Consider the following 144,179-nt stretch of genomic DNA (forward strand, 5'->3'; position numbering starts at 1 on the left):
TAACCTACTGTGAGGTATGACATACTGACAGAATTATAACCTACTGTGAGGTATGACTATGGTATACTGACAGGATTATAACCTACTGTGAGGTATGACATACTGACAGAATTATAACCTACTGTGAGGTATGACATACTGACAGAATTATAACCTACTGTGAGGTATGACATACTGACAGAATTATAACCTACTGTGAGGTAAGACTATGATATACTGACAGGATTATAACCTACTGTGAGGTATGACATACTGACAGGATTATAACCTACTGTGAGGTAAGACTATGATATACTGACAGGATTATAACCTACTGTGAGGTATGACATACTGACAGAATTATAACCTACTGTGAGGTAAGACATACTGACAGGATTATAACCTACTGTGAGGTATGACATACTGACATGATTATAACCTACTGTGAGGTAAGACTATGATATACTGACAGGATTATAACCTACTGTGAGGTAAGACTATGACATACTGACAGGATTATAACCTACTGTGAGGTAAGACTATGACATACTGACAGGATTATAACCTACTGTGAGGTATGACATACTGACAGAATTATAACCTACTGTGAGGTATGACATACTGACAGGATTATAACCTACTGTGAGGTATGACATACTGACAGGATTATAACCTACTGTGAGGTATGACATACTGACAGAATTATAACCTACTGTGAGGTAAGACTATGATATACTGACAGGATTATAACCTACTGTGAGGTATGACATACTGACAGAATTATAACCTACTGTGAGGTATGACATACTGACAGGATTATAACCTACTGTGAGGTATGACATACTGACAGGATTATAACCTACTGTGAAGTATGACATACTGACAGAATTATAACCTACTGTGAGGTAAGACTATGATATACTGACAGAATTATAACCTACTGTGAGGTAAGACTATGATATACTGACAGAATTATAACCTACTGTGAGGTAAGACTATGATATACTGACAGGATTATAACCTACTGTGAGGTATGACTGTGGTATACTGACAGGATTATAACCTACTGTGAGGTATGACATACTGACAGAATTATAACCTACTGTGAGGTAAGACTATGGTATACTGACAGAATTATAACCTACTGTGAGGTAAGACTATGGTATACTGACAGAATTATAACCTACTGTGAGGTATGACTGTGGTATACTGACAGAATTATAACCTACTGTGAGGTATGACATACTGACAGAATTATAACCTACTGTGAGGTAAGACTATATGACATACTGACAGAATTATAACCTACTGTGAGGTATGACATACTGACAGGATTATAACCTACTGTGAGGTATGACTGTGGTATACTGACAGAATTATAACCTACTGTGAGGTATGACTGTGGTATACTGACAGGATTATAACCTACTGTGAGGTAAGACTGTGGTATACTGACAGGATTATAACCTACTGTGAGGTAAGACTGTGGTATACTGACAGAATTATAACCTACTGTGAGGTAAGACTGTGGTATACTGACAGGATTATAACCTACTGTGAGGTAAGACTGTGGTATACTGACAGGATTATAACCTACTGTGAGGTAAGACTGTGGTATACTGACAGGATTATAACCTACTGTGAGGTAAGACTGTGGTATACTGACAGGATTATAACCTACTGTGAGGTAAGGCTGTGGTATACTGACAGGATTATAACCTACTGTGAGGTAAGACTATGATATACTGACAGGATTATAACCTACTGTGAGATATGACATACTGACAGGATTATAACCTACTGTGAGATATGACATACTGACAGGATTATAACCTACTGTGAGATATGACATACTGACAGGATTATAACCTACTGTGAGGTAAGACTATGATATACTGAAATATCACTTTTATATCAGGGATGACCAAACTTCATTAAGTTATATAAAACACATACTCAATATTTTTAGTTTGGATTATTCATATGTCGCTCTGTGTAAAAAGGAAACCAGGATCTTATAAGATTTCAGAGTTTTTGACGATGTAGGCGACATGTATGGATGGTTAAGTTGGTCAGTCCCTTGAATCAAGCCAATTATTGGAAATGGTCAGTCATGATCATGCTACTCATCAAAGAAAATGACGTTCTCTAAGACAAGGTCAATGTCCGCTGATGATGCTGAGGTTCTAAACCAATTCATTGGATCAAAGCTAACTTGTTATAGTGCTAGCCCATATAGATAGGAGTATTACTATGTCCATTTGTCCACGTGCCTGTCAGTCCGTCCGTGTGTCTTTCAGTCTGTCCATATGTCTGTCAGTCTGTCCAGGTGCCTGTCAGTCTGTCCATGTGTCTGTTCATAGTAGTAAAGTAAAATGCATCATTTATCTCGCCATTGTGTAACTCTATAGTATCATAATACAGAAGTAGATCTCTTGATTAGACTTTGGTGGTTATTGTTCAGGTTTACCATCAGATTCAGTTTACATCAGTTTGTTATCAGTCATCTGCCAAGGTTGAAAGGTCATAGGTCAAACTTCATGTTTTTCCTTGTAATAAATTGCAACTGGTTACGCATGAACAACAGAGCAAATTTTGACCAAATTAGGTAAGAAGCATCCCAATGTCTTCCCACAATAAGGCCCCTACCACACTTTCATCAATGATAGTGATTAATATAAGTTGAAATAACTTGTTTTGCAATGAATAAATAAAGTTTAATTTATTAATGTAACACTAGCGAGTTTGGCCTTTGCTTTTACAGAAATTGGTTGAATTTTCCAAATTTGAGAGAGAAGAAAAAAAATCTTAGCTGGATTATAAATGAAATGATATTTTGGCATGTTATTACATCAGCTATTTGGATGCTTTCATTCAAAAATTCTGTGAGCAATTATTGATTGAACATTTTTATGCAAAAGACAACCAGTGTTTTGATAGCATTTAGGAGGATATTAATGCAAGACAGCATGCTGAAGAAAAAATTCATATAATCTCCACAGTTCTCAGAGCATTGTGATATTTTCATCAAAAGGATGATATTATCTAGTGAGAGTCTGAATCTCTATTGGTTGTCTCTCAGGGTTTCTGATTTCTGATATCATCCATCTCTATTGGTTGTCTCTCAGGGTTTCTGATTTCTAATATCATCTGTCTCTATTGGTTGTCTGTCAGGGTTTCTGATTTCTAATATCATCCATCTCTATTGGTTGTCTCTCAGGGTTTCTGATTTCTAATATCATCCATCTCTATTGGTTGTCTCTCAGGGTTTCTGATTTCTAATATCATCTGTCTCTATTGGTTGTCTCTCAGGGTTTCTGATTTCTAATATCATCTGTCTCTATTGGTTGTCTGTCAGGGTTTCTGATTTCTAATATCATCCATCTCTATTGGTTGTCTCTCAGGGTTTCTGATTTCTAATATCATCCATCTCTTGGTTGTCTCTCAGGGTTTCTGATTTCTAATATCATCTGTCTCTATTGGTTGTCTCTCAGGGTTTCTGATTTCTAATATCATCCATCTCTATTGGTTGTCTGTCAGGGTTTCTGATTTCTAATATCATCCATCTCTATTGGTTGTCTCTCAGGGTTTCTGATTTCTAATATCATCTGTCTCTATTGGTTGTCTCTCAGGGTTTCTGATTTCTAATATCATCCATCTCTATTGGTTGTCTGTCAGGGTTTCTGATTTCTAATATCATCCATCTCTATTGGTTGTCTGTCAGGGTTTCTGATTTCTAATATCATCCATCTCTATTGGTTGTCTCTCAGGGTTTCTGATTTCTAATATCATCCATCTCTATTGGTTGTCTCTCAGGGTTTCTGATTTCTAATATCATCCATCTCTATTGGTTGTCTCTCAGGGTTTCTGATTTCTAATATCATCCATCTCTAGAGGTTGTCTCTCAGGGTTTCTGATTTCTAATATCATCTGTCTCTATTGGTTGTCTCTCAGGGTTACTGATTTCTGAGATCATGTATATCTATGGGTTGTCTATCACAGTTACTGATTTCTGAGATCATGTATATCTATGGGTTGTCTATCACGGTTACTGATTTTTGAGATCATGTTTATCTACGGATTGTCTCTCAGGGTTACTGATTTCTGAGATCCTCTATATCTACGGATTGTCTCTCAGGGTTACTGATTTCTGAGATCATGTATACATACGGATTGTCTCTCAGGGTTACTGATTTCTGAGATCATGTATACATACGGATTGTCTCTCAGGGTTACTGATTTCTGAGATCATATATATCTATGGGTTGTCTATCACGGTTACTGATTTCTGAGATCATATATATCTATGGGTTGTCTATCACGGTTACTGATTTCTGAGATCATATATATCTATGGGTTGTCTATCACGGTTACTGATTTCTGAGATCATGTATACATACGGATTGTCTCTCAGGGTTACTGATTTCTGAGATCATGTATATCTATGGGTTGTCTCTCAGGGTTACTGATTTCTGAGATCATATATATCTATGGGTTGTCTATCACGGTTACTGATTTCTGAGATCATGTATACATACGGATTGTCTCTCAGGGTTACTGATTTCTGAGATCATGAATATCTACAGATTGTTTCTCAGGGTTACTGATTTCTGAGATCATATATATCTACGGGTTGTCTGTCAGGGTTACTGATTTCTGAGATCATATATATCTATGGGTTGTCTGTCAGGGTTACTGATTTCTGAGATCATGTATACATACGGATTGTCTCTCAGGGTTACTGATTTCTGAGATCATGAATATCTACAGATTGTTTCTCAGGGTTACTGATTTCTGAGATCATATATATCTACGGGTTGTCTGTCAGGGTTACTGATTTCTGAGATCATATATATCTACGGGTTGTCTGTCAGGGTTACTGATTTCTGAGATCATATATATCTACGGGCTGTCTGTCAGGGTTACTGATTTCTTAGATCATATATATCTACGGGTTGTCTGTCAGGGTTACTGATTTCTGAGATCATATATATCTACGGGTTGTCTGTCAGGGTTACTGATTTCTGAGATCATATATATCTATGGGTTGTCTCTCAGGGTTACTAATTTCTGAGATCATGTATATCTATGGGTTGTCAATCAGGGTTACTGATTTGAAATACTATGCATCGCTATGGGTTGTCTCTCAGGGTTACTGATTTCAAATATCATCCATCTATATGGGTTGTCTATCAGGGTTACTGATTTCTATGATCATCAACAGAGATCTTCTAGTGGTTATGCATAACTTGTCAATAAAGAATGCTTAAAAACAATGGTATAATCTCCCATATATATCTTAGCAATCTTGATACCACTGGAATTTATTAGTTAATGAAATCTTTATCATAAGCCTAGTTTTTCTTTAATTATCCTGCTATTAACCAAGAGGCCAACATCTGATATTTGTGTAGGGAGGAGAGTGGCATCCTACAGGGCCATGATATAGCATTTATCAGCATTTCATACAATATACTTCCAGTAGATAGGAGCAGGCTTATTATCAGACATATTGTGAGATAGGTACATTGTTTGTTCTAGTTACAGTTAATGGCTTCTTCAGATTCCAGATAATATCTACCATTTATCATCAAGGTATATGGAAGGAATAATATCTGTTATTACTTGGCATCATATTTTGTTATATAATTCAGTTGTTTGAAAATCTTGTTGTATGTGTAAATATTGACTTAATTCAAAATTAAAATATTTCTTGTGATAATCTCATATCCACATTACAAATCTTCTAACCTTGCAACATAATGCAGGAGGCCATTTTACCACACAGGATAACAGATTAAGCATTCCATCTAGTCAACCATGCTAGTAATATAATACAGGAAGTCAGTCATTGTAGTACCTCTATACAGGAAGTCAGTCCTTGTAGTACCTCTATACAGGAAGTCAGTCCTTGTAGTACCTCTATACAGGAAGTCAGTCCTTGTAGTACCTCTATATAGGAAGTCAGTCATTGTAGTACCTCTATACAGGAAGTCAGTCCTTGTAGTACCTCTATACAGGACGTCTGTCCTTGTAGTACCTCAATACAAGAAGTCAGTCCATCTAGTACCTCAATACAGGAAGTCAGTCATCGTAGTACCTCAATACAGGAAGTCCGTCCATCTAGTACCTCTATACAGGAAGTCAATCCATCTAGTACCTCAATACAGGAAGTCAGTCAGTCTAGTACCTCTATACAGGAAGTCAGTCATTCTAGTACCTTAATACAGCACGTTTGTCCAACCTGTACCTCAATACAGGAAGTCAGTCCATCTAGTACCTCAATACAGGATGTCAGTCCATCTAGTACCTCAATACAGGATGTCAGTCCATCTATTACCTCAATACAGGCAGTCAGTCAGTCTAGTACCTCAATACAGGAAGTCAGTCCATCTAGTACCTTAATACAGGACGTTAGTCCATCCTGTACCACAATACAGGCAGTCAGACCATCTAGTACCACAATACAGGATGTCAGTCCATCTAGTACCTCAATACAGGAAGTGACCTTGTCAAGTGCAGTTGTAGAAGAAGTCACAGGGTCAAATTTGTTCAAACATTAAAGCGACTTTTTCTCATGAAATAAAACGTTGCGAAAAAAAATGACTTTGACCCTTACTTGATTTAAGACAGGTCATATTTGATAAAACCATATAACGACTTCTGTTGATGAACCAAAAGGTGAAGAACCATAATATTTGGCTGATAGGATCCTTGGATGAGGACTGACATTTGTAAAAAGAAATTACCTTGACCTATATTGAAGGTCACATATATAAAATTTTTTGAAATCTGTAAAAGATTTCTGCTGGTAAATCAAAAGTCCAAGAAGCATGATATTTGGTGGAAAGGTATTTCTAGGTCCAACAAATTTTATGAACAAAAGGATTTGGCGTTTACTTAAAATCCAGGTCATAACTGTCACTGTTTGGAGGTGAGTATTAGAAGCTCTCTGCTGTTGAAATTGGTTAAAATCGATTGAATGTGCCTACTCTGAATGCCAAAGGTGTATATGTCAATAAATTTGTGATATGAATACCGACTCTATATTCAATGAACATTGAATACTAGATGAGCAATGCAGGCCCAATGGGTCTTTTGTTCAGATGAAGAATATGTTGCACAATATTGTAACAGAAATATTTCGGATAGTATAAGCTTTTCTTTAAGTTCTTATGGAATGAGAATAGACTGCAACATATTTGGTATTATGTAGTGCCTCTGGACTTATCACAAAATCTCTCTGTTTTCATTAAAGTCTTCTTTTTGCATTTATTGATAAGAATTCTAAAAGCATTTTGCTCTAGGTGACTCTGACCTGTTTAAATGTCCGGAAGAGCAAACCGGCCAACATCCCGGAGATTTGAAACTGCGAGGATTTTCTTGTGGTATATAGTGCTTTTGATCCAGCGTGAACCAGGAAATGAAATATACAAAGAGGCTGAAGACGGAAATGTGAAGATGAACAGGGTCTTTAAATTTCTACAAAATCAAGACAAATGATGCAAATTTCTCATTCCGGAAAACAAAATTTCCAAGAAACTTGGTCTTGAGATGTGACTTAAAGCCATCGATTTAGAATTGTTCATGGAGAAAATGTGATAAAAATGGCCCGGTGTGGGTGATTAACTACACCCCGACTGGCTGTTTTATGGTTTTTTACATGTTGAATATGGATTTCTTTTACCTGAAAACTCATTGTAGATTTTTTTTGACTCCCATCCAGACTTTTTCATTTGGTCGCTAATGTAGGAGTCAGCCATCACTGTCTGTGTAATGACACAATACAATTTGATGGTTAACCGACATCTTGACCAGCCCTTTAATGTCAACTTGTCGAATTGGTTCTAAACACTGTTAGGTTTAAACTCATATCGCACAAAAATAACCTTTGTATGTTATTGATGTGAAGTTTAAATTTTGAAAAAGAAGACAAAACGAAAAGGGATTTGTACTTGACAGTGACAGCAGATTGATACAAAGTGAGGGATATATACATGTTACGTGATTAATGGGTAGGCGTGACAGAGGTCATTGTTTCCATCGTAATAGTGTTACCAGTAACCAGAACTAATGGATTTCATGTAATTGGAAATGACATTATCAGAGTGAAAGTTTTTATATTCAATTTTGAATTATGAGACCTGAAAATATTTCAATTTAGAATTTATCTCACCTTTCAATTAAGTTGATCTTGTTAAAGATCAGTGCAAAGTTGAAAGAATAGGATGTTAACCTAATGACAACTGATACCAACTGTCCTTGATCTTGAAAATTGAAAACCTTTTATGATGCCATTCAGGTAAACTATCAATGTACCAGTGTGTCTGTACCTTCTCTCTCTTCATCCTGTCTTCTAATTTCTATTTTCCCTTCTTTCTTTATTCTTCCAAACCCTCTGTCTGTCTTTACTCTTTACTTTTCTTTCCAAATTCTCTCATTTCATCTCTGTTCTTTCTTCCATTACTCTTCCTGTTTCAACTTCTCAAACCTCACCTACTTTTATCTTTTGTAAACCTTTCTCTCAATTTTTTTTTTTTTTTTTCTTCAATTTCTCTATCAGTTTGTCTTCCTGTCTCTTCTCATTCCCGTGGCTTCCATGCCCTCTTCCTTCTTTCTGAAAGATAAGAAAGCTGATCATTGTTAGGAGAGCAGTGCCCCCTACTTTTACTGCCAACCAAGGAAATACCGGGGAGTATTGTAGAGATGATAAAGTTTTGTAGGGTGTTGAGTAAATATATTATTGCCCTAGGTGACATATGTAGTATCCATCAGTGGTGCTGGGTAACATTTGACTGGCAGGCCACTATTACCCCAGAGCGCATCAATCGTCACGGTAACCTCCCAGCGCAGCTGCACCTCTCATCATCTCAGCATCATTTCAGGTACAGCTTTCCCATTGTAATAAAAAGCTTCTTTCTGCTGCAGACTGACATATATTCTGCTTGTTGTTTGGTGCTGTGTTACACCTATGACTGAATAAGAAAACTGTGTGTCAGAACATATGTTTTTGTACTTAAAGGTTACAATATTTGTAAAGTGTTGTTGTTTCTGTGTTAAAGTGATGATGAAAATGTAAATGAGAGATAATTAAACGTTAAAGTCATTCACCCTATATACACTCTGCCTTACTGTCACAGGACTCTGCCGATAGGCCTGTAGACTTAACAATATTGCTGTATTACACGGATTACCATGACACAAGGATGACTTTTCCCAGCCACTATAACAAATTTTTATCCTTAATTCTGCCCAGAAATTTCTGTCGATCTTTGTTTTAAGGAAATCTCAATCATAGAAGAAACACAAGAATTTCTTCTTTTTCAATTTTTGATTTCATGGTCAGATCTGACAATTTTTGTATTGTAGCTTTATAAAGGATTATGAAATCACTTTGAATTTGGTTTAGTATATCTGCTGGAAATTGCAAATATTGCAAATTGGTGAATTGTGAAAAACAAACGAAGGCAGATTGATTAAATATGATGATATTATCTTGTTTGATAAATGTATTTTACCTTTAGTAAGATTGATGAAATTTAGAAGTTTAGTCATTAAATAAAGAGGGTTTGTCACATGAAAGATTGATAAAGGCGTTCACAGGATGATAAATGACAAGACTATGCGCTAGTGGTTTATCAGTATATCTTAGTTCGTAATCATGTTTCCTTAATAAGACATTAGGCTATTCGTTGTCTCAGGTGTGAACTTACCTGTGATTCTTGGACTGAAACAGTTGGCCAGTCACCCTCTGATGGAGAGCAGATAGTTAGGCTGGGTCCGTTGTGGCGTTTCGGAGGATAGATTATATGAGATGGTCCAGTGGATTGTTTGTATACAAAGCGATTAGTATTGATGCCCATTAACAATCATTCATTGATCATATCAGCAGCCTGTTATTAAAGGTGGTCATTTCTTAAAACTCATTTGTCACAACTAATCACATTGTAAAAAAGGTCAGCACTTCATGTTCACTGCGAAAATTTAGGGTCATCAATTTTTTTTTAACTTCATCCCTGTGCTACCTAAAAAATTTGACCTAGACTTTGTAAGCCTTATATACTATCAATTGTATAATATTGACCCTAGATATTGTCGTCTGTAAGCCTTATATAATGTCATAATTGTATAAATTTAACGTAGACTTTGTCTGTAAGCCCTATATACTATCATAATTGTATAAATTTAACGTAGACTTTGTCTGTAAGCCCTATATACTATCATAATTGTATAAATTTAACCTAGATTTTGTGTCAAAGCCTTCAATAGTTTCATAATTGTATAAAAGTGACCTTGCTTTTGTATATTATTGCAATAGAATGACATGGAATCTTATGTAAATATTGAGTGTTAAGTATACAAAGAACAATTACACATGTTTGAATTGAAATTGGCTGTGTATTCTGTAAAACAATAGCTAAAATATGTACTAAATTATGAACATATTTCAGAACCATCAAGCATGTAAAACTGTCTACTAAACAAACTAAGAAAAGAAATATTTACAAGTGTATTGAAGTACAAGCTACGATATTTGATAATTGGTAAAATGTTTCTGTCTTTTCAGGTAAGTGGAATGTGACAATATCCATAATATTGGTTGATTGATTCTACAGGTAAGTAAGACTTGTTTCTAATTCATCTGTTACCATCATCATAGAAAGTTGACAAGGAGAAAAAAATTCTAATGAATACTTTCTATTTACATGACTGTACAGTTAGCATTCTAATTAAAATTATGCACTTGCTTTTAGTCCTCATTTCTATATCCATAGAGTCAAATTTCCCTTGTATCCACCACACCCACACAACCATGCCCCCTCCCAACTCCCCTCAGTGTCTCCTGCCCTACATTATTTCTCTATATCTCCCCCTATTTCCACCACACCCACACAACCATGCCCCCTCCCAACTCCCCTCAGTGTCTCCTGCCCTACATTATTTCTCTATATCTCCCCCTATATCAACCACACCCACACAACCATGCCCCCTCCCAACTCCCCTCAGTGTCTCCTTCCCTACATTATTTCTCTACATCTCCCCCTATATCCACCACACCCACACAACTGGACACCTTCCTACCTCCCCTCAGTGTCTCCTGCCCTACATTATTTCTCTATATCTCTCCCTATTTCCACCACACCCACACAATCATGCCCCATCCCAACTCCCCTCAGTGTCTCCTGCCCTACATTATTTCTCTATGTCTCCCCCTATATCCACCACACCCACACAACTGGACACCTTCCTACCTCCCCTCAGTGTCTCCTGCCCTACAATATTTCTCTATATCTCCCCCTATTTCCACCACACCCACACAACTGGACCCCCTCCTTCCTCCCCTCAGTGTCTCCTGCCCTATGTTATTTCTCTATATCTTCCCCTTTATACACCACACCCACACAACCAAACCCCTCCTACCTCCCCTCAGTGTCTCCTGCCCTACAATATTTCTCTATATCTCCCCCTATTTCCACCACACCCACACAACTGGACCCCTCCTTCCTCCCCTCAGTGTCTCCTGCCCTATGTTATTTCTCTATATCTCCCCCTATATCCACCACACCCACACAACTGGACACCCTCCTACCTCCCCTCAGTGTCTCCTGCCCTACATTTTTTCTCTATATCTCCCCCTATTTCCACCACACCCACACAACTGGACCCCTCCTTCCTCCCCCCAGTGTCTTTTGCCCTACATTGTCTCTATATCTCCCCCTATATCCACCACACCCACCCAACTGGACCCCTCCTACCTCCCCTCAGTGTCTCCTGCCCTATGTTATTTCTCTATATCTTCCCCTTTATACACCATACCCACACAACCAAACCCCTCCTACCTCCCCTCCGTGTCTCTTGCCCTACATTGTCTCTATATCTCACACTTTATCCCCATCACCACCACACACCAAGATTCCTTCCCACCACCCCTTTGGTGTCCCCTGCCCAATATTTTTTCTCTGTATATACTGCTTTATTCTCTCTCCCACCCACACCACACCCTGCCTTCCCACCTCCCCTTTGGTGTCCCCTGCCCAATATTATGTCTCTTTATCTCCCCATTTATCCCATCTCCCATACACACCACACCCTGCCTTCTCACCTCCCCTTTGGTGTCCCCTGCCCAATATTTTGTCTCTTTATCTCCCCATTTACCCCATCTCCCATACACACCACACCCTGCCTTCTCATCTCCCCTTTGGTGTCCCCTGCCCAATATTTTGTCTCCTTATCTCCCCATTTATCCCATCTCCCATACACACCACACCCTGCCTTCTCATCTCCCCTTTGGTGTCCCCTGCCCAATATTATGTCTCTTTATCTCCCCCTTTATCCCATCTCCCATACACACCACACCCTGCCTTCTCACCTCCCCTTTGGTGTCCCCTGCCAAATATTATGTCTCTTTATCTCCCCATTTATCCCATCTCCCATACACACCACACCCTGCCTTCTCATCTCCCCTTTGGTGTCCCCTGCCCAATATTATGTCTCTTTATCTCCCCCTTTATCCCATCTCCCATACACACCACACCCTGCCTTCTCACCTCCCCTTTGGTGTCCCCTGCCCAATATTTTGTCTCTTTATCTCCCCATTTATCCCATCTCCCATACACACCACACCCTGCCTTCTCACCTCCCCTTTGGTGTCCCCTGCCCAATATTTTGTCTCTTTATCTCCCCCTTTATCCCCTTCACCCACACAACAAGAACTGGCCTTGTGCCCATGTTGCCTTATTTAAGCTGTGTTAATGTGTGAGTACTGATGAGTGTTTAAAGATTTGTTACCATAGTTACATGGTCTCTTTGGAAGCTCTCAAATACAACTTAAAATCAATTGTTTCTGGTATTATCACTTAAGTTCATTTTATCTGAACAAGTCCAGAAAAAATTGGAAAAGTTCTTTTTTATTTATACATTAATGTCATCTTTAGATTGGTGTAGAATGAACTCCATGTCTTGATATATTGTTTTTGATGAAATCATTTCATTGCTTAGAGCTTGAGAAGTATTTATTATGTAATACAAGAGTAATGCTCTTTTATGGTAACATATTGAAAATGAATCGCTTGCCAGTAAAACCTGACCATAAATCTACGTATTGACTATCAAAATAGTAGAGCGCGGTGTGGGAATTAGCCTAGTGCTAGTTTAGACACCTTAATTGACCAATGACAGTCTTGATACTTTAAGTGACAATTTTGCTGATTGAAATGGACTTGTTACAACTGGTAACAGCCGTGGGGCCTTTTTATTGATGAAAATGACTGTGATTCCAACATCGGTGGTCCTTATTGTTACAGATATATCTATTGTAATACAATGATGATGTTAGATGTCTGAATTATCCATCAGTGTATGTTCTGCCAATTGACATTCTCTTTTCACATATCATTTACAACCAACAAAATGGTATTAAACATGTTGTAAATTTGACCGTACTAACCACAATATCCCCTGACATATATGTTAGCATATGTTGGTCATTAACCAAATCGGTGGTTGCGGTTGTCGTGGCAACAACTCTGTGGCCTTAAGCATAGCCGGTGGCCTTTACAGTGGCTATGACCAGCCCTTCCACCTTGTTAAGATCTGATGTGATTTGGCCCAATGCTACACTGTCTGTACAAGATGGAATGACAACAAGGGGTTCTGCCTTTGAAGAAGACAACTTAGTTAGTGCGGTCATAATAACCTTAAGATTAAGGCTGATTTAACATCACTACAGGGAATATATACTAAGGAATCCAATTTTTTCCGAGCCACACAATAGATTGTAATGGTAACATTGGAGAAAATTTGGCCATGAAACAGGAAGATTTGTCTTGACAAATTTGGACAAAGCTGCATATTTTTCCTACATCTACATTGATCACTTTATGTACAAAACTTTTTCCTTCTTTGCTGGCTGATGAGTGTTACAATGGGTTGATTCTCGTTTGATGTAGTGTTTATCTATGATATAGAAAATTTAGCATTAGAGGAGAACTCATTGGGTTTAACCAAGAGTGGGGGTCTCATATATACACCATATTGATTTTCCCCATTCCGATCAGGCCCAGAAAACGACTTCCTTTAAATGAATGTTTACTCAGCATTGTGAGCGATATGGCTTGTAGACCCAATTCAAATTTGAACATCCAATAAGCGGGTATTGAATTATCATTGTATCAATTTCTGTCTTTACATAGACGTTCTGTGGACAAGGCTTACTAGTGTGCGAGGGTTCGCAATAGGAGATAGCGATTCAAATGTTTGTATTGACTTCCCTGTTTTCAAGAGGTTTGCATTTTTTTCATAAGAGGTCTACAATAAACTTGACACAAGAATAAAACTGTTTAAGTGTATTGTATTGTTGGAGCATCCTATTATGTTAAACATATTGCATAATTTTTATACAGAGAGCCCTGCACAATTAAAATCTCATTGGAAGTAAAAGTTGAGGAGAGTGGGACATTCATAGGTGTGAAAAACGGTCTCAAAAATAAAAATAAAAAGATTAACTGGGTATACAATGTTTTTCAGTGTTACGCAATAAGAGGAGTGTTAGCAAACAGAGAAGTAAACCAAAATTGTCAGTAATGGTCTAATATATGTGAGACATTGAGTTGACAAGGGTCATTCTCACAGCAGGTAATCTCATAGAAACAGGGAACAGACGTCAGGAATTGTCTTATTCTGGTAGGTATGGTGACCTTGACAGAAGGTCACGCCTTGTCAGACATGTATCAGGGTGCCGTGACAACCAACCCCACTTATAATCACTGTATACTGTAATTGTAAACGGCTGAGGCCGACTGTTGTGTAAATATACTTTCAAAAAACTTTTAACTTGGCTATATGTCAGGACATTTGATTGCCTGTGTCATGTCAGGCAGGTGCTCGGCCCATTACCGACTTTTAGTGTTGACTTTCACAGCTCCAGTGTCCAAGTGTCATTCACACAGTTTCTCTGCTTATTGTCTGCACTGTATCAGCTTTTGGGCTTGGCATGTTCTTAACACTATGTAAAGCTTACATAGCATACTGGTTCAAGTATTGATACAGGTCAGTATGTTAAAATTGGCGGATATTAGTCTGAGTGTTACAAACAATACAGTGTTTTAATTCAGATGACTTTTTGTTCTCCACCAGTTGTAGCCGCAGCCCTCCCAATTGCTCTAGCCATCAAACTTCGCTCTTACCAGAGCAACTCTCCAATAAAGCAGTTTTCTGCTGGAATTTCCCTGTTGATATGGCCATCTGTCTGGAAAGTTATACACACATGTAATTTGTCAGTGATTCCTGAACATGAGATGTCTAATGTGTTGATAAATATGGTGATTTCTTCAGCTTTATTCTTCACATAGTCTATCCAACAGGTCACAGTCTTCTCAGACCTTGACCCACTCTCAGAGTCACAGAACTCAAAATGTTTTACAATCTTCAAACAATTTCTTCTCAATAACCAAAAGGCCTATGGTTATGATATTGAGTCAGTAACAATTCTTTGAAACTATCTCATGTTTATTCAAATGAATCTTCTAACTACTTTTGAGGTCACAGGGGTCAAGCATGCAAAAACCTTCAAATAACTTCTTCTAAATAAGCCAGATGTCCAGAGGCAGGTGATAATGGGACTAATCTGAGCTCCTGCTGGAATAAGGGTTATCAAGTTTGTCCAAATGAATGGCCTCATGAACCACTTTCATTTGTATAATACTGTTGTCCTGGATAGTTAATTAGTTTAACTTGCTCTGTATTGTCTATTCAATCCATCTAAATGAAAAATCAGTCTGCCTTATATAATTTTTTTCTAAGCATATGATTAATTAAACTTCCTGGTTATACTTTATCTATTTAGAGTAATGAGTCGGTATTTGACAAATTATCGGTTAAAAAGAATATTGTGTAATGTTAAAATCGATACAAGTATCACAAGCTCGTTTGCTATTTTTTTTTTTTTTTTTTTATCATTTAAATTTGAATTTAATTAAATGATGAAAATGACTTTGATAAAAGGAACCAAAAACAGAAAAACATTAACAACGTCCTAACTTAATATTATACCAAATACAAGCCTCAATATTGGGCGCCTGGTCTGTGATTTACATGTGTGATTGGCTTCTTGTCTCCAGAATGTTGACCTTTGGAAGAAACTGTTCCAAGGACAGTAAAAATTTGGAAATAGAAAAACAAGAAAACAAAAAAGAAAAAAACTCTTGATGAATGGAGAACATTTTATTTGAATGAAGTCAAAATTGTGATCTCCAGTAATCTGCATGATTCCATTTGCGATCAGGTTCTAATTTCATCATCAGAGAAAAAGGCCCGAGATAGCTGAAATGTAGACAATAAAGTATTGAACATGTTTGTTATCTTAATAGTCTTCAAAACAGCAGTCTAATTAATTGAGTGTTCGCATGATTCACAATAATAGTGGTACATTCCATTCAGCACAGACTATGAATACTTAACATTCAATTAATTCATTCTACTTTAGTACTGCAAACTGATCAGCAAAGTAAACATAGCCTTACTATTAAAAAGCATTGGTTTTTCAGGCCAAAATCCATGCGTTTGTAACATGTTCTGTCATAAGTAGATATGTGTATATATAGTGCCAGGGATGTGTTACAAAAGGTAGATTAGGTAACACAAGGTCATATATATGTTGTGTAAGGCAGATATGGTCAACCATACTGGTTGTGGTAGATTAAAGCTTAAGGTCAATGTGATCTAGAAAGGTACACTCTCAATTTGATTCAATGTTTGATTGAATGAAATTCCTTGGTAGACACAAACGTAACTGTCTCTAATTACAAAGCATGAATCTGTAATCATTTGTTGGATAAAAGGTCACAAGTGTATAGGCAATATATTGAAATTGATCAAGTCACAACTTCTGTCTGTTGGATTGTACAAGCACAAGACCTTTTATATGGCATAATTACACATCATAAAGAAAGAATTGAGGCTGAGAACTGGAAGTCTGGAGACTGAACAAGGCATGTTGGGTTTCCTTGTCATTCAGTTGACGTGCTTGCATGTCAGGGTAGGCGATATTGTCCACGTTTAGAAAACATTAGGTCAGGTCGCATGTGAGATGTCCAACACTGGAAAAGTGTGTGATTGTAATTACATTGATATGTGAATAGTCCAGAATTATATATATATAAAAAATATTGGAATAAATTTCTTGTGTGATTGTACTAGTCCAGAACTTGTAGAATAAAAAAATCTGATAAGTGCATCCATACAAGTAATGGCCGGGTATGTACATCAGTGTCACAGACTGTGTTTGTGTAGTTGCTTACAAATATTTTTATTTTTAAGATATACATGTATCACTGCAGTGCAAAAAAATTTTTTTTTTTTTTTTTTCCCCATTTATATGACTTTTAGTGTTATAGAACTATGATTTCATCAAGACTGGGTTTACATTGATGTGGAAGTTGCAAGTATTTTTCATCGTTTGACGAAATAAAATGTTAATTTTCTAAGTGAAAATATTGGAATATATGTCTGGTAGAATCAAATAGCTATACCTGCTCCTTAAATTGAAATCCTAATGGATGACTCATGTTTATCTCTTATCACTATGGCCCCACCAACTCTTTGCTTTAGATACTATTTAGTATGTCAACCAATATTCCTTTGTACTTTATAAAGATCATTTCAAATATCAAGTTGTGGTCAGTTATCATATAGAACTTATTCAACACAGAAAAGCAGGTTCAAAGAGCTTATTTGACAGATGACATTAAATGTTTTGATGACTTTTCATCGTATGCAAATTGAATGAGTTTTGGGTAGCTACTACTTTATTGTCATGCTAAACAAATTTTGATAGGTGTCAGAAGGGTTATATTGTGGAGATTTTCTTAGTGATGACTTTTTATCAATTTCTTTGATTGTTATGACCTGCTAGCCAGTTTCTTTGTCAGTGTTGTTCACTATTCTTAGATTAGGTCAGTATTTTAAATAAACTTTTTGTAGGATTTTATCAGCAATTCTGATCTTTCTGTAAAATTTTGTCATTGTTTCTAACCTTAAGTAAGATTTTGTCATTGTCTCTGACCTTAAGTAAGATTTTGTCATTATTTTTTACCTTAAGTAAGATTTTGTCATTGTCTCTGACCTTAAGTAAGATTTTGTCAATATTTTTGACCTTAAGTAAGATTTTGTCATTGTCTCTGACCTTAAGTAAGATTTTGTCATTGTCTCTGACCTTAAGTAAGATTTTGTCATTATTTCTGACCTTAAATAAGATTTTGTCATTGTCTCTGACCTTAAGTAAGATTTTGTCATTGTTTCTGACCTTAAGTAAGATTTTGTCATTGTCTTTGACCTTAAGTAAGATTTTGTCATTGTCTCTGACTTTAAGTAAGATTTTGTCATTATTTCTGACTTTAAGTAAGATTTTGTCATTGTCTCTGACCTTAAGTAAGATTTTGTCATTGTCTCTGACCTTAAGTAAGATTTTGTCATTATTTCTGACCCTAATTAAGATTTGTTTACTGTGTTTCAATAGATTTGTATGATTTTTACCAGTGTTGATCATTGTAAGGTACACATGATCATGCCTGCCCCTACACCAGAAGTAGATCGGAACTTTTATTATGGTGATAAGTTTATCTATATCAGACAGGATCTTGTAGGTGTTGTCAAATTTGACCAGACTCAAACCATAAAGTTATGAAATATTCCATCAATTCATTGCATGTACCGTTACAGGAAACATTTTTGAAAAAAAAAAAAAAAATCAGTGTATTCTCCTAGGCAGTACTCGATCAAGGATAAACTTATAATCTATCAAAATTGAATGTTGTGTGTTCTAGCAGGTGTTGGCATGAGTAGGAAGTGACAAATGACTTGGTACTATACTGTCTGTCAGATTTAACAAAATCACTCTCACGGATCCAGTGTCAGCTATAATGGCCATCTTTATCAAGTTTTGTCTGTATTAGTACAGATTTATGTGTTCATTACAACCTACAGACAATAAACTTGACAGTTAAGCTTACCCTTTCTTTCTGTCACTCTAGCCATACTATACTGTTATTGTATCGATTTAATGGCTGATCATAGACAAAGTTAGTTAAATTCTTCAAAATACTTTTTGTTCAGTCTCATCATAATTTCCTAGATTTTCAGGGTATGATCTATATACATTTTTCTCAACCAATGGAGTAATATTTAATGTCAGCACATATGTATTGGAGAAACTGAGGTGAAATTCTTACTCCTCAACAGTGTAACAAAGGTTTGAAACATTTCTGGAATTTTACATGTATTTTTTTTATTAAGATTTAAAAAATCGTACTTTGATTTGAATAATTTTCTCAAGATTCTATACTTTCTCTTTTGCCATATTAACTATAAACAACATTTTTAGAAAAACCTCCATTTTAGGGACAAGTTTACATTAAACTTTTACAAACACAATCTTTTGGAAAAGTTTGAAATTTGTGACAGCACAGTTTAGCCCCTGACTTGACAGCAGAATTTAGCACTCAATAGGGCTCTACCAGTGTTGACTTGACAGAAGAATTTAGTGCCCATTAGGGCTCTGACAGCATTGACTTGACAGCAGAATTTAGCCCCAGATAGGGTTGTCACAGCATTGACTTGACAGCAGAATTTAGCCCCAGATAGGGTTGTCACAGCATTGACTTGACAGCAGAATTTAGCCCCAGATAGGGCTCTACCAGTGTTGACTTGACAGAAGAATTTAGCCCCTGATAGGGCTGTCACAACATTGACTTGACCGCAGAATTTAGTGCCCATTAGGGCTCTGACAGCATTGACTTGACAGCAGAATTTAGCCCCTGATAGGGTTGTCACAGCATTGACTTGACAGCAGAATTTAGCCCCAGATAGGGCTCTACCAGTGTTGACTTGACAGAAGAATTTAGCCCCTGATAGGGCTGTCACAACATTGACTTGACCGCAGAATTTAGCCCCTGATAGGGCTCTACTAATGTTGACTTGACAGCAGAATTTCGCCCCAGATAGGGCTGTCACAGCATTGACTTGACTGCAGAATTTCGCCCCTGATAGGGCTGTCACAGCATTCACTTGACTGCAGAATTTAGCCCCTGATAGGGCTCTACCAATGTTGACTTGACAGCAGAATTTCGCCCCAGATAGGGCTGTCACAGCATTGACTTGACAGCAGAATTTAGCCCCAGATAGGGCTCTACCAGTGTTGACTTGACAGAAGAATTTAGCCCAGATAGGGCTCTCACAACATTGACTTGACAGCAGAATTTAGCACTCGATACGGTTGTCGCAGCATTGACTTGACAGCAGAATTTAGCCCCTGATAGGGCTCTACCAGTGTTGACTTGACAGAAGAATTTAGCACCCATAAGGGCTCTCACAGCATTGACTTGACAGCAGAATTTAGCCCCTGATAGGGCTCTACCAGTGTTGACTTGACAGCAAAAGTTAGCCCCAGATAGGGCTCTGCCAGTGTTGACTTGACAGAAGAATTTAGCCCCTGATAGGGCTGTCACAACATTGACTTGACCGCAGAATTTAGCACTTGTTAGGGTTGTCACAGCATTGACTTGACAGCAGAATTTAGCCCCTGATAGGGCTCTACCAGTGTTGACTTGACAGAAGAATTTAGCAGCCATTAGGGCTCTCACAGCATTGACTTGACCCCAGAATTTCGCCCCAGATAGGGCTGTCACAGCATTGACTTGACAGCAGAATTTAGCACTCGATACGGTTGTCACAGCATTGACTTGACAGCAGAATTTAGCCCCTGATAGGGCTCTACCAGTGTTGACTTGACAGAAGAATTTAGCACCCATTAGGGATCTCACAGCATTGACTTGACCCCAGAATTTTGCCCCAGATAGGGCTCTCACAACATTGACTTGACAGCAGAATTTAGCCCCTGATAGGGCTCTCACAGCATTGACTTGACAGCAGAATTATGTCCCTGATAGGGCTGTCACAGCATTGACTTGACCACAGAATTTAACATTTAATAGGGCTTTCACAGTGGTAACTTGACACTAAAACTTATCCTCAAATAGGGCTCTAACAGCTCTGATTAATGAGTTAAGCACCCAATAGAGCTCTTACTTTGTTAACACCTGACAGCACAAGTAAGCACAGATAGAGTTCCCACAGTGTAGACTTGACATCAGAATTTAGCCCCCAATAGAGCTCACTCAGTTTTTTAACTTGACAGCTGAATTTAGCCCCCAACATGGTTCCTGCAGCATTGATTTGACAGCAGCAGAATTTATTCCCCAGTAGTGCTCTCTCATTTTTGGATTTGACAGCAGAATTGAGCTTCCAATAAAGCTCTCACTGTGTTGAATTCACAGCTGAACTGAGCCCACAGTAGGGCTCTTAGTCTTTCTTCAGACATCTCATACATCTTTTTTTACACTAGCTAACACTATCAATTATGAACAGTTATTTATTTTTCCATATATAAACATATCCATGGATCGAAATTTCTGCAAGACAGAAGGTATTGTAGGGAAATATTAAAGTTGTTAACAATAGATGACTTTAATTGGACACATAACCAGCTTATGTTTTTTCTTTATCCTTCCCTGGTTGTTTATTCACTGTTCAGGGGAGACAACCACTGTTAAAATATGCAGCAAGACATATAGATGTTCACCAGATCAATATTATATATAAAAATGACATCCTCTTTGCAATGCAGATGATAATGATCTCATCTCTGTATCTGTGATTTCCACCTTTACCTCTGCTGATAGAAGTTGACTAGCCTATATCTGACCTCTACCAATATATAGCCTCTTCTGATATAAACTGACCACTACCTGTACATAACTTCTTCTGATATAAGCTGACCACTACCTGTATTACCTGTCCATAACACCTCTTCTGATATAAGCTGACCACTACCTGTATTACCTGTCCATAACCTCTTCTGATATAAGCTGACCACTACCTGTATTACCTGTCCATAACACCTCTTCTGATATAAGCTGACCACTACCTGTATTACCTGTCCATAACCTCTTCTGATATAAGCTGACCACTACCTGTACATAACTTCTTCTGATATAAGCTGACCACTACCTGTATTACCTGTCCATAACACCTCTTCTGATATAAGCTGACCACTACCTGTATTACCTGTCCATAACCTCTTCTGATATAAGCTGACCACTACCTGTATTACCTGTCCATAACCTCTTCTGATATAAGCTGACCACTACCTGTATTACCTGTCCATAACACCTCTTCTGATATAAGCTGACCACTACCTGTATTACCTGTCCATAACCTCTTCTGATATAAACTGACCACTACCTGTACATAACTTCTTCTGATATAAGCTGACCACTACCTGTAAAAATGGCCTATTTCTGACCTCTACCTGTACATAACTTCTTCTGATATAAACTGACCACTACCTGTACATAACTTCTTCTGATATAAGCTGACCACTACCTGTACATAACTTCTTCTGATATAAGCTGACCACTACCTGTACATAACTTCTTCTGATATAAACTGACCACTACCTGTACATAACTTCTTCTGATATAAGCTGACCACTACCTGTACATAACTTCTTCTGATATAAGCTGACCACTACCTGTAAAAATGGCCTATTTCTGACCTCTACCTGTACATAACCTCTTCTGATATGAGTTGACCACTATCTGTATAAATGTCCTATTTCTGACCTCTTCTTGTATATGTTGACCATTTGGTGTATAATGTCCTCAAACAGTAATAATACAGTGGCTACTTACCTGCATATAAAGACTCCTACCTCTATAAAGTGACTCTCACTTGTATATAATGACATCTCCCTAAATATGATGATCCCTATGCATATGTTATTGAAATCACCAACTAACAAAAACATGAGTGTCTACTTGAAGAAAGTGACAATTTATTGCATATTACCTTTATTGATATACTGGGGTAATTGTAAAGTTTTAAGATACTCTACCCAGCAATATGTTATAAATATATATTTTATATATTTCTAGTTGTGTGTTTTCCACTCTTTTTTCAAACTGCTCATTAGAGGGTTCAAAAGTTTATTGTTGTAATGTGACTTGTCTATGAGCGTTCTATGTAAATTCTGATGTAAATCTACAGAGAACAAATGAGATCACGAATTGTTCCAATCAAACAAAGACCATCAGCAGTAAAATACCTCCATTGTGTAATCTCTTGAAGTAGCTACTTAATGGCTTAAGTCCCTTTCAGGCCAGATTCTTGTACCATCTCACCATAATTTCCACTTTCATCTAAACTCTCCCTACTTTTGTTTCAGCTTTCATTCTGGCTCTCAACCACTTTCTGGTCCTGCTTTCTGTCATTAGCAATCCTGCTGACCTGACCTACTTTTCAATCCCACATCATGTCATTGGCAGTTCTGCAGACCTATTTCACTTTCTGGTCCTACTTCCTGTCATTGGCAGTTCTGCTGACCTGGTCCTTTTTCTGGTCCTTCTTCCTGTCATTGGCAGTCCTGCTGACCTTGTCCACTTTTTGGTCCTGCTTCCTGTCATTGGCAGTCCTGCTGACCTGGTCCACTTTCTGGTCCTGCTTCCTGTCATTGGCAGTCCTGCTGACCTGGTCCACTTTCTGGTCCTACTTCCTGTCATTTGCAGTCCTGCTGACCTGGTCCACTTTCTGGTCCTACTTCCTGTCATTTGCAGTCCTGCTGACCTGGTCCACTTTCTGGTCCTACTTCCTGTCATAGGCAGTCCTGCTGACCTGGTCCACTTTCTGGTCCTACTTCTTGTCATTGGCAGTCCTGCTGACCTGGTCCACTTTCTGGTCCTACTTCCTGTCATTTGCAGTCCTGCTGACCTGGTCCACTTTCTGTTCCTACTTCCTGTCATTTACAGTCCTGCTGACCTGGTCCACTTTCTGGTCCTACTTCCTGTCATAGGCAGTCCTGCTGACCTGGTCCACTTTCTGGTCCTACTTCTTGTCATTGGCAGTCCTGCTGACCTGGTCCACTTTCTGGTCCTACTTCTTGTCATTGGCAGTCCTGCTGACCTGGTCCACTTTCTGGTCCTACTTCCTGTCATAGGCAGTCCTGCTGACCTGGTCCACTTTCTGGTCCTACTTCTTGTCATTTACAGTCCTGCTGACCTGGTCCACTTTCTGGTCCTACTTCCTGTCATAGGCAGTCCTGCTGACCTGGTCCACTTTCTGGTCCTACTTCTTGTCATTGGCAGTCCTGCTGACCTGGTCCACTTTCTGGTCCTACTTCCTGTCATAGGCAGTCCTGCTGACCTGGTCCACTTTCTGGTCCTACTTCTTGTCATTGGCAGTCCAGGATGAACTGGTCCACTTTTTGTTCCTCAGACATGTGATGGTCTCTGAACACTCAGCCTTACATACCAGCTGTATTGTTCTCTGCTAAAGTCCTTTGTGTCATTAGAGTTATACAATAAGTGTTCAAAAGGTATTTGTCAGAGAAATGATGGAAATTTAGATGCTGTAAAGGCACATGTGACAGTTTGGATGATAATCACCCTCACCAACAAAGAAAACACTGTAATTGGTATTGATTTTATACCTGAAAAACAACTTAGTACATTGTCAAGTTGCACAACTGCAGGTTTGCCCTCCTAATCAATCAATTTTAGGAATAATGCCTTATTTGTCTCTGTGTTTGGCGTTGTGTCAATATCCAAGTGTGAAACTCTTGACCTTCACTGAAGTCCTGCAGCCAGACAGGAAAGAATCTCACCTGTCACTAACGACCACATGTAGTTCTTACCTGATGGAAGATTGTACCAATGTATTGCCAGGTCACTTGAGTTAGGGTGTAATTTCTGTCAATGACACAAGTCTTAAGAGGAATCTGTTCAACAGCCTATTTGTGCTAAATTAACACTTTATTAGGGATCATATTCCATGTCACAATATTACACTTGCTGCTATAAATACAATCAAGGTGAAAACTATCTACAGGACAATTTAATGGTGAAAAAGTATAGATCATGTCAGGTTTATGTCAGACCACTGAACAGGGATATTTATAATTGTAGAGATGTTATTTATGTCCAGGTTGTGTCACACCACTGAACAGGGATATTTATAATTGTAGAGATGTTATTTATGTCCACGTTATGTCACACCACTGAACAGGGATATTTATAATTGTAGAGATGTTATTTATGTCCACGTTATGTCACACCACTGAACAGGGATATTTATAATTGTAGAGATGTTATTTATGTCCACGTTATGTCACACCAATGAACAGGGATATTTATAAATGTAGAGATGTTATTTATGTCCAGGTTATGTCAGACCACTGAACAGGGATATTTATAATTGTAGAGATGTTATTTATGTCGAGGTTATGTCACACCACTGAACAGGGATATCTAAAATTGTAGGGATGTTATTTATGTCCAGGTTATGTTAGAGCACTAAACAGGGAAATTTATAATTGTAGAGATGTTATTTTATACCAAGGTTATTTAGATCACTGAACATGGAGAGGAAATCATATTTTAGGTATTACTTTCATTGCATTATTATGCATCTTTTATTCCTTTGATATTCGGTTGTGATATTAACCATGTGAATCTCTGGTATCTTTGTATAGGAAGTGAGGCAGTACAAAAATGCTGGAATGCTACCATTGTTCTTTAAAGCCCCATTATGTGCATTATTTTGGAAATTTATGTGATTCTGAAAGATTCTGAGAAAACTCCCACTTGGTAATTAAGCAAAGATAATATTATAACGTACTTGAACTGAGTAGTACCTATTAAGAAACACTTTGAGGGGAAATCGCAACAAATAAAAATTGATAAAAACGGATCCCACTGAAAATACAAACTGCTGTTATGCAAAGTTCCAAAGACCATTTCAAAAACTTCATGTGACTAATCTTCAAACTCAGCATAAACAGAAAAAATGTACATGTACAGTAGGCAAGTTTACAGGTAAAGTATGATGAGTGTACTTTTTATGACATCATATGACAGGAAGAATGAGGATGTATACTCATTCATCATTTATGTGTTTATACTATAAGTACCTACCTCTCACAGCAGGAACCAAGGTTTTGATTTTCAGAATGGAGGTTTTAATGCAAAGAATGAATTCAAGCCACAATTCTATCATTATTTATTAGAAAAGTTAATTTTTATTATACCTCAATAGATCATTTTTTCTCCTCAATTTTTTAAGTTGCATGTATTGAAGCTTTAACAAGGAAATAATATGAAATGTAACAGAGAGCCACTGGTCAAATCCTCTGATTCCGGGCAGCATGCCATGTCTCTGAATGATTGGACCATAATGTATTTATATCAATATTAATTACCTAAATAGGCTTTGTACACAGACTCCCCTTGACCGCCTGTTAGAAGGATTTGTAACAAAAGAGGGGTATTTACTGTGACCTTCACATAAAGTTTATGACTGGTAGCTATACTTTTCACAGAATCATATCTTTCAACGCCTGATTAGTAAAAGCAGTTCAGTCAATGGAAATATTTAGCTCTACAGAAAACTTCATAAAACACCAGTTATGTAATAGACTTTGTATTAAAGTGACCTGTCTTAAGTGGGCGAGTGTGTTTAGGTCATTCTGATAAGTAACTGTATAAAGGTCACCTGTCTAATGAGGTCAGTTTTCAATCAGGGTTCATCATTTCCTTGACAGAATATGAAAAAGTATGAAATATATTATAAAGTAATACCCTTGGTGTATGTACTGGTTATTAATAAGCTACCTGCCTATAGGAGTCATCTGTTAGAGTCATTGGGTAATTGATATTTTATGTAGATCAGATATCTATCTAAACAGATTGCCTTTATATAAACCCATTTCTATTTAGCAACTTCATACATTCTACCAGTTATGCAATGGTCAGTTTATTATAAACAGTGTTGGTCATTAGGCATTGATTTAATCTCAGTAGGTTATCATGTGCTCTCTGGTCATCCAGCCATTTATCTAAGGTCAGCAACACCGGTCATTACCTGTAAGTCACTGAAGTGGTCAGACAGTAGAAGTTATAGAAACTGGTCACTTGAAATGGTGACCGGTGGATGGTATTACTTGTAATTATAGGGTATCTAGAATGTACAAATAAAGTCATCAGGATGTGAAGGTAAAAATGGCAGTTATGTAAAATAAGTTTGAAATGTACAAGTAAAGTTGTCAGAATGTACAGGTAAATATGATTAAATTGTACAAGTAAAGTTGTCAGAATGTACAGGTAAATATGATTAGATTGTACAAGTAAAGTTGTCAGAATGTACAGGTAAATATGATTAAATTGTACAAGTAAAGTTGTCAGAATGTACAGGTAAATACGATTAAATTGTACAAGTAAAGTTGTCAGAATGTACAGGTAAAATATGATTAAAGATGTTGGAATGTAAAGGTAAAAATATTGTTAGAATGTACCACATAATATATCCCACACAGTCTTACTCCATAGAACACATCCCACTCAGCCATCTTACTATTTTATAAATGTGCATCAAGCACAACTGACATAAAAGTATTATTGACCTATAACTGTATACATGCTAGATCTTGTCAGTAAATGATTAAGCCAGTGTATTACTACTGATGTAAAAGATTCCTCGGAGAAACCATGAGGCCAGAAGGTACAAACCTATCATAGTTATCAGCCTGACTTTCTATTTGGGGAACTGTGTTTTGTTCTGCCTTCTATATCAACCAGAGCTGGCAGAGATTCCATGGGTGTCGATTTTTTTTTCTACATTACACAAAGTAAGTAGAGCAGCAAAAGGGGAGAGAAGGAGACCCGTACTGGAGCTTGGTAAGGTCCCTGTCTATAGCTTGGTCCTGACTACTGTAGTGTGGGGAGCTATGTTTTGGTACTAGGGTTGTAACAGAGGCCTGTAGTGTACTGGTGTAGCATATGTATGTACCTATATACCTGTGTGTTGGTATTTATATCCTTGATACACATATGTGTGTGTGTAGATTCCTCACTCCAACAACTTTATATTGTGCTGACATTATAGGTAACTATTGTCTCTGTAATATAGTGTAACTTTGTATACCTGAGCATCTCACCTGTCTTAAATTGTCACCAGACAGTGTGATCACTTGAGAGACATCTAAACACACAGTAACAACGACAGTTTGACAACAAAAACGGCGACGATATAGTAGTTAGGTTGGCGTGCCTCTGTGTGGATCAGTCGACTGAGACCCAATGGTAGAAGGAGGTAAAGGGTCAAGTGAGGACTCCAAGGATCATAGCAGACCTACTGAAGTTATAGGTATTACTAGTAAACACCAAAGCCTGCGTGGGACACCCTGTGTTACTTGTGTGGAAGCCTGTACTACCTGTAGGGTGTACTCCTACTGATACTTCAAAATATATAATACAAGTGTAGTCTACTATTACTGACTTTTCCTGTGGAACAACGCCGGTGTAATCTGAGGAAGGAAAAAAAGGCATTAGAAAGTACATGTGGACTAATTTTAGCTTCTAGTCAGTCAGCTTACCAAAGACACCAGCACCTTGGAAAAGAGGGGACACTACTGGTATAGGTAGTGACACTGTCGTGTGTGTAAATGGGCTTTCCTGCATTACTACCACAGAACAGTTTTATTGTCACGACGACCAGCTTGAGTTGCCGAGTTATAATTAGGAGTTAGGTTGTAAAATTTCATTAAGTCGTGTAGTAAGAGGATTCTCAGGCTCCAGTCTCCTTCGAAGCCAGTACACCAGACTTGAGACAGGGTTTGTAAAAAATATCACAAATATTGCAAAATATTGTCATAAAATGTCTAATGTTGTAAATTAGTGCGTGTTTAGTAGTATTAATTCAATTTTTTTTTTGGATGGTCTACATTTTGAAGATTCTTGTTGATAAACAATTAACAGATATTATCATAGTCCAACGTATCCATGGTGAAATCCATACAAAGCACTGTAGTAGGTATCTGTGACAGTTTGGATGGAGAAGATGCCTGTGTTGTGTAGTGATTCATTGAATCCCATGGCAGCACACTGTGAGTTGTAGTATTGGAGTGTACCCTACCACACAACAAACGTCTTCACGACCACGTGAGTGCCGGGGCTAGTAGCCAGGATAAATACATCTGTCCTCTCCTCCTTCCATCCCCAGTCTCCCAGCATCTCGGAAAGGAAAACTCAACCAATACGGAGAGTTGGACCATTGGAATAGTTCAATAACATCACTGGACCGGGAAATTGTACACGGCGCGTCCCGCCCATGCTACAACAACACTCTGACAAATACTCATTCATGTGATCTCCGAAGTTTTCGTCAGGAGCAACATTGTTATAATGTGGTAACAACATTTTCTAATAAGGAGTTCCTAAACATTACATATCTAGGAGTTCATCATATTATGTGTGCTAAGATGCAGGAGCCAAATTATTACTTCTGTCAGGGTTCAGCACTGCAGGCCAGTACTCAGGGGAAAGAACGCCACCCCTTCATGGCCACTGCTATCCCCGGACCTGGGCCGGCAGGGCAGGGTCTGGGTGGGGTTCCATCATACATGGACTATGAGTGCTATGACTATAAACCCTCTTCCGACTCTGAGGTAAGTAATATATATATATATGATTTAGATATATGCTGATTTTCCCCTAAGTCTGTTTATATTCTTCATGACATTTTTACAAAAAGACAAACTTCAGTAATTTCATCATAGTCATAATAAGGACAAATAGTTAATACAATCTTAACAGAAGATAACCTGCTGACACCAACCACTTTTGATATCATGTATAGTTCTTCCTCAAAAAAAACTTGTGATGATTACACACTTGATTATGGGAAGGAAATGAGTTTAGGTAAAATACATCCTTTTTTTAAATAAAGATGCTACGCAATTCTAAACAACAAAAAATTGATTTCGTTTAGATATTATGTCTTGGATCTATTACAATTTATAGTAAGTTACCGTTTAATTAAAAGGGTATTTTCTAAAACATATAATAGAAATTTAATTAAAAAGTAGGAGAAAAATTTCCTTAAATGATAGCCAAATGAAACATTCTTACACAAGTAATTCAGATTGACAACCAAGTCTATGAATGAGATTTTGAGTGACTCAGTAACAGTCTATTCGAAAAGTGGGTATAAATGGTAGAGATTGGCGGAGCTCTGGGTTTAGTACTCACATTTTACGTAGCTTTGTTTATCAGGTGACAATTAGTTTTGCGACACCCTGTGTAAAGTACACCAGGGGAGAATTAACAGAGAATTAAGCTAATGTGTGAATTTTGTAGATAGACATGGCTGCTTTGTCAATACAAAACCTGTTGTGTTACATGAATTCTACTTTTTGAAACACTTGTCTTTAACCAGTACAAAACATTAAAAAAATTGCTGATATTTAGGAAAAGCTTTAGTGAATCCAGCATTCAGGTATTTGATTAAGAAAGAAATTATTTTGTTAATTCCAATGATAACTTTTTCTCAAAATGTGAAAATATTGGAATAAATAATACTTGTAACAGTTCAACTAGTGTTAATGTAGAAAACCAGAAATCAAAATTCACACATCAGGATCAAGTTGAGACGATATACAGTTGATATAAATAAACATGATAAAACATGTATGTGGATACTACTACAAACTTATTTTATTTGTTTCCTGAAACATCAAATCTGTCGTTAACTGGTTCGAGGATATTACTTTCATTTTTCTGCTATCTGTATTAACATTCAACTCTAAAACAATTCATAGTTTTATATATATATATATATACATCAAAGATTTCAAATTCAGTCAAATAAACATCATCTTTCATGTGTATATTTCAAAGTAATATAGAAATATCTCTCATCACAAGGCCTAGCGATGGTGGGAGACGTTGGTATACATCAATAATTACATTATACACTAACGTGTGTACGTAAACTGTGAGCTGTACATCCTACTCAGCAAAGTGTCAATATTTGTGTTGTTAGACAATTTTACCATGAAAAGCTATTCAACAGGCAAACAGCTTCTATAGATATGCTTAGCAAAATATTAGACTGTATTTCAATATTTTAAAAACTAAAACATCTAAAGCCTAGATGCTGGATCCTTGCATAATGTTAAGTGAACTTGGCTTACTCAGCAAAATATTCATTTTTAAAATAATAATTTACCATGAATTTCACTCATTTAAAAAATCTATTTTAGAAAATAAAAGATATTTCTGTATAAATATATTACTTATGTAGTTGATTCAGATTTTTTTTCTGTGTTTTATAAGTGTAGATATGTAAATTTTTGTAATTTTATGTGGTATTGTTTAAAGTAACTTATATTAATAGATGATGTGAGGAAATCTGCATCAGTTATAGGCTTGAAATGGATTTTAGTAAAAATGCAGACAATCCTGAGGAAATGATAGGTATAACCAGTAGTTACCTGACTGATTGTAGGTGTATTTACATGTTTTCTGTATTTCTATTAAGTAAACAACATATTTAACAGGATATGTCATGTAGATTTGATAAAACTAGGTCAGGTGATCTACAGCTATCACATAGATGTTTTTTTACTGTGCGAAGGTTCAACAACAACTTTTACAGATAAGCTTGGTGCAGAGTTTTTTTAATACTGAAGGACGAATTCTATGTTGCATGTTTATTTGATAAATTTGGGTCGATAGTTTTAAAATTTAAAAACATAAAAATCATTCTGAGTCTTATCTTTGTAAAAATTCACTCCTAAAAAATATGAAATGATTGTATAATGTGGCAATGTTTACTTTCTCTAAACATTTTCCCTATCTTGTCAGTCAGTGGTATAGATAGCTAGGCATTCAGGGCACCAACTGCCTGTATAGTACATGTCAACACTTAAATTTAGCTGGCTATTTAACTCCCCTCCTCTCACCTGACTTATATAGGTTTTCCATTTACCTTCTGCTGGTACATTTATCAGAAACAGAAAAAATATTCCAGATATGTGATCATTATTTTTTATTTTTTTATGGGAAAGTAAACTTAAATTCTACTTGCACTGATAGGTATGTCTATCTAAAAGTGTGGTGTTTCACCAGCATGTGTGTGATATTAGTTTCTTACTTTACTGCATACTAGATCTGTTGAATATCTCTCCTCATATATTAGATTGTATTAGGTGCAGAAAATATATAATTGACTGGCTGTTCTATTTCTCATTAAATATTCCCTTAAAAAAAAAATGAGAATCTTTTATTTAGTAAGGAATTTTATATTATAATTTTGATAATGTTGCTTTCATTTTCTTGTGCCTATAAAATGAAAAATTTCTTATCTCTGCCAAAAATCAAAATGTGGGCAGTGTTTAAAAAATGTTATTTTGATATTTAATGAACAACGAATGCTCATATAATATTGTGTGCCACTATTTTAAAGTTTAAGAAGCAAGAAGATTTAGGTGCACAGGAGTTTTATTTCTTGTTCATTTGAGAATCTAATATCCTATAACATAGTAAAAATTGAAACAGATTAATTTTATCCGTCGGAAACAGCCTTGATTCAGAAAGATTTGTAGCATAGAAATTAAAATTAAAGAGGCAGCCAAGGTTTTTGATAAAGCTATAAATCTTGGAATTTTTGGAAAAGCACCCCTGCTTAGATAACTCATTCTACATAGAAGGAAAATCAGTGATAATTTCTTTGTTTTCGATCCAATCTAGTGTCATCATTAATCTTGATCTGCTCGCACTGATATTCGGTCAGTAAACTGTTCATCCTGAACCTTTCATACAGCATCACGTTGCCACTGTTGAAATTTAACCCTTTCAAGGTGTAATGTAATGGCATTCATCAATTCGATATGATTAAGAATTAGTAATTTTACCTGATAAACTATCGAAGTTTTGCAATACAAAACTTAGATTACACAATTTCTGTGGCAAAATAAGTTTTGTCAGTTTTAACAAAAATTTATTACTAAATAAGTTTCCTACACAAACAAATAAAATGTTAAAATGATTTTTAAAAAAAAATAATAATTAGTCATGTTTGTTGGATTCATATGTATAAAGTTCAAATAAAGTTCAGAAATACTTTTTTTTGTAAATTGATTTTTTTTAATGGCTTCAGTTTCAAAAAAAATTTTTGAAAAGAAATTATGTTTATATAATCTTTGATACTTGATCAATCTGTTAAATTTTCAAGGCGTTGAAATCTATTAAGACTATATATGTATATAAGCCTATTTTCTTTTAGTACAGAACAGTGAATGTAAATTATGCTGAATGAATTGGATTGATAGGGTTACTTAAAGGTGTTGATATCAAACAACAAAGCTCATTCTCCTCTGCCATTCATCAAATATTACATTGTAATATGTCATCTTCTTGCTGTGTTTCCCTATTTGATCAAATTTAATGGGTTGGTATAAAAAGGTGTAGTCGGAAATATTTTAATCAAAAACTTTAACACATCAGATTAGATAAAGATTTATTCTTAGCTCTGTCAAAAGCAGGCTTGGAATACAATGTGTTAAACGCACTATAACGTCTTCATAAAGATGCAAGACTTCGGTACCCGCTTCTGATAAAATTTGGGCTGAGATGATGACAAATAGTGTCGATGGGAAGGAAACTGGAATATCACATTATCAGTATGAATGGCAAGTGTCATGTCGCGTTGATAAATATACTAAACCAGAGTCGGAGATTTGTCAATCCCTACACCTCCCCACCCATTACTCTCAGTATTATGTAACAACTGTGAGGCATACACAATGTATCATTCTATTTCACTATAATTCTAACTTTTAAAATCAATTTTCTAACAAAGGAATAAAATTTGTAGTTGTTAAGCTGAGATGAAAATTGAGATTTGGCATGTCGAGTAGAACAGCCTCTGTTTGACCATTTCTTTTTACAATGATGGAGTATAACTTGATAATATTTGAACAATTTATCTAATGTTAAGATAAATATGTTTATTTTCACTTTTGTTTCCAATTTGATGGCTTAAGAGGATTCTGTACAGTTGAGAATTCATTATTGTTTTACAACCTCTTTATTTCTGTAGATTTTTCTGACAGATATTGATCTGTATATATTTCTGACATCATATCATTGATCTGTATACATTTCTGACTGACGTATATTGATTTCTGACATCATATTATTGATCTGTATATTGATTTCTGACATCATATTATTGATCTGTATATATTTCTGACATCATATTATTGATCTGTATATATTTCTGACTGACGTATATTGATTTCTGACATCATATTATTGATCTGTATATATTTCTGACATCATAGTATTGATCTGTATATATTTCTGACAGACAGATATTGAACTCTATAGATTTCTGACATTTTACTAATGATCTGTATAAACATTTTACCATCCACAATGAATTTAAGTACAAGTTTCATCTATTTTTAGACTAGAAATATTATGCATTTTGAGTGGTGCATCACTTGCACTATATATAAAAGCATGTACCACAGAGTGTGTTAACAACATAGTTCTCTCTCGTCTCAGATGTTAGGGATGTTGTTATGTCACTCACATCATTAATGTACTATATTAGTGGAATAAGATGCAAGTATGTTCAGTATCATTTGAGAAATTTGAAATTTAGACTTTCATAAGATGTCATAATGTTCTATTTTATTTCAACTAATAATTCCGATATAAGAACCTTAGAAACATAATGTTTATATTCATCAAGATACAGCTGGCCTCTTAGTGCAATTACTTCACAACTGACTTTAGTTTAGTTGTTTTGAGAGCATAATTGTGGTGATTGTATCTATCCTTAGTTTATAAATCATTGTCTACAATTTGCCTTTGACCGTGTCTAGCATTCAGTGGCTTTATTCATATACTTAAGAATTAAAACACATCTTCAGGAAACACGGACCATTTAATGTTTTCTGTTCAAGGATATAAGTATGTTGTGATGAAGTTGGCAGAGATTTTACCTTTGTAGTTTGTTATATAGTTATAAAAATATTCTTCAACAAGAAGAAGTTTTAAAGGATTTGCACTTCAAAAGTAAGAAGTATATTACTTTGCATAAGGAAACAGGGCAGTTTTTTAGTTGATTTCTATTACTTTGATAAGCAAACTATCTTAATCATGGTGGATTTATACATGTATATTTATGTGTCTGAGATATGCTGGCTTATATAAGTATATAAGTTGTACTCTTTCATAAAGGAGATATTCTTCTTGCCTGGCTTGAGATTGTAGAGGTACTGACTCTCTGTGACGACAGGACCACCTCAACTCCTATTGCAAAAACATGCTATGTTGGTATTTTTAGGTATGACAGATTGCTTTCTCAAGGTGAAGACTATGTTCATTACATCTTTTTGCTACTACCCATTAATTGTCTATAAATACACAGTATCAATCAAAATAAAACCATCCTAAATGTCATCAATGAAAGTAAATCAATTTCAGTATTGCACCACAGAAAACAAGTTCTGATTGGTAGGTTAAGAGAGAATCTGTGAGGTATGAATATCCATATAAAACTTTGTACTTCACCACTAACTCCAAAATAAAACATTTTTATATAGCCCTAAGATCTCTGTTCTGAATATAAAACTATTGAAGCATTTTATACTTTTATCATTTAATATGTCTACTTCAGAAGATTTGAGATATTTGTTTGGTGGTAAAGAAAATTTCAATAAAGACAAGCTGGTTGGTGTTGCCACTATATAACATTGTCACGTAGTTATCTGTATATGTACCTCATAAAAATGATAGAGAATTTAAAGAAATTGTTTATCATGACCATGTTGTAAATAAAAAATCTTGTGTTGATGATAAAATAGACACTTTTGTATGATTTCCCTCCAAAATTAAATTTTAAATAAACGAAGAAATTTGAAAATAACTGGGCTTAATGCAATTATTCTCTTTACTGGAATCAGCAATGTTGTAACAAATCTGAAAGTAAAATTGGATTTGCAAAAACGAACATATATTGTTGAAATAATGTTTATAAAAACTGCTCTTCATGAATGGCCAACACAAATTAAATTTACTGTTAGTTGTTTTATCAAAACCAATTTAAAACTAGGTAAATTATTAGAATAGACCTACCTGAAGTCATAGAAGCATTCATAGTATTTAAGTATGTGACTTTTAATGATAAGGTTTTATATATGAAAATAATTCTGTTGACATATATAATACAGTTCTAGTGATTTACAATTAGTTTACTTCAAGGCTGTAACACATAATCAGAGACTACCCATGGTTCTGCTGTACAGTTAAGTACACCTCCCCAGTTCTCTGAAATAAGATAAAGCTTGATATGTCGTATAGAGAATAATCTGATTACAACAGTTTATACAGAGATTATAGTTTATCATGAAAATTTAAATTGGAAAATAATGCTTTTTGTAAATTAAATGAAATAAAACTTCTCATGAAGAGAATCTTAAGTGAACTATTTAGATTTAATTTGAATCCAGAAAATAAGACCATGAAAATTTAACTTTGAAGTAGACTCAATTTGCATGAATATAGATTAACTTACTCTTTAAAAGCCAAATACCAATCCAAAATACTTAAAATGGATGTTTTCTTGTTTTAATTGTTTTTTCAACACGTGAAATGTAGGAATATTTCAAATTCCAGAGGTAAATAAAAAGAGTAATGTTACAATATTGTGCTTTAAAAAAATCGGATGAATTACAGTTAGCTGTCTTTTAGAATTGGATTTCACATTCAAGAAAAAAAATCTGTATTTCTAGGTGTATCGGTCAATACTTGGTGTATCAAGAGATACAGGAAGTATCAGTCGATACTGGGTGTATCAGGAGATACAGGGTGTATTGGTTGATACTGGGTGTATCAGGAGATACAGGGTGAATTGGTTGATACTGGGTGAATCAGGAGATACAGGGTGAATTGGTTGATACTGGGTGTATCAGGAGATATACTGGGTGTATCAGGAGATACAGGGTGTATTGGTTGATACTGGGTGAATCAGGAGATACAGGGTGAATTGGTTGATACTGGGTGAATCAGGAGATACAGGGTGAATTGGTTGATACTGGGTGAATCAGGAGATACAGGGTGAATTGGTTGATACTGGGTGAATCAGGAGATACAGGGTGTATTGGTTGATACTGGGTGTATCAGGAGATACAGGGTGAATTGGTTGATACTGGGTGAATCAGGAGATACAGGGTGTATTGGTTGATACTGGGTGAATCAGGAGATACAGGGTGTATTGGTTGATACTGGGTGAATCAGGAGATACAGGGTGAATTGGTTGATACTGGGTGAATCAGGAGATACAGGGTGTATTGGTTGATACTGGGTGTATCAGGAGATACAGGGTGAATTGGTTGATACTGGGTGAATCAGGAGATACAGGGTGTATTGGTTGATACTGGGTGTATCAGGAGATACAGGGTGAATTGGTTGATACTGGGTGAATCAGGAGATACAGGGTGTATTGGTTGATACTGGGTGAATCAGGAGATACAGGGTGTATTGGTTGATACTGGGTGTATCAGGAGATACAGGGTGAATTGGTTGATACTGGGTGAATCAGGAGATACAGGGTGAATTGGTTGATACTGGGTGAATCAGGAGATACAGGGTGTATTGGTTGATACTGGGTGTATCAGGAGATACAGGGTGTATTGGTTGATACTGGGTGAATCAGGAGATACAGGGTGTATTGGTTGATACTGGGTGAATCAGGAGATACAGGGTGTATTGGTTGATACTGGGTGAATCAGGAGATACAGGGTGTATTGGTTGATACTGGGTGAATCAGGAGATACAGGGTGAATTGGTTGATACTGGGTGAATCAGGAGATACAGGGTGTATTGGTTGATACTGGGTGAATCAGGAGATACAGGGTGTATTGGTTGATACTGGGTGAATCAGGAGATACAGGGTGAATTGGTTGATACTGGGTGAATCAGGAGATACAGGGTGAATTGGTTGATACTGGGTGTATCAGGAGATACAGGGTGAATTGGTTGATACTGGTTGTATCAGGAGATATACTTGGTGTATCAGGAGATACAGGGTGTATTGGTTGATACTGGGTGTATCAGGAGATACAGGGTGAATTGGTTGATACTGGGTGTATCAGGAGATACAGGGTGTATTGGTTGATACTGGGTGTATCAGGAGATACAGGGTGTATTGGTTGATACTGGGTGTATCAGGAGATACAGGGTGTATTGGTTGATACTGGGTGTATCAGGAGATACAGGGTGTATTGGTTGATACTGGGAGTATCAGGAGATACAGGGTGAATTGGTTGATACTGGGTGTATTATGAGATACAGGAAGTATTGGTTGATACTGGGAGTATCAGGAGATACTGGGAGTATCAGGAGATACAGGGTGTATCAGATATTACTGGATATATCAGGTGATGCAGGGTGTATCACGTGATACTGTGATATTAACAAGCCTGACACAATTACTTGGCAGCTTAATTAGTACACATAAACCAATACAGCAGATGCTTGGTGATTAGTTGTTCGTAGGAATTGATGGTCCCATCTGAAGATTACATCACATGAAATTATGCAATAAAGTAATTTGAAAGACATATATTGAGACATGCATATGTTTGTGGTGTTACGATCAGTGACACATTCCACACGAGGAGTGTTTAGGAATAATGATGTCCATGACAACACCAAGCCTTGCATGTCCTTGTCTCATTTCCTCTGCAAAAACCAATCATAGAGATACAGTCACTTGAAATTACAAGAAAAATCCATCTTTAAAATGTGACATTGCTGTCTGCTACATTGCCTCTACTTGTAGCAAAGTAAGACATAATTCCTGTGGCAAGAGAAGGTTACTCTGTCACTTTGCCTCTGGTAAGGGAAGATCACTGTGACTGCCCTTGATAAGGAAAGATAGTTCTGACTGCCACTTTGCCTCTGGTAAGGGAAGATCACTGTGACTGCCCTTGATAAGGAAAGATAGTTCTGACTGCCACTTTGCCTCTGGTAAGGGAAGATCACTGTGACTGCCCTTGATAAGGAAAGATAGTTCTGACTGCCACTTTGCTCCGAATAAAACATAGTTCTGGCTGCCACTTTGCCTCTGGTAAGGGAAGATATGTCACATTGCCACTTTGGTAAAGGAAGGTAACTGTAACTGCTCCAGATAAGGAAAAAGTTTTATCTGATTGCAATTTTGCTTCTGGTAAGGGAAGATAACTTTGTCTGCTACTCTGTCTAGTGGCTGCCACTTTGCCTTTGGTAAGGGAAGATAACTCACGCTGCCACTGTGCCGTTGGTAAGGGAAGATAACTGAGTGCCCCTGATGAAGAATAAGTTCAATCTGACTGCCACTTTGTCTCTTGTAAGGAAAAATAACTCTGACTTTCACTGGTTTTCACTTATTAGGAAATGCACTGCCAGAGGTTGTTATCCTTGTGAGCATGTAATTTTGAGTGCCTGTGTGATGAATCTTACTGAATTGCTGAGAGGCACAAGTTCTGTAATGAATTGGTGCCTTAAAGTTCTTTACAGAATGAATCAGGGTCTTTCTAGTTATACACAGAATGAATCGGGGCCTCTCTAGTTCTATACTGAATTGCTGTGAGGTTCTAGTTCTGTAACGACCTGGAGTCTATATAGTTCTATACTGAATGGCTGTGAGGTTCTAGTTCTGTAACGACCTGGAGTCCATATAGTTCTATACTGAATGGCTGTGAGGTTCTAGTTCTGTAACGACCTGGAGTCCATATAGTTCTATACTGAATGGCTGTGAGGTTCTAGTTCTGTAATGACCTGGAGTCCATATAGTTCTATACTGAATGGCTGTGAGGTTCTAGTTCTGTAACGACCTGGAGTCCATATAGTTCTATACTGAATGGCTGTGAGGTTCTAGTTCTGTAACGACCTGGAGTCCATATAGTTCTATACTGAATGGCTGTGAGGTTCTAGTTCTGTAACGACCTGGAGTCCATATAGTTCTATACTGAATGGCTGTGAGGTTCTAGTTCTGTAACGACCTGGAGTCTATATAGTTCTATACTAAATGGCTGTGAGGTTCTAGTTCTGTTATGACCTGGAGTCCATATAGTTCTATACTGAATGGCTGTGAGGTTCTAGTTCTGTAATGGCTTGGAGCTTACATAGTTCTATACTGAATGGCTGCGAGTTTCTAATTCTGTAATGACCTGGGATCTATATATTTCTATACTGAATTGCTGTAGGGTGTTAGTTTTGTAATGACCTGGGACCTCTATAGTTCTCTACAGAATTCCTGTCTGTACTCTGCATCTTTACTTTACTATCCACATTTATCTATTACTATAAACTAGAGTTAGGACATCACAATTCAATTTACAAAAATGAATGAAACAAAACAATAAGCAGTAAATCATATCCAGAAATACAAAATCCTATTTAAGAATCTTTGCCATACGAATGCCCGCAATTAGGTTTTATCAGTGCCAATGTCACGCAGCATTGCAAGTTGCTTTATTTGGCATAATCATGTTGTAGCTCCTTTCTAAAGGAGATAATTAGAAAATGTGTTCACTTAAATTAATCAAAATATTTAGTTCCTTTCAAAATCTAGGTATAATTATCTTTCAAGAATTCAGAAAACGTTTTGTCTGCGGGCCAGATTTGAGTTTCTGTTGTGACTTGGTTAGCAATATGGATTAATAACGTTACATGTTACACAGTTATGTTAACTAGCTATATAGAATGTATACTGACAAAATCAGTAGCAACATGACATGCATTTGACATCAACTATAATTCAGGGTGGGCTGGCAAATTGTATAAACAAAACATGTTGTATTGGCCATGATTGTGTATGACAGTTGGGATGATGAGACGTAATGATTTGTAATGAGCATGAGGATGTAATGATGGTCCTCTCACACACAGAAATCACACAATATTGATCCCATGTCATTGCTAATTGCGTTGAAACGAAACAATTGTTGAATCCCTACAGTATGGTTCAAAGTTGTTTTTTAGCCCCTGTTAATATTTCTGTTCTTGTTACGCTTCTGTTATGTAAACTAACCAAACAAAATTGAAAATCTAGTGGTTAGAGTTTCTATGGTGGTGTTATTGGGTGGTGTATACCCACTGAGCTCCTGTAGTAACTTTGATGCATCACCCAAGTGTAGCATAACCCAAGAAAACCATCACATTTTATTACATTTTTTTATCATTTCATTGACAGGCAAGGAACATGTGTGTTGTAGTAATCACTTATTCAGTGCTAATGGTAGATGTCATTTAAAAATTCATAAGTTTATTTTGCTGAAGAGAAATTTAGAAATTATTGTAGATAAAAAATATTTTCCAAACATGATTTGTATCAGCTGTTTGAATGTTTATAGACTTTATAGATATAGAAAAAGTGAAAGTCCTGATGGGCACTGCAGATTGTTTCTTGTCATATTCCACCTTTTGTGTATATATGGCCTCCGACTACAATTATACATGTCCCTTCAGGTTGTTGTATACAAATATAGTCTACAAGTAGATCTTACGTAAATTGTTTTTTCCTTTAATATCTGTCCTTGCAATATATTGTTTTTTTTTCTCTCGATAGGGCTTATTTTTTATATTTATAATTTCTAATACTTTTTTTAAATGTAGGGTTCTATTCGAATAAAAAATTTCTTAAATGCAGGTCTTACTTTTGCAGCTGATTGTAGGTTCAGCGTGATTGATCCTAATTTGAAAAATGTTATGTTTTGATTATATAATGGTCTGAGGTTGATACTTTTTCAGTTATATCCTAGATTTAACAACTACAAAATTAACCAGGAATAATCTCCACTGAGGAACTTTTTCTCCGGCAGATGACGAGAAATTTCTTCATAAGCACTTTATCCTTAGTGTTACTGTAAATGGAGGGATCAAAGTGACTTCAAATGAACTGAATGATGGGAAATATCTTTCCCAAGTTTTTTTTATCTTATTTAAGGATTGTAAATAGGTCATCATTTCAAACTGTGTGAGCAAAGCACAGTTTCCCCAAATGGGTTTAGTGCTAAATCACCCTATATTTATAGAGACCTGAGGCCGTGGTTATGGTTCAGTGATTTTTAGAAGGAGGGAGCTGGCAAGGAATCAGTAAACAAAAAATCCCTACTCACTTCAATGTATATACGGTGAAACACTTTTCTTCTCAATGAACCCACAGATCAACCTTTCCGGAGATGGTGACAGACGACACAGCCAACTCATGGTGATTAAAGATTTGTAGTCATTGTGGATATAAGAACACTTAATTATGGTCATTGAGTTTTCATGGATGTCACATTGCTCATGACTGCATGTCCAGGAGTGGTTGATGGTTCTGTGTGGAACCAGGTAGCAATGGCTTTTCAGAGGTTCAAATGTAGTCATGGAGTTAATTGATGGACTTGTTGATGGTTCAGATTGTAGTCATGGAGTACGGATCAGTTTGTAGTCATGGAGTATGGATCAGTTTGTAGTTCTAGAGTTGTTGATGGTTCAGGGTGTAGTCATAGAGTTGTTGATGGTTCAGGGTTGGATGGAGTGTAATAAAGACAACTTTTTTCATGTAATAATATGAAATCATCACAGATATTTTGTACTGACATATATTCTGTATTAATTTGACTGTAGTTTCTCCAGTCATTTCCTAGAAAATGGTGCAGATCTTAAGGTACTTACCTGGAGAATTGTGTATATCGGGTTATATTTACCTGGAGAACTGTGTAGGCTTGGGTAGATGTGTATATAATATTTATGTCTGCTTATGATATACCAGACTTGTGTACAGGAAAATGGCCTAATAAAGGTGGCTTTATGAACAAACATTATTATTGTTCAACATGCGATACTTTCCTCTACTTCACTAACTACATATAAAAACCCACATTTGATTTGCAGTTCTAATCCATTTCAGCTGTCTCATACTTAGATGTTGAATCCAATACATTATACCTTTGACCTGTTTGTGGTCTGCCATTTGGCAGTCTCGATGAATAAGCAGGTTGTTTGATTAATCAGGTCAATATAAAGCCACAATGGGAGTTGTTTGTTAGTAGAGAGAACTGATACACCCTGCTGAAATCAGAGATCTGCTTGGGTCATGGTCCAGTGATGGTGTTAGATCTATATGATTGTACAGTTGTATTACGTGTACACACTTCAGGTCGGTCCAACTTTTTTTTGTCGTGTTTCTGTTATCAAAGGTCTGCATTGTCCTGTTGTGGTCTGAGTCAAGGGTACCCAAGGGTGTCAGTTTCAGGGTACTGAATGACGCTAAATTTTAACCCAAGAACAAAAAACGCAAGAATTTAGAACTGTAAAACAATTGGTTGCCACAAAAATTCTGGGTGTTTTCAGTAAAACTGTGTATATAAACTTCTGGGCTAACAAATTTATGTTACTGCTTAGAGTCTTCTTAACTCTACCACTTACAAAATTTTAGGGGAAAGAAGAATTCATAATTCAACATGATGGAGAATTCACCATTTGAAATAAAATAGTAAGTTACACAATACCTGAATCGTGACTTTTACATCTCATAAAATGGTGAGACATACTTACAAACATCATAAAAGAAACCACAAGAATGCATTGTGTTATACAATAATCTTCATGGTTATAATCAACTCAATATTAAATCATTGCTAAATTCTCAACTGCAATATTTTCTTTTTCAATTTAATATTTCAAATAAATTTTACATTAGTATATGTAGGTCTGATAAAGAGCCTTTTTTACATGGGGAAGGCAACTGCCTTTACAAAGTCATTATAATATCTATGACTACACATATCAGCCATCACAAATCTTCTCTTTGTTACCTAATCACTTTTTCAAATCGAGTCAATTTTACAAATCTCAATGTCGAAACACATTCTTTTAAAATCTTTTGAAAACAGCTTTACATTTGTTTGCCAAATATTGTGTCCATGTGTATGTAATTTGAGAAGGTACAGATTGTCGGTGCCTGGTGTCGTAATGTAAGTTACTCTATCCTGGCGCTTCGTCACCCATAAAGGATTCTCACAATCTTCATGGCTAGTCGCCCTTGTGAAGACTGTTTTGAAGGTTTTTGCACCATGTTGTTTTTTCATGTGTAATATCTGACAGAGGAATGTCATGGTTCAGTGGTGGTGATCGCATGTTGAAGTTTCCACTCCCTTACCAATGTACACCCTTCTGTGTTTACTCCCCCCAAATTAGTGCTTCCTGTTCTAGATCTGTTTAAATGTCAAGTTACACAAGGTACAAACTCACTGGTCTGTTTTTTTTCTTCACATGGTAAGAGATTCATGGTCATGCACTTAAACGACCTTCGTAGGAGAGATAATAAAAAAAATGTATAGGATAAAAACACAAGAAAAACAAAGCCATTTTCTGAGGTGGGTTATTGGCATAAATACTGATATTTGTCCTGGATTTACTGCACAGTAGCTATAAATCACATGACACGGCATGCACTCGAATCCTGGTACACACGCTGCTAATTGTAATTAATCCATGCTTCAATTAGCTGCTCATGTCATTGATTGTGCCGTCAGCGTCGGCCCGCCATGCTTGGCCCAATATAGGGCTAAGAAATTTCCACATTGGCTTGACTCACTGACATAATAAATGATTCTCTGGGGCAGAAATTGGTGCAACTTCTGAATACCTTGCTGGTAATTCCCGCAGTAATTCTAGCCTGTCTGAGATTATTGTAGGGGCACTTTCAGGTCAATAGTCCTTCTTCATTTGTCTGGCAGTTGTTTAAAGCCATTTTCAAATTATGTTTTTGGTAACATTTAAAAGAATGTGTTTACCATTGTATTTGTACATTAAATCAGTTTGTATGACAGTAATTTTGGAATTTGTTAAGCTGATCAGTAATACATGACGTGTACCTACTGTTACATAATATACATATCAAACAGCCATTGCTAAGCTATTTATAGGTTTTAATTAATTCTAAGTGATGAAGGGTCTTGATAGCTGGAGTGTGGAGATATACAAGTCAAGTGAAAATTTACTGCAAATTATTTTCACTTGAGAGTATGCTGCATTGTAAAGGAAAATTAGAAAAAATATATATATTTAAAATTGATGCAGAAATTGTGATAATTATAGATTAGATTGATAAATTCTTAGATATGATTAATTTTGAATTCAATTTATAAATAGGTTTATGTTGCCACATGTAAGAACTTGGTATACCAGAAACCTTCGGTTTTATTTTTATAAGATAGATATTACAACAGTTGTTTGTGTTTATATAAAATCTAATATGATTATTAACTCTTTCCTTAGACAGTATGTATAGTACACCTATATTGATACCTATATCAAGGTCATGACCTTGGTAATGTCAATTAGTTGTATTAGGGTCATAACCTTGGTAATGTCAATCAGTTGTATTAGGGTGATAACCTTGGTAATGTCAATCAGTTGTCTCAAGGTCATAACCTTGATAATGTCAATCAGTTGTATAAGGGTCATAACCTTGGTAATGTCAATCAGTTGTCTCAAGGTCATAACCTTGGTAATGTCAATCAGTTGTATTAGGGTCATAACCTTGGTAATGTCAATCAGTTGTATTAGGGTCATAACCTTGGTAATGTCAATCAGTTGTATTAGGGTCATAACCTTGGTAATGTCAATCAGTTGTATTAGGGTCATAACCTTGGTAATGTCAATCAGTTGTCTCAAGGTCATAACCTTGATGCAAAAATTATAGGCTAATGCCTGATGATTGTGTTCTTGAAACTTGGATAGATCTATACCTGTATAGGTCATAATATAATCTTGGTGAAATAACATGATCTTATTGTTCCCAGGCCATAACTTAACATGAAAAGATTTGAACCATTGCAGGGTCATAACCCTGGAAGTAAGGACTACCTTTCAAGGTCATAGCCTTGCTCATCAAGATGTAAAGTATCACATTTGATCATGACATCAATTGCCTGCTAGGTCAGAAATTGATACAGGTTTATGAATAGGAAGTATTCTACGACACAAATATAAATAGGAAGTATTCTACCACACAGATATAAATAGGAAGTATTCTACCACACAGATATAAATAGGAAGTATTCTACCACACAGATATAAATAGGAGGTATTCTACCACACAGCTATTAATAGGAAGTATTCTACCATGCAGATATAAATAGGAAGTATTCTACCACGCAGGTATAAATAGGAAGTATTCTACCACACAGATATGAACAGGAAATATTCTACCACACAGATATAAATAGGAAGTATTCTACCACACAGATATAAATAGGAAGTATTCTACCACACAGATATAAATAGGAAGTATTCTACCACACAGATATAAATAGGAAGTATTCTACCACACAGATATAAATAGGAAGTATTCTACCACACAGATATAAATAGGAAGTATTCTATCACACAGATATGAACAGGAAATATTCTACCACACAGCTATAAATAGGAAGTATTCTACCACACAGTTATGAACAGGAAATATTCTACCACACAGCTATAAATAGAAAATAATGTTATAGTTGTGTAAGCTTTTCTCTGCCAGTTTCTTTCTTCTGACTCATTCATCAAAGGGATATGTGGAAGGATATATTTGTGCACATTAAAATTGATTTGTTACAGGTCTGTTCTCATAACAGCTTTGCATTTGATGGAGAGTTTTCCAATTCTAGTCCATCAGATAGACTGAGTCCACAGTGTTAAAAACGATAAACACAGCCTGGTATTAAAACATATATACAGCCAGATATCAATTATGTACTTGAATTTTACCATGTACTCACATTGTTTGAGTACTTGGACAAAAAACCTTACATGGGTAACAGTATTTTACCATCTACTCACATTGTTTGAGTACATGGACAAAAAACCTTACATGGGTAACAGTATTTTACCATGTACTCACACTGTTTGAGTACTTAAGACTAGAACCCTTACGTGGACAGCAGTATTTTACCGTGTACTCACACTGTTTGAGTACTTAGACTAGAAGCCTTACATGGACGGCAGTATTTTACCATCTACTCGCATTGTTTGAGTATGTGGACAAAAAGCCTTACATGGACGGCAGTATTTTACCATCTTACCACATTGTTTGAGTATGTTGACAAAAAGCCTTACGTAGATGGCAGTATTTTACCATGTACTCACATTGTTTGAGTACTTGGATAAGTAGCCTTACATGGACGGCAGTATTTTACAATCTTACCACATTGTTTGAGTATGTTGACAAAAAGCCTTACGTAGATGGCAGTATTTTACCATGTACTCACATTGTTTGAGTACTTGGATAAGTAGCCTTACATGGACGGCAGTATTTTACCATGTACTCACACTGTTTGAGTACTTGGATAAGTAGCCTTACAGGGACGGCAGTATTTTACCGTTTGATAAATAGCCTTACATGGATTGTAATAGTTTGTCATAACACAGAAATAAACTGAGGTCTAGTTATAGTGTTATTAATGTTATTGAGCATCTCCCTCGATACCACTTTAGATTGAAGGCTGCTGGGAGGGAATCAATACAAAGACAGGATGTAACCTGCAGTTGGTATAGAGTTATCATAGACTCACATGGCTGATTTTCTATGTGGTCAATAAAGTTCCAAGTCATGTTAAATTAACACAATGAAACCTTCAACATATACCAAAGCAAAATCAAAAGTCTATGATAATAAGCCCCATCAAAAGTGTATATTGATTACATTTGTCTTTGGATGCATGTCTTTACACGTATGTCTACACTCAAAACCCTCTGCCCCTATCACTATATCACCTGGATCATTTTCCATTTCCATCCAGGTAGGGGGGGGGAATCCCATTCATACAGTCATTATATCAGCATTAGAAATTTTTTTCTACGTCATAGTCTCCCTTCCCTTCGTCCCCTCATGATTACACTACCCTTATGCATCAGTCTCCCTTCCCTTCGTCCCCTCATGATTACACTGCCCTTATACATCATAGTCTCCCTTCCCTTCATCCCCTCATGATTACACTGCCCTTATACATCATAGTCTCCCTTCCCTTCGTCCCCTCATGATTACAATACCCTTATTCATCATAGTCTCCCTTCCCTTTGTTCCCTCATGATTACAATACCCTTATTCATCATAGTCTCCCTTCCCTTCGTCCCCTCATGATTACACTACCCTTATTCATCATAGTCTCCCTTCCCTTCGTCCCCTCATGATTACACTGCCCTTTTACATCATAGTCTCCCTTCCCTTCGTCCCCCTCATGATTACACTACCCTTATACATCATAGTCTCCCTTCCCTTCGTCCCCTCATGATTACAATACCCTTATTCATCATAGTCTCCCTTCCCTTCGTCCCCTCATGATTACAATACCCTTATTCATCATAGTCTCCCTTCCCTTCGTCCCCTCATGATTACAATACCCTTATTCATCATAGTCTCCCTTCCCTTCGTCCCCTCATGATTACACTACCCTTATTCATCATAGTCTCCCTTCCCTTCGTCCCCTCATGATTACACTGCCCTTTTACATCATAGTCTCCCTTCCCTTCGTCCCCCTCATGATTACACTACCCTTATACATCATAGTCTCCCTTCCCTTCGTCCCCTCATGATTACACTACCCTTATACATCATAGTCTCCCTTCCCTTCGTCCCCTCATGATTACACTGCCCTTTTACATCATAGTCTCCCTTCCCTTCGTCCCCCTCATGATTACACTACCCTTATACATCATAGTCTCCCTTCCCCAAAAAATACCTCCCTATTCCACTCTCAATAAAGCAGGGATGTTTTCCATAAAGGGTCTTAGTATGGCTTTGCTGGATGATAAGTATGGTTTTACTAGGGTGTATATCTTTGCTGGATTATAAGTATGACCTTGCTGGGCTGTAAGTATGGTTTTACTAGGGTGTATGTCTTTGCTGGGCTGTAAGTATGGTTTTACTAGGGTGTATATCTTTGCTGGATTATAAGTATGACCTTGCTGGGCTGTAAGTATGGTTTTACTAGGGTATATGTCTTTGCTGGATTATAAGTATGACCTTGCTGGGTGTAAGTATGGTTTTACTAGGGTGTATGTCTTTGCTGGGCTGTAAGTATGGTTTTACTTGGGTGTGTGTCTTTGCTGGATTATAAGTATGACCTTGCTGGGCTGTAAGTATGGTTTTACTTGGGTGTATGTCTTTGCTGGATTATAAGTATGACCTTGCTGGGCTGTAAGTATGGTTTTACTTGGGTGTATGTCTTTGCTGGGCTGTAAGTATGGTTTTACTTGGGTGTATGTCTTTGCTTGGGTGTAAGTATGACCTTGCTGGGTGTAAGTATGACCTTGCTGGGCTGTAAGTATGGTTTTACTAGGGTGTATGTCTTTGCTTGGGTGTAAGTATGACCTTGCTGGGCTGTAAGTATGGTTTTACTAGGGTGTATATCTTTGCTGGATTATAAGTATGACCTTGCTGGGCTGTAAGTATGGTTTTACTTGGGTGTATGTCTTTGCTGGATTATAAGTATGACCTTGCTGGGCTGTAAGTATGGTTTTACTTGGGTGTATGTCTTTGCTGGGCTGTAAGTATGGTTTTACTAGGGTGTATGTCTTTGCTGGATTATAAGTATGACCTTGCTGGGTGTAATTATGGTTTTACTAGGGTGTATGTCTTTGCTGGATTATAAGTATGACCTTGCTGGGCTGTAAGTATGACCTTGCTGGGTGTAAGTATGGTTTTACTAGGGTGTATGTCTTTGCTTGGGTGTAAGTATGACCTTGCTGGGCTGTAAGTAGGATTTTACAAGGGTGTATGTCTTTGCTTGGGTGTAAGTATGACCTTGCTGGGCTGTAAGTATGGTTTTACTAGGGTGTATGTCTTTGCTTGGGTGTAAGTATGACCTTGCTGGGCTGTAAGTATGACCTTGCTGGGTGTAAGTATGACCTTGCTGGGCTGTAAGTATGGTTTTACTAGGGTGTATGTCTTTGCTTGGGTGTAAGTATGACCTTGCTGGGCTGTAAGTATGGTTTTACTAGGGTGTATGTCTTTGCTTGGGTGTAAGTATGACCTTGCTGGGCTGTAAGTATGGTTTTACTAGGGTGTATGTCTTTGCTTGGGTGTAAGTATGACCTTGCTGGGCTGTAAGTAGGGTTTTACTAGGGTGTATGTCTTTGCTCGGGTGTAAGTATGACCTTGCTGGGCTGTAAGTATGACCTTGCTGGGTGTAAGTATGACCTTGCTGGGCTGTAAGTATGGTTTTACTAGGGTGTATGTCTTTGCTTGGGTGTAAGTATGACCTTGCTGGGCTGTAAGTATGGTTTTACTTGGGTGTATATCTTTGCTGGATTATAAGTATGACCTTGCTGGGCTGTAAGTATGGTTTTACTTGGGTGTATGTCTTTGCTGGATTATAAGTATGACCTTGCTGGGCTGTAAGTATGACCATGCTGGGCTGTAAGTATGACCTTGCTTGGGTGTAAGTATGACCTTGCTGGGCTGTAAGTATGACCTTGCTGGGTGTAAGTATGACCTTGCTGGGTGTAAGTATGACCTTGCTGGGCTGTAAGTATGGTTTTTCTAGGGTGTATGTCTTTGCTTGGGTGTAAGTATGACCTTGCTGGGCTGTAAGTATGACCTTGCTTGGATGTAAGTATGACCTTGCTGGGCTGTAAGTATGACCTTGCTAGGCTGTAAGTATGACCATGCTGGGCTGTAAGTATGACCTTGCTGGGCTGTAAGTATGACAATGCTGGGCTGTAAGTATGACCTTGCTGGGCTGTAAGTATGACCTTGCTTGGATGTAAGTATGACCTTGCTGGGCTGTAAGTATGACCATGCTGGGCTGTAAGTATGACCTTGCTGGGCTGTAAGTATTGCTTTGCTGAGGTTAGAAATTGCTGACACAATTCTATAAATATATCTCTTTCAAAAATTGTTCGTTGATGCTCTACAGACCTGCTTCTCTGGTACACACTTGTGTAATAAGGAGTGAGAGTTGGTCTAAAAATTGATAATTTGTCTTTGAAAGGAACGAAGTGCCATTTTATCACTTCTACAGCAGGCCTTTTTAATTAACTTCACATGATGCCTTCTATGCAAAGTCATACTCCAGTATAAATCACTACTGTATACACATGTGTGTCACCTCCCCTTTCCTCCAATGCCCCCATATCCCCTCCTGCCCCCCTGCCCCTTGCCCCCCTGCCTTCCACCTCCTTTGACCCCATCCCCATCCATCCTAGCAACTGTCAACATTCCCATACTACCTTGTAAAATGAAACATCAGCAATATGTCTGGAATTAACCTCAGTCTGTTACACCTTTTAATTACCATGTTTCACTAAAGACATGTTTTTGGTTTTACCCTACCAAGGCTATCTGTCTGAATTGAAGCATATCTCACCATCAGAATGAAAGGGCATAACAACCTTGTTTCCATTGTTTTACAAGATTAAAAGTTACAAACTACACATGATTACATGTGTTTGCTGTGGCCTGATTCTGTCCCTGCACCCTCCCACCTTCACCTGCGTGTGCACGACAGCCCATAATTCCCCGACATTTTGAATCATTAATAGGCGGCCATTTTGTCTTGTAGTATTACACCTAAACATCCATCTTAAGTGAGGAAAAATGGCTCCTGTCACAGGGGCTGATTGATAAAACCGCTCCACAGTTGTAACGCTAGATTGCTTCAAAGGAAATCTGCTGCTATTATCTTAGGTCTTGGATAACTTAAGATGGCTCTATTGGACCATGGACGACTACCTTTCAGTGTGGTCTTAGAACCTCAATGGAATTTGATGGAACTTTCTCTGTCAATATCTGCATGACTTATTGGCTGCACTCTGTGGAATTCACTTAATAGTTCTTTAAGAAGATTATGTTTTGAAATGTAATGATTTTCATGGAATAACGACATAATAGCAGATCAGCTACGTGAAGATATTTTAGAAATTCTAAAGGGAGGAAATTTGATATATTTTTTAGATTTTTTCAGCAGATGTTTAAGTTTTCTGCAAATAATATCATGTTCTTTTGACAAAAATGTACATTGATTATGAGAAGGGCACTAAACCAGGGCCTGTTGTATCATATTGACCAAACCTGGCATTTGTGGTGAATAAAACCACCAGGAAACCATTTAGGGTGTACTGGGTTACTTTTCAGTGCACTTGAGGATGCTGATGACACCGGCACAAATTGATGGGGTCCTAATTTTGACCTTAGTAATTTATTGGTATATCCTTCTGTTTGGATGTATGTAATGATGATGACACAGGGTATAATTGTCTATGTTTAACAGTGTTTACATCTATACACGTTGATTCAGTCTCATTATTGTCCAGGTCTGTACAGAGCAGTGTATACGTTAGAAAAGAAATGAACTATTTAGAGGATAATTGAATTTCTGTGCCAGATCTTCCATAGCTAGGGGGTGTCAAATGTGTTCTGGTTCGCCAATATCTGACTTACCAATTGGATTTGGGTTTTCCTAACATTTTATTGTGAAAACTACACAGACCTATTTATCAGTGTATCCATCTAGGTAGTACTTGTCTGCTGGAGAGTCTGTTTACAATAAAAACATGATGATAGTAGTTGGTGGCTGTTCAGAGAGGGGAGACAAGAGGGGAAAGGAGGGGACAGTCACACTGAAGAAATGGTGGGTTGATCTGGACGGGGGGGGGGGGGGGGTAAGGAACTGTTCCAGAACTTTGTGATATGTGTTGAGTAAAATTGGACAAAGGGTGTGTTCAGAATTCTGAAATTGATACCACTTGCTCCATTTTTAGTAATCAGTACATCTGTATTTGTGATAGAGGACCAGAGATGTATTCAGTACATCATGTGTTTATAATAGAGGACCAGAGATGTATTCAGTACATCTGTATTTGTGATAGAGGACCAGAGATGTATTCAGTACATCTTTATTTGTGATAGAGGACCAGAGATGTATTCAGTACATCATGTGTTTATAATAGAGGACCAGAGATGTATTCAGTACATCATGTGTTTATAATAGAGGACCAGAGATGTATTCAGTACATCTTTATTTGTGATAGAGGACCAGAGATGTATTCAGTACATCTTTATTTGTGATAGAGGACCAGAGATGTATTCAGTACATAATGTGTTTATAATAGAGGACCAGAGATGTATTCAGTACATAATGTGTTTATAATAGAGGACCAGAGATGTATTCAGTACATAATGTGTTTATAATAGAGGACCAGAGATGTATTCAGTACATAATGTGTTTATAATCAGAGATGTATTCAGTACATAATGTGTTTAAAATAAAGGACCAAAGAAGTATAAAGAAAATAATGTTTTTATAATAGAGGACCAGAGATGTATTCAGTACATAATGTGTTTATAATAGAGGACCAGAGATGTATTCAGTACATAATGTGTTTATAATAGAGGACCAGAGATGTATTCAGTACATCATGTGTTTATAATAGAGGACCAGAGATGTATTCAGTACATCTTTATTTGTGATAGAGGACCAGAGATGTATTCAGTACATCTTTATTTGTGATAGAGGACCAGAGATGTATTCAGTACATCTTTATTTGTGATAGAGGACCAGAGATGTATTCAGTACATAATGTGTTTATAATAGAGGACAGAGATGTATTCAGTACATAATGTGTTTATAATAGAGGACCAGAGATGTATTCAGTACATCATGTGTTTATAATAGAGGACCAGAGATGTATTCAGTACATCTGTATTTGTGATAGAGGACCAGAGATGTATTCAGTACATAATGTGTTTATAATAGAGGACCAGAGATGTATTCAGTACATAATGTGTTTATAATAGAGGACCAGAGATGTATTCAGTACATAATGTGTTTATAATAGAGGACCAGAGATGTATTCAGTACATCTATATTTGTGATAGAGGACCAGAGATGTATTCAGTACATAATGTGTTTATAATAGAGGACCAGAGATGTATTCAGTACATCATGTGTTTATAATAGAGGACCAGAGATGTATTCTGTACATCTGTATTTGTGATAGAGGACCAGAGATGTATTCAGTACATCTATATTTGTGATAGAGGACCAGAGATGTATTCAGTACATCTATATTTGTGATAGAGGACCAGAGATGTATTCTGTACATCTGTATTTGTGATAGAGGACCAGAGATGTATTCTGTACATCTGTATTTGTGATAGAGGACCAGAGATGTATTCTGTACATCATGTATTTATAATAGAGGACCAGAGATGTATTCTGTACATCATGTATTTATAATAGAGGACCAGAGATGTATTCTGTACATCTGTATTTGTGATAGAGGACCAGAGATGTATTCAGTACATCATGTGTTTATAATAGAGGACCAGAGATGTATTCTGTACATCTATATTTGTGATAGAGGACCAGATTCTGTACATCTGTATTTGTGATAGAGGACCAGAGATGTATTCAGTACATCATGTGTTTATAATAGAGGACCAGAGATGTATTCTGTACATCTATATTTGTGATAGAGGACCAGAGATGTATTCTGTACATCTGTATTTGTGATAGAGGACCAGAGATGTATTCAGTACATCATGTGTTTATAATAGAGGACCAGAGATGTATTCAGTACACATCTGTATTTGTGATAGAGGACCAGAGATGTATTCAGTACATCTGTATTTGTGATAGAGGACCAGAGATGTATTCAGTACATCTTTATTTGTGATAGAGGACCAGAGATGTATTCAGTACATCATGTGTTTATAATAGAGGACCAGAGATGTATTCAGTACATATGTATTTGTGATAGAGGACCAGAGATGTATTCAGTACATCTATATTTGTGATAGAGGACCAGAGATGTATTCAGTACATCTGTATTTGTGATAGAGGACCAGAGATGTATTCAGTACATAATGTGTTTATAATAGAGGACCAGAGATGTATTCTGTACATATGTATTTGTGATAGAGGACCAGAGATGTATTCAGTACATCTGTATTTGTGATAGAGGACCAGAGATGTATTCAGTACATCATGTGTTTATAATAGAGGACCAGAGATGTATTCAGTACATCTGTATTTGTGATAGAGAACCAGAGATGTATTCTGTACATCATGTATTTATAATAGAGGACCAGAGATGTATTCAGTACACCGTTTCAGAACATATTGAAATTCTCGGTAAACATTGAACACCTTTACTGACATTACATATGACCAAATGTGTACTGAGAACAACTCATTGAGTAACCGTTTTGCCCACTCTCTAGGATCTGGCCCAACATATACCTGGTAATTATAGATGTAATTAGAGCTAGTAATCAGAGCCACAGAAACACTGACATATGTAACTGTGGCCCAGAGATACAAAGGTTTCCTCCACAGCTATGGTAAATATCAGCAGGTCTTTCTTTGTCTTTATAAACACATACCAAAGAATAACAAAGGCATAAGATGAATATTATTATCTAGTATATATAAAGCACTGATCTAGTGATGTTAAGTGAATTCAGCACTATATTCCAGGGTAGTTTACCACTCCAGTAGACAGGATGTTATGTTGTGAAGGGCTATTGATGTTTTTATACAGTGGGTTAGATATTGGAGATACTAAGGTCATGCTTCCTGTAAGCAAAGCGAGACTGATAGAGACTTGGATTAAGGTAGAAACAATTGATTACCTATCCAACTGTTGATACCTGTGTGATGTATCTGGCTAACTTTAATGACTATACAAGGTAGTAACATAAACAAGGATACTAGGTCTGCAGTGTTCCATAACCTTAACTGTGTAGTTAGTAATTCTCTATAACCTTAACTATGTAGTTAGTAATGTTCTAACCTTAACTCTGTAGTTAGTAATGTTCTATAACCTTAACTATGTAGTGAGTAATGTTCTAACCTTAACTCTGTAGTTAGTAATGTTCTATAACCTTAACTATGTAGTGAGTAATGTTCTAACCTTAACTCTGTAGTTAGTAATGTTCTATAACCTTAACTCTGTAGTTAGTAACGTTCTAACCTTAACTATGTAGTTAGTGATGTTCTAACCTTAACTGTGTAGTTAGTAATGTTCTATAACCTTAACTATGTAGTGAGTAATGGTATAACCTTAACTATGTAGTGAGTAATGTTCTAACCTTAACTATGTAGTTGGTAATGTCCTATAACCTTAACTCTGTAGTTAGCAATGTTCTAACCTTAACTATGTAGTTTGTAATGCTCCATAACCTTAACTTTGTAGTTAATAAAATTCTATTATCTCATTCTTTTTTCCCTCTCCAATACATCCCTTTCCTTTTCCCCTGCCCTTTATGTTGCCCTTACCTATATCCAATCACGACTCCCTGAACTGTGTCATACCTATGCCCCATACCTGCGACTTCTCCCTCTTCTAACCATCAATATCTGTCCCATTCCCCCTCAATAAACCTACACTGTACTCTCCTTACCTTACCTATATCAGAAGAAGCCTTTTGTGAGGGAGACCTTCAGGCTAACCTTGCATGCCCTCACCATGTAGTATAGTTACCATCAACTCAATTGAAGGTTCCTCTTACCCAATTCCTGTGTCTCAGTGATGTCATAATTGTACAGTGTTATAAAACTACTATAATTGAAATTTAAGAACTGTTTAAACGAATTTGATATTTCACATTGCATTGAAATCAAAATGTCTAAAATATCATATTTAGATTTTAAAATTATCGCCCTTTGCTTGTCTTGTTCGCTGTATAAAGCTGTCATTATTTGGCCCTCAGGGCTAAAAGACTGTGAGGACACAATGTATTACATTTATAGATTTTTGGGTATAACATTCCAGTTTAATGAGCCTTAAGTACAACTCTTTCAATGCATTGTTAGCCTCACCAGTTCTGATTACATTGTATTATGAGGATGTGGGTGAAAGCTGAGAGACTGTATGGTAGGTCTTTAGCACATTGATTAGATTTGTAAGTGTAGGCTAGCCATTAACAAAATATCAGTCAGCTTATTTATGTGTCCCCTTGGAAAAAAATTATTTATTCTCAACATTAATTTTTGCAATAAAACCACAAAACTGCTAACAATAATTTACACGGTGATTTTATGACCTTTAGAGCTTAGGGCAAAGTTGTCGCATTTAGTATATATATTAGTATATTGATATAAGAATATCTATATCAGTATATTTTTCGGGCTATGTACCAGTCCTAGTTCACTTTTGACACCTATACCTATAACAATATCAACATACCTGTCCAAGTAAAGACACCTATACCTATAACAACATACCTGTCCAAGTAAAGACACCTATACCTAGACATTCATTGTTATGGATTTATTCTTACATGAAAAGATACCTGAATTTAGCACTTCCTTCTAAAGGTTACAAATATTTATGACTGACTGTCATACCTACCTGTTTTTTTGAAAATGAGGTCTTACCATTTCACATGTTTTCCTTTTTATTTACAGTTTCTGTGACATGTTATATAATTATAATGATTAATGTGCATATTTGTTCAAAATAGAAATAGGGCTGGATGCATATTGCAAATAATTAGCTTACTGGGATTGTATAAATAGTATTATGTTATTATGTAAGTGATACTATCTAAAAATGTGGTTTGTGTGTGCAGTACAAAAAGTATATATGTTTTTGTTTGTAATTTTCATGTAAAAGTTGTGGAAACTTGATATTTAGCTTATAAAAAAATTGCCAAATGGTAGATCAATCCATTGTAAGTGAAACATCCACAAGTAGGTCAGTCAAATACAGGTAAAACATCCACAGGTAAATTAGTCAAATACAGGTAAAATGTCCACAGGTGAATTAGTCAAATTCAGGTACAATAATCACAAGTAAATCAGTCAAATGCAGGTAAAATGTCCACAGGTAGACCAATTCATTGTAAGTAAAACATCCACAAGTAGGTCAGTCAAATACAGGTAAAACATCCAAAAATTAAAGCAGTCAAATACAGGTAAAACATCCACAGGTAGATCAGTTAAATACAGGTAAAACATCCACAGATAAATCAGTCAAATACAGGTAAAACATCCACAGGTGGATCAGTCAAATACAGGTAAAATATTCAAATGTTAAATCAGGCAAATACAGGTAATTTATTCCAAGGTTTAAGCAGTCAAATACAGGTAAATCAAATACAGGTAAAACATTGACAGGTAGATCAGTTAAATATAAGCAGTTGAAATATAAACATAACACCATGTGATAGAGAATTTACTTTACATTATGTAATCTGTATAGGAAATAAATAGAACAATTAGTATGTTTTTTGGTCAATACATCTGTAGAACATTTACCCATATTTAGCAGACTGTGATCTACACTCTGATAGTAAAGTTGGACCACCTGGTAGGAGATAAATGTCTGGTACATACAAACTCATTTTCATCTCACAGCTGGTTATCTGTCTGCCATTTGGTCATTTCATTGATAAACTGACCCATAGTTTGACCACTGAGTAGCTCACCTTTGATAAACTAGCCATTCAATGTAATCAGAGCTTGACCTCAAAATACTTCACAAGGTCATTGATCAGGTCAGACAAAGAAGGAAGCTAGCTTTATACCTGGCTGTGACTGACCTGTAATAATAGCACAGCACATTAAGAGATACCCGGTAAAACAGGTTGGTTCTGACTTTATCTGACCTTGGCAATTAACTAATAGTAGATGTGATAATGGGGACACTTGTACATGATGTTCATTCCTATAGGTTTACAAATTGCAATATGGTGTAGGCCAAATTATACCAATACTCTGACATTATAAAATATGGGCAGGCAATATATTTACGTATTATGAGGTTCCTCCTTATGTGACCAGATCTGACCTTGAATGATCTGTAATAACATTGTGGGATCTGGCCTTGTGAGACCTCTGCATTCTATCCCATGTGACCTTGTGTGACCTGAATGAAACAACCATGTGTTGTCTGTTAAGACTTATAGTGTGACTATAATTTGACCTTGTATGACTATTTTGACCTAGATTTTGTATCACCTAAGAAGACCTATTGAGTGACCTAATTTGATCTGGTATAATCTGATTTGACTGAGACATTGTGTGACCCTGATAAGACATAGTATAGCATGTTTTGACCTTTTTTTGGTTTGTGTGGTCTCTGGATTTAGCTCTTCACCATCACTCAGTAAAGATGAAATTATTCAGTACTGATTTTCTTGTAGTCAACCTTTTTAAGCTCTGTCAGTCAAGCCTCCGAAATTGACCAATTGATGGAGACAGAGTGTTGTTAGAAAGTGGGTAGAGACAATATGTAATCACCTGATTACAGAATAGACTACAGATGTCTGTCCTTCATTGAATACCTCCGGAAATGTCTGGTCAGCAAAGGGCAGTGTGGTCAGCTCTGACCATGGGAAATTGTCGATTGAGGGCAGTGTGGTCAGCTCTGACCAAGGGAAATTGTCGATTGAGGACAGTGTGGTCAGCTCTGACTAAGGGAAATTGTCGATTGAGGGCAGTGAGGTCAGCTCTGACCAAGGGAAATTGTCGATTGAGGGCAGTGTGGTCAGCTCTGACCAAGGGAAATTGTCGATTGAGGGCAGTGTGGTCAGCTCTGACCAAGGGAAATTGTCGATTTAGGGCAGTGTGGTCAGCTCTGGGCAGTATTTTCCCAGATTTTACCAGCGTCCTTTAAACTAAGTGAAAAAAGTAACAGGGCCAACATTTCTGTGTATTCTCACACCCTTAACAAGTTTCTGACAACTGCATTATTACATTTTTGTTGCTGAATAACAAGTAGACATTATATTTTAGTGTTAGCCAGAGAAATGTGATGGCAGGATGTGATCGTTTCACTTTCAACCAATTCTCTGTTGATTGTTTGTGAAGGATGTATAAACTGGTATTCTCATCAGCTTTCTCACATACTCTGCTAGATCAGATGCTTCTGCAAAAACTTTTAACTGCTTGAAAAGTTTGTCTGATGTCATAAAAAGGACTTTTGTTTATGGCCCCTTTGTAAATAGCACTGAACCATTAACATACTTATTTTGGATTTAATGTTGATTTGCTTAAGATAACTTTCTTGTAATATTTAAAAACTTCCTTTGACAACAATTAAGTCTTCAGATATATATACTTCAGATTTGCTAAAGTCAGCATTTGATAATTGTTATATAAAACTTAAGTCTTATACATATATAACCATTACATTGTATAGTGATTCTGCTCTCAATTTATTTCATGAAAATTTTCCTTTCTGACTGTAAAATACTATTGAAATATGAATAATTTTATATCTTTTGCAATTTCTGTGGACACTAAGTCCTGATTATTGAGTGTTCCTATAATAGGTACAATGATCAGAGTTGTTCTATCTCAAGGTAATTTTGAATATAAAAAGCCTAGCTTGAAAATTGCAGACAGAGTAATATTTTTGAGAAATGATGAGTAAATATTCATGAAGTGTAGAGATTTGTTTGTAATTATTGTGAGCATTTTGCAGGAGTGTGTTGTAATGGTAAGATTATCCTTTGAAGTGAGTTAAAGAATATGTGGCCCACATGTTCTATTTTAAACATGAAATTAAGAAGAAAATTAAACTGTTTAATAAAGTGGCCCATATGACTGCCAATTTCTTTATGATCTCCCTGGTGTTTTACAGTGGGGCAATGAAGGGAGCACTTGTGCTGAGATGAAAGAATTTCTGTTGGGAAACTTAAACTGCAATGATATAAACTATGATATAAGCAGAATGAAGTTTGGTTCTAATGTCTCCTGTAATGGTGTCTCTATAACTGTAATTATAAGGTGGTATGGTGGACGTTACTCAGCAGATTTGTACAGTGTTCTAGTCCCTATCATCTTCCTTGTTTACTGTCAGCTTTCCATCTTACGGAGCACAATCCCACCCAAGCAGTTATCACTCTAAAAACCTTATTAACAAGTCAGAAAAAAAACATCTGAATCCCAGTCCTAAAAATAGTCTTAAACAGTCAAAGGCTTGCACACTTGCCTGCCATAGAAATAGGTGCACCCTCTAAAAGCACTCAAGTATCAGGTAATTTCCCCTCTATTTCAACCATGCGTGAGGTTTATATTAGAACCATTCACCCATCATGGACTACTGACATTGCTTTTGGTGCAGACTTTAACTTGTGTAATCCTGTAAGTCCCACCACACCTTTTGGTGCAGACCTTAAACTTGTGTAATCCTGTAAGTCCCACCACACCTTATGGTGCAGACCTTAAACTTGTATAATCCTGTAAGTCCCACTACACCTTTTGATGCAGACCTTAAACTTGTATAATCCTGTAAGTCTGTGCACACCTTAAACTTGTATAATCCTGTAAGTCTGTGCACACCTTAAACTTGTATAATCCTGTAAGTCTGTGCACACCTTAAACTTGTGTAATCTTGTAAGTCCAAGCACACCTTTTGGTGCAGACCTTAAATTTGTATAATCCTGTAAGGCTGTGCACATCTTAACCTTGTATAATCCTGTAGTCCCTGCAGACAGTGCATCTTCTCAGGAGTTTTGCTAAATCTTATATATTATTCACCTGACTCTGATCTGTCAATCTTCCAAAACATTAAATTGCAAGCTCTTGATTTGTCATTATATTCGATACATACAATAAGATAACTTGACCTGACAGATACAAGACGTTTTAGGTTGTACTGTTGACTTATTGCTTGACAGAGGCTTCCAGTCTGATTCTGCATCTACCTGATCTACCTAGAGACACAGTAGTTGACACAGCTGAATAAAGTTTTGTAGTGACGCTAGGGGTCCTTGCTGGTTACCTTGTCCATGTCAGGATTCCAGTAACCTTAGTAACCAACAATTTATACACACTCTCTGTCTCCATATCAAGCTCCAGAAAATAAGCTTTGGAATTTCCTCCCTCTTCAATGATATCCATATCTGCTTGCTCAAGTAAATATACAAGGTAACCTTATATCAGTTAAAAACACTTCACAACAGCTTCCTCCACTTAATTCTCCCTCTCCCCCTCCTTTCATGCTCTCTTCTCCCCCCTCCCTTAACCCCTTTTTATTTCCTGTCATCCCCACCCTGTCTTTCTTCATCCTCTTTCCATCTTTTCTTTCCTTACTTTTCCCCTTCTACTCATCTTCATCATCACCCTTTCTTGTTATTTTTTCTCATTCTTCTTATTTATCCCTTTTTCATTCTTTCATTTGCCTTCTTTTCCCTTCTTCTTAGCATCATTTTCCTACTTTGTCATATTAGGTATTACTTTTCCATACTGTCCTGTCGTTGCTGTACTTGAATCTACTTTATCCCTATCCTCTTGTTCCTTTCTCCTGCCATTGTCATCTGTTATCTCTTCTCTCCTGTCCTTTTCATCTGTTGTCTCTTCTCTCCTGCCCTAGTCATCTGTTATCTCTTCTCTCCTGCCCTTTTCATCTGTTGTCTCTTCTCTCCTGCCCTAGTCATCTGTTATCTCTTCTCTCCTGCCCTTTTCATCTGTTGTCTCTTCTCTCCTGTCCTAGTCTTCTGTTATCTCTTCTCTCCTGCCCTTTTCATCTGTTATCTCTTCTCTCCCCTTTGTCATCTGTTGTCTCTTCTCTCCTGCCCTAGTCATCTGTCATCTCTTCTCTCCAGCCCTTTTCATCTGTTATCTCTTCTCTCCCCTTTGTCATCTGTTGTCTCTTCTCTCCTGCCCTAGTCATCTGTTATCTCTTCTCTCCTGCCCTTTTCATCTGTTGTCTCTTCTCTCCTGGCCTAGTCTTCTGTTATCTCTTCTCTCCTGCCCTTTTCATCTGTTGTCTCTTCTCTCCTGCCCTAGTCATCTGTTATCTCTTCTCTCCTGCCCTTTTTATCTGTTGTCTCTTCTCTCCTGCCCTAGTCATCTGTTATCTCTTCTCTCCCCTTTGTCATCTGTTGTCTCTTCTCTCCTGCCCTAGTCATCTGTTATCTCTTCTCTCCTGCCCTTTTCATCTGTTGTCTCTTCTCTCCTGCCCTAGTCATCTGTTGTCTCTTCTCTCCTGCCCTAGTCATCTGTTATCTCTTCTCTCCTGTCCTTGTTATCTTTTGTTCTTCTCTCCCCTTTGTCATCTGTTGTCTCTTCTCTCCTGCCCTTATCATCTGTTGTCTCTTCTCTCCTGCCCTTATCATCTGTTGTCTCTCCTCCCTTGCCCTTGTCATCTGTTGTGTGTTATCTACTCCCCTTGTCATCTGTTGTCTGTTCTATCCTCCTTGTTATCTTTTATCTCTTCTCTCCCCCCTTCCCCTCCCCTATTTCATCTGTTGTCGCTTCTCTCCTTTCCTTGTCATTTGTTGTCTCTTCTCTCCCCCCTTATTATCTTTTGTCCCTTATCCCCCTACCCACTCCCCTGTCTTCTTTGTCATCTGTTATCTCTTCTCTCCTGTCCTTGTTATCTTTTGTCTCTTCTCTCCCCTTTGTCATCTGTTGTTTCTTCTCTCCTGCCCTTATCATCTGTTGTCTCTTCTCTCCTGCCCTTATCATCTGTTGTCTCTTCTCCCTTGCCCTTGTCATCTGTTGTGTGTTATCTACTCCCCTTGTCATCTGTTGTCTGTTCTATCCTCCTTGTTATCTTTTATCTCTTCTCTCCCCCCTTCCCCTCCCCTATTTCATCTGTTGTCGCTTCTCTCCTTTCCTTGTCATCTGTTGTCTCTTCTCTCCTGCCGTTATTTTCTTTTATCCCTTATCCCCCTACCCACTCCCCCGTACTTTTTGTCATCAGTTGTCTCTTCTCTCCTGCCCTTATTATCCTTTGTCCCTTATCCCCCTACCCACTCCCCCGTACTTTTTGTCATCAGTTGTCTCTTCTCTCCTGCCCTTATTTTCTTTTATCCCTTATCCCCCTACCCACTCCCCCGTACTTTTTGTCATCAGTTGTCTCTTCTCTCCTGCCCTTATTATCCTTTGTCCCTTATCCCCCTACCCACTCCCCCATCCTCTTTGTCATCTGTTGTCTCTTCTCTCCTGCCCTTGTCATCTGTTGTATCTTCTTTCCTGCCCTTATTATCTTTTATCCCTTATCCCCCACCCCACTCCCCCGTCCTCTTTGTCATCTGTTGTCTCTTCTCTCCTGCCCTTGTCATCTGTTGTATCTTCTCTCCTGCCCTTATTATCTTTTATCCCTTATCCCCCACCCCACTCCCCCGTGCTCTTTGTCATCTGTTGTCTCTTCTCTCTTTCTGTCTTAATTTATGATTACAAAACCTGGTGTTCCTTAACTATAAATGGAGACATTAATGTAAAGTTGAGAGATTCTGCAGTTCATTATTTACAAATAAAATAAAATTTTGGAGTAAAAAATACATGTTCAAAGGATTAATCTACTGACATCAATTTTCAGAAAGACTTTTTAAAGGTTTAACACTGTGAGAATGTTTGGTTTGATAAGACTGATTACTGTCAACAAGATAGAAAGCTGAGAGGAGGGTAAAAAAAAGTTGGGTTGTTTTCATTATCAACTACAGCATACAGATTCATACCAAGTGCAGCTGTATCGGGCATTAAATTCCTATAAATACAAATTATGGAACACCCAGAATTCCTTAGAACTTGTAGAATTAAATTTGGTAATTGCATCAGAATGAAAGGAGAACTAAAGCATACTAATTCCTGTGTAGTTGTATCTCTGTAGGCTTTGTTGTTGATACCACCTCCATAGGTCGGCTGGTAGTGTTGTAACATTTGTTCCTTATTTCTCTGTCTCATTCACATCCCTTTCTTCAAGGTCAGCATTTCATTGTATCTACTGCAATGTCTCTATAGCCTTCCTTTGTTAGATTAATTAACAAAATATATGGGTCATTTCCCTGGTGTACCAAATTATCACTTTTACAGTTTGCCAGTGTCATTTTTTTATCTTCTCAAACATTTTCTTGTAAATTTTTAAAAACTTCACAATTATAGATTAATGAAATGTTATCTTATAAAGTTAATTTGTTTCAATAATAGAAAACCCAAATAGATTTCTGATTAAAGTAATCGTTCTTCATCAAAGCTTTAGATTGGCATTAATTGGTTTGAGTTTTGGTTTCCATGGTAACTGTTGTGTATGTCTAGGAAAACACATGTGTATCTACAGTACAAAGTACAGAGAACTGCTGTTTCCTGCTTAAAATGTAATAGTTTGTTTAGTAAAAAGTACATAAGTTGGCTAGCCCTTGTGGCTGCTTCTCTCCCTGATGTTGTCAACAGTAACAGATCGTCTAGTAGATTTGGTTTTACACAGATAATCAAGCTGATGTAACAGAGCTGGTCGTCCAATCTTGTTCATACTCCTAACACCACACTTTAATGTCCTTTTGTAATGAAGTAAATATCATCCAACGAACTTGTCTGGCCTACTTAGGGTGTAGAGGATGCAAACTCATTTGATGAAATAGAAACTCTGTTTTTAGAACGGAAAATTCTCCGACAGACATTGTGATGTCACCAGTTTAATTTTGTCTGATTTTTTTAACATTGTTTGTAGAATATTGTCTACATATTTATGTAGAACTGTGCTTCGGGTATGCTTAACAAAATGGCTGATCACAAACGTGTTATTACATAACTACAACACTAACCAATCATTATATTCCCTAGGTTGTGAGAGACTCCCACCTTAACCGCACCACTGATTGAAAACTAGGGCAGAAAAGACATCCATTTTCTCCTATATGTCCTTTCCTACAGACCTCACTATGTTTATATTGTTAAGCGAGATCAGAGGCCATTGCACTGCAAATTGCACATGCAAAGTCTGCTGAGCACTGGTGTGTGGGAGAGATATAGCTTTAGCAGAACATGTTCAGGAAACACAGGAGCATGTCGGCCAATCAATGTACTGCTAACCTATATATACATATATATATATGTGATACTTACGTATACTAATATATAGATATAAGTATCAACATATACTTACCAGTACATATTTATTGATATTTATATATAAATAAATGATGCTTAAGCATACATACAGGATACTTAGATACATAAGTCACACTATATATAGATATGTACAGAATTAGAATGTAGATGCTTACCTGGTACAAAAAAAAAATGGTATAGAAGAGACTCGTTTAAGAAACATTATTATCACAGAATGGTTGACATATATACAGGATATTCACAGGATGAAACATTCTTACATACAATATTGTGATGTTCTATGTACATACAATTGTTCTATGTACATACAATATTATGATGTTCTATGTACATACAATATTGTGATGTTCTATGTACATACAATCGTTCTATGTACATACAATATTATGATGTTCTATGTACATACAATATTAAGATGTTCTATGTACATACAATATTATGATGTTCTATGTACATACAATATTGTGATGTTCTATGTACATACAATCGTTCTATGTACATACAATATTGTGATGTTCTATGTACATACAATCGTTCTATGTACATACAATATTGTGATGTTCTATGTACATACAATATTATGATGTTCTATGTACATACAATATTATGATGTTCTATGTACATACAATATTATGATGTTCTATGTACATACAATATTATGATGTTCTATGTACATACAATATTGTGATGTTCTATGTACATACAATCGTTCTATGTACATACAATATTATGATGTTCTATGTACATACAATATTATGATGTTCTATGTACATACAACAAACAAGATGATAGATTCTTACATACAATGTTGTGATGTTCTATGTACATACAATCGTTCTATGTACATACAATATTGTGATGTTCTATGTACATACAATCGTTCTATGTACATACAATATTGTGATGTTCTATGTATGTTCTACATACAATATTATGATGTTCTATGTACATACAATATTATGATGTTCTATGTACATACAATATTGTGATGTTCTATGTACATACAATCGTTCTATGTACATACAATATTGTGATGTTCTATGTACATACAATATTGTGATGTTCTATGTACATACAATATTGTGATGTTCTATTTACATACAATATTATGATGTTCTATGTACATACAATATTATGATGTTCTATGTACATACAATATTATGATGTTCTATGTACATACAACAAACAGGATGATAGATTCTTACATACAATGTTGTGATGTTCTATGTACATACAATCGTTCTATGTACATACAATGTTGTGATGTTCTATGTACATACAATATTATGATGTTCTATGTACATACAATATTATGATGTTCTATGTACATACAATATTGTGATGTTCTATGTACATACAATATTATGATGTTCTATGTACATACAATATTATGATGTTCTATGTACATACAATATTATGATGTTCTATGTACATACAATATTATGATGTTCTATGTACATACAACATACAGGATGATAGATTCTTACATACAATGTTGTGATGTTCTATGTACATACAAAATTACATATAGTAGTACAGCATCTTTTGAAACAATAACAAAAAATGTCAATAATACACTCAAGGGATATATTAGATCCACAAGATACATTTGTGTGAAGAGTAGTCTGATACACTCAAGATACATACAAGATACACATGTGTACAGTTCAGCTTGATATACTCCAGGGACATACTAGATACGTATGTGTAAAGGGTAGCTTGATACACTTAGGATACATGCAGGATACATATGAGGGTAGTCTGATACACTCAAGATACATACAAGATACACATGTGTACAGGGTAGGTTAATTGATACACTACAGAAACACACAAGATACCATTCTAAGATACGCAATAATGGGTACATACAGGATACATTACGGAAAGTGGGCCAAACATTTAATAATGTCCTGGTTCAACAGGCATCTCCATGTTCTTAATGTTATAAAAACCTGAAGAATTTTGATGATAGTAATTTGTAAGATATGATATATAACTGACAGGATTCAACCTTCAGAATTTTATGAACATTTCCACAGTGTAAGAAACTGCTTACATTTTAAGGATTTTAGACTTTCTTTTCAAGAGGTCATTCAGCAGTAGCTGTGTGATGTCATAATGGTTTTACTGTTTGCTGATATTTCTTAGTTTTTATTGAATTCTAAATGGATATACCATTCAAATAAAATTTATTTCTCACTTACAGAGATATGAAAGTTAAAATAAATGACCTTTCTTTTATTGGCAGATTCTGAATTCAAATATGTTTTTGCTAGAAGTATATTGTAGACAGAGGGAAGGGGAGAAGTAACCGTGGATAGTGTCAACTTATAGGGAATATTTCACCTGAGTTAGATGTTGTCTCGTGTCACAGCAGCTAGCAGGGATGGAAGTCCCCTCAGCTGTAGAAAATGTTCATTCATAAATCACATTTATCGCAATAATGTTGGGGAGGTGTCAAATGAAATGTGCTGTGAACTGAATACTTATTGTGCTCACAACTTCATTCAAGATTTTTAACACTCGCAGATATTGACTTGTATTCCCAATAAACAGGTTCATTTACATTATTATGTACATGTACATAGATTTTCAAGGAGACCACAAAAAACTCAAATAATTCAGGTGCATAAAGGGTTTCCTGATCTCAAAATGCAGAGCATTGTCCAAGGTAGAGGGTGTCTGACAATCCTCTTCTGAAGAAAATGAAAAAACCTTATCAGGTAGAAAATATAATTACGAGTTTCGTCCTGAATATCTGTAAATCTTTTCCGTAACACAAGGTCTATGTATTTAAGATTAATGATATATATTGATGTTGTCTCACTGTCTCTGCTTCAGATGCTGATCAAAGGCAAAAGTAACTTTGACTTTACAATATTACATTATACTAAAAACAACTAGGTAGTTTCTGAATCATCGGTATCAACATTTCTTGATAAGTTTTGAGATTTTTCAAGTTTCTGATCAATTAAAAGGTCATGCTTGGATGAACCTTATCTCATCTCTCCTTTGAAGAGTTACTTCTTCCAAATTTTAGCCTTTGACCTAAGTTTCCATAGCAATGTAACCATAGAAACAAATTTTTATGTCTCGATTAGATGACTTCCTGATGATAACTGTTTGTAGGGATGAAAGCCATGTCAATGAAGTACAAGTAGAAATGAATTATTCATTTTCTCATCTTTATACCTGTTCCTAATGTTGCAGAACATTTGTAGGTCAATGAACTCAGTGTATTTACATGTTCCGTTTTTAACTGTGTTGGTGATCGCCAGCAGCTGACTTTTGACCAATCTTTTTGGCAAGGATTCTGAAAATGTTTGACAAAATGAATGATTATGTATGATGTGGGTGGTGAAAGTGTTGGTGTTTTCCAGATCTCTGTAAGCTCTCTATCATTGTCAGATATTGTCAAACAATCTACTTAGCTGTATAATCTCAGTACACTGAGGTCAGGGGAAGTTACTTCTGAAATCTTTATAGTACAAAAAAGTGCCTAAATGTTTTATATAAATATCAGAATTTTGTCCTGTCTGTACATCATGTTGTAGTATAACCTTGATACACTTCCTCCAGATCTTGGGCAAAGATTCTCTACAGATTGAAGACATTTCCTTTTTTTATGTTTAAATCTGTTTGTACTTAAAGTGAAAGAAAAGGTTTTTTGGTTTCATTTTATTTTGTTCTGATTAGATGAAGAAAAACAGGGCTGTATGTTGGGACTCGAAATTGACAGTTGTATTCTCAAAATTGTTTTTAGTTTTTTTATCTGTAGGAAATGTACGAGTTAATGGGTTTGTAATAAAAAGCAGAGATGAATTTATATGTGAACAGCATACACAAGGGTCCCTCCCTCTCGAGATATCCTCACACTAGTGTTAATATCCTCAGGGCTTATATAGCTGTGTGCTGTCTAAAGAAACTCAAATTTTTGGAAAATTACACAACTTAAACATGAGAACATTCATAAGCAAGAGAGAAAATGTTTAAAATTAACGTCATTGTGTTGTGATAACTTCGTTAGTTTACCCAACTCAGTAGTAGAATATTGGGCCAGGATCTTCACCTGTATTTACAGGTGTCCAAATAAGACACTCCACATTATGATTGACAACAGGTTCATTCCTCCAGAAACTTGGGCTCCATTTCCAAGTGCTGAACAATCAAGATGATCAACTCCTGTTCGGTGTCCTATGAAATAATCAATAAAAGCTGGTTTCTTTTCAACTAAATTTGATATTGAGAGAAGTTCAATTTCCTTGTGTGGACATGTAGGTCGTATAATTTGTAGAATTCACATGTTGAGTATTAGATCAATGAGAGGTATGCTAGTGACAATATTGGACTAAAGGACAGTTTAACACCTGAAGATTCATACCTGAAAGTTACAGTTGAACCCTGTTATTTCTAACGCGTATAACTAAAAGACCCTGTTTAATTTGAAGCATTTTGTTGATCCCTGCCTAACTATACACAAAACCTTCAAACTCACTTTAATGAATACTTGGTTACTTCAAAGTTTTGTCAAGGTCCCGCCGAGTTCAAGGTATCAAGGTTAGGCTGTATAGTACAATGAATAAAAATAAAGCTATGATTCAGTAATATATGTAACACACTCCCTTAAATAGCAGAAGTTTTTCTGATTATTCCAAAGTGACTTCATTTAACATTTGATATCTCATGTGATAAATTTTACTCTTTCATACTTCAGACAATTCATAGCCACTAAAGCTAAAATTTATTTAAATTAATTTAGCAGACATTCCATTACTTATACCTATCGAGTAATGGATGATATTTAATTACAACTTAGTGGGGAGCAGTTAATTACAGATGTTACACAGGTAACACAATAAGTCCTAGTTTATAAGTATTAGGCAAAGGTGAACTAAAATGTATCAACATTATTAGGTCAGGGTTTAGTATAACATGTTGCCCTGTAGTCACAACTTAAGTAGTATATTATTCTGTGACTAAAGTGTAGTCACACAAACTTTAGCGGTATGTACATTCCTGTTACAGACATACATAGCCCTGTAATCACAACTTTAGCAGTACTTTCCTATGAATAAGTTGTCCTGCAGTCATTCAGATGTTAGAGGTACATGCCTGTATCTATAAGGCACCTTATATAGTCACCCAAAAATTTAATCAACAGACAAGTATTTGACAAACCTACAGAGCCCATGAGATGGAACCTGAATTACTTAAACCACTGTATCATTATATAGAACATAGTAGAGTATTGGTTAAGTAAACTTTATATAGACCATGACTTACAGTCTAAAAGGATCAGGTGAAAACAGAAATATGACATACTACAGTGATGCTTTTTCATTATGGATGAGTTCATATATCTTATGAATGTTTCTCCTGCCAGATCTACGGCCTTTGATGTTACTTGGTGATGAATTAAACAATACTACAACCACATGTTTAATCATTCTTTATTCAACATGACCTGAACCATATTCACACTGTAGTTGTAAAGGAAGTATTTCATTATTTGGATTAAACATATTGATCAGTATTCATGTTAATGTGACTGAGTGTGATGTACAAAAATGATATGTGTCAACATGCATATGTGACAAAGTGTCAAGTGCCATGATGCATATGTGAATGAAAGTTATATGTCAACATGCATTTATGAGTTATTGTGATCAGTCAACTTGCATAAGTGACTATGTATGATGTATCAACATGCATATGTGATTTTGTTTGATGTGTCAACATGCACATGTGACTGAGTGAGATGTGTGGATACACATGCTGCTTCGAGTGATTCCTGATGTAGATAAAACTGACATGTCCATATACAAACAAAATTCTATTTCTGCTGCATTTGATAGATTCAAGGATATCTAAATATTGATTTTACATTAATGACATGTAGGATTTAATCAATGGCTGCATTCAATGATGAACTGTTCCATATGATGAAGGGGTTAAATCTTAATGGGAGGGAAATAGAGGAAGATATGTTTACTTAACCTGGAAATTTCTAGTCTACTATTTCTGACATGGGTATTTAATTACTGTGAAAATATAGATTTAATAAGAGAGTATAAATAAATAAAAATAGATATAATTTTTGCAATTTAAATTTGTTTTCCTTATGGAATGTATTTTAGACTTGTTCACAATGTTTTTGATATCATTTGTCTTTACATGAGTGTCCATATTGGTGTAAGAAATACTAAATCTCATCATTGATAGTTGACAGTATACGTTGTTGAGAACGGCTGCCAAATCTTATAAGGACACCATTCTGACAAAACTATGTGGCGCCAGTTTTCAGTGAGCTCTCATCATCCCAGATCAAAGGCATGGAGGCATTATGGTGACGTAATCAAACGGTTTTATGTGGAGTAATTTTATTGTGAGTCTTTTAAGATAATGTGGAGTATAAATTTTCTGTCAGATGTGTTTCAACCAGCAGCAATATAATAGAGTTTGGAAGAGCAGGGTGTGAAATGGAATAGCAACTAGCTTACATTTAATACCATTGCCAGCTCAAATCACACCAATGAAATATAAGATTTCAGATGTGTTCAAGCCAAGACAAAACTTGTCGGGTTCAAACTCATACCCATATTCATCGGGAAAGGCTTGAACAATCTTCTAGACTAAGAACGATTAACCACAACAGTAATGGTGAAAACAGTGTGACAGACATTCCTATCGCTTTCAACTTTATGTAGTTTTTATTTTCGCCTTCCATTTTTTTTTTAACAAATGAACAATCTTACATCTGTGTTATGACCAAAGAATGCTAACTATTTTTTATGTCATCAGGCAATGTGTTAGTATTTTACTGGAAAAATTATCCTTAAGTGTCCTCCTAACTTGATGGTGTGTGTCAGTAAAAACTGTCCCAACTTTTATTGTCTCCCCTCTTTGATAACGATGGTCCTCACTCAGTGAGTTCCCAGGAAAATCAACATGCTGTTGATGATGTTAATTTTCAGTGTCATTTAAAGGAGCATGCATGATTTAGCTGTCTCAACAGCTGTAATCCAGAGATATACTGGTGAAATTATGGGATTAAATACATGTATGTCCACTGAGGAACCTTTAACAGAAAGCCTCCAGCACTACATAACCTCTGAAATGTCCAACATTTATAGTCAATATTGCAAATATTTGGTATGAAACACAAAAACATGCTTAAAGTTTTGTTACTAAGTATATTTTGTTGATCTCTCTATAGAAATTTTGTCACTAAGTATATTTTTTTGACCTTTCAAAAGAAATTATGTTACTTATATAGTATATATAGTATAGTATATATATAGTATATAATATAGAATAAGATGTAGATATGGAGTTGCAGGTAATTGTTCAGGATAATTTTACCTTTGTTTGACATTTATAGTTAGATGTACTTTGTTAGGGATGCTTTACCTTTATTTGACCTTGATACATGACAGGCAGAAACAGGTGTCATGTATAAACTGTGGAATAATTTGAAAATAAGGATATAGTTGGAGACCTTTTTTCGACCATATGAGAAGTTAGAAATACTTGGTTAGGGTTGTTTGACCTTGAGAGGAATCAAGTATACTTGGTTGGGGTTGTTTGACCTTGAGAGGAATCAGGTATACTTGGTTGGGGTTGTTTGACCTTGAGAGGAATCAGGTATACTTGGTTGGGGTTGTTTTACCTTAGTTTACTTTTTTTTACTTTATTTGACCTTAATAGGAGTTGGGTGTAGTTGGTTGGGGTTGTCTGATCTTTGTTTGACTTTGCTAGAAGTTCAGTGTGCTTGGTTGAGGTTGTTTGACCTTTGCTTTACCTTGGTGTTAGACAGGCAGAGACATGTGTCATGGATACCAGAATTTATGACAAGACATGTATTGTTCTCTAACAAGGACACAAATTGCTCCATTATGGCGTGTGAACTTCACACAAATAAATATATTTGATTTCTTTCTCTTCAAAGTGAAATGTCAAGTGTTCCCAATGTTTTTAGGATAGAATCAAAAGCCCTTATACTTGGACACAGTTTATCAATTAATGTTAAATTTTTGAAAATTGTTTTCTGTGTTGATGAAGAAAGGTTGATTGACTGGGACACTAATGTGTTTTTAATTATGTTTTAGCATGGTATGGAAATCATTGTTGTGATTTACTGGAAGTAAACAAGATCTCCTCTCTTCAGAGATGAACAGATTTTGTGGAATCATTTTTAAAAGTTGTTCAATGCCCTTGATTGCATGCAGAAATCAGCCATACCTATGGGAATATGTTTGTTAGTTGTAATATCATTCTATTTCCTATCTACCACCACTAAATGCGAATTTGATGAGGATGGTTAGACTAGACTTAATTGTGAACAGAGAATCCTATATATGTATAGGAGGCCATGTGTCTTACCTTAAACATAAAAATTCAAGGCTAAACTTACATGTATAGTTTCTAAGGTGTCTAAATTCCAATCTCTTTCAGTCAAACTAAAGACAAACTAAAACTTGGTGCCAGGGAATCATTTCTATATAAATGATGTTAAGCAAGCTTTTTGTATATGGAGTTTGTCCAAAGCATTATAGGAATAATTTGTATAAGATTGGTTTGTGTTTATTAGTCAATGAAAGTGCTGACCAAGCTATTTATACAGAATCTGCCTCATTTGATCAAATTTCATCGATGATTGGCAAACGACTCCTACTCTAACCGTACCCAAGTTACACCCTTGGTAGCCATTCTGAATCCTGCAATTCCTTGGTAGCCGTTCTCAACTCCACTATTCCTCTGCCAAAATGGAGAAAAACAAATCCTTTAACACTTAGCTAATTTGATGACATTATAAAAGTGGTAGAGAAACACTGTCATCGACAGACACATGGCGTCCAGTCCAATTTCACAAGTCCCTCTGTCGACCAAGAAGACTAGACCAGAATCCTGCAATTTCCTTGAGCCATTGTTTGTTGGACACCTACAATGACCTCGGGAAACATTAGTGTGCTATTGGGTATACCTAACTTAATGGGCATTTAATAGGATAGAGTTGTTATGTTAGTTTGGACAGAGGAAAAGAAATATCCATGTAAAAACCATCTCAGACGTTAGCTCACCAGGGACATCATGAAGTTTCAGGACGAGCGCCTAAATCAGAGAGGGATGTGAATGTGCTATTAAAACTCATCACCAATCTGTTTGTGTAACCACAAAAGAGTCAATTAGATTACTGATTGTTTCCTCCACAATAGGGGCCGAGGGAGGCAGATAAAATGCTGGACGGTGACAAGGATATAGACACATGCCTGGCTGGACATTCAGTGTTGTCAGGGCAACAACCTTTACACACACCCCTGGGGTTGAGGCATCCAATTTTTTGGGGGGGTGTGGCTTTAGGTCAGTCAATGGCACCTAGGGTCAGAAAGACCAGACATAAGTGACATGTCCTGGTGGTCAGGGTGATAATAATGTCAGTTCTTTTTTTTCCTTTCCTCTCGTTTCCGTAGTTTCCTTGGCCTAATTGTCAATCCTACAAAGACTGTTCATGCATCCTCGAGTCCAGAACTAATAAAGGAGCAGGCAATCAATTGATACAAAGAAAAGCAATGACCCTATATATAAAAGATATGAATTATATACCGATTTTTTCCACAGGCTAATTGATGAACAACATGTGGTTAGCTATGCCGCTTTTATTTTGCTGAAGAATGGATATAGATTTGTTGCCTGCACACTCAGCAGACTCGATTAATACTTGTCAAATTAAGACCTATGTGTTGCTTTGTCACATTCCAGAGTCTTCCAGACACAAATTGTTTGGTTGATTATCTAGGAGTAATTCACACCTAAAAAGGCCCTCCACACACAGGCCCTGTCCCAACAGAACCTCTACACACATGCTCTGTCCCAACAGAACCTCTACACACATGCTCTGTCCCAACAGAACCTCTACACACAAGCTCTGTCCCAATAGAACCCCCCTCACATAGGTTATGTATCGATAGAACTTTCCAACATAAGCTCTGTCCCAACAGAACCTCCCAACACAAGCTCTGTCTCAATAGAACCTTCCAACACAAGTTCTGTCTCAATAGAACCTCTACACACATGCTCTGTCCCAATGGAACCTCCACACACATGCTCTGTCCCAACAGAACCTCTACACACAAGCTCTGTCCCAATAGAACCTTCCAACACAAGCTCTGTCTCAATAGAACCTCTACACACATGCTCTGTCCCAATAGAACCTCTACACAAAGGCTCTGTCCCAATGGAACCTCTACACACAGACTCTGTCCCAATGGAACCTCTACACATGGACTCTGTCCCAATGGAACCTCTACACACAGACTCTGTCCCAATAGAACCTCTACACACAGACACTGTCCCAATAGAACCTCTACACACAGACTCTGTCCCAATGGAACCTCTACACAAAGGCTCTGTCCCAATAGAATCTCTACACACAGACTCTGTCCCAATGGAACCTCTACACACAGACTCTGTCCCAATGGAACCTCTACACAAAGACTCTGTCCCAATAGAACCTCTACACACAGACTCTGTCCCAATAGAACCACTACACAAAGGCTGTCCCAATATAACCTCTACACACAGACTCTGTCCCAATGGAACCTCTACACAAAGACTCTGTCCCAATAGAACCTCTACACACAGACTCTGTCCCAATAGAACCTCTACACACAGACTCTGTCCCAATAGAACCTCTACACACAAACGCTGTCCCAATGGAACCTCTACACAAAGGCTGTCCCAATAGAACCTCTACACACAGACTCTGTCCCAATGGAACCTCTACACACAGACTCTGTCCCAATAGAACCTCTACACACAAACTCTGTCCCAATGGAACCTCCATACAAAGGTTCTGTCACCTTTGTTTTGAAGAAACTTGCCTTAAAACAGAGCAATCTCTCTATTTTCTCTCTATATACTTTTTTGCACCATGTAGTTGAATTTTTTTTTTATCCCAGTAAATTTAAAACAGTCCTGATCATCATTTGATTGTCAGAGGGTGGCTTAACACCATTGATGGGTGGTCCATGCAAGCATGTGTGTACCTATTACACCAGGGTGATTTCAACACTGTTCTAAGGTTTTTGAAAATAAATGCCTCTATTGAATGTTTGGAACTCTTATATAACATTCTGCTTTTCTGTGATGTGGCTTAGTTCAGTCAGGTTAGCAATGTTTGGTATAGGATACTACAATCTGATTTTAAAGAGAAAAGAGCAGTGTTCACTATATGACTATGATAAAGCTATGAAATGAAATTTTATGTATAAAAATGAAATATTCAGTTAATAAATACATAAAGGTTCTGTTTGTACTTCTTTCCATATAACATTATCCTTTTGAGTACAGTTTTGCCAAACATTCTCCAGTGGCTGACCCTGGGGTATTGAGTGATTAATAATATGATGTTAGATGTGGTAGTTTAATAGTTCTCAGAGTGGATGCTTTTGATATAACTCTGTTGTGATTCCTGGATCTATATTGCCCCGATGTCGGCCCTGCATCTTTATTCTAATACTTGCAAATCTGTGGCGATTTAAAGTTTTAATTTTCTGTGGGTTTTTTTCACCAGATTTTTTTTTGTTTTGTTTTTTTTGTCAGATCCTATTGAGAATTACTTTCATGCTTATTCAATTTTGCTAAGACGTAATATTGATTTCAGTGTTTTGGGTTCATCGAAAGGACAAAGCACCTAGGAAATTCTTTAATTTCTTCCCATTTTCTGTGGGTATGACCTGCCAGGGTGTTGCTGTCCTTACCAGGGTCATGACCTGCGTACTTTTCCAAGAGATCTGTTGACATTTAGGGAAATTGAAACTGAACAAACATCCTTGACTGATGAAAACAAAACCAAAATTGGAGAGTTTCTATTGCATTTTGATTTCATATTGATTTCACAGATGGCTGCACATTTTGATAATGTGCTTTAATGTTGAATTGAACAACCAGAATTTGTGCTATAGAGACCAGGGAGTTATCACAAAGCATTTCCTTCTTTTGTTGTTTACTTCAAATACTGATCAACTTGATTAAATATCAATATTTTCGAATGTTACATAATCAAAATTGTGTTCAATAATACAACACACTTTAAATGTAGTTATTGAATAGATTATATATCAAAATCTGACAGAAACCAATTTGTTCCTTAAAAATGCTAATAAATAATGATCAAAGCATAGTTTGAAAAACTGAAGGATACCTGGTTTACATAAATGTGAATTCAGTCATCAGAGTTGTTCTGAATTAAGGGTTTTTATATAATCTGCAGATAATTTGCCTTACTGTACCGATGAAGCACAAAATTGCATAGTCCATAGCTTCTTAACTTAACAAATCATTAAAAAATTATTTCAGGAAAAGAGCAATTAAAAAGTAATTTCCAAGCTATATGTTTTGAAAGAATGCATGTGATTTTAATTTGAATTTTGAGAACTCTTTCTTTAACAGGACTGTAATGTTATACCGACTCAAGTGTTATGATAGAAGGAAATCCACTTGAGTATTCCAATCTCCCGTGTTAAATGTTACATAAGAGAATACCATAATTGTATTATTATTAGACTAGGCCATCAATTTAATAATTGCGTTTTTGAAGAAATTGATAGATTTAGAATGAAAAGAAGATGTGAGAGAAGATTGAAAAATTAATGAGTAACTGTCCACAATGAAACTGCATGGTTAACTCAGTGAAATCAATATTAATGTACAGTATATAAAGTATTGCTGGCCATCATTTTCTACCTCTAAGTGGAGTTTAATTTAGGTGTGGAGGCTAACAGCCATATTATAAAACAATATGTTGTGGCTGCAAGAATATAGTGCATATAGGCCATCATGAAAAATGTCTGTTATAACATTAGTGTTGTTCTGATCTCAAAACATCAGTGATTTTCTGATCTCAAAACATCAGTTTTGTTCTGATCACACAAAACATCAGTGTTGCTCTGATCACAAAACATCAGTGATATTCTGATCTCAAAACATCAGCGTTGTTCTGATCACAAAACATCAGTGTTGTTCTGATCACAAAACATCAGTGTTGTTCTGATCACAAAACATCAGTGTTCTGATCACAAAACATCAGTATTCTGATCACAAAACATCAGAGTTGTTCTGATCACAAAACATCAGTGTTCTGATCACAAAACATCAGTATTCTGATCACAAAACATCAGTGTTGTTCTGATCACAAAACATCAGTGTTGTTCTGATCACAAAACATCAGTGTTCTGATCACAAAACATCAGTGTTGTTCTGATCACAAAACATCAGTGTTCTGATCACAAAACATCAGAGTTGTTCTGATCACAAAACATCAGTGTTCTGATCACAAAACATCAGTGTTGTTCTGATCACAAAACATCAGAGTTGTTCTGATCACAAAACATCAGTGTTCTGATCACAAAACATCAGAGTTGTTCTGATCACAAAACATCAGAGTTGTTCTGATCACAAAACATCAGTGTTGCTCTGATCACAAAACATCAGTGATATTCTGATCTCAAAACATCAGTGTTGTTCTGATCACAAAACATCAGAGTTGTTCTGATCACAAAACATCAGAGTTGTTCTGATCTCAAAACATCAGTGATTTTCTGATCTCAAAACATCAGTTTTGTTCTGATCACACAAAACATCAGTGTTGTTCTGATCACAAAACATCAGTGTTGTTCTGATCACAAAACATCAGAGTTGTTCTGATCACAAAACATCAGAGTTGTTCTGATCTCAAAACATCAGTGATTTTCTGATCTCAAAACATCAGTGTTGCTCTGATCACAAAACATCAGTGATATTCTGATCTCAAAACATCAGCGTTGTTCTGATCACAAAACATCAGTGTTGTTCTGATCACAAAACATCAGCGTTGTTCTGATCACACAAAACATCAGAGTTGTTCTGATCACAAAACATCAGAGTTGTTCTGATCACAAAACATCAGTGTTGTTCTGATCACAAAACATCAGGGTTGTTCTGATCACACAAAACATCAGTGTTGTTCTGATCACAGTTCCTCAGGTCTAGTTGTATGTAAGGTCTGCTTGTATGTAAGGTCTACTTGTATGTAAGGTCTAGTTGTATGTAAGGTCTGCTTGTATGTAAGGTCTGCTTGTATGTAAGGTCTACTTGTATGTAAGGTGTAGTTGTATGTAAAGCCTAATCATTCAGACCCATTACAAATACATAGTTTTGTAACATTATAACAATCAAGAATGGATTTTTGGCTTCCCAAAGTGCTCAGATTTTCAGGCTTCCCTGAGGCTGATCATGGTCACAAAAACAGCTAGGATGTAAGTGTTTAAGAAAGTCATCAGTAAATAATAAAGTTTTGCTGCTTGCTCTTTTCTAGTGCTGATTGAAGAAAAGCCATAGCGGCCTCCACAACAGACACCAATTACAAATCACCAATATCAATTGCTATAAAGAAAATTTGTGGCATATGTTTTCGTAATTAGAGATTTCTGGTAGTCTGTGGTGCATATATAGTGTACAGTTTAACTGGTGGATGACAGACTATTTCGTGACTACAATAAATGAATGTAACATATTTCTGTGCCTGTAATATACTTGGCAGACAGATATGAATTTTCTTCGTTTTGAAATATGAACTGACGTTTCCATTACTTAAAAAATTAGCTGCAGGACAAAGTCCTATAACGTGTTATAGGAAAGACATGCACTCAAATAAAATGTTTTGAAACATTTTGAAAATGTCAATTTCTTGTTATGCGCTTTAAAATTGCCTTAACAAAGAACATATTTAGATAGTTTGATGAGGCCATTGGGTCATTACCCACACAAAACCAGAACAACCCTCACGTTACATCGCACACAAAATTGATTTGCTAATTCCTTACAGCCATTATTTTCTGGCTGATGTCGAAATTTTGTGGAATTATTCAATGAGTTTTGATAAAAGACACCTAACTGGATTTCAGATTTCAATTTGTTATCATAATTGATATGTCATATAAAAATATTAAGAACATGAAAAAAACTTTCTGAAATAATAGAATAATATTAAATATTTGTGGGCGAAACTGGTCGACATTGAAATAAATAAGAAACCAACTTATCTCAACCTTGTTGCAATGGATTTTCTTACTTACTTATTCCTCAAGCCCCCCTCCCTCCCCGCAAAATAACGAGTGGTATGAAAATCAAGGGGAAAGCTCTAGATAACAACTAAAGTAATGATGATGGCTCTATTACTTGGATTTATGTCTAATATCACCATTCTCAATATATGACAGAACACCTGAAACAGATTTCCAAACAATGTGTAGGCATTATGTATTGAGTATTTTGAATGGTTAGGAAACAGTAAACTTACAGTCCAGTCTCTGACATGGCATGGAGGTTGGGTAAAAAAAAAAACAACTTTAAACTCTAGGGAGAATAAAGAAAACAACCATTTAGCTGTTGTACTGAAACTGGGGAACTCTTCATCATAACAATCATAACACTTCATTCAGTTTTCATGTACTGTGATTGTAAAATTGTTGGGATATTTGGAGTTACATTAGATCAAGGCATGGTGCCCCAACTTGGGAATTCAGGGCTGATCAGATGTGACATTTTTTTGTTGGAAATATGTTTTGTTGATATTAAAAAGTAGACAAAGTAGACACACAGAGGACTTTGTCTCGTGTTCAAATGTGGGGCATTACATTCAAATAAAACCTTAATGATACAACAAACTTGAAATTTTATACACTTTGAAATGATGGAAGAAGGTAATAATGATGGAATGGGGTACCATACTTATCAGTAGGGAGAGATTGTAGTATTAAATGGTGTTTTAATGAACATCAAGAAGAAAAGGGCAAGTTGACCCAGGGGATATTCTGTATACGTTAACTTTTCAGAGTCTATATGATTTGGCATTTCAGCAGTTTCTAGTTTACCTCTTATAAATATGGACTGCTTCTGTTGAGTATAGAGCACATGCCAATAGATGATTATATTTGTTTATTGGGAAAATGTTGAGCATTTTAAATTTATTTCTTACCTGGAGTCAAAAACTTGTAATTTCTTACTTTTTCCAGTACCTTTATTTAGAATTACACTGACTTTAAGATATCTTGTTTTCCTTTTTTTTTCCTTTTCTTTATACTCTTTCCTAAAAAGAACACCATACATCTTCTATGAATATCATTTTTATGGCACATATCCATTGACATGATACGGGCTGTTAAGCTTTATTTCCGATTTCCACAGAGCATGTTGATATCAGTATTCCTCTCCACCCTGACCTTTTTTATGAATGTTGTTGCTTACTTCTGGAGAGCACGGTTTAGAATTTATTAGTTTCTGTGTGGGGTTTTCTATTTATTTAGTTTCTCATGGAATTACATACCTGTACTTAAACCACTAGTAAAAGCCATCATCTTCCTGGTAATAATTTAGACATGTTTTACTCACTGAGGGGATCGCAGCACAGAAATAAAACTTCAGTTTTGGTGTGAAAGTGTTCAAGTGTAATGGAATCACGGAGGCTTTGAAGTAGTGAGCATGGGCCTTCTGTCATTTTATAATTATCCGCTCATTTCACTGACGAAATTTGCCTTGGTTTATGAGGTAAGGAAAGCTAATGTCACAAAGCGTTTTTGAGAACAAAATAGGTCATCGCGCACTGACAGATTATGATGGAAACCTTTCTCACGCATAAAAAGAAAAATGTTATTCATATTATCTCTCTTGAAAGCCATTTGCCTATATTCTTACATACACCTTTACTAGGTGTGATATGTGGTATAATATCCAGTATATGGTGTTAACATAAGCTACAGTTTTAGTACATCATGGAGTATGATTCTACTGAAGATTTTTATACCAATATAAATGTCAAAAAGATGAATTTCAAATCTAACACTTCGAAATAACTTTTTATCTCAGAGATTGCCTTTTCTGTATGATATATTTTAAAAGATTTTCTTTTTCTAATGGCAGAATTTGAGAACAGAAATGTTCTGCAAATGGGGAAGGTCATAATATTTTCTTCGGTAACCTTTCTGATATACACAAGGCACCATACTTTATATACCTTTGTCTTAGGAATATACTTATGGTGGAGGTGATATTTTATACACTTTCATTAGAAGTTGTACTTCGTATATATATTGGGAGTTATACATCATACACATATACAATATGAAACTAAAACAGTTATTGTGTATCTTGCAATGATTTTTGGTTCAGTTAAAGAGAACAGAGTCTCTACAATTTTATATCAATATTTATTAAATTGAAGAGAAATGCTAGTACTGTGTGTACTTGTGTGGACAGGTATAAAAACCTACGAGATGCCATCCGCGGGCACCTGCATCTCAGACAATGCGGCACAGCGTAGCAGCTGACAATGTCTGAAGCAGCAGGTATTTCTTGCCTTGGTCTGAGCTACCATTTTTAATCTTTCAATACTTACTGGGTACCTGCCCATTATGCTTTTTGTTGAAAATCCCCTACCTGGCATCATGCACGTGTTTTATCCCTTCTAGATGCTACAAAAATGCAGGATATGTATGTCAGTAAAAATAAATATATATGATATTGAATAGGAAATAACGCTGCTTAAAGTTTATAATAGAACGCATAAAAAATGATTATGTGTTAAGCTTACAGTGAATTACCTCTATCTGAATACATGGTCACAATCAGTTCACAAAAATAGCACACACGTTCATTTCAATTATATCAATATTAGTAGTTGTACATCATATGTTTGTTGGGTGTGATACTTAACAAACGTATCAATGTTACTGTAATGATTGTTATAATTCGTTACATTAATACTATCAGTTGTATCTAATTCAGATAGTCTTCCTATGTATATGCTGAGAATCATATTTCACTTTATAGTTTGTTGTAGTGTCTATGTGACTAACCACATTCTCACTTTTACCTGGCAATAAATTACTATTGGAAAGTCCTATTGACCTACTGGTGTATGTAACACATGGAACACAGCAATGTTATTAATCTATGAAATGTGTCTTCAACGTGTATGTACAGTTTACTGCATTCATCATATTGTTAATATTTTTATCTAAACATTAATTATACCTTGTACATTTTTGTTCTATATTTTTACACACCTTGTATATTTTGATATTATGGAGTGGAGGGGATTTTATAAATTTGTTCTATATTTTTACACATATTGTATATTGCAGTATTATGGAGCGGTTGGAGGGGATCAAAATAAACGAGAACAAAAACGTCGACCAAAGCCTAAGGATGGCTCACAGCTTGTTTGTGGGGTATGTGGTGACAAAGCTTTGGGATACAACTTTGACGCCATTACTTGTGAATCATGTAAAGCTTTCTTTAGGAGGAATGCTCTCAAATCAAAGGTAAGTATAGCAGACAGACAATCTCCTGTGTAAATCATACACTTCAGTATCATTTTAAAATCTCAATTGATGTAATTATTGTAAACAGGCTAATTGTCCTTCCCAACCAATCAAAAGTTGCCAAGTGAATTGTGATAAAAAACACCAAACAGTGAAGAAATCCTGAGAATATAGTTAAGAGTGTGTGGCCAGCAGAAATCTAATAGTAAGCATCCTGGGCCATTTCCTGGTAACTATACTAGAACTGTGCCCAGAGATTTGATAGCAAGCATCCTGCGCCATTTCCTGGTAACTATACTAGAACTGTGCCCAGAGATTTGATAGCAAGTGTCCTGGGCCATTTCCTGGTAACTATACTAGAACTGTGCCCAGAGATTTGATAGCAAGCATCCTGGGCCATTTCCTGGTAACTATACTAGAACTGTGCACAGAGATCTGACAGCAAGCATCCTGCGCCATTTCCTGGTAACTATACTAGAACTGTGCACAGAGATCTGACAGCAAGCGTCCTAGGCCATTTCCTGGTAACTATACTAGAACTGTGCCCAGAGAATTGATAGCAAGTGTCCTGGGCCATTTCCTGGTAACTATACTAGAACTGTGCACAGAGATCTGACAGCAAGCGTCCTGGGCCATTTCCTGGTAACTATACTAGAACTGTGCCCAGAGATTTGATAGCAAGTGTCCTGGGCCATTTCCTGGTAACTATACTAGAACTCTGCCCAGAGATCTGACAGCAAGCATCCTGGGCCATTTCCTGGTAACTATACTAGAACTGTGCCCAGAGATTTGATAGCAAGTGTCCTGGGCCATTTCCGGGTAACTATAATATAGCTGTGCCCAGAGATCTGACAGCAAGTGTCCTGGGCCATTTCTTGGTAACTATACTAGAACTCTGCCCAGAGATCTGACAGCAAGCATCCTGGGCCATTTCCTGGTAACTATACTAGAACTGTGCCCAGAGATTTGATAGCAAGTGTCCTGGGCCATTTTCTGGTAACTATACTAGAACTGTGCCCAGAGATCAGACAGCAAGCGTCCTGGGCCATTTCCTGGTAACTATACTAGAACTGTGGCCAGAGATTTGATAGCAAGTGTCCTGGGCCTTTCCGAGATCAGCATGGTATTGGAACTAACTGAATAATAAGCTGTCATTTATAGAATTCTTTTGATATCCCTGTCTGGTCCTATTTAACTGATATTCTTTTAAACACATTTTCTTTGTTTAATAGCAGATGTAATCTTTTAAATTAGTTCTAGAAAGAAAATTTGTTTGTCATGAAAATCTAGACAATCATATTTGGAGTAGAGAAAATTTTGCGTGTTATCATGTGCAAAATATCGCTGTCCTATTTTTTTGCTCCTTCAGGCTTACAATTTACAATTATGAATGTGAAATTTTCTGAAGAGTTTCTCCAATATTCTTTGTTCTGTATTCAGCTAAAATGATGAAGTGATGAAAAATTGCATGTACGCATCAAAGCGAACGTCTATGATGTTTTAAATAAATGTCTGGTTTTTGTCATGGAATCTATAACAATGACAAGACAACATAGAAACTCAATTTAGAAATATCCAAACCTGGCATATTCTCTGTGCCTAATGAAGGAAATCATTCAGTATTGCAAACAAGATGATCTTCCTCAAGGTCATCTCACTTCAGTCATTTCAAATTCATCTTCTATAATTGAACTTCAGTCAATAAAGGGCAACAAGAAATTATAATATGCCTTCAGCAGCTTCATCGTGGTCACCTCAAGAACACCATTTCTCATTTGTTTTTGATAACATGTATTTTTTTTTATAATTCCACAAAAATTCCTTGATTGGTGAATTTGATAATAGATTGAAAAGATTTTTCACAAGTGTAAAAATTTATTTCAAAATCTTTAAATACCACAAAATGGAGTTTATTATGTCCCATTAAAAAAAGTTAAAACAAAAATATCAGATACATACCTACGACAGGGGTCTGTATACTTCAGGAAAATTATGATTGATAAGTACAATAATGTGTGTGTGTAAGGTTGTAATACAGGGGTGAGGAGTACAGAAGGGACAACATATTGGCCCTTATCCATCATTTTACCACTCATTAACACTGCTCAGCGTGTTTTATCTTGAAACACACGTCTTAGGCAACATAAACTGATTACTCAGAGAAAAAAGCGGTGATTTTAGAAAGAAAAATTCTCAAATTTGTCATACTTAATTCCTTATAAATCTCATTACTAAGGTGTAAGGCTTCTCATATTTACAGCTTTTTTTTAATTTTTTTTTTAATCTCTTTCAACAAAATTTGTCATTCTTAAAGCTCTAGGATTTGCATTGTGCAGCTATGAAAGTGATAATGTCAGTGTATTTGAAAGAAAAAAAGAAAAAATGTAGTACTCTTTGCACAATCTAACATTATAATATAATACTTTATGTTTCACTGTACTTTTTCACACAATTCCCTATACACCTCTACAGTATTAATGTTGTCATTTTTTTCTATAAATTTGTACACATGTTAATTCATCTCTATTTTTTCTCTTTGAAATATTTTTTCATGTTTTAAATTTGATTTGAAATTAAGTTGATTTTGTTATGTTTTGTTATTTTAACTTGTGAATGAGGACATTTTTTCCTTGTTTTTAAACGTCAGTTTTAGCTCTTAGTAATAATCACTACATGCTGCTGTGCCATAATTCATGAATCTTAACAGATATCCCTTCTTTGTTTTTTTTTCTACAATTTTTTCTTCCTTTGCCTACTGAGTACATGATAGAAATTCTCTGTATGTGTTTATTTACAAAGAATAAATATCACATCAAACGAGTAGAAAAATTGCTACTTTTAATAAATATGGCATAATTATGTCATTTTTGTCATCCTTAAATTCTGGATCTAGATCATGTACATAGACAATGGATTATTCCTGAACATTTCTTGAGAGATTTACCTGGTATAAAATATCTAAATATCCAGTAGTTGATAACCAAACATTATTAATATATACAACCTAATGTATTCAGGATTTTAATGCTTAAACAGTAAGGTTTGATTGTTACTTATTTTAGATTAATATATTCAATCCGATCTGCTGTGGATATAAATTGTATGCATGTACAAAGGAACTTCCCTGGACAAGCCAGGCATGGGACAGGCTAGTTTAGTGCAGAAGTACTGGTCCAGACTTGGATATAATTTGGTTAGATTTTATTCTGTATATTACATTAACTGTCCCATTTACCATATAAATATCCATTTGAATAAAGAATAACAAACACTTCAGAGAGTACCCAAAAAAAGATAGTAAAAACTGAAATGTATTCATTTCTAATTATAGATTTATATAATCAAAATGTTGTATTTAGGATTTTGAATGAAAATTATATGGTCTAGCAGCTATATGTAGGTGAATATTAAAGCTGTAGTAAATAAAATTTTAATGATAAAAAATGATAAATTTTAGTGATAGAAACAATAAAGGCTACAGGCTGATTATAAGTCAATATTTAAACTGGTGTGTTTCAGAATTTAATTTTAAAAACAATAAGTTGAAATTATAAAAACAATAAAGTTTAGCGACTATAGATCAATGTCAAACCTGTTGCATTTAGGATGTTAATGATAAAAACAATTAATAATTACAAGTCAAGGGGCTATAGGTCAACATCTAACCTGATGTATTTCATATCTTAATGATAAAAGTCTTGATGTAAATTAATAATCTATTTAAGGATATTAATCGTGAGAAAACAGCAAAATTATAAAAAAAAAATCATAAATTATTGAAATTGTATATTGTTATTGATGTTTGTATAATTTTGATGGTGATAGAAATATAAAGATAAATTCTAGTGGCTATTAATGTGGATTGGAAACAGCTGATGTTACCTGCTGTTTAAAGGGATATACAAATTACTGAAGATAAAGTGATATAAAACAATAAATTCATTGTACTTTATAATTACAAAACAACTAAAGGCAATAAATTTACTTACTTTGATTTAACAAATGTAGCTTTAAACTAAACTTTTACATTGTATATGAGTTAACAAATGTAGCTTTAAACTAAACTTTTACATTGTATATGTATTGATCATGGAACTGATTTTCCAAATATTGATTTGAAAATCATTGAGCTAAATTTATCCAATATCAACAAATGTAATTTGAACTTCCATCTTTTAACAAGAATAGTTAGTGCCACGTTTCCTGCCTTTGTTTGTACCTAAGAAATCACAAAAGTGTCTTATAGGAAGATTATATCAGGTATGTTTCTCTGTCTTCAAAAACATAGTAAATTTAAGAAATTTTGACTTCTGTATACTTACAAAACTTGTCTGGTAGTCATTTTTTTTTTTCTCGAAATCTTCACATATATAATTCAACCTATAATCAACCATACAACAGCTGGATGTGGTCGCTAGAAATAATTCACCTCAAATAGTAGGTTGGTGAAGTCAGGGATTAGTAAAACAAGGTCAGATCCCAGTACAGTAAGGTCAATAGCATAAGGTGAGAGGACAGTAGAGCGTAAAGTCAGTAACATAAGGTCAGAGGTCAGCACAGTAGGTTCATTTTGTGATAGATTTATTTGTTTTGACCTTGGTCAAGTTTTCCTGTCTGTTGTATAACATAATTATAGATACTCTTTTGTTGTGTACATTTCCTATCAGAGTCCTTGTTTAAATCTCCCAAAATATTAACCTAAACACAAAACATATTTTCAGAAGTGTTATTGAGAGCTATAACAGTATTTGTGCATTCAATATACGGACGGCAATACAACTCTATAGACAACACCTCACAGGTCAATCTATAATGCTACAAAAATTGTTGTTATAAAGGGTTATCTGGACCTGGGGCGTTATGTATTATGCACTGTAGACTTTTTTCTTTTATCAATTTTAAGGAAAATAATTTTGGAATAAGAACAGATATTGGGACCAACAATTGTCACTTATTGGCAAAGAAAGAAATGCCATTGATATCCGGAATATTTTCAGCATGTTTTGGTAATTTAGTCACAAATTCTATGGTAAAATTAGATTTATTCTAAACTAATTTTGGGAGCTAGAAAGTTTCTATAACTGTTCTACTTTAATCCTTCCAGCCTTCAAATTTTTCTCAAGTATGAATAATTGAAATGCCTTGCTCAGACAAATGATTCTAATCTGGCAAACAAAGTTATGATCCAATTGAAGCGCCAGTGCTCACTGTTCGTATGGAACCCATGTAGCATTTCAATGAACTCCTTACAGTGTGTACAATACGGTACATGTACCACCATTCCTAAATACAAATTCCCGCAGCTTGGCCAACCCAGTGCAAGTCTTTCTATTTTGAATATTTGAGTACCTGCGCAACTCACCTTATAGTTTGTTCAATTATTTCTGATAACCTGCATAACATTGACAGTTAGTACCAGGATCTGACCCTGTTTGTGATTGTCACATCTCCAGATAAAACCCATCCTAAATCTTCTCTCAGCTTCAAATACATGTAAACAATTTAGAGTAGGTTGTTTAAACTCTCATTGTTTTCAATAATGGAACATTAATGCATAAATTCCAACATGGAGGATTAAACTTTGACTGATGTTGTGTTAAACTTAAGAAATAGTTCAAACCTCTTAAAGACCATGAAGTTATAGCCAATGTATCTATGCTTTTTTTTTTCTTTTTTCTAGCTTATAAAAAAATTTAAAGCACTTTAACATTGTAAGTGTTGAAGACTATGTATTATCAGTCCAATGTCACAAATTAATGCATAGAAATGTAGGATAAACATTGAATATATCACACCTTACTTGTCAAATTGCAGTGCTTATTGTATGAATGAGTTTAAACGTTAACACACACAAAATAGGTTAAGATAAAATGCATTTCATATGATCGTTCATCGTCTTACACCTTTAATTTTGAAGGAGATGACAGGAAATTATCCTCAACAGAACATTTCTTTAAAACCATAATGTTGTATTTTATCTCTGATTCATGAGATTATCTACCTACATATATTTGAGCTTTTATTATTTTTAAAGATTTCCAGAATATTGAATTTCATTTTAACATATTTGCTTACTTTTTACATTTAAAATACATTAAACTAAATTTATATTTCATTTATCAAAATAAATGTCCTTTCTGTCCTTGTAATGAGATTAAGTTAAAAGACTTTGCAATAATTTACAGTAAACTGCCTGAAGCGACAATTTTAGTTGATATCTGCACAGTGATGTGCTCTGCTGATGTTATGGAACCAACATATCAATTATCTATTACTGTGACTCCATACATGGCGACTCTTTTTACTTCTATACATATCCCACACAAAGAAATATGTATAGTTTTCCTATAAAGTCTATGATAGTACAGTCACAATATTAGTCAACAGAAAATTAATTACAGACAGTCTGAGGTGAAAAGTGCTTTATCATAGCATGAACATGGACTTCAGTATCAAAGCAAGTATTTACGCTCTGATTCTGCAGCTACCAATAACACATGATTCACATATGCTTGTACCTGAAAGAAAATTCTCAGTATCCTTGTTAGTCATTAAAGGGAGCTAACTGGAAATTGATTAAATAGTTTTGAAAATATATTGCATTACATTAAATAACAGATTACAGAGTTTTATTTGTTGAGGTGTCCATTAGTCAATCTCAAAACGCAATTGTATTAAATTCCTGACAACTTTTATTAAGTGTTATATTAGAAACAATTGGTTGAGATTTATTATACATTGAATCAGTTCCTTGAAGAGGTTTGTCTGGTCATTTGGAGTTGACTTGACTTTGGTACAGAAGGTGTCAGTTTGGTTAGTATTTATGTGAAGGAGAAATCCTTTGATGTCTTTCATGTTCATCTCTACAGAGTGGGGAATAAGTCCTGTGCAATCGCCTAGTCATCCATTATTGACGAGGCGGGGCTGATAATAATATCCGTGAGATACTATTGATCGTGGTTGCCTTGTGCACTAAACCAATAACTAGTAAAACAGGCGCACCACTCTTTTGGAATTTACACACCTGCAAGCTCTTTTTTTCTCCCATTTTTGTACCGTATTTCAATTTTTTTCCACATCATATCTATCTTTCATGATCCATTTTACATGTGGTCTATTTTTGGACACTACCGAAATCCAATCTTATCCCTTCCTAGAAAGCTCTTCTTTAATTAGCATTGATTATTTTGGCGTCATCAATGCACCGGTTTGACCTGTGAACATGCATTGTGCTGGAGCGACTGGAACGTGTTCATTATTCATTACACCCAAATACAGAACACACATGCTCGAAAGCTTTAAAATGTGAAGTTGAAACTTACCTTTGTAATGTTAAGTGTTAATGGCCTCCAGCGGAGCTAGGTAAACCAGGATTGATATCATGTGTCTCATCACTCAGTTGTTCTGTTATATCAATATTCTCTTGATTATTTTCCACAAAAGGTCATCAGGTTTATAGTAAATTCATGAAAAGATGCAAAATATTGCATATTTTTTGCGGGGTGGGGGTTTTATCTCAATATTGTGTCAAAATTATCAACAGGAAATGTTCTTTGCTTATAAACCTTATGCCTTCATAATTCTTAAACCATGGTATTGTTGCTGTGATATTTCATTTTCCAAATTAATTGTTTTATGTTCAATCCCCCCTGAACTAGTGACATCCAGGATATTAAAATTTGTCCTGGCTTCACTACTGAGATCAAGGATTTTTCAGAAAGTCTGTCTAGGCCTAACTACTGAGATCTAGAATTTTTCAGAAAGTCTGTCTAGGCCTAACTATTGAGATCTAGGATTTTAAAGATTGTCACATTTATTGAGATACTTGGTATATGTGGCTGCTTCATCTTGCCTGGTTTAAGAGTCAAACTAACTCACAAAATGGTATATTGTTGTTGTCACTGATTGATCAGGACTGGGCTTTAGTGGTCATGATGTTGAAAATAAATTTTTCTCGTCTTTTAATCCCTATTTCATGGATGATTTATTTTTCATGCTTGAATTAGTCTCAGAAGAAAGATCTGAATATTTTCTATTGCCTCCAAGGGTGAACGGTCACATATGCTTCATACATACACGTACATATGTATGTCTTATTTGTATTAATGGCTGATTCTTAAATAGAGCAGTCTTACATATCATAAATGACAAAAGTTCTTCTACAAAAAAAACTGAATTTATTTATTTTTGAAAATGGCTTCCTTCACCATTGTAAAGTTGAGAGATGACATTAAGTCAATCCTGTTTATACGCTACCCTTAACAGTCTATCAAATTGTCCTAGGTCACGGCTCTGTCATATCTGTATGGTAAAAAATTCTTTTGATTGGTTGTTAGTTTCAGATTATATGACGGATTGTAACTGGACTGTGACCACTACTGTCACATGGCGCGACAGCAATGGCTCCTTGCCATTACGGCCAGTTGTGTGTAACATTAGTGTAATAAATATTCTCCGAGACAGAAAAACTCCTGACTGTCTTTTTATGTCCTATAAAATGTTTCAAAAATTGACATGATGAAAGACTAAAAATTGGTGAATTCATTGAACCATGAAATGAAGTTTTACATTTTAGACAGTGTGTATATAAGAACACTACATGAAGGTTATGAAAAAACTTCCCAAATTACTGTTGTGCTGCACTTCATTTATTACAAGCTTTCCACCAACACATTATTTATATGACTGGTATTTTATAATAACATATAAACCATGGCCAAATTATTTCATTGTAAACAAAATTAAATGTTTACATATACAAAAACAAAAAACTGTGGAACATGATAAAATGAGGTTTATATATAAAGCTTGCTTGATTGTAGTAATCTTGATAGTTAAAGAAAATATATCAGAGATTTTTACCTCCAACAGGAACTGTCAGAGAAGTAATGTCGTCCTAGCAAATCTTATCTTCAAACTGAAAATTCCACCTAAAGATTATGTCTATCAATCCTCTGTTAAACCTGATTACAGATAAGTTTTTAGATCTGGAGAAAGTATCCACATAAAACAAGGAGTTGCCTTCAGGATCAGATTACATTTCATCATTTGAGATTCCTGCTGTCTCAATTAGGGAGAGATCTTGTGACCCATATTTCAGGTCATAAGAGCAAGGTTGTGATTGGTCATTGTATTCATACAGTTGATTGGTTGGGTATGTTGTCATTTGATCTTATAACTGGAGATATCGATGCAAAGATTAATAGGTAATAGAGGATGTGACAATCAGTGCAGCCGTGCTGCATTACAACATATCTGTTAAATTCTCCCATGAAAAGGGTCCATCTTTAAAGGCAAGACAGCATTGATTTTCTTTCTTTTGTTCATCATTTTGTTAGGTTATATAGTTTCTTCTCCCACACAAAGGGATTAAAAAAAAACCAAGAAAAAATATAACCCTGATGGTCAATAAAACTAGCAGATAAGTATTAAAGGAAGGGGTATTGTCTTGTACTAACATATAAAAACTACAGCAGAGTTTGGTGAAAATTTAATGTTTCTTTATTCATGTAAATTTTGAGCAACATGGTTTATAATTATGCAATTTCAATAATTGAATGAATTGCGATTTCACCAAACATGAAAATGTTTTTCAGTGGAATTTAAGAAAAACAAAGCTAGCTTATGTTGTAGCATTCCTGGTTGAAAGACAGTCATATACATTTATTTTCTTCAAAGTACAAGATTGATCATGCTGTAGAAAAAAGCTTGGAGCATGCCAACATTATATATATGTAATACAGTGCCCCTCCTTTCACAGATGTTGCCCGGGATGGGAACAGGTAGCGGAGCGGGCCTTGGGACTAATGTAAGCATATCATTTATTATCTAAGACTAATCCGAATTCTCTATCCTCAACAAATGTAACCCATCTTTTTCACGTCACAAAAACTCTTTCTTCTGTCCAATGCTTCACTTCAACATTACATTCCTGTCTTAAATGTTAGAATTTTTATTTAAAGTTTTATTTTCAAAATAAATGGTTTTCACATCAATTTGATCATTCAAATTAAGGAAAATATTTATTAAGAATCTATTTTATATATAATTATATTTCATTTAAATTTTAAAATATATATATATATGAACAATTTTCTAAACATATATTTCAGATTAATGAAAATGTTTCACTTGTTTTCTTTAGGTCTATAATAATTTAACAAGCATTCTGCAAAAACCTTATTTTCCAACCATACACTGATTAAATATACTTAAAGCAGGGTTTGACACTAACTTTAATTCTCTAGGCCAAAACAAGTTTCAGCAGGGACTGGAGAATCAAATCTCCTGATGCCAAAACTGTCCTCTGTCAGAATCAGGCAGGCATTGATAAATCATTGAATAAAAATTCTTTTCACATTTTGCTTAAAATGTCATCCCCATTTAGTTGTCAGAATTGTTTGTGATATTTATAACACCTGTTGATAACCATGGTGGGAATGTTGCTGCCATGAAAAATCTTTCTGGGTTTCTTGGGTTGTCCGGGTATGTAGAGTTAGTGTCTAACCCTGTCAATGTGTGTTTTATTTTCAGTTTTCTGTTTTCTATTGAATATATATTGATATATGTATATATAAACAAAATATATTATTTTATTTTCAGTCTTTGATTTTTTAATGATATTCTAATTCTTGTTAATCCCCAATATTTCAAGTAAAACTTTCTGATACCATTTTCGCAAGGATATTTTTACTATTTCACAGAGATATAATGTAAGTGAGAAAATTTAATCCACAAAAAAATATGCGGTGTAAATTTCATCCATGATATGGAGTACAATAAAACTCTTTTCGTATCAGTCTTATCACAAGTTCTGAACTGCTATTATCCAAGGGTACACAGGACTATGAAATTTGTTCGGAGCAGATTAAATGTTACATAATACAGATAATTTGTTACATAGGCATATACAGGAGCTCGATTGATAAATCAAAAATCACTAATTCATGAAAATTATATATCCTTTTATGACCTGATTGGAAAATATTAAAATGTTACAAATTAGTTCACCTGTTTTAAATGAAAATAAGAAAATTTTTACCTGCAAAAATAACAGGCTGCAAGCATATGATACATGGATGATAATACAGATATAGTTGCTTAATGGTACAAAGTCACCACTTAATACTCTCTCATGGCTTCCTCCTGATATAGCCTAGTTTTGAAGGAGATTAGAAAATTATCTATTTTTGAAAAGAAAAAAAGTGCTTTATGACAAAAAAAATTTCAGAACAAATTTCAGAATGTAAAAAGTAGAACTAAATATAAAGTTCTTTGAAAAATATGGTCACATTATAATAAACAGCATATACACCTGAAAAGGACAACACTAAATACTAAAGCTATTGTTATTCACACTTCAGTGTAAATTGAATTACATGATATGTACTAAGAAATGGTAACACTAAATATTCAAACATGAACATTGTAGTCATCCCTCTACAATGTAAAGTTTAATTCATACAGCTTATGTTCTTCTTGCAATAAAATTAAATGACAAACAGCTTATGCCACTGTGTTATATAATACTTAAAATTGCAGCAAGTAAAATTACCTCATAATTTATAAAGTACCACGTGTGATGCACCTCCTAATGATATATATAACGTTGTATCTGAAATGATATTCTGTAAAGGGTTCTTTTATTCTTTGTACAATTTCTGCAAAAGCTTGATAAAAAAGTTGGTTTTTTTTCTTGTTTTTTAGGATGTCATGAAATAGATATATGGAATATAATATTTTTTTTTCATAGAATTTTCATATTTTTATAGAAAAGATGGTTATTTTTCATAAAATATCTACTCATTATGAAATAGATTATAAATGGGTAAGTTATGATAAAATACTGAGTACTTGAAATATAGAGTGTAAGTGTACAGTGCAGTAAAATATTTTGTCCTTGAAAGATAACAGTGTACACGTATAATTAATAATAAAATATTTTGTCCTTGAAAGATACAGTGTACATGTGTAATTAATAATAAAATATTTTGTCCTTGAAAGATACAGTGTACATGTGTAATTAATAATAAAATATTTTGTCCTTGAAAGATACAGTGTACATGTATAATTAATAATAAGATATTGAGTGTGCGAAAGATACAATGTACATTTGTAATCAATTTTAAAATATTTTGTCCTTGAAAGATACAGTGTACATGTGTAATTAATAATAAAATATTTTGTCCTTGAAAGATACAGTGTACATGTGTAATTAATAATAAGATATTGAGTGTGCGAAAGATACAATGTACATTTGTAATCAATTTTAAAATATTTTGTCCTTGAAAGATACAGTGTACATGTGTAATTAATAATAAAATATTTTGTCCTTGAAAGATACAGTGTACATGTGTAATTATAATAAAATATTGAGTGCTTGAAAGATACAGTGTACATGTGTAATTTAAAGTAATATATCTTATCCATGAAAGATATAGTGTACATGTGTAATTTAAAGTAATATATCTTATCCATGAAAGATACAGTGTACATGTGTAATTTAAAGTAATATATCTTATCCATGAAAGATATAGTGTACATGTGTAATTTAAAGTAAAATATCTAATCCTTGAAAGATACAGTGTACATGTGTAATTTAAAATAATATATCTTATCCTTGAAAGATACAGTGTACATGTGTAATTCATAATAGAATATCTTATCCTTGAAAGATACAGTGTACATGTGTAATTTAAAGTAATATATTTTATCCTTGAAAGATACAGTGTACATGTGTAATTCATAATAGAATATCTTATCCTTGAAAGATACAGTGTACATGTGTAATTTAAAGTAATATATCTTATCCATGAAAGATACAGTGTACATGTGTAATTTAAAGTAATATATCTTATCCATGAAAGATATAGTGTACATGTGTAATTTAAAGTAATATATCTTATCCATGAAAGATACAGTGTACATGTGTAATTTAAAGTAATATATCTAATCCTTGAAAGATACAGTGTACATGTGTAATTTAAAGTAATATATCTAATCCTTGAAAGATATAGTGTACATGTGTAATTTAAAGTAATATATCTTATCCATGAAAGATATAGTGTACATGTGTAATCTAAAGTAATATATCTTATCCATGAAAGATATAGTGTACATGTGTAATTTAAAGTAATATATCTTATCCATGAAAGATATAGTGTACATGTGTAATCTAAAGTAATATATCTTATCCATGAAAGATATAGTGTACGTGTAATCTAAAGTAATATATCTTATCCATGAAAGATACAGTGTACATGTGTAATTTATAATAAAATATCTAATCCTTGAAAGATACAGTGTACATGTGTAATTTAAAATAATATATCTTATCCTTGAAAGATACAGTGTACATGTGTAATTTAAAATAAAATATCTAATCCTTGAAAGATACAGTGTACATGTGTAATTTAAAATAATATATCTTATCATGTGTAATTTAAAATAATATATCTTATCCTTGAAAGATACAGTGTACATGTGTAATTTAAAATAAAATATCTAATCCTTGAAAGATACAGTGTACATGTGTAATTAATGATGGAATGTATGCTATTGTTATGAAATAAGTATAAATGTGTGATACATAAGGAATACCTTATCATCCTTACAAAATACAGTGTACATATGTATAATCATTCAAAATAGTTTATCTAGGCCTAATAAAACACAGTACACTTACCTTCATGCATTGAAATCTAAAAGATAAACAAAAGTGCATACCAATTATTTTAATAACCTCAGAATATTAGAAACAACATTTTTGAAATGAAAGTATTTACTTGTACAGGTATTTACTGTATAGATAGTTTACTGTGGTATGAGTGATTGTGATGTGTACCTGAAGTAAACCTTTTACAATATTCATGGAATTTCGCTCTCAATTAAGACCAGATTAACTAAACACCGTATGTATGAAACAACAATATTATGAGATGTCTAGCCTGGTAGTAATCAGTGGTGTGTCTCATGTCACATGACATTAATGTACCTGTCCTGAGAATACAGGTACAACCAATAGTCGCAGTAGTCAGAATTTATCTTCTCAGTGGGTGTAAAAGTCACTTAGATGACAGATGAATGGTCAGTTGTCTGGTCTTTAGATCAAACCTTGTGACCTTAGAAATTGGTCCATCTTAAATTTAACAGTTTTGTTCAAAAATGAATTTAAGGAAAATTTAAAACAAAATATATCATTGATGATAGTCATGAATGATGATTTAGGTATATATCTTATTGTCTTCCTTTAAAGAGTGAAAGAAAATGTAAAGCTAAGAGAAAAAGTTAATCATTTTTGACTTGTAGAAGATTTATGTGTAAGCAGGATTATATCAATTTGGCTGTTTTATTACTTTTTGGAAGGGGAACAAATATTTTGTTCTGGTGAAGGGAAGAAATGTGGCATTTCCGTGGTGTCTGTCTGACTTTGGCACAACTATGGTATTGTGTGTTTCCTTATAGTCAGGTGCAAGTCACTTATCAGGCTGCAATGGCTTCTCAAACTAGAAATATTTTTTAGTTTGAGTGGCACAGAAAAGTCTCCTAGAAAAATTAGATTTTCCCAAGATAAAATGTCATAAATTATGCTGTGTACTAATAATAATGAAAACACCCTGTATAGTTTTTACCAGGAATTTTTGAGCACTTTGCTTGCTTGTGTTAAGATCACAAGAGTTCAGCACATAAATCAATTTTGTATCATCCTAGGAAATCTTTGTTTAAAAACCCAAAGCTTGTCCTCTCCAGTATTTAGGCTTGTGATCGCACAGCACACATCCTTCTTCTATTCATGCTGGGTGTTTTATTATGTTCATCTCGATTTTAATGTTTCCCAGAATTAAAACCTAATGACTTTGCGTGGATTTCCCACTATTTTGTGATGTTCTTTAGCTATGTGGTAAATTAGACAGGGAAATATGCTGAGAGCTGCACTTTGAACTTAAAACTTATAACGGTCATCATAGGATACTGTACACATGTAAACAATTGGATAAGCTACATAATACCAACTCAGTATGGAGACTGAACCCCATTTAATTGTTTCCATGAACCGTATAACACCACAGGATAAAGAGAGTTGAATTTTACATGAAAGATCTTTTATACTCAATTTGTGTGGATATCTACATTACATAGCAATGCAGGCAAGGAGCATTCAGATCTCCAAAGTTCATAGACCCACAGTAGTTATCTCTTAAGTCTTTAGACACACAGTAGTTATCTCTTAAGTCTTCAGACACACAGTAGTTATCTCTTAAGTCTATAGAACCACAGTAGTTATCTCTAACTCATAGAACCGCAGTGGAATTATCTAGTCCAGAGACCAGCACATTCTCTCTCTCAAGCCCTTAGACCTACAGTAGATGCCTCTCAAGCCCTTTGACCCATAGTAGATGCCTCTCAAGCCCATAGACCCACAGTACATGCCTCTCAAGTCCTTAGACCCACAGTACATGCCTCTCAAGCCTTTTGACCCACAGTAGATGCCTCTCAAGCCCATAGACCCACAGTAGATGCCTCTCAAGCCCTTTGACTCATAGTAAATGCCTCTCAAGCCCATAGACCCACAATAGATGCCTCTCAAGCCCATAGACCCACAGAGGATATCTCAAATTCAGAGATATCTCCAAAACACATAAACTCAGAGCAAATATAAAAAATTCAATAGGTCTGCAGTAAATAAATATCTACAGAGCAGATATTTCCCTGAAATCTATAGCCCCAAAAAATCATGTCTCAAATTTGTCACAGCCTATCAAAATTAAGAATGATGACATCTCTAAAGTCTAGGGACATATGCATCATTGCCCATAGAAATTTTGAGTGAAGACATCTCTAAAGTCTTCTGACTTATACATCATTGCCCATAGAAATTCTAAATGCAGACATCTCTAAAGTCTTCTGACTTATACATCATTGCCCATAGAAATTTTGAGTGAAGACATCTCTAAAGTCTAGGGACTTATAGATCATCGCCCATAGAAATTCTAAATGCAGACATCTCTAAAGTCTAGGGACTTATAGATCATCGCCCATAGAAATTCTAAATGCAGACATCTCTAAAGTCTAGGGACTTATAGATCATCGCCCATAGAAATTCTAAATGCAGACATCTCTAAAGTCTTCTAACTTATACATCATTGCCCATAGAAATTCTAAATGCAGACATCTCTAAAGTCTTCTGACTTATACATCATTGCCCATAGAAATTTTGAGTGAAGACATCTCTAAAGTCTAGGGACTTATAGATCATCGCCCATAGAAATTCTAAATGCAGACATCTCTAAAGTCTAGGAACTTAGTTTCCATAGCCCGCAAAAATAATTCTAGTAACCACGCATGACATTCATTAATTTCATTATTCTATAAGTATTTTTTTTGTATAGAATGAAATCACCATTGTGAAAAGTAATTTCATTTAGATGGTAGAAACTGGGAGGTTTTAATTTAAAGGGGATATAATAAAAATACTAAGGTTAAAAAAAATTGAAAGCCAGAGGTGTGTTAGACATGCTCACATGTGTCATATAGTTAGTGTGATTTAGACTTGTTACATTTTCACTAGTTTGATTTTGACTTAACATATTTCGAATTTTGAATAGTTAGATTTTGACTTTGTTGACTTAGACAAGTTTGATTTTGACTAAACATATTTCGAATAGTTAGATTTTGACTAGTTAAATTTTAATTAGTTAGATTTCTATCAGTAATTTTTTTGACTGCTTTTATATTGTCTATGTTGAATTTGACTAATTTAAGATTTTGACTAGTATAATTTTGACTTATTAGATTTTGACTTGTTTAATTTTGGCTCATTAGATTTTGACTAGTTTAATTTTCTTTTTTATGACTTTAGGTCAAATTTTGACTAGATAAATTTGAACTAATTAGATTTTTTCACAAGTTTGATTTGGACAAGTTTGATTTTTTGTAATGACACCTGTTAAATGGAGGATCACTTGTCTTTGTAGTTCTTTACTTGTAATTTTGATGAGTTTGTTGCTTTCAGTTGTTTTGAAAGTGATTACCTTTTGTTTTAACCATCATTTATTTTCCGTGATGAGTAGGTGGTTGAATGAATTAAAGTTTGAGTTTTTACCTTGTTTGGTAGGGATTACCTGGTTGATTACCTGTGAGATTAATTACCATTTTTTTACCTTGTTTGGTAGGGATTACCTGGTTGATTACCTGTGAGATTAATTACCATTTTTTTACCTTGTTTGGTAGGGATTACCTGGTTGATTACCTGTGAGATTAATTACCTTTTTTTTTACCTTGTTTTGTAGGGATTACCCGGTTGATTACCTGTGAGATTAATTACCATTTTTTTACCTTGTTTGGTAGGGATTACCTGGTTGATTACCTGTGAGATTAATTACCATTTTTTTACCTTGTTTGGTAGGGATTACCTGGTTGATTACCTGTGAGATTAATTACCATTTTTTTTACCTTGTTTTGTAGGGATTACCCGGTTGATTACCTGTGAGATTAATTACCATTTTTTTACCTTGTTTGGTAGGGATTACCTGGTTGATTACCTGTGAGATTAATTACCATTTTTTTACCTTGTTTGGTAGGGATTACCTGGTTGATTACCTGTGAGATTAATTACCATTTTTTTACCTTGTTTGGTAGGGATTACCCTGTTGGTTACCTGTGAGATTAATTACCATTTTTTACCTTGTTTTGTAGGGATTACCCTGTTGGTTACCTGTGAGATTAATTACCATTTTTTTACCTTGTTTGGTAGGGATTACCCTGTTGGTTACCTGTGAGATTTATTACTAGTTTTTTACTACCAGTTTTTTACCTTGTTTTGTAGGTCTTTGAAGGACATTGTCTTTGATTAGTACTTGTTATCATGTAGTTCTAAGCCTCCATGTGTTTGATGTTTTGTAGGTGTTTCTGTTATGATTACCCATTATATGCTTTATTTTGTAGGTGTTTACGTGTAGTTTTGATGGCAACTGTAAGTTAGATACACACACAAGAAAATTCTGCTCAGGATGTCGGCTGAAGAAATGTTTTGATATAGGCATGAAGAAAGACTGGATATTAAGTAAGTAATAATTTGTGAAGAAAGCAATTTTCTGTACCAAATGTGAAAAACAAAAACATTAAGCAATTTAAACAAGTCTCTGATCTGTTTCTAAAAATATTTCCAGACAAAATGAAACAGTTGGTTGTAGTTACATTAAATCAATAAATAATGAAAGTACTTGTATTGGTCCCCAAAATAAATCCTATATTCTTCACATCAAAATTACGCATTATAGCCATTTGCCTTTATTTTTAACAGCACCATCGTAACGCCATATGATACCTTCCTATGGAAACAACCAATTGCATATAACACCCTGGTTATTATGGCCATCTGAATTTGATACATTATATCACAGAACTTATTGAGTATGAGATTTATCTAGCTCTAGAGATCTTGTATGATATTTATCCAGCTCCAGAGATCATGTATGATATTTATCCAGCTCCAGAGATTATGTATGATATTTATCCAGCTCCAGAGATTATGTATGATATTTATCCAGCTCCAGAGATTATGTATGATATTTATCCAGCTCCAGAGATTATGTATGATATTTATCCAGCAATAGAGATCATGTATGATATTTATCCAGCAATAGAATTCATGTATGATATTTATCCAGCACTAGAGATCTTGTATATTTATCCAGCTCCAGAGATCATGTATGATATTTATCCAGCAATAGAGATCATGTATGATATTTATCCAGCAATAGAATTCATGTATGATATTTATCCAGCACTAGAGATCTTGTATGATATTTATCCAGCTCCAGAGATCATGTATGATCTTTATCCAGCTCCAGAGATCATGTATGATATTTATCCAGCAATAGAGATCATGTATGATATTTATCCAGCAATAGAATTCATGTATGATATTTATCCAGCACTAGAGATCTTGTATGATATTTATCCAGCTCCAGAGATCATGTATGATATTTATCCAGCTCCAGAGATATTGTATGATATTTATCCAGCTTTAGAGATTGTGTAGGGGATTTGTCCAGCTTTAGAGATTGTGTAGGAGATTTATCCAGCTTTAGAGATTGTGTAGGAGATTTATCCAGCTTTAGAGATTGTGTATGATATTTATCCAGCTCCAGAGATCTTGTATGATATTTATCCAGCTTTAGAGATTGTGTAGGAGATTTATCCAGCTTTAGAGATTGTGTAGGAGATTTATCCAGCTTTAGAGATTGTGTAGGAGATTTATCCATCTCTGGAGAACATGCATGATATTTATCCAGTGTTTGAGATTGTGAAACTGTATCTTGGCTCAACTGCTCTAACAGAAACCCCTTATATCTTGATAAGAAATTTCATCAGTCAACAAAGTGGTTGAAAATCATATTCCAACCTTGAAGTTGATATGAGTGTTGAAATTACTATCAAGTTAATTTGAAAAGAAATATATATTTTTATAAACATTGGCTTACAAGATCTTAAAATTCTTACAAGTCAAATTGAATTATTCTATCAAAATAAGGTCTTTAGTCTTGACCTGAATCTCAGCCAAATGATAAAACTCGCATCTCAGTCGAGGTTTTTCTGCTGATTACCTTCTGTCAGAACTTGGTACACATGGCAACTGATGCTGAGGAAGGTCAGACATGGGTCAAGGTCATGTGCACTTTCAAACGAGGAGTGCATTTCATTTGTTGAAAAGTAGACATGTTTTCTCTCTTCATAAAGACACAAACATTCTATATGCACATGCTATAAAAGGATTTATTCATGTGGAGGTTTATTTCCATTGATTTTGTTGATTCAGTCCATAAATTCATATTTCAACAAATTGTTAGAATATGTATATCTTTTGGAACTATTTTGATCCACAATATCAAGTGTCCAGGAAAGAGAGATTTTTTTGAAAAACCAAACAATAATTTAACTCCATGAAAATTTCTAATTCACAGTAGATCCTTGATATTTATCCCCATGCATAGTTATTTTCAAGGATTAAAGCTTACCCATTAACGTTGTGCCACATCAAAACATCAATGTTAGGAACTGATAGAAAGGCCAGTAGGAGGAAGAAAACAAAAAGACTGGTTGATCTAGCAATACTGATATTTTCTGGACCAAGAACCTGAACGTTAATTAATATGATACACTTAGATGTTACACTCCAATTTGTTTGTAACATTGACTTAATCTTGAGTAACATATAATACATTCCAAAACTGTTCAGTTGTTGGTAACTTTGACCAAATGTTGCACGCACTATCTATATAGCTGTCCACTGTGTTTTATCTGGTTCTGATTTCATAACTTTGTCATGTCCAGGTGAAGACCAACTTGCTAAACGTCGACAGAAACCAAAAGGACCTGGAGAAGTAAGAACAAAACAACGAAAAACGTCTGTGGACGAATATCAGAATCAAACGTCTAATATGGAAGTGACATCAAACTATATGATGGAGGATCAATCCTCGAATAAGAGCAGTGAAGGTTCATCCTCGCCCTTCAAGTGTGAAATGGAGGAGGATAACATGCCCATTCCCCTGGACGAGGAGATCCAGAAGGAGATTGAGAACTTGGAGTATCAGTACAAATTAGTATTTGACACCCCCTACTCAGACGACCAGATAGATAAACTCACAACCAGTCCTAAATCACCTAATGACCTCTTCAATATGACTGACTTATTTGTGCGCAGGTTAATTCGTTTTGCTAAACATATTCCAGAGTTCAAAACCTTAGCACAAGAAGACCAAATTCATTTACTGAAAGTAAGTATGCAATGACATGTGCGGCTTGATGTAAGAAATATGTGATACTTTCTCAGTGAATGATGCTGATTTCAAATTTTTTCCACATTTAACTGTGCAAGAGGTGACAGATCTTGGTATGTTCATCAGGTCTACTGGTGACAGATCTTTCATACATTCAGCAGATCTGGTGTTAACAGATATTTTGTATATTTACCAGGTCTAATGGAGACAGATATTTTCTATGTTTACCAGGTCTAGTGGAGACAGATATTTTATATGTTTACCAGGTCTAATGGAGACAGATATTTTGTACATTTACCAGGTCTAGTGGTGGCAGATATTTTGTAGGTTTACCAGGTCTAGTAGTGGCAGATATTTTGTATGTTTACCAGGTCTAGTGGTGGCAGATATTTTGTACGTTTACCAGGTCTAGTGGTGGCAGATATTTTCTAAGTTTACCAGGTCTAGTGGTGGCAGATATTTTCTATGTTTACCAGGTCTAGTGGTGGCAGATATTTTGTATGTTTGAAAGGTCTAGTGGTGGCAGATATATTGTGTGTTTACCAGGTCTAGTGGTGGCAGATATTTTCTATGTTTACCAGGTCTAGTGGAGACAGATATTTTCTATGTTTACCAGGTCTAGTGGAGACAGATATTTTGTATGTTTACCAGGTCTAGTGGAGACAGATATTTTGTAGGTTTACCAGGTCTAGTGGAGAGATATTTTGTATGTTTAAAAGGTCTAGTGGTTGTAGATATTTTGTATGTTTAAAAGGTCTAGTGGTGGCAGATATATTGTGTGTTTACCAGGTCTAGTGGTGGCAAATATTTTCTATGTTTACCAGGTCTAGTGGAGACAGATATTTTGTATGTTTACCAGGTCTAGTGGAGAGATATTTTGTATGTTTACCAGGTCTAGTGGAGAGATATTTTGTATGTTTACCAGGTCTAGTGGAGACAGATATTTTGTATGTTTACCAGGTCTAGTGGAGACAGATATTTTCTAGGTTTACCAGGTCTAGTGGAGAGATATTTTGTATGTTTAAAAGGTCTAGTGGTGGCAGATATTTTGTATGTTTAAAAGGTCTAGTGGTGGCAGATATATTGTGTGTTTACCAGGTCTAGTGGTGGCAGATATTTTCTATGTTTACCAGGTCTAGTGGAGACAGATATTTTCTATGTTTACCAGGTCTAGTGGAGACAGATATTTTGTTGGTTTACCAGGTCTAGTGGAGAGATATTTTGTATGTTTACCAGGTCTAGTGGTGGCAGATATTTTCTATGTTGACCAGGTCTAGTGGAGACAGATATTTTCTATGTTTACCAGGTCTAATGGAGACAGATATTTTGTACGTTTACCAGGTCTAGTGGTGGCAGATATTTTCTATGTTTACCAGGTCTAATGGAGACAGATATTTTGTACGTTTACCAGGTCTAGTGGTGGCAGATATTTTCTATGATTACCAGGTCTAATGGAGACAGATATTTTCTATGTTTACCAGGTCTAGTGGTGGCAGATATTTTGTACATTTACCAGGTCTAGTGGTGGCAGATATTTTCTATGTTTACCAGGTCTAGTGGAGACAGATATTTTGTACATTTACCAGGTCTAGTGGTGGCAGATATTTTCTATGTTTACCAGGTCTAGTGGAGACAGATATTTTCTATGTTTACCAGGTCTAATGGTGGCAGATATATTTTATGTTTACCAGGTCTAGTGGTGGCAGATATTTTGTATGTTTAAATGGTCTAGTGGTGGCAGATATTTTCTATGTTTACCAGGTCTAGTGGTGGCAGATATTTTCTATGTTTACCAGGTCTAATGGAGACAGATATTTTGTACGTTTTCCAGGTCTAGTGGTGGCAGATATTTTGTACGTTTAACAGGTGTAATGGAGACAGATATTTTGTACGTTTACCAGGTCTAGTGGTGGCAGATATTTTGTAGGTTTACCAGGTCTAGTGGTGGCAGATATATTTTATGTTTACCAGGTCTAGTGGTGGCAGATATTTTGTATGTTTAAAAGGTCTAGTGGTGGCAGATATTTTCTATGTTTACCAGGTCTAGTGGTGGCAGATATTTTCTATGTTTACCAGGTGTAATGGAGACAGATATTTTGTACGTTTTCCAGGTCTAGTGGTGGCAGATATTTTGTATGTTTACCAGGTGTAATGGAGACAGATATTTTGTACGTTTACCAGGTCTAGTGGTGGCAGATATTTTCTATGTTTACCAGGTCTAGTGGTGGCAGATATATTTTATGTTTACCAGGTCTAGTGGTGGCAGATATTTTGTATGTTTACCAGGTCTAATGGAGGCAGATATTTTGTACGTTTACCAGGTCTAGTGGAGACAGATATTTTGTATGTTTACCAGGTCTAGTGGTGACCAATAGTTTGTATGTTTACCAGGTCTAGTGGTGGCAGATCTTAAGACATTGTACTGGTTTTATTGCGTCATAAATCATGCACTATAAGGCCCAGATTTTAAAATGCCTCAGAGATAAACTTGATGTTACACATATGGTTATATTGAGGTGAATCCAAAAGACTTTTCGACAAAGGAATGAAAATGGATGTGACATTCCCTGTGTAAAGTTGTGCCCTGTGGAACACTTCTGAGATGCCATCTTCCTGCACAGATCTGCTTAGCTCTTGGGTATGCAGGTTTTTGTGTTGCTGAAGGTGACTGTTGTGTAAGCTGCCATCAGTGAGTGATGATGGAGGAGTTTCCCTACAGAAGGGCAGTCATCATCTGTTTTGTTTACAGGACAATACAGGTCGGGAATTTTAAGGATATAAAAATAGGGATTATTCACTTCTGAGAAATGTCAGTGACTACTTTGGAAGACAAAGCAGCTTATATGGCTCAAACTCAGATTTTAAAGGGTATCTGCCATTTCACATAGGAAACATGTCAGAATAATTCAAATAAAATCAACACAATATTCACAAAATAGTGCTTTTTGATTATACAAATTTTATTAGTTTGTAGAAATTTAGAAATGGCTTGAACTGAATCCTTGCTGTCCCTTAAGTCCCTCTCTACAATGTCAGAACACCTATTGGTATAGAATCAACACAATTTTCTTGTCTGATCTGTGTATCAGTAGTTATTGTAGAATATCATCAACAGCTACCATGACAGGTTTTTAAAACATGAGTATTACAGTGGTTTGTGAATAGACCAGGTTCCCCTATTAAGTCATTTCTGATATCATGGTGGTTTGTGGGTAGTCTAGCTACATCTGGTTAGTGATACTGATGTTATGGTGGTTTGTGGGTAACTACACTGATGTTATGGTGGTTTGTGGGTAGTCTTACATCTGGTTAGTGATACTGATGTTATGGTGGTTTGTGGGTAGTCTAGCTACATCTGGTTAGTGATACTGATGTTATGGTGGTTTGTGGGTAGTCTAGCTACATCTGGTTAGTGATACTGATGTTATGGTGGTTTGTGGGTAGTCTAGCTACACCTGGTTAGTGATACTGATGTTATGGTGGTTTGTGGGTAGTCTAGCTACATCTGGTTAGTGATACTGATGTTATGGTGGTTTGTGGGTAGTCTAGCTACATCTGGTTAGTGATACTGATGTTATGGTGGTTTGTGGGTAGTCTAGCTACATCTGGTTAGTGATACTGATGTTATGGTGGTTTGTGGGTAGTCTAGCTACATCTGGTTAGTGATACTGATGTTATGGTGGTTTGTGGGTAGTCTAGCTACATCTGGTTAGTGATACTGATGTTATGGTGGTTTGTGGGTAGTCTAGCTACATCTGGTTAGTGATACTGATGTTATGGTGGTTTATCCTCATCTATTTAGTTTATGGTAGGTTTTTACCTCTTTAGTCACTAATTAGAAGTCTGTATATATGGCACAAGTTAAGTTTATGATGGTCCATTTGCGAGTTCTAAGTTTGACCAGACATCTATTGTCAAATGCTGGTTTTTATTTTCATTTGTCTTTAACCTTATTGGCATTCTTTCCAACAAAAATCCATCTTCTTCAATTTCCTAAACTATTTGAACATCTACATCTAGGGAAGTGTTTTTTCAGTGTGCATAGCATTACAGTATTCAAAACAGAGAACTAGCCTAAATTGAGTACAAAACATTTTCAAACATTTAAAAGTAAAATAAATATCATGATTTGGGTTAATGAATCAGTGGAAAGAAGTGTGTAAAAAAGAACATTTCAAATTTTCAATATTCTGAAACATTAACATTTTAGTGATATACTCCAATATAGCCTGTTAATGGCCTTTCCTAGTACAAGTGTACCTGATGTTTATAGTAGTGATTTATCTTCTAAAATAGCTGTTGGTCATGTGACAGCCTAAATATTAGTTAAAATCAGCAAATATGTTGCCAAAAATATTTTATAGTCAAGGAGTCCATTTTTTCTCAATGAGTCACCACAGTTTTTATTCCTGAGTCACCAGAGTTTTTCTTCTAGAGTCACCATTTATTTTTAGCTCACCTGGCATACTGCAACGTCCATCATCCATCTGTCGGTCATACATCTGTCCACCATTCAACTTTTCCCTACAAATCACTACTAATCACACACAGGACTTTTACCGAATATGGTCAGAAGCATTTTTTAGGGAAATAGAAACAAATTTTTTATAGATACTGGGTCTTGGCTCCCAGACACGTACAGGGCTGGGCCGAAAAGGGGAAATTTTAAAATCCTATTCCTCCTGTAGGAATGATTGGATTCTTCCCAAATTTAGTCTGAAGCATTGTTGGGTGAACGAAATCAGTTTTGTTTGAATTGTAGGTCTTGGCCCTCTGAGGTTGGATAGATACGGCCCAATAGGGATGATAGAGCAAATTCTTTAAAATCCTACTCCTCCTGTATCAATGATTGGATTTTTGGTCCGAAGCATTTTTAGGTGAAGGGGAATCATTTTGGTATAAACCTTGAGTCTCCGCCCCTTTGGGTGGGAGGGGTGTGGCCAAATAGGGGAAATAAAGCAAATTCTCTAAAATCCTACTCCTCTTGAAGGAATGATTAGATTTTGCCTGAAGCATTTTTGGGTAAAGGGGAATCATTTTGGCATAACCTTGGGTCTCGGCCCATGGGGTTAGATGGTCGGGGCCCAAAAGGGGAAATATAGCAAAGAATTGGGCTCAAAAAGGGAAATTGAGCAAATTCTTTAAAATCCTACTTCTCTGTTAGGGATGGATAGATATTGCCCAATTTGGCAAAGATGAGACCCAGAAGAGGACTTTTTGCAAGCTGTTTGAAATCTTACTCCTTCTTAATAAATGGACATTGCCCAAATTTGGTCTAAAGTGTTCTTGGATGGGTGAAAGGGACTAAGTTCTGACCCAATTGGGGAAATAAAAGTTCTTAAAAGTCCTTCTTCCATACAAGGATCTTGTCTAAGTTTGGTCTGAAACAGTTTTAGGAAAAGTGAATCTGACCAGTGTTTGACCACAAGGTTGAGATCCAATAAGGAAATTATATCAGAAATTGTTTGAAATTCTTCATTAAATGGCTGAATAGCTGAAAAAACTGGTGAGCAATGCAGGCCCCTTGGCCCTCTTGTTATTAATATATCACCAAAGTTTTGATTTATTGATGTTCATGAGTCACCAATGTTTGTGTTGGTAATGAGTCAACAATGTTTGTGTTGATGAGTCAACAATGTTTGTGTTGATGAGTCAACAATGTTTGTGTTGATGAGTGACCAATGTTTATGTTGATGGGTCAACAATTTTTGGTGTTGATGAGTGACCAATGTTTATAATGATGAGTCAACAATTTTTGGTGTTGATGAGTGACCAATGTTTATGATGATGAGTCAACAATTTTTGGTGTTGATAAGTGACCAATGTTTATGTTGATGAGTCAACAATTTTTGGTATTGATGAGTGACCAGTGTTTATGGTTATGATGTGTCACCAAGGTTTGTGTTGATGTGTCATCAGCATTTGTGTTGATTTGTCACCAGCGTTTGTGTTGATGTGTCACCAGCGTTTGTGTTGATAAGTTGCAAAATGTATGTTAATGTCGTTAAGTTTCTGTTAATATGTACGTGACAATGTTTTAATATGTGAGTCACAACGTTTTAGTATGCAAGTCACCATGTTTATGTTAGTGAGTCAGTAATTTTTGTCTTCTTTAAAGAACACAGCATTGAAGAAAAGACAATAGGAGATTCAGAAAACAATTGTATAGAGAAACATGGTCACCTTCCTTAATTGATAGAACAATTTACTCTGAACTGAGGGCAGTTAATTTTCCAATGGGAAGACACTATTTCGTTTCCTGTTACCTGTCTTTCTCCAATTAGCCATAACTGACTCTTTACAGCCACTAGTCAATATATATAGAACTTGCAGTATTATAAGATTTCAACATTAAAATCAGGGACTTGCTGCCCTGACAGGATTTTGATGTGTAGTTAATTACTTAAAGATGTATGTGGTAGGTTATGTGTAATAATGTGCCTCATTTCAATGTTTTGTTTTTTTTAGGGTGGAATTATGGAAATCATGGTTCTGCGTTCAGCAATGGGATTTGACAGCTCGCAGATGGGCTGGAAAGTCAAAGGTCAAAGCATTGGAGAAAAGACATTAGGTCCTCAGATGATTCAGAATACATTGGGTAATGGCATGTACATAGAACATATAAAGTTTGTCATGTCACTCAACCAACTGACTCATGCCAACAAAACCATCATGACCTTGCTATTTGTTATTGAACTTTTTTCCTCTGATCGGCCAAATGTGAAAAACAAAGAGTTAGTTTCTCAAGGCCAAGAAAAGTTCTCCACCTGGCTCAAGGCTTATCTTGAGTCTTTACATCCGCTCACGGAAGCTCGATCTCTCTATCCAAAGTTGCTGATGAAACTCCTGGATGTACGGAGTCTTGGTGAATCAAGTGCACAAATGGCGGCCCATTTGGATATAACACGACTGGAGCCGTTGTTAGTGGAGGTTTTCAGTTTACAGAAATGATCCTTTAGAGGATGTTTGATGTTCACAATTAACATTGCAGGGACTTAAACCATACCAATCATTATTGTACATGTCTCACATGGTGTGTGTGGCCCAGACACTCGACGGATGGACTAAGAATGTCCTTAAAACTACAATGGGCTGATCAGTCATTCCCATTAAATTGACTGAGGCTCCAACTACAAAGTGCTATGAAATGAACGATAGTGCTACATTGTGCTATTTAGTCTAAAATAGTGCTACTTAGGCAACAGCTCAGTGGAACTGTAAACCAGTCAGAAACCCTTGCTATATATATATATCCACTGCACGTGTATCTCTTGTACCCAGCGCCCACAGAACTCTCACCCGATAGGTTCCAACTTAAATCAAACGGCAGCTTTATTTTGTGATTTTACAGTAGGACCTTAAATAGTTATGGAGCTGGATGTGATGTCGTTAAGTTATCTCCCTTTATTTCAGGTGTCAAAGCTCAGTGTATCTTAACAACATTAACCAAGTTCAAGGAGATTGATAGGTCTTATATTGCCATCAGCCTTGACCTGTAGTACTGCCACAAAGTATCAGCTTCAGTGAACTGTTTTAGTTACACACCAGAAACATCATGGGACCTCTAATAATCTAGATATGATCTAACCAGGGAGAGGTTTTAACCACTTGCTGCTAAAATTATGAGTAAATTCCATTTGGACCAAGAAAAGCGGACTGTAGTGTAAAACGTAGGACTGGACAATTTGGAAAGTCTAAAGTGATATGATAAAGAAATGTGGATGTCATGTGACTGACATAAAATGTGATTGTTACAGAAATATGGTTACTAATGTGAAGGATTTTTCTTTTATAAAAAGAAGATTGAGTGTCTACCTCTGCACAAAGATAGATATTTATTGTGTAAGACAAAATCAGTCTTTGTTTTCCTCAACAGACAAATTCTGTTTGTAGGAATGTGAAATGTGATACCACAAAGTATAGAATAATTGGATAAATTGAGGAATTTGTTGTGAGACAGCATTGCTAAATGGTTACTTGTTTAAGTCGCCTGATCAATGGTGAAATGACGATAAATGATCAGGGTCCAGTGTGTTGTGAGTTATCTCCCTCAGAATGACAACGAAAATGTGGTTGTGGAGATCGCTACCCAGGAAAAGCTGACTGCTCTAATAGATATTGGATCTTCCAGGTACAAGACTAGAATGGTGTAACCATTCTTATGATACTAAAGTTTTCTTTGTGCAACTGTACAGAATTGGCTGAACACACTAGGGAAACTGTGGACTTAAGGATGCGACTGACCAGATCTGACTGACCACTCCTCATCATCACTCCTGTATAGTGAAAATACTTACTCTGCTTGTGTCTGACGTGTCTGTTGCATGTTCATACTGTCGTCATTATAGATCACTAATGACAGGGTCTGTCTCACAGGATACGTCACTTTATCTGTTGGCAATCACAGGATGAATTACTATATCAACAGTTTTGTCAACAATTGCAGGACGGAAAACTGGATAGATGGTTCTGTCATCATCACAGGATGGATCACTGTATCGATGGTTCTGTCATCATCACAGGATGGATCACTGTATCGATGGTTCTGTCATCATCACAGGATGGATCACTGTATCGATGGTTCTGTCATCTGTATGGATGGTTCTGTCATCATCACAGGATGGATCACTGTATCGATGGTTCTGTCATCATCACAGGATGGATCACTGTATCGATGGTTCTGTCATCATCACAGGATGGATCACTGTATCGATGGTTCTGTCGTCATCACAAGATGGCTTACTATATTGACGGTTCTGTCGTCATCGCAGAATGAATCACCAGATGGATGGTTCTGTTGGCAGTCACCGTATCAATGTTTCTGTCATCATTACAGATCACTGTACTACCTTTGTGGTAACACTGATTTCTGAAGTAATTCTGGACTGTATTACTGGTATCATACTTCCCTCTATTATCATCATTATCTATTTCAATGTATGAGTTTGTCATGTACAGGTTACATGACTACTGTTATTTTTAGCTCTGTATACATGTCATAGTTTAAATAATGCTCTCATTTAAGAATTCAGAATGGAGGCAACAAGGTAAAGAATCAATCTAAGAAATATTTCTTGGGTATTTTGTGTCATTTTTTTTTCTTTATACTTTATTTTTTCCTGTAAAAGAAGATGTAAGAAGATAAGCATTGGTTTTATTGGCCAATGGTTAATTTTCCTCAGAAAAGGCTTGTACTGTTTGTCCGTATCGATTTTTCAACTAAAAATCACTTGACAAATTGAAAATATGAAGACATATTAACACATATGAGCCACAGTTTACATATAAATAATTTCACTGAGATGTTTTCTATAATGATTTTCAAAAGCAACCACAATTGAAATGATCAAAGTAAAAGTGAATTTGACAAAAATACCTTTAACGTTGAGTTGTGTAATTGGCTTAATTAATATAGGGAAATGTACTTAGTGGAAATCAGGCCAGAAAATGTATATGGGAAAATACTGAAGATAGATGACATTAAACTCTCCTGATCTCAACATGCCTCTCACTGCCATTTCTAAATACATCAAATCTTAAAAGTGCGTCAAAGCCTGGAATTGGATCATTGATCCCCAGCATTTACTAAAATAGTAGCACAAGATTCATTACCTACCTTAATCACTGATCAGCTACATCTCTGATTGTAACTACTCTTTATTTTGTGTACAATATAGAGTGTCACTCCGCAGCATTTTGTTCTGGTCTTCGTATCCAAGGTTTCAGTGAGCACAGATAGAGTGGTAAAAAGTTTGGCTCAGTTATTGAATGTACCAGAAACCACTTTATTATGTGTTCTCCATAAAAAAAGGTGTACAGATCTTTCATATACTAGTAAGTTTGTGACAACCTGCTATTCTATCAGTGTTAGGTCTATGGTAGCTGTATAAGGATTCTCAGATAGGCTTGGGGAGGCAATCCTACTGAACCACTGAAGGGCACATTTCCTTTTTCTTGGCAAGACAGCACCTTGGTGTCCATAGGGATCAGGATTTCTGGTATCAATGTGATGTAATGCTCAGAATCTCAAGTATCAATGTCATGTATCATACAAACATGTGCTGTCGTCAACGATTACCAACTATTGCAAACTTTATGTCAGAAACATATACGATATAACTTCCATGGAACTACACTGATCATGTACTACAAAGTATATAGTGAACACTGTCAGACAATATAACTACCATGGAACTACACTGATCATGTACTACAAAGTATATAGTGAACACTGTCAGACAATATAACTACCATGGAACTACACTGATCATGTACTACAAAGTATATAGTGAACACTGTCAGACAATATAACTACCATGGAACTACACTGATCATGTACTACAAAGTATATAGTGAACACTGTAAGACTTTTCATCGCTTATTTTTGTTAAGTACTCACATATGTATTTAATGAAACTAAGATCATGCTGTAGGGCAAGTAGGGGGGAAACTTAGATTTCTTTGAACATCTTCAGGCATTTCTAACAAGCAAGTCCTTCCAAAAAAATAAACAAAGCAAAAGATATAAAAGGGAACCTCATTGTCTGGGAATCAAATTTACAAATAATAAGGGAAGCAAATTATTATTATTTAGGCCCCCTTACTTCTACAAAGAGTTATGCAGTCCTGACACTGGCTACAAGCATGTATCTTAGTCCAGCATAACAATATACCAACCACTTGCCTGCCATTAAAAATGTGTTAGAAAACAAGATGTTTTGGTAGGCAATATTATAAAGAACAAGATTTTTTGTTAAATAGTGTTTGAAAAGAAGTTTTTGTATTAGTAATACCTTATATGAGGATCAGTGATAATTTTTTCTATTATTCTTTTAAAATCATGTCACAAAACAAGTTAACATCAGAAAATTGTTTGCATGAGGGCATTGAAGACAAGCTTTTGTAAGACCATGTTTAAGGACAATTTCAGATAGGATTATGTTTTATGTTCTTCATAAGTTCATGTGTATTGTTTTGTGATCGTAAGATCATTAATAGTGTGAGAAACAGTAAATAAAAGTGATGAATTGGAATTGTGTAGGAAACAGGTAAAACATTACATATAATGCTGCTAAGTTTTAATCACATTTATCATGAAGTTCATTTGTCATGTGAGTTTACATATTTAATCATATAAATACACTGCATGATCACACTGTCTAATGACCTTAACTGACTCTTCCTCTGACTATGATCACACTGTCTAATGACCTTTACTGACTCTTCCTCTGATTATGATCACACTGTCTGATAACTTTAACTGACCCTTCCTCTGATTATGATCACACTGTCTGATAACCTTAACTGACTCTTCCTCTGATTATGATCACACTGTCTGATAACCTTAACTGACCCTTCCTCTGATTATGATCACACTGTCTGATGACCTTAACTGACTCTTCCTCTGATTATGATCACACTGTCTGATGACCTTAACTGACTCTTCCTCTGATTATGATCACACTGTCTGATGACCTTAACTGACTCTTCCTCTGACTATGATCACACTGTCTAATGACCTTAACTGACTCTTCCTCTGATTATGATCACACTGTCTAATGACCTTAACTGACTCTTCCTCTGACTATGATCACACTGTCTGATAACCTTAACTGACTCTTCCTCTGATTATGATCACACTGTCTGATAACCTTAACTGACCCTTCCTCTGATTATGATCACACTGTCTGATGACCTTAACTGACTCTTCCTCTGATTATGATCACACTGTCTGATGACCTTAACTGACTCTTCCTCTGATTATGATCACACTGTCTGATGACCTTAACTGACTCTTCCTCTGACTATGATCACACTGTCTAATGACCTTAACTGACTCTTCCTCTGATTATGATCACACTGTCTAATGACCTTAACTGACTTCCTCTGACTATGATCACACTGTCTAATGACCTTAACTGACTTCCTCTGATTATGATCACACTGTCTGATGACCTTAACTGACTTCCTCTGATTATGATCACACTGTCTGATGACCTTAACTGACTCTTCCTCTGATTATGATCACACTGTCTGATGACCTTAACTGACTCTTCCTCTGACTATGATCACACTGTCTAATGACCTTAACTGACTCTTCCTCTGATTATGATCACACTGTCTAATGACCTTAACTGACTCTTCCTCTGATTATGATCACACTGTCTGATAACCTTAACTGACTCTTCCTCTGACTATGATCACACTGTCTGATGACCTTAACTGACTCTTCCTCTGACTATGATCACACTGTCTAATGACCTTTACTGACCCTTCCTCTGACTATGATCACACTGTCTAATGACCTTTACTGATCAAGACATTATTTACTTCATACAGCTATATCTCAAGGGTAACAATGTTTAACTTTTAGAACCTTTTTTTGGTTTCTTTTTACAATAAGAAATAAAATATGGAGCCCATTCTCATATGTTTATCATTAGAGAAGGTTGTTTTATTGTTACTCTACGCTAGGCAGTAACAGCAAAGGTTATTTAAGAATGTACCAAGTTTGTGTGGTAGAGGAAAGTCAGTGTTCTTGGAGAAAATAACAGATTTGCTGCCAATAACTGATGATCGCCCCACATAGGACTCAAACCCACAACCCAGGGGTGGAGGGCTAGTGATTATGTCAGACGCCTTAACCACTCAGTTACCCTATATCATTTCAGTATCCCAGTACCTGTTAATTAACAAACCTTTCCTTGCCTCTTTTCCTCTTCTCATTATCCCTGTAATGATAACTCTTTACACAATCCACCATTATCTTGTGTAAAGACAGTTTTTAAAGAGGCATAAATGTCATATGATGCTAGACATATTGGTAACAACTTGCATATAAAGAGTAATAAAAATCCTTACAATTGAAATGAACATGAAAAACATTTTCTTTGTCGTGAAAACATTTGTGTAGTGTCCAGACTGCATGAAATCAATAAATCAATCATCCAGTTTCTTGAACATAAAAAGTGAAAGTTGAAATTGTGAGCCGTAATCAAACCATCAGGTGGTGGGTTTAATATTGGATAAAATTATTATATGATGATGGATTTGTGTGGTCGTTTTATCTCCTAAAGTCTCCTAAAACAGATTGTATTATAATTAAGAAAATGTAATATTCATATGATATTGGAAATTTAGTTCTTTGAAGGTTTCAGAAGAGGTGTTAGCAATATTAATGAAAAATATTTAGAACCAAAATTGCCAGGAAAGCGCGTAGAATCAAATATCAGTGTGCTTTGATTGAGGAAGGTTACAGTCTTTTGTCAACATATTAGGATCATGTGCTTGATCATCATTTCTATATAAATTAGCTATGATGTGTGATGTGATTAATTTTGTTAAAACAATCACTTGGTTCATACTGTTTACACAGCCTAGTATTAAACACAAATGATTTTGTAGAGTTTTCCACTGTTTTCATTGGTTTGATATGATGCTGTGCTATCTTAATGTTTCTGGTTTTAAAAAAAACTGATGAGAGTTACAATCTTACCATTATATTTACCTTAAAATGGGCAATATCTCCTATCATGTAAGTGAAATGGTAATTTTAATATGGTAGTATGTCCTAACATTGTATGTCTCACCGTTTTGTTGAATCTTGAGACCTCTGATTTTTAACCTCATTTTTATCTTTTCATGCCTCACATTAGATTATCATTGTCACCACATCAGATTATCAATGTCACCACATCAGTCACCACATCAGATTATCAATGTCACCACATCAGTCACCACATCAGATTATCAATGTCACCACATCAGTCACCACATCAGATTATCAATGTCACCACATCAGTCACCACATCAGATTATCAATGTCACCACATCAGTCACCACATCAGATTATCAATGTCACCACATCAGTCACCACATCAGATTATCAATGTCACCACATCAGTCACCACATCAGATTATCAATGTCACCACATCAGTCACCACATCAGATTATCAATGTCACCACATCAGTCACCACATCAGATTATCAATGGCCAAACATTTTTTTATTTTCTGAAGATTAGTTATCAATTTTAAATGCGCTTCCTTCTCCTGATAATTTTGTTTGGGTAATCAAAACACACATCACTCTTTTTATATTCTAAGATTGATGTTACAGCAAGAATTTTAATGAAAATCAAAATTATGAATTATATTTTATGTAAATATACATACAGCACACAATCAAAATAATTCTATTTAAATAGCATCTGTGAGAAAAATATATACCACATGAAAAAAAGGGCATTTAAAATATCCTCCAATGTCATGTGTCTTGTTGGCATCATACCCTGTCATCCCTCACCCGTTACTAAAGTACCACACATTGTTTCTGTTACTGTAGTACCATGGATTGGTCCTGTTACTATGGTACCTCAGATTGGTTCTGTTACTACAATACCTCAGGTTGGTTCTGTTTCTACAGGACCACAGATTGGTCCTGTTACTGCAGTACCACAGATTGGTCCTGTTACTACAGTACTACATTACCACAGATTGGTCCTGTTATTACAGTACCACGGATTGATTAAACAGACAAATGATTGTTAGTCATTGGACCAGTGAGTAATGTAACTGTTCAAATTTAACATCTCAGAACATTTTTGAATTGAAGATGGAAGTTAAAAGAAGTTATAAAAGTTTCACATGAGCCACCATATTTCAGTGGTTTTAATACCTGCTGCTCATTCTTTATGCAGACATGCAGTTGGATTTCCTCAAACTCCAAGCTTAACATCTATATCAAAGAGTCCTTTCACTTAAATCTACAGGTTGTCACTTCATTACTACTATAATTAAAATGTCACTTTGATTGGTTTTTTTTTTTATCAAGATTTAAAATTTACGACAATCTTGACAAGAAACACTAGAAGTCTTTTGATCTTTGAAGTGTAAAAAAACTCAGGAAGCATGCATGCTGCATATATGTAAATGAGTCCTTGGTGAATCCCATATCATGCAAGATACTCAAGGTGAATAACACAGACAGGCAAGGTCAGGTCTAAATGGATAGAGATCTTACCATCTTGTACACCCATCTCATTAGTGTGGACACCTACTACATCCATCACACAGGTAGCTCATGTATACAAAAAAAAAATAAGTACAACGGGGAACACCTTTGGTTGTTTAAACGTAACGAGAGCTTAAATTCAATTAAATTTTAACACATGCAGATATGTTGTCTTTGTCCTGAATCTGTCGACAACAAATGCATGAGGTAGGTCTGTGGCGGGCTCTGAGAAAGGTTTTGCTGACATTTTAAACTGATTCTATGCTCCATTAAACTTTTAGCTGTAAGGTGCACATCTGTAACATTAGAAGAAATCACATTAATCGTTACTGATGCACTGTCTAAATCATTTTTTTTTTTCCAAAGATAAACATTTCTAAAAAAATACTTTTAAAGATCACTTGACGTCATTGATTAGACACACATGCTATTTTCTTGTTCACTTATATTGATATCAAAGGTCACAAAATATGTCCTCTTGTTTATATCATGTTAGATAAAATTCAGTTTGTAGGTAAAAAGACAGGTGCTTGTGACATCTGAATTTTGTTGGGAGGAAAAACATGGCCAAACAGTGAATTATGTCCGGGGAAAATCACGGCCATATGACATGATTAGGGACATGTTAGTAAGAGTGGCTTCTATGATTTTACATTCATAAGCATGGGTTCATACTTATAGGACCAGAGGTAATCTCACAAAGTTCAAGTTTAAGATATTTGTTCTGTTTTGAATGTTGTGATATTTTGAACGGCTTTGAGAAGTCAGAACAGGGAGCAGCTGTTTACATAATTATTCAGTGAGTTAATCAGCGACAGTTATCATTAGAGAGGTCTGTATCACACTGTGCTGCTTAATTTACTCTCGGTATCTTGACATTGTTGTTTTATTCCAACAAGTATTCAGGCAGATGTTACAATGGCTGCCCTTTCACACCTTGGTCTACCAGATGCTTTATTGTAACAGATGTCTCAACAAAGTTAAAAGCAATATTTTAGTTCATTAGAATGTAAGTGTTAAATGTATAAAATATTTCAATCTCAAAAACCTAAACACATTAATGGAAACTCCTGTCGATTCAGCACCATCACAATAAAAGACTTAAGTAGCTGTTATAGGAAGTTAAAGAGGTTGGTGTGAGATAATATCAGGGCTTTTCCCTACACCATCACACTAGGTCAACTTGGATTGATGGCGTGAATATTGTGTTACCTGATATAATACAGGCTTAAACTCCACCTCTTCCCAATTGACTGTGACCCTTACAAATCAACAAACCTTTGATCAAAATGTTTTCTGTACCTTGACCATCACTCTCTCATGCTTGTACTAAGTAATGATATTGTTATAACATTTCTCTCATACAAATATGTTCCCTTATTCATTTTTCTGAAAAATAGTGGAAAAAATCAATTTAATAAATATACTACTTTGAATGGTACATTTCCCTATTTCGACTGTACTTTGTCAATGTTGAAATATGATCAGGTGTTATAGGGTCAAGGTTAAAACGGTCTAATCCTTATCAAAGTATCTTTTACAAAAGAACTGAATAAATTTCAGCTTGAATGTTTTAAAAAGAAATAATGTTATGCCCTTAAACCTGGCTACTGTTTATCTATGTTATATTGTGTAACAGACATAACTTTGGCATTCATTAAAAACAGCCAGCCGTTTTTGAGTTAAATCAGGGATTTTATTTTGACAGTTATTTTAGTAAAAAGTATGAATACAGTTTCAGTTTTCACTGCTGCCTTTTAAATAGCTCTTTATATTGCTACATTTATAGTCAGACTGATGGGTTTATACACTGCAAAACACCGTTAATGCATATTCACAATTAAGTGTGTAATCTTTAAAATGTATTTTAATACTGGGTCGTCATTGCCTTACTCTACATATGTAGATGTCAGCGGGGGAGTTGATGTCGTGTCACTACTGGGTCAAATTTCACTCAGCAATATACGAGACATTTTTGCGATAAGTTTGCTTTTGTTATTCAAAAACTGGGTATTTTAATTCTTCTCTTACTGATAAATAACAGTGTCAGCCCTCAAAGGGGAGCATTTATCTCGTACAAAGTGAGAATGACACCTATACTGATGGGTCTGATTAATCTAATGGTGTACAGCTTCTCCATTCTCTTGGCTGACCATGTGAGGCCATCCATGCTAATGGATCTCTGCCATTTCATTGGTCAGTAGTCGTTTTATTGGTCACTTTTAGCCAAGTGTCACGGTCTTAGACCTGAAACACTCAGGACGTATGAAAACACAACAGTAGATATATATCACAACTACAATGTCTGACATCCTGCCTGGCCTTCCTCAGTCACCCATTGTATAAAGATTTTTGATTAACTAAATTGGAAGAAAGCAGGACATCAAATATAGGACATATCTGATGAAGTTGTCAATATTTATTATTCAGTGGTTTCATTTCTGCCAATCAAAAGTTCTATGATATTGATGAAAAAAAGAGTTTTGTTGTTTGATTATATAATGATTTTTCAACAGAGAAAGTGTAACCTTTATATTGCTGTAAATGTTTTTAAATGTTTTGAGGATATGCAGGAGGGGGACGCCTTGAGCTGCATGAAGAAGCAGCTGTTCTGTAACTGCTATGATAGTGTTTTTAGGGTGAAGGCAGGATCTGACATGACATGCACAGGAAGTCTTGTATGACTGTAGGTTTTTAAAGGCTAACTCTCTGTAAGGTGTTTCATCACTACATCTGAGAAAGCACCGATGACATGTCCCATCACTTTATTTCATGAAGACATCTCTTACGTGTCTCATCACTACACCTGAATAAGACATTTGTGACGTGTCTCATAACTAAACCTGAACAAGACATTTGTGACGTGTCTCATCACTATACCTGAACAAGACATTTGTGACATGTCTCATCACTAAACCTGAACAAGACATTTGTGGCATGTCTCATCACTATACCTGAACAAGACATTTGTGACGTGTCTCATCACTATACCTGAATAAGACATTTGTGACATGTCTCATCACTACACCTGAATAAGACATTTGTGACATGTCTCATCACTTCACCCGAATAAGACATTTGTGACGTGTCTCATCACTACACCTGAACAAGACATTTGTGACGTGTCTCATCACTACACCTGAACAAGACATTTGTGACGTGTCTCATCACTACACCTGAACAAGACATTTGTGACGTGTCTCATCACTACACCTGAACAAGACATTTGTGGCATGTCTCATCACTATACCTGAACAAGACATTTGTGACGTGTCTCATCACTATACCTGAATAAGACATTTGTGACGTGTCTCATCACTATACCTGAACAAGACATTTGTGACATGTCTCATCACTTCACCCGAATAAGACATTTGTGGCATGTCTCATCACTACACCTGAACAAGACATTTGTGACATGTCTCATCACTACACCTGAATAAGACATTTGTGACGTGTCTCATCACTACACCTGAATAAGACATTTGTGACGTGTCTCATCACTACACCTGAATAAGACATTTGTGACGTGTCTCATAACTAAACCTGAACAAGACATTTGTGACATGTCTCATCACTTCACCCGAATAAGACAATTGTGGCATGTCTCGTTATTACACCTGAGCTGTAGGCTCATTTATCCCGGTTACACAATAAATTTCTGTTGTGATATTTGTAAAATATAAAAAATTGGTTGCTCAAAATTGTTACATTATGTTTTGTTCCATGATGTTTAAATTTGTATTATTTGATTTATTTTAAATTTAAATTATTTATGAAAAGGGGTTTCACTGAATACAAATTTTATCAATTTCATTTAGAAAAACTTGATTTGCTGGTACATTCATAACAACACATTATTTTACTTTATTCTCATTGAATTTATGTAAACCAATGAGAGTTGATGTATTCAATTGATATATTTTTTCTGAAGAATCAATTCACTATAGACAACAAATATAGTCTCTGTATGATTTTACTGCTTACTAATCAATGTATATTAACAAGGAGGTATTTACTTCAGATCAGAATAGATACCCTGGTGTTTACCCTGAACTACCCAAACATTATCCTATCTTATTGTGCGTGTATGTATCAGGTGGTGGAAACCATGTTGGGACCAAGCGTTGTTGCCATGTTAGTACTTGTCTCATGCGAGGTCTCCACTCTGTGTGACCTTGCAGTGAGTGACCTTCACCTTATGAAAGGTCACTTTATTGATTGAATTCAATTCAACAGTTTTTTGCAAGCATGTCATTTCTTGATTTATTTAAATATTTGGATCAGAGATCCAACATTTTGTATCTTGTTACTCATTTGTCTATGTTTTAGGAATATTTCCCATTTGGCAATGTTGCCATGACAATGATATATTTCAATGAGACAGGTGGAGATGTTGGGTATATAGTTGCAGTGATAATCATGCCCTGGTGTTAGAGAAAAAATTAATTGTACCAAATTTGTCTTGTATGCAAAGAAAGATATCACAAAAACCTCCTATCATATCATTGTGTACCATATCATACTTAGTTTAAGAATAAGATTCAATTTTCATACATGTATGGTTGTATGTTTGTATTTTTTTCCTGTAATAAAAGTAGTGTTATAATGTTAACAGTCATATGAGGTGATTTGTCTTGTATACAAATCAGGTGTGTGAATTCTGACCCTCATTTGTAACAAATTATTCCGCCACCCTTCTTTATAAATTCAACAATGTCCAATATCATTGGGTCCTACATGTATTTTTTTTATTTTACTGCACAGATGATGCATTATCAAAAGTTTGTCAGTTTGTTTTTAGAAGAAAAAAATGACAAAAAAAATGAAATATTCTTACCTTGTTTGCCATGTGTTGTCATTTCTGGGTTACTTTCATCCCCATGATAACTGTGTAGATATGTCGCCTATCACTTTCAGACTGGATGGGAGGGGTCACTATCTGATGGGGGGGAGAAACCATTTACATGGTAATAGAAATTTGTCATGCTCAAATAGTGAGAAAAATGGATTATTGTTGAATAAAAACATGGGTGAAAATAAAGACGTTTTCTTCTGTTTGTGTTGCCTGTTGACAAGGCTTTTTTTTTAATTCTTATATATCACAATCAGTTAAAAAATTCTGCTGTTATACAGACTCTTCCAATTAGATAACCTGAATTATTCTTACCACTTGATGCACATGTGGACTGTTACTTACACAACCTATCATTAATTAAATCTCCATTTTATACACTATTGGCTAGGTTTGCTATAGGACTATAATGCACACTAGAAATACTGCTGATTGGATCACTATCCTATATTTTAAAAGTCATTTGTTAGATAAAGGTGGCAGTGTCATTACCAAAACATCACATATGAATATTTTAACTGGTTGTGATATACAAACATCTATCCACACAGCTGATGGAGGCAGATATCTTGTTATACTGCCACACAGATCCATACCTACAAAATATTAATTTCCAGGCCAAGAAGCAGCCACATAACCTCAGAGGTCAAAAATGACCAGAGGAAAAGTGAACTGCTGCCTGGAGAACAGGAGAACAGTGAGAGATGTGTTGTGGTATCTCTGGTTTGAAGTCTGCTAAGTGACCATGTTTAGTTCTGTCTGGAGGGCAAGAGAGGTGTGTTGTGGCATCTGTGGCAGGACGTCTGCTAATTGACCATGTTTAGTTCTCCTGTTTGGAGGGCAAGAGAGATGTGTTGTGGCATCTGTGGCAAGAAGTCTGCTAAGTGACCATGTTTATTTCACCTGCCAGGTGGACAAGAGAGATGTGTTGTGGCATCTGTGGCAAGACGTCTGCTAATTGACCGTGTTTAGTTCTCGTGTTTGGAGGAAAATGAGTTGTTTTGTGGCATCTGTGGCCAGACATTTGCTGAGTTACCATGTTTAGTTCTCCTGTCTGGAGGAAAATGAGTTGTGTTGTGGCATCTGTGGTCGGACATTTGCTGAGGTTCTCTTGTCTGGAGGAAAATGAGTTGTGTTGTGGCATCTGTGGTCAGACTTTTGCTGAGGTTCACCTGTCTGGAGGAAAATGAGTTGTGTTGTGGCATCTGTGGTGGACATTTGCTGAGGTTCTCCTGTCTGGAGGAAAATGAATTGTGTTGTGGCATATGTAATCATTTGTCTGTCATGCATCATCAGATTTGCCAACTGTCATCAGGTATATCAAAAATTGTCTTGCTTTGGTTTAATCTTTTGTGTCTTACTGGGATTTCTTTAGAATGATGTTTGGGAAGCTCAAGGGGCTAGAGAAGTATATTCCAATTGTGCCTGCTTTTTCAGTAAGATGAACTTGAACTTTTTCCAAACTAAAGTGCATATATAGTTGCTAGTTGTCTTGCCATATTTGAACCTTTATCTACTGTTTATGACGACCTCCAACGGTCATTTTTGATTTTGACATTGTAGATTGCAATTGTTGTTTCTAAGGAACTGATTTGTCTGAAATTTGGTGAATAGATTAAATGAGACACTAACAAACAACAAAAACCTAACTTGTCAACAGAACCATTATTCTGTCTAAATATCGATTAAAGGAAGGCAAGAAAGGTGTATACATAAACTCCTGAAAAGAAGAAGACCATTTGTTCCGGAAGGCAAATGGTCTTCTACTCCATTGACGACACCTGCCATGTAAATCTCGGCCAAGCAAAATAAGAAACGTCACGTTCCCAATGAGAACAAGACAAACAACAATGGAACTATTAAGCACACAAGAAGTAATGATAATACAAAATGATATTATTGTGACGACCATGAAAATTCTCCTTAACCTTTATCAAACTGCATTCCTCAAAACCTTTTGCTGTATAGTAATCTCATTTGTGCCGGAGAGGATTTTCAATATCCGTCTTACTAGTTAAGTTTGTTCCTTCAATTGTTTGGAAAGTTCTGTGATTGATGGTACGTGGATTGTTGTATGGTATCATCTTCATTAAGTTAACATATTTTACGGCAAACTTATGTTATCAAACAATGTTTTAAGATGAAATCAAAACTTACACTGGTGAAAGTGAAAGTATGACTAGCTCTTGTTGATGTCCAGCTTGGGCCCTTATCGTCGCTGAGGAGTTCTAGAAGGACAAATGTATGATGTAGTTTAATTCAGCATTTAGCTCTACCGTATTCAAATTATTATTAAAAAGATGCTTTTTACCTGCGTGGCTTTTGTACAATCATTGGAACCATACTGTTAGTATATGATGTTCTTTACAAATGTCAGCAATTTGCAATGCGCTTTCGTTGAAAATTTCTTATCAAATATCATTATGACCATGTGTTTATCCATTATCCGGTGTCCTTAGAGTGGATGAATACACGGGGAGGATGTTGTCGGACTTGTTCTAAATCGACGTGTTTCTCACCTTTGTCGGAGAGGTAACTTGCTCATTGTTCTTGTTGGTCCTTTAACCCCCTTAACTCTCGACTACGCATGTCTACAAACAGTGACGTCGGTGTTGGGAAAACCGTCATATCTCCCTTATTTGTGGAGGTGCTGATCTACTGGGTATATCTCATGAAACTGGAAAATGCTGATCTGTTTTTGTTGTTTGTAAATTTTTATGTGAAAAAATAACGTCTATATTAGTAAAATAAGATTTTTTAGGTGTTCGTTTCGCAAAAGGATCCTTTGAATGTCCAAAACTGTTTACAGAACGTTGTAAAACTTGATCTCCTCATCAAAGCTTCCATGATAACGGCTGAGTGAAACCTTGCGGTTCTTGAATTATGAATGATTCTCTTTAATGTTGGAATCATTTATCAATGGCTCATAAGGTTCCTTTCGCTAAATCGTATAATTTCACCGCAAGAAATAATGCCGTTCGTCCTATTGAGCCATTCGCATTAAAGTATTTCATCAAAATAAAGGTCGAAGTTACTTAACATCATCACTCTATAGGAAATGGGTTTTGATTCCTTCGGAGGTCAACAAGGGAGGATTACTGTAAAATAAACCTCACTATAAAACATTCCTGTATATCCCCCCGAGGCAAAATGTCGTACAGGAAAGGAAGTTTCCCAGGGCGCGTAGACTTTGATTGTTAAACTTGTACCTGAATTGAATTTAGAAAATGGTATACAAAAATATTGCAGACTGAAATCAATTAGAATTGATCCTAATGATAAAACACACATTTGTAATGTTTCTGATTAATTACACTATATTTGATATCGATCAAAATCAACTTTACAGGGGATGTAAAGTGCCTGTATGTTGGTCAATAACACGACTGACGTGACTGATCCTAGTACGTATTCAGATAGATAGGGATAAGCTTTGTTAACACGCCTACAATTAAAACTAACACAACTCGTTATTGGATTGATTCCGAGGCTCTTAAGGACGCATCAGCGCCATCTAGCGGAACACAACCTCGCCCACGTGAGGGCCCGTGAATTAGGTAAGATGGCTCAGGATAAGTATACCAGTTTACAACAAATACTTAAAATCGAACTGAAGATGTGACATCAGGAAATCACACAAATAGCAGCATTAGTTCATGTTGATGGGTACCAGGTAACTCCAAAGTTTACCAAGTGTGATCGGTTCATGGCCGACGATCATGCAGTACCACAATTGCACGATAGAAAACAACCTAATCGAACACATTTCATCGTTATTTCGAATTTCAAAGATATTTGTGAAACCGACGGGTGGATTCAACTTGAACGGTTTCTAATTAAGAGTCAGGCATACCCTCAACGAGCCCGCGAGAAATAACTACAGGTAGATACGAATTGGCTCTTATTTAGAGACTCTGGCTGTGTGCTCTGTATCATATCTGATTTGTTGGGAGATTGTGATTCTAGCTAGGTTCACTATTATTCCATATTTGACCAAAGATTCGAGTTCTCTATATCATATCTGATTTGTTGAGAGACTGATTGTAGATAATTTCCCTGTATCACCAGATTGGCTCAATGGTAGATATTCTAGCAGGATTTAGGTATCCTATTAGATTTGCCCAAAGATTGAGACTCTGGGTTAGGTGTATGTCTAGAATCAGGGAACTCGGTAATATGCGTTGGAGTTTTTAAAAAAGTGACTTACGTTAGTCTGTGTTTGTTTGAGATAAGATATACAGTAATGGCGACCTTGGGATGACGATCAAATAGAAATTTCTTACCTTTCACCGTTTGTAATTGTAGTCTATTTTTTCTAACACAGTAATAGCATTCCATATCACTTTTAGCCGCGAATACCATCACGGCTGGTAGATTAAAACTGACATACATGTATCTATTGAGTGTACATTTTATACTTTGACACACCGTTTTCTATGCCCCAGGTATTTATACCTTGTGTTTTATTACTTTATCACAGAGTTAAACACCAGCACATGAAAAGGCATCTAAACGTATGTTTATGATTAGCTTTCTAATGCACCGAAAGTGATCCAGTGTAATTATTGTAGATATAAAGTGCCACGTGTTACAACTGTAAAAAGACGAGATCACCTACATGATGGTGAGATGCTTACAATCGGCATTAATAAGATAATGTCGCACAAGGAACCATCAGACATTCTTACAACAATCGCCCACATCTACTTCGATGTCGCACAAGGAACCATCAGACATTCTTACAATAATCGCCCACATCTACCTCGATGTCGCACAAGGAACCATCAGACATTCTTACAACAATCGCCCACATCTACTTCGATGTCGCACAAGGAACCATCAGACATTCTTACAATAATCGCCCACATCTACTTCGATGTCGCACAAGGAACCATCAGACATTCTTACAATAATCGCCCACATCTACCTCGATGTCGCACAAGGAACCATCAGACATTCTTACAATAATCGCCCACATCTACCTCGATGTCGCACAAGGAACCATCAGACATCAGACAAGTTTGACTATTCTGTCCTACAACAATATCAAGGTTTGACTGGACAGATTGGTTATTAGTGAAATTGGCACATATGTTATTAGTGAACTGGACAGATTGGTTATTAGTGAAATTGGCACATATGTTATTAGTGAACTGGACAGGTTGGTTATTAGTGAACTGGACAGACTTTGTATTAGTGAACTGGACAGATATGTTATTAGTGAACTGGACAGACTTGTTATTAGTGAACTGGACAGGTTGGTTATTAGTGAACTGGACAGATATGTTATTAGTGAATTGGACAGGTTGGTTATTAGTGAACTGGACAGACCTGTTTTTAGTGAACTGGACAGGTTGGTTATTAGTGAACTGGACAGATATGTTATTAGTGACCTGGACAGGTTGGTTATTAGTGAACTAGACAGGTTGGTTATTAGTGAACTGGACACATTGGTTATTAGTGAACTGGACACATTGGTTATTAGTGAACTGGACAGGTTGGTTATCAGTGAACTGGACAGGTTGGTTATTAGTGAACTGGACAGGTTGGTTATTAGTGAACTAGACAGGTTGGTTATTAGTGAACTGGACAGTTATGTTATTAGTGAACTAGACAGACTTGTTATCAGTGAACTGGACAGTGAACTTGGTTATTAGTGAACTGGACAGACGATATGTTATTACTTGTTATTAGTGAACTGGACCGATATGTTATTAGTGAACTGGACAGACTTGTTATTAGTGAACTGGACAGGTTGCTTATTAGTGAAAAAGACAGACTTGTTATCAGTGAACTGGACAGGTTGGTTATTAGTGAACTGGACAGACTTGTTATTAGTGAACTGGACAGATATGTTATTAGTGAACTGGACAGACTTTGTATTAGTGAACTGGACAGATATGTTATTAGTGAACTGGACAGATATGTTATTAGTGAACTGGACAGACTTCTTATTAGTGAACTGGACAGGTTGCTTATTAGTGAACTAGACAGACTTGTTATCAGTGAACCGGACAGGTTGGTTATTAGTGAACTGGACAGACTTGTTATTAGTGAACTGGACAGATATGTTATTAGTGAACTGGACAGGTGGGTTATTAGTGAACTGGACAGGTTGGTTATTAGTGAACTGGACAGGTTGGTTATTAGTGATCTGGACAGATATGTTATTAGTGAACTGGACAGACTTGTTATTAGTGGAACTGGACATGTTGGTTATTAGTGAACTGGACAGATATGTTATTAGTGAACTGGACAGACTGGTTATTAGTGAACTGGACAGGTTGTTTATTAGTGAACTGGACAGGTTGGTTATTAGTGAACTGGACAGACCTGTTATTAGTGACCTGGACAGGTTGGTTATTAGTGAACTGGACAGGCCTGTTTTTAGTGAACTGGACAGGTTGGTTATTAGTGAACTAGACACATTGGTTATTAGTGAACTGGACAGACTTGTTATTAGTGAACTGGACAGATATGTTATTAGTGAACTGGACAGATATGTTATTAGTGAAATCGACAGGTTGGTTATTAGTGAACTAGACAGACTTGTTATTAGTGAACTGGACAGACTTGTTATTAGTGAACTGGACAGGTTGCTTATTAGTGAACTGGACAGATATGTTATTAGTGAACTGGACAGGTTGGTTATTAGTGAACTGGACAGATATGTTATTAGTGAACTGGACAGGTTGGTTATTAGTGAACTGGACAGATATGTTATTAGTGAACTGGACAGATATGTTATTAGTGAACTGGACAGGTTGGTTATTAGTGAACTGGACAGATATGTTATTAGTGTACTGGACAGGTTGGTTATTAGTGATCTGGACTGGTTGGTTATTAGTGAACTGGACAGGTTGGTTATTAGTGAACTGGACAGGTTGGTTATTAGTGAACTAGACAGGTTGGTTATTAGTGAACTGGACAGACTTGTTATTAGTGAACTGGACCGATATGTTATTAGTGAACTGGACAGACTTGTTATTAGTGAACTGGACAGGTTGCTTATTAGTGAACTGGACATGTTGGTTATTAGTGAACTGGACAGATATGTTATTAGTGAACTGGACAGAATGGTTATTAGTGAACTGGACAGTTTGTTTATTAGTGAACTGGACAGGTTGGTTATTAGTGAACTGGACACCTGTTATTAGTGACCTGGACAGGTTGGTTATTAGTGAACTGGACAGGCCTGTTATTAGTGAACTGGACAGGTTGGTTATTAGTGAACTAGACAGACTTGGTTATTAGTGAACTGGACAGGTTGGTTATTAGTGAACTGGACAGGTTGGTTATTAGTGAACTGGACAGATATGTTATTAGTGAACTGGACAGATATGTTATTAGTGAACTGGACAGATATGTTATTAGTGAACTGGACAGGTTGGTTATTAGTGAACTGGACAGATATGTTATTAGTGTACTGGACAGGTTGGTTATTAGTGATCTGGACAGGTTGGTTATTAGTGAACTGGACAGGTTGGTTATTAGTGAACTGGACAGATTGTTATTAGTGAACTGGACAGGTTGTTATTAGTGAACTGGACAGGTTGGTTATTAGTGAACTGGACAGGTTGGTTATTAGTGAACTGGACAGATTGGTTATTAGTGAACTGGACAGGATAGGTATTAGTGAACTGGACAGGTTTGTTATTAGTGAACTGGACAGATATGTTATTAGTGAACTGGACAGGTTGGTTATTAGTGAACTGGACAGATATGTTATTAGTGAACTGGACAGGTTGGTTATTAGTGAACTGGACAGGTTGGTTATTAGTGAACTGGACAGGTTGGTTATTAGTGAACTGGACAGATATGTTATTAGTGAACTGGACAGGTTGGTTATTAGTGAACTGGACAGGTTGGTTATTAGTGAACTGGACAGGTTGGTTATTAGTGAACTGGACAGGTTGGTTATTAGTGAACTGGACACATTGGTTATTAGTGAACTGGACAGGTTGGTTATTAGTGAACTGGACAGGTTGGTTATTAGTGAACTGGACAGGTTGGTTATTAGTGAACTAGACAGGTTGGTTATTAGTGAACTGGACAGTTATGTTATTAGTGAACTAGACAGACTTGTTATCAGTGAACTGGACAGGTTGGTTATTAGTGAACTGGACAGACTTGTTATTAGTGATCTGGACAGATATGTTATTAGTGAACTGGACAGACTTGTTATTAGTGGAACTGGACATGTTGGTTATTAGTGAACTGGACAGATATGTTATTAGTGAACTGGACAGACTGGTTATTAGTGAACTGGACAGGTTGTTTATTAGTGAACTGGACAGGTTGGTTATTAGTGAACTGGACAGGTTGGTTATTAGTGACCTGGACAGGTTGGTTATTAGTGAACTGGACAGGCCTGTTTTTAGTGAACTGGACAGGTTGGTTATTAGTGAACTGGACAGGCCTGTTTTTAGTGAACTGGACAGGTTGGTTATTAGTGAACTAGACACATTGGTTATTAGTGAACTGGACAGACTTGTTATTAGTGAACTGGACAGATATGTTATTAGTGAACTGGACAGATATGTTATTAGTGAAATCGACAGGTTGGTTATTAGTGAACTAGACAGACTTGTTATTAGTGAACTGGACAGACTTGTTATTAGTGAACTGGACAGGTTGTTATTAGTGAACGATATGTTAGTGAACTGGACAGATATGGTTATTAGTGAACTGGACAGATATGTTATTAGTGAACTGGACAGGTTGGTTATTAGTGAACTGGACAGATATGTTATTAGTGTACTGGACAGGTTGGTTATTAGTGATCTGGACTGGTTGGTTATTAGTGAACTGGACAGGTTGGTTATTAGTGAACTGGACAGACTTGTTATTAGTGAACTAGACAGACTTGTTATCAGTGAACTGGACAGGTTGTTTATTAGTGTACTGGACAGGTTGGTTATTAGTGAACTAGACAGATTGGTTATTAGTGAACTGGACAGGTTAGTTATTAGTGAACTGGACAGGCTTGTTATTAGTGAAGTGGACAGATATGTTATTAGTGAACTGGACAGGTTGGTTATTAGTGAACTGGACAGATATGTTATTAGTGTACTGGACAGGTTGGTTATTAGTGATCTGGACTGGTTGGTTATTAGTGAACTGGACAGGTTGGTTATTAGTGAACTGGACAGATATGTTATTAGTGAACTGGACAGGTTGGTTATTAGTGAACTGGACAGGTTGGTTATTAGTGTTGGTTATTAGTGAACTGGACAGGTTGGTTATTAGTGAACTGGACAGGTTGGTTATTAGTGAACTGGACACATTGGTATTAGTGAACTGGACAGATATGTTATTAGTGAACTGGACAGATATGTTATTAGTGAACTGGACACATTGGTATTAGTGAACTGGACTGGTTGGTTATTAGTGAACTGGACAGGTTGGTTATTAGTGAACTTGAGATCTTTTTTATGTGTACTTGATGACATGTCGGTATCTTTGTTAATTGTGAATTGGACAGATTGGATATCAGTGAACAGCATAAATAGGTTGGGAATAGAGACATTTACATTAAAACCTTTTAACACAGCACACATCCGAACATGCTCAAAAATAATACGAAAGCTGTGACATTTTATCTACAAGAATAGAAATGGTTAGTTACAATGTTACCTGAGGGACTGAGTGTTACCAGTGTTATTATCACGACTGTCGCGGTATGGAGGCAATAATTATTGTCATGTTGTCAATATGTACAAACGTAGGACACACCAAGGAGTAGGTTGTTTTATTCAAACAAACACGGAAAATGCTTAAATGTCAAATTTAAACATCCAAGGTTTTCCCAGGAACCATCCTTTTGTTTGGATAAAAACGCAAATTTCACATAACTTATTCTAATGAGAGAATATCGGTAACCATAGAGATAGTCATTTACAGTGATCAGTCAATATAGTGTAACGTGGATGTTACTTGATGTAAGACAACTGACGTAAGACACTTGATGTAAGACAACTGACGTAAGACACTTGATGTAAGACAACTGACGTAAGACACTTGATGTAAGACAACTGATGTAAGACACTTGATGTAAGACAACTGACGTAAGACACTTGATGTAAGACAACTGACGTAAGACACTTGATGTAAGACAACTGACGTAAGACACTTGATGTAAGACAACTGATGTAAGACACTTGATGTAAGACAACTGATGTAAGACAACTGACGTAAGACAACCGACGTAAGACACTTGACGCAATCCACCTGATGTAAGACACTTGATGTAAGACACTTGATGAAAGACATCTGACGTAACCCCCCCTCTCTCTCTCTCTCTCTCTCTCTCTCTCTCTCTCTCTCTCTCTCTCTCTCTCTCTCTCTCCAGTTCCCTCCCCACCCGTCTTTTTTAGAAGAACCAAAAAACAAAAGTTCAAACGTTCTCCATTGATCGTCAAGGTGGTAAAGGGCTTCCGAATGATTATGAACAATCAAGTTGGAATCTGATACCGTTTTCATTGTGCTTTCTAGATAATTGTAACCACATAAAATCCAGTATGTTATCTGATCACATCACAATTCTAGACAGTTCTGGTGGACTCTTTCCTAGGGGAAAACGATGCCAAACATACGTACAACTTATCTAACGTCATGTAGATTAAACAAAACAATAACAGTTTTCTATATATCACCGATAACAAGGCGACTTAATGAACGTTCTAGCTGTAGTGAGAACTAGTGGTATATTCAAATCGTTAACGACATGTGCAGACCTTCGACTGCTGTGCAGTACCATGCTTTACTTAAACAGCGACGCCGTCACCCTTGCGTAAGACCAAATGTATGGTGATGCCTTACGTCCATGGAGTGAAGTGACGACCTCATAAAACACGGTAATTGAGGCTATCGGTATAACTCCTGGCAGTCTCTGTCCCCTTCCTATCAGTACAGTTCCCACTTGGGCCGAGGAGCGCCGTCGTGTAGCGTGTGAGACAATAACGTGACATACCGATGTGTTGGATGACATGCTTCACAATTGTATTAAAGCTGGATATAATGACCGGTATTACTACGATAAACTCTGGTTTAGCCCTCATTTAACCCCACACCTTCCCCATTTCCATTGTTCATTTCCATACGTTAATTTCTACATCTATTCCCTCCTGACTTTCTTCCTCTCTGAAACATACATTTTATCTTGTCCTAGGTTCATCATACTTTAATTCTGCATAACCTATTTTTTCCTCATCCCTCCTTCTGTATGTTCATTTTCTCCCTTTCCCCACTATGACCACTTACCCTGACCCTTTTCAACCCAAATCGAATCCCTCTTATTTAAACCCTTACCTTCTTTCTTTCGTTATTCGTACATTTTACTTCCCCTACCTTTCTATCACAACTTTTATGTTTTCAACTCCTCCCAGGTCACGTGATTACATTATCACTCATTGTTTAAAACGTATATTCACTGTTTGACCACACATGAGAAGTGCTAAATTTCATACCATGTTCCTAGCATTATTATTTCTTTGGTAGATCTGACAGCTGACATTACAACAAATAGTTTCGGGAGATGAAGTTTGATGATGACAATGTCGAAGTTTTATGTTGTCGTCAGGATCTCATCGTTTGTATGTCTGGTGGTTAACATAAGTGATATGAAGTTATATGAGTTGGGTACTCGTTTGTATGTCTGGTGGTTAACATAAGTGATATGAAGTTAGATGTCTTGGGTACTCGTTTGTATGTCTGGTGATTAACATAAGTGATATGAAGTTAGATGTCTTGGGTACTAGTTTGTATGTCTGGTGATTAACATAAGTGATATGAAGTTAGATGTGTTGGGTACTCGTTTATATGTCTGGTAATTAGCATAAGTGATATGAAGTTAGATGTGTTGGGTACTCGTTTGTATGTCTGGTGGTTAACATAAGTGATATGAAGTTATATGAGTTGGGTACTCGTTTGTATGTCTGGTGATTAACATAAGTGATATGAAGTTATATGTGTTCGGCACTCGTATAACAGTCTATTTAATATTGCTACACCTCGGTACATGACATTATTTTAACGATACTGAGTGAGAAAAATGATTGAATTGAGATGTTTTTATTGTCTTAGTCAATATTATGGCTGTAGCCTGATACGATTTTGTTCAATTTCGATCTCACTCCCATCATTCCACCCCATTTCCACAATTCTTCATCATTTCCTATATTTATAGTCTCCCTTGTAAATAAGATATATACTCGTTTGACTTCGATGTTCTCTAATGCCGGTTTTTGTTTCCCTATTATTCTTTCTTCAGAAATGTATGAAAATTACCATCGTATTGTCGTAGTGATGTACCTTTTAATTTGGTTTGTTATGCAACTTCAATTATCATCCTTAGTCAGGTCATCAGTTTTAATTATCGATAATGTTTCACGTCATTTTAAAGGAATTGTTGTCCTGGCTAACCTTTATCTCCGGTTCACTGGCTTTAATTTTGATTCATTGCAGGTGTAACACTAGCGAATTCTCATTTTTATTGTCCTGAGTCCCCCCTGATACAGCGTGTCGCAGCACAGATCCTGATTGCTGGCGATGCCTTATCACAAGCTGTACCAGGGAATTTTGGTGCCATGCAATTTTACAATTTACGCTGAATTACCTTTAAGTACGAACCCGTCAAACCTCAGGTTGGTCGTAATAATAAAACAGTCATGAGATACATACAATCTGAAGCTGAGTCTACACAAAATGTATAAAGCTTGGGTCGTAATGTTAGATTTTACACAAAATATATTAAAGCTTGGGTCGTATTGTTAGATTTTACACAAAATGTATAAAGCTTGGGTCGTATTGTTAGATTTTACACAAAATGTATAAAGCTTGGGTCGTATTGTTAAATTTTACGCCAAATGTATAAAGCTTGGGTCGTATTGTTAGATTTTACACAAAATGTATAAAGCTTGGGTATGTAGTAATGTTAGATTTTACACAAAATGTATAAAGCTTGGGTCGTAATGTTAGATTTTACACAAAATATATTAAAGCTTGGGTCGTATTGTTAGATTTTACACAAAATGTATAAAGCTTGGGTCGTATTGTTAAATTTTACACAAAATGTATAAAGCTTGGGTCGTATTGTTAAATTTTACGCAAAATGTATAAAGCTTGGGTCGTATTGTTAAATTTTACGCAAAATGTATAAAGCTTGGGTCGTATTGTTAGATTTTACACAAAATGTATAAAGCTTGGGTATGTAGTAATGTTAGATTTTACACAAAATGTATAAAGCTTGGGTCGTATTGTTAGATTTTACACAAAATGTATAAAGCTTGGGTATGTAGTAATGTTAGATTTTACACAAAATGTATAAAGCTTGGGTCGTATTGTTAGCTTTTACACAAAATGTATAAAGCTTGGGTCGTATTGTTAGATTTTACACAAAATATATTAAAGCTTGGGTCGTATTGTTAAATTTTACACAAAATGTATAAAGCTTGGGTCGTATTGTTAGATTTTACACAAAATATATTAAAGCTTGGGTCGTATTGTTAGATTTTACACAAAATGTATAAAGCTTGGGTATGTAGTAATGTTAGATTTTACACATAATGTATAAAGCTTGGGTCGTATTGTTAGATTTTACACAAAATATATTAAAGCTTGGGTCGTATTGTTAGATTTTACACAAAATGTATAAAGCTTGGGTATGTAGTAATGTTAGATTTTACACAAAATGTATAAAGCTTGGGTCGTATTGTTAAATTTTACGCAAAATGTATAAAGCTTGGGTCGTATTGTTAGATTTTACACAAAATATATTAAAGCTTGGGTCGTATTGTTAGATTTTACACAAAATGTATAAAGCTTGGGTATGTAGTAATGTTAGATTTTACACATAATGTATAAAGCTTGGGTCGTATTGTTAGATTTTACACAAAATGTATAAAGCTTGAGTCGTAATGTTAGATTTTACACAAAATGTATAAAGCTTGGGTCGTAATGTTAGATTTTACACAAAATGTATAAAGCTTGGGTATGTAGTAATGTTAGATTTTACACAAAATGTATAAAGCTTGGGTCGTATTGTTAGATTTTACACAAAATGTATAAAACTTGGGTCGTAATGTTAGATTTTACACAAAATGTATAAAGCTTGGGTCGTATTGTTAGATTTTACACAAAATGTATAAAGCTTGGGTCGTATTGTCAGATTTTACACAAAATTGAAAGCTTTTGTATGTAGTAATGCTAGAGTTTACTCAAAATGTGAATCTGTAGTCAGCCGAAGAGTAAGATTTCACACAAAAAGTGAATCTTTGGTCAGTCATGATGTTAGAGTTTATACAAAAAGCGAATATACAACAAAATTTTAATTATTGGTCTGTCATGATATTAGCGTTTACACAAAATATATCTTACTTCATAACGAAAGAAAATTTGCCAATGAGATGATTTTGGCGACCAAATAATTTCCCAACATTTTGTGTCATCTACACTAGGTGAGCAGTCAACATCTGTGACATGTAAAGACTGTAAGTTCAGAAAGCAGGTTTGTAGATACCAAGAAATGATAAATTCGCAATAGGCACATCAAAATTAGTAATGTTATCATTCCTCTCAGTGAAGGGCCATCTTAGTTGGTTTAGTGGTAGGAAAAGATCTAGGCAAGCTGCTGTTGTAGAGAGTTTAATGGTGGGAACAGATTGAGGTTAGCGGCTGATAAAGAGAGGTTTTAATGGTTTGAACAGATCGAGGTTAGCAGCTGATAAAGAGAGGGTTTAATGGTGGGAACAGATCGAGGTTAGCAGCTGATAAAGAGAGGTTTTAATGGTGGGAACAGATCGAGGTTAGCGGCTGATAAAGAGAGGTTTTAATGGTGGGAACAGATCGAGGTTAGAGGCTGATAAAGAGAGGGTTTAATGGTGGGAACAGATCTGTTGTATAATGGTGGGAACAGATTGAGGTAGCGGCTGATAAAGAGATTTTACACAAAATGTATAAAGCTAATGGTGGGAACAGATCGTAAGCGGCTGATAAAGAGAGGTTTTAATGGTGAACAGATGTTAAAGAAATTTTGGGAAGGTTAGAGGCTGATAAAGAGAGGTTTTAATGGTGGGAACAGATCGAGGTTAGAGGCTGATAAAGAGAGGGTTAATGGTGGGAACAGATCGAGGTTAGCAGCTGATAAAGAGAGATTTTAATGGCGGGAACAGATCGAGGTTAGCAGCTGATAAAAAGAGGGTTCACTGGTAGGAACAGATCGAGGTTAGAGGCTGATAAAAAGAGGGTTAATAGTGGTAACAGATCGAGGTTAGAGGCTGATAAAGAGAGGGTTAATGGTGGGAACAGAGCGAGGTTAGAGGCTGATAAAGAGAGGGTTAATGGTGGGAACAGATCGAGGTTAGAGGCTGATAAAGAGAGGGTTAATGGTGGGAACAGATCGAGGTTAGAGGCTGATAAAGAGAGGGTTAATGGTGGGAACAGATCGAGGTTAGCGGCTGATAAAGAGAGGTTTTAATGGTGGGAACAGATCGAGGTTAGAGGCTGATAAAGAGAGGGTTTAATGGTGGGAACAGATCGAGGTTAGAGGCTGATAAAGAGAGGTTTTAATGGTGGGAACAGATCGAGGTTAGAGGCTGATAAAGAGAGGTTTTAATGGTGGGAACAGATCGAGGTTAGCAGCTGATAAAGAGAGATTTTAATGGCGGGAACAGATCGAGGTTAGCAGCTGATAAAAAGAGGGTTCACTGGTAGGAACAGATCGAGGTTAGAGGCTGATAAAAAGAGGGTTAATAGTGGTAACAGATCGAGGTTAGAGGCTGATAAAGAGAGGGTTAATGGTGGGAACAGAGCGAGGTTAGAGGCTGATAAAGAGAGGGTTAATGGTGGGAACAGATCGAGGTTAGAGGCTGATAAAGAGAGGGTTAATGGTGGGAACAGATCGAGGTTAGAGGCTGATAAAGAGAGGGTTAATGGTGGGAACAGATCGAGGTTAGAGGCTGATAAAGAGAGGGTTAATGGTGGGAACAGATCGAGGTTAGAGGCTGATAAAGAGAGGGTTAATGGTGGTAACAGATCGAGGTTAGAGGCTGATAAAGAGAGGGTTAATGGTGGGAACAGATCGAGGTTAGAGGCTGATAAAGAGAGGGTTAATGGTGGGAACAGAGCGAGGTTAGAAGCTGATAAAGAGAAGGTTTAATGGTGGGAACAGATCGAGGTTAGAAGCTGATAAAGAGAGGGTTTAATGGTGGGAACAGATCGAGGTTAGAAGCTGATAAAGAGAGGGTTTAATGGTGGGAACAGATCGAGGTTAGAGGCTGATAAAGAGAGGGTTAATGGTGGGAACAGAGCGAGGTTAGAGGCTGATAAAGAGAGGGTTAATGGTGGGAACAGATCGAGGTTAGAGGCTGATAAAGAGAGGGTTAATGGTGGGAACAGATCAAGGTTAGCAGCTGGTCCATTGATTCTGGTAGATATGTACGTTAAAAAATACTTTTTTCGATAAATTCAGCTTAATATGAAAACCTACGCAGCCAAGGGAAGTGCACATTGAGTTCCCATGAGAACCTATTGTCTGTTTTATAGAAAGTTTTACCAGTAAATCACATGGTAACCAAACTGTATCAACTGTGACGTTAGTGTTAATGTTAATATAACACATCTCATTGATTCGTCCTTGTGTTAGAGTTTAAGCCTTGGGTTGGTCCTGATATTAAGGTTTAAGGCCTGGGTTGGTAGTGGTAAAATTTCGCTTGGTCTTATTAGTAGTGGTTAAACCTTAATTTTGTCCTAATATCAGAGTTGTAACCGTCGGTGTTCAAATCAGAATTTAAACCCAAGGTTAGTTCTATTATTAGATGTAGAGTTCAGACTTTGGAATGATCATATTATTAGAGTTTTTAACATTCAGTTGTTCCTAATATTAGAGTTTGAATCTTCTTGTGATTCTGATGCTAGAGTTTTAATCTTGGGTTGGTCCTTGGTTAGGGCTGGGGTTAGGGTTAGGGTTAGACCTTGGGTTGGTCCTTGGTTAGGGCTGGGGTTGGGGTTAGGGTTAGACCTTGGGTTGGTCCTTGGTTAGGGCTGGGGTTAGGGTTAGGGTTAGACCTTGGGTTGGTCCTTGGTTAGGGCTGGGGTTAGGGTTAGGGTTAGACCTTGGGTTGGTCCTTGGTTAGGGCTGGGGTTAGAGTTAGGGTTAGACCTTGGGTTGGTCCTAATACTCGAGTATAAACGTTAGGTTAGGGTTAGAGTTAGACCTTGGGTTGGTTCTAATATTCGAGTATAAGCGTTAGGTTAGGTTTAGAGTAAGACCTTGAGGTGGTCCTAATATTCGAGTATAAGCGTTAGGTTAGGTTTAGAGTAAGACATTGGGATGGTCCTAATATTCGAGTATAAGCGTTAGGTTAGGGTTAGAGTTAGACCTTGAGGTGGTCCTAATATTCGAGTATAAACGTTAGGTTAGGTTTAGAGTAAGACCTTGGGGTGGTCCTAATATTCGAGTATAAACGTTAGGTTAGGGTTAGAGTTAGACCTTGGGGTGGTCCTAATATTCGAGTATAAGCGTTAGGTTAGGGTTAGAGTAAGACCTTGGGGTGGTCCTAATATTCGAGTATAAACGTTAGGTTAGGGTTAGAGTTAGACCTTGAGGTGGTCCTAATATTCGAGTATAAACGTTAGGTTAGGGTTAGAGTTAGACCTTGGGTTGGTCCTAATATTCGAGTATAAACGTTAGGTTAGGGTTAGAGTTAGACCTTGGGTTGGTCCTAATATTCGAGTATAAACGTTAGGTTAGGGTTAGAGTTAGACCTTGGGTTGGTCCTAATATTCGAGTATAAACGTTAGGTTAGGGTTAGAGTTAGACCTTGGGGTGGTCCTAATATTCGAGTATAAGCGTTAGGTTAGGGTTAGAGTAAGACCTTGAGGTGGTCCTAATATTCGAGTATAAACGTTAGGTTAGGGTTAGAGTTAGACCTTAGGTTGGTCCTAATATTCGAGTATAAACGTTAGGTTAGGGTTAGAGTAAGACCTTGAGGTGGTCCTAATATTCGAGTATAAGCGTTAGGTTAGGTTTAGAGTAAGACCTTGGGTTGGTTCTAATATTCGAGTATAAACGTTAGGTTAGGGTTAGAGTTAGACCTTGGGTTGGTCCTAATATTCGAGTATAAACGTTAGGTTAGGGTTAGAGTTAGAGTTAGACCTTGGGTTGGTCCTAATATTCGAGTATAAACGTTAGGTTAGGGTTAGGGTTAGAGTTAGACCTTGGGTTGGTTCTAATATTCGAGTATAAACGTTAGGTTAGGGTTAGAGTTAGACCTTGGGTTGGTCCTAATGTTCGAGTATAAACGTTAGGTTAGGGTTAGGGTTAGACCTTGGATTGGTCCTAATGTTCGAGTATAAACGTTAGGTTAGGGTTAGGGTTAGAGTTAGACCTTGGGGTGGTCCTAATATTCGAGTATAAACGTTAGGTTAGGGTTAGGGTTAGAGTTAGACCTTGGGTTGGTTCTAATATTCGAGTATAAACGTTAGGTTAGGTTAGGGTTAGAGTTAGACCTTGGGGTGGTCCTAATATTCGAGTATAAGCGTTAGGTTAGGTTTAGAGTAAGACCTTGAGGTGGTCCTAATATTCGAGTATAAACGTTAGGTTAGGGTTAGAGTTAGACCTTGGGTTGGTCCTAATATTCGAGTATAAACGTTAGGTTAGGGTTAGGGTTAGAGTTAGACCTTGGGGTGGTCCTAATATTCGAGTATAAGCGTTAGGTTAGGTTTAGAGTAAGACCTTGAGGTGGTCCTAATATTCGAGTATAAACGTTAGGTTAGGGTTAGAGTTAGACCTTGGGTTGGTCCTAATGTTCGAGTATAAACGTTAGGTTAAGGTTAGGGTTAGAGTTAGACCTTGGGGTGGTCCTAATATTCGAGTATAAGCGTTAGGTTAGGTTTAGAGTAAGACCTTGAGGTGGTCCTAATATTCGAGTATAAACGTTAGGTTAGGGTTAGAGTTAGACCTTGGGTTGGTCCTAATGTTCGAGTATAAACGTTAGGTTAGGGTTAGGGTTAGACCTTGGGTTGGTCCTAATGTTCGAGTATAAACGTTAGGTTAGGGTTAGGGTTAGAGTTAGACCTTGGGTTGGTTCTAATATTCGAGTATAAACGTTAGGTTAGGGTTAGGGTTAGAGTTAGACCTTGGGGTGGTCCTAATATTCGAGTATAAACGTTAGGTTAGGGTTTGTTCCATACCTTGAGGTGGTCCTACTGTAAGTGTTAATCCTTTGTCGAATATTAGAGTTTTAACTTGAAATTTATCCTAATATTAGATATAAAATTTGGATTGGTCCTGATGTTAGATTTTACACAAATTTGTTTGTCTAAGCCTAGGAGAATCTTCATCTTTCGTGTTAACAGGAAATTTAAACGGGAGCTATCGAACCTTGTTCTGTACTACCTATCGTGGTAATATTGCATTATATCGGCTAATTAAAAAGAAGACACGTTTCTTACTTTAAAG

The 144,179-nt window shown here is 36.0% G+C and overlaps 1 protein-coding gene across 1 annotated transcript; it reads left to right on the forward strand.

Moving 5' to 3' along the window:
* Window positions 1–29,255: 29,255 nt before the first annotated feature.
* On the forward strand, window positions 29,256–111,803 carry LOC132543799 (nuclear hormone receptor HR96-like). Its single transcript, XM_060207325.1, has 6 exons — window positions 29,256–29,527; window positions 83,890–84,069; window positions 93,830–93,877; window positions 102,013–102,130; window positions 104,404–104,849; window positions 111,321–111,803. The coding sequence occupies exons 1-6, from the start codon at window positions 29,330–29,332 to the stop codon at window positions 111,801–111,803; spliced, it is 1,473 nt and encodes a 490-aa protein (XP_060063308.1). The 5' UTR covers window positions 29,256–29,329.
* The last annotated feature ends 32,376 nt before the right edge of the window (window positions 111,804–144,179 follow it).

Source organism: Ylistrum balloti, unplaced genomic scaffold, assembly GCF_031769215.1.
Source record: "Ylistrum balloti isolate Yb309-2 unplaced genomic scaffold, AGI_CSIRO_Ybal_v1 Utg369584, whole genome shotgun sequence".
Taxonomy (NCBI): domain Eukaryota; kingdom Metazoa; phylum Mollusca; class Bivalvia; order Pectinida; family Pectinidae; genus Ylistrum; species Ylistrum balloti.

Bases quoted from the DNA above. Each gene is read 5' to 3' on its own strand.
- LOC132543799 (XM_060207325.1), top strand. From the start codon at position 29,330: ATGTGTGCTAAGATGCAGGAGCCAAATTATTACTTCTGTCAGGGTTCA. The intron at 29,528-83,889 runs GTAAGTAATATA...TGTATATTGCAG, and splicing joins AACCCTCTTCCGACTCTGAG to TATTATGGAGCGGTTGGAGG. The intron at 104,850-111,320 runs GTAAGTATGCAA...TGTTTTTTTTAG, and splicing joins ACCAAATTCATTTACTGAAA to GGTGGAATTATGGAAATCAT.